This window comes from Elaeis guineensis, chromosome 5 (assembly GCF_000442705.2).
Source record: "Elaeis guineensis isolate ETL-2024a chromosome 5, EG11, whole genome shotgun sequence".
Lineage (NCBI taxonomy): Eukaryota > Viridiplantae > Streptophyta > Magnoliopsida > Arecales > Arecaceae > Elaeis > Elaeis guineensis.
This window is the reverse complement of record NC_025997.2, coordinates 64,891,014-65,035,192: the sequence shown is the minus strand read 5'-3', so window position 1 is coordinate 65,035,192 and position 144,179 is coordinate 64,891,014.

Below are 144,179 nucleotides of genomic sequence, written 5' to 3'. Positions count from 1 at the left end.
TGTGAATCACTTCCAACCTGTGAGTCCTGTCTTCTTGGTAAAATGACCAAGTCACCTTTTACTGGAAAAGGTGAGAGAGCTACTGAGCTCTTAGGCCTAATACATACTGATGTATGCGGACCCATGAGCACAAGTGCTAGAGGTGGATATTTCTACTTCATAACTTTCACGGATGACCTATCCAGATATGGATATGTCTATCTGATGAAACATAAGTCGGATTCATCTGAAATGTTCAAACGATTCCGAAGTAAAGTAGAAAAATAAACTGGAAAGAGTATTAAAACTCTTCGATCTGATCGAAGAGGAGAATATCTTTCTAGTGAGTTTCTCACAAATCTAGGAGAGAATGAGATTCTCTCCTAATGGACTCCTCCAGGAACACCACAGTATAATGGTGTGTCTGAAAGGAGGAATCGGACTCTATTAGACATGATCCAATCCATGATGGATTTTGCTAGCTTGCCGATATCCTTCTGGGGATATGCACTCGAATCGGCCTGTTATCTGTTAAATAGGGTTCCAAGTAAGTCTGTAATTAAGACTTCATATGAGATATGGACGGGATGTAAGCCAGCACTTTCACACCTTAGGATCTGGGGGTGCCCGGTCTATGTCAAACGATTAGTCATAGACAAACTTGAACCTAGGTCTGACAAATGCTCATTCATAGGGTACCCCAAAGAGACAAAAGGATATTTTTTCTACAATGCTGATGAACAAAAGGTATTCGTCAGTCTTAAGGCAATCTTTTTAGAAAAGGAGTTTCTTGGTGAAGGAACCGTTTCCTCTAAGATTGAACTTGATGAAGTTCAATAGGTAGAAGGACCGACACCAATAGCTGAACCTGAGTCTGATATGATTAGATCATATTCGGAGCCCAATGTACCTGCACCATTAAGGCGATCTGATAGAGTACCGCGTCAGCCGGACAGATACTACGGTTTCTTGGTCCGGGATGGTGATCCCATCGAACTTGATGAGAATAATGAGGATCCGATCAACTATATGGATGCAATACAGAGACCTAATTCTGAGAAATGGCTTGAAGCCATGAAATCCGAAATGGAGTCCATGAAGGTCAATGATGTATGGACATTGGTTGACCCACCTGAAGGGGTTAAACCCATTGGGTGTAAATGGGTCTTCAAAAGGAAGAGGGGCACAGACGGAAAGGTGGAGACCTATAAAGCCCGTCTGATCGCCAAGGGGTATCGTCAACGTTCTGGTATTGACTATGATGAGATATTTTCCCCTGTGGCAATGCTCAAATCCATTCGGATAATGCTTGCAATAGCTGCCCATCTGGATTATGAGATCTGGCAGATGGATGTAAAGGCAGCTTTCCTGAATGGAGAGTTGACCGAAGAGGTGTATATGATATAACCTGAGGGGTTTACATCCACAGATGAGTCCAAGGTGTGCAAGCTTCAGAGATCTATTTATGGATTGAAGAGGTTCAGCATGGAGAATTTCAAGAAGGGCTATCTACCGATAGGCCATGAAATTTCTCTCTTTAAGAAGGATTATCCAACAACTCCTGAAGAGAGAGAGCGTATAAGTAGAGTCCCATATGCTTCAGCTGTGGGATCTATCATGTACGCCATGACATGTACAAGACCAGATGTGACATACTCACTAGGAGTAGTGAGTAGATACCAATCTGATCCTGGAGAAAATCACTGAAAAGTGGTTAAAGCCATCCTTAAGTATTTGAGAAATACTAAGGATCAATAGTTGGTTTATGGCAAGTCAGATCTGAAACTTATGGGGTTCACAGACTCTAGCTTCCAATCTGACCATGATAACAGCAGGAGCGTGTCGGGTTATATCTTTACTCTGAATGGTGGAGCCATCTGCTGGAAGAATTCCAAGCAACATACTGTGACGGACTCTATTTGTGAAGCGGAGTACTTCGCAGCATCGGATGCCGCAAAGGAAGCTGTGTGGCTGAGGAAATTCATCAACAAGCTTGGAATAGCACCCTCCCTCGATGGTCTAGTCCTGCTCTACTGCGATAGCACTGGTGCCATAGCTCAGGTGAAGGAACCCAAAGCACATCAGCAGACGAAGCACATCTTGCACCGCTTCCACCTGGTCCGAAAGATCGTGGATCGAGGTGACGTCAACCTTCAGAAGATCGACAGAAAGGAGAACCTGACTGACTCCTTTACTAAAGCCCTGGCGATAAAGGAGTTCGACAACCACAAGTCAAAGATGGGTATTAGATACTGTGCCGAGTGGCTTTAGGACAAGTGGGAGTTGTTAGGAAATGTGTCCCAAAAAGCCAATCGTCAAGCTGTTGACGGTTGAGCAACCAAGTATTGTAATTGATTTGTTAATAAATAAAATATATTTGGCATCTTCATCATAAGCTTTCATCTTCTAATGAACTCTGTTGTTATGATGAAGTCCTTAGGACTATTTAAGTTTGATAAAGAGAGGATTTATCGATTAGTCCTTAAAACTGTTCACGACCAAATGATAGGCTGTTAATAAGGACGACAGCTTCTATCGAGCATAGGTCGCTGTAGGTCATATGGGTTGGTTGTCCTCTTAACCAAAGAGTGTGGAGACACTGGTATGGCATACAGGTGAGATGTAAGGGTACATCATCATTGAACGTGACCAACTCCAGAGCATTCTGCTATCGAGAATGTCTTTGATGGGATATAGGTATAAGTGTCCCTTAGACTTGAGATCGCCTTAGTGACTTGCAAGCAACTCACTGTGCTTTGGTACTGGACTAACTGAATTTCTAATTCAGGGATGGAAGGCTTCTGGGTACAATCAAGTACTTGCAAAGTCAGAGTGTGATCGAGATGGGATTGACCACTCCAAGAGTTGGAGAAGAATGAGTCGCTGTATTTCAATTTAGCAAAATCTTGGCCAGGGTAATCCATTAGATGGATTTGATATTTTGAAATACAATGTGGACAACCTGATCAGAGTTGACAGTTGAACTCTGGGGTGTCCTATGATCATTTTGGTCAAGAGGATGAATTATATGAAAACTATATCCGCATGGGTTCTAAGGATGTTGTTCTGCACATTCGACCTATCCGATCGTCGGGTATCATTGCTAGATGGTCACTTCGATTGGTACAGGAATTTATTTCTATACTATCGGCTTAGGTTCGGACCTATGAGGTCACACATATTAGAGTTCATGATCTGATCAGATGGTTGATCAACGATTAAGAATCGTTCTAGGGTTAAATGATCAATACGATTGACATTTAACCCAGTGCAAGTGTTGCAGGAGGATCGATTAGCAATTTGATTGCTAATTGACTTAATTTGATTAAGCCAATGCACTGAGATTAAGTCTAATTAAATATAATTTAATTAGATTTGGTTTGGGCTTGATTGGATCAAGTCTAATTGGTTTATTGGATAAGTCAAGTGCAAGGAAAAACTAGTCCTAGTTCAACTAGGACTTGGGTCAATCTAATTTCTAATTTGATTAAAAAATTAAATCTAATTTAATCTGATTAAATTAGGTTCTTAATTGGGTTAAGACCTATTTTAATTAGGTTGATCTAATTTTGGTTTGATTTGGTTTGAGAAACCAAATTAAAACAAGTCATGAGATAGAATCCTAGTAAGACTAGGATTCCACCTTGCGCCACATAAGCCTTCCCCACGCCCTCTCTCTTATTCAATGCCAATCTCCACTTATTTTGTGCGACAAAAGCCCTCTCCCAGGTCTCTCCCACATTCACAAAAGGTTTTCTCTCTTCTTTCTTACATGGAAGGTGGTTTGGATCAAATCAAAAAGGAATAAGTTTGGATTTTGAATTCTATGAGATAGAGTTTTAGAAATCCAAAACTCTTTCAATTTTGCACCGAATTTATCCAAATTTTTTTTAGAATTTTTGTGGATTTTAGGGTATATATTGTGCACCCTTTTCTAGTAATCTATGCATAAAAATATGGAGGAGGTGCTCAAGAGTTGGGCGCCCCTTAACTTGCCATGTTTGGATAAGCCTTGACTAGGTATTTGACCTAGACAAGGACTCCATCATATCTCTCTGTATAAAATGAGTTTCTTTATGAAATTTTTGTAGAAGATAGAGACTTGAGAGTTATTTGGGCCATCCAAAAATTAGAGAGAAATACCTTTGGGTTGTAGATATATAAAAGACACAAATTAGGGTGTCTAGAGAGAGAAACGAGAAGAAGAAGAGGGTCTTTTTCTAGGGTTATTTGTTTTCATATCTTTCCTCCCTCCATCTTGAGTTTTCTGAGAGTGTCTCAGATCTGAAACTCCTCCTTTTACTTTTCATCTTTGGAAGAGTCCAAATCAAGAAGAAGGAGGCACCTGATCAACCATCAAAGAAGGATCAGCGCAGTACTAGCATACTGTGCTGATTTCCTGAAGCAAGACTTCTGATCGAGATTCGTGGGCTCATGTGGATGACTCCTAGAGGCCGGATGCGTGTGCGACTTGCAACATCATCCTCAAGCCCAGATCAGCGAGGTTAGAACATCTAACTTGCAAGGTAATAGATCTGATCTATTGTTTAATACATACATTAGATGTAGTATAGAAACATGTTGATATGATCAACATGTAGTTCATGCTATATTTATATATTTTAATTTCTGATTTAATACTGTGTAATAATCATGTAATAGGATCTTAGATCTAGGGATTCTCTGATTTTAAAAAATAAATTTTGATTTATTTTAGTCTTCCACTGTATGATCTTGAAAAAGTTTCAAGATCTAACCCTGAAACCCTAGATCTGGTTCCTACACGCCCGTCGTGCAGAACTTGGGAATGTTGCGGCGGCTCGACCACCGGAGAGGTCCAAAAAGATGTCGCCAAAGATCGGATGTCGGTAGAACCCCTGGAGGGTCACTCCTGACATGAACTTCGGCTGGGGGGGTATTTTATACCCAACAATATATATATTATATATATTATATATGTATATATATATATATATATGTATACATATATATATATATGTATACATATATATATATATATGTATGTATATATATATATATATATATATACATATATATATATATATATGTATGTATACATATATATATATATATGTATGTATATATATATATATATATATATATGTATGTACGTATATATATATATATATATATATATATATATATATATGTATGTATGTATATATATATGTATGTATACATATATATATATGTATGTATACATATATATATATATGTATGTATACATATATATATATATGTATGTATACATATATGTATATGTATGTATACATATATGTATATGTATGTATACATATATGTATATGTATGTATACATATATGTATATGTATGTATACATATATGTATATGTATGTATACATATATGTATATGTATGTATACATATATGTATATGTATGTATACATATATGTATATGTATGTATACATATATATATATATGTATGTATATATATATATATATATATATATATATATATAGAGCCAGACTCCGAGATTCTACTGCAAGCGACCCACCCCGAGTTTCTACTACAAACGATCTACTTCAAATTTTTACCACGAGCGGTCCGTGCTGGATTCCCACCGTAAGCCTTCATCCGAGCTTCCATTGTGGATGAATTCCTTTCGGATTTCTGTTGCAGACAGGCCTTGGCCGAGATTCCTCGACAAATGATCCCCATCCGAGCTTCTACGAAGATCGGACTCCGACCGAACTTCTATAAGTGGACAAATGCCGGGCTCACAGAATCCAGTAGCTGGACCCCTCCAGTGGATGAACCTCTCCAGCGCCATCCGACATCCACCACCGATCGACCCTCTGTCGAAGTCTGTGCGAAACCAAACTGCATCTGTGGAAAAGCCTCTGACCGAGCTCCTACGGCAAGTGGTCCTCGCCTGCAGCCTTAATGCCCAAGGAACCCCACAGGATTTGCAACATCCGAGTTCCTCTCGGATGGATAGCTATCTCTCTCCACCAGGCACCTCAACCGAACTTCGGTCGATAAGCTTGGACCCCCTGGCAGGCCACAGTAATGGCCACGACCTTGCTCCACTTCCTACGATGGATTCTGCGTGGCTCCATCACTCCCTGGCAGGCTACAGTAATGGCCATGACTCTGCTCCATTTCCTGGGATGGATCCTACATGGCTCCATCACTCCCTGGCAGGCCACAGTAATGGCCACAAGTCTGCTCCACTTCCTACGACGGATACCGCACGGCTCCTCCACCCTTTGGCAAGTCGCGACAATGGACGTCGCTTCACTCCCCGCAACAGACTCCATGTGGTAGGTCATGGTGATGGCCACGATTCCACTCCACTACTCTTCATAACAAACTCCTCCTGACTCCGAACGGCCCACTGCCAGACGGTTACAAACCTCGCTATCAGTCTATTGCCCCCTCTGCCTATAAAAAGGGGGTCTCAGATATGTTATTCTCTAAGCTCTCATTTTCTATCTCAAATCTCTGCTAAAATTTTCGTTCGAGCACTCCATTCTTGTTGAGGCAGAGAACTGACTTGAGCATCGGAGGGTCTTGCCGGAGCACCCCCAACTCTGGTTTAGACTTTCTTTGCAGGTCCCGACGGCTACCGCAACTCTCTCGAGTCCAGCTTCTCCGACGCAGGCAGATTTTTACACCAACAAAACCCATGTCAAGTCTAATTAAATTTAATTTAATTAGACTTGATGCAAGCCCCATAGCTCAATTAAATTGAGCCACTTAGCAATTCAATTATTAATTAATCCTCCTTTAACTCACTAACTCTTTAGTGAGTTATTTAATTGTAACTTTTATATTGGATCAATCATCAATCAAATTGATAATCAAATTCTGTCATGATTCATAATCATAGTTCAACCATCTGATTAGTCAAAAACTTCTTTTGTATGTGACCCCATAGGTTCTATTCTGTCTGGTAGGCTGATATATTGTGATCCCTATCACAATATCATTGAAACTCTTTCCAATGGATTGAAATCATTTCAACTTTGCCCATCAAGGATCATCGATCATCAAGATGATGCTCGTGGATCTTACAATCCATCAGTGACACCTAATAGTATATAGTAGCAACCTAGTAGAATGAAAGATGATGAATCTCTAGGTGTAGTTAATGTATGATATAGTCCCTCTATCATGAGTCCCAACTAGATGGCAAGTCATGGATGAATCATCAAACCTCATCATCGATTATATGATAGATTCAATCAGCTCGAGTCCATATGTGATTCTATGAAAATTTTTTTTCATCAATCACACTACTATGGCCATAGACTTAAGGACTCAGTCTCTTAAATTTTATAGGACTACTCCCTTCTGCTAGGGTCGATAGATTCCTTCTTGATGCATATCCTACTCCTACAGTGGATCAACTATCGCCAACATCCACTACAAGGGCTCATTGATATCCATGTTTATATGTCAGTCAAACTCCAGTAGCTTCTCCATGAGTAGTAGTGCCATCTCAGGTCAAAGAATCAGTCATACAACTGCAGCATTGAGAAAGTCACTAACAAGTGAGCAGACATCTATGTGACTTCTCGTGTTGGTCACGCTCAGTGCTAGTTGTTCTCTAATAACTACATACACTCTCGCTCCAGTATCACTATACTGCAGACTCGAGACCCATTTATCTGAAGGAAGTGATCCATGCACTGATCTATCTAGATCAATAACCATCCCCATGATGATCCTATGATCAGGAGTAATTTAGGAATTAACCATCAATGATACATATCTCAAGTTTTCAACTCTTTAAGAATATGTGTCATCATCTTGTTAATCCCTTAAATGATTCATGGACACTTAAACATAAATGGTAATATAAATGTCCAATAAGTATAAAATCATGTCCTAAAAATATGATATGTGTCGGTCAAGATTGGCTTTGAAGACATACATCCAACAATTTGGGGGTGAGGTATTACATAGGTGGTATCAGAGCAAGATTTTAGGATCATTTGGGATTATATCAGAATAATTTGTTATTCAAAGCAAAGGGTCAAGATCATTTAGAGAAAATTCTGATAAGCCCAGGTTTATGGTCATCAGGGATGTGATTTAAAAAGAAAGTTGAGTTTATGATTATTACAGATTGTGGTCCAAGTAGCATTGAAGGATATAGATGTAATCATAAGGATTGCAGGTGTTAAAAATTTCAAAATTCATAAGGTTATGATTTATAGTATCAAACTAAAGCAGGCAAGATAAATTCAAATGTTCAAAGCATAGTATTGGCAAAAGTAAGGTGGATATTTGAAAAGAGAATAATTTCAAATATCAGCATTCAGTAAGATAAATGGATTAGAATAGTATAGCAGAAGCAGGATGGAATTATGGTCTACTGTTGTGAAAATCATTGGTATATATTTATAATCCAGTTGAGATTCATTTTAATGGTTAAATTTTTATGGTGGTAATTGTAAAGTAGTGGAAGAGATCAAAATAGCCCTAAATATTATTTTGGTTATGAAAAAAATTAAAATTTAAGACTAGTTAGATCGGTATTTAAGCATGAAAAAGATAGAGCAATATAGATAGTATGTGCAAACATATGTGAATATCATGATGAGAAAAAAAATGAATTTCATAAGGTAGAAGTCGATTGTAGTTAAATGGAGTAAAAATAGTATGAATCAGAGAAAAAAAAATGGAACTCATGTTTTAAATTATTTCCAGAGAAGAAGTACTAATTTACTAGTAAGAAGACCCTAAAGGTAAAAGAATGAGGTATTGAGATGCATCAAGAAGTCAAGAGATGAAAATAAATGTTTTCTCTAGATGCTGAATCTTTGTTCAGAAAGAGGAAGAAATGAGAAAGCTATAATTTATTGTTGATCAGAATAAGTTTATGCATATTTGATAGCTGAAGATATTCCAACTTGAGTTTATTTGAGTATTAACTTATGTTAGGAGGCTCAAAGTAACAGTTATGTATGAAAGAAAAAGCATATATATATATATATATATATATATATATGTCATTATGAAGGGTTGAAATTGTTTTAACAAGGATTTTTCTAAAGGTATGTTGGCTGAATAGTAATTTAAAAAGGATTTCTCTAAAGGTATGTTGGTTGAATAGTAAGTAATACTTGGATGGATTATCATAGATATAGGTAATGGAACGAAAGGTCTTCTGAATATTAGCATATATGGTGGTAAGCCTTGGAAGCGGAATAGGTCATGAAGTTATGAATTGTTAATGGAGTAGAAAATTTGAAAGCTATGAACTATTAGAGCATGAAGGTCATATGCAGAGAGTAAGAACCAAGTTAAATAAATGATTGAGGTATTAATACCAGAATTCAAAAGCATAAGGATTGACGTAACTTGTTAAAAAGAAAAAGGAAAAAATAGAAATGGTAAGGAAAAAGAAAATGATGTTAGAAGAAAAATTTCTCAATAAGAATTAGCGAATGGGATCAGCATAATGAGATGCAATCCAAAGTGATTGAGATTATTTGAAAAGCAAATTTAAGATTAAATAAGAGTATCTTTACTACTAAGGACTGATATATGAGCAAAGATGGTGAAGTTTGTTAAGATATATTATGATTGATAATATGGATTTAGCAATATTAAAATTTAGAATTTGAAGTCAATTCAAGCTTAAAAGTGCAAATTTCATGAACAAAATTTCTTAAGGGGGGAGGAAATGTAACATCTTGAACCAGCAAGGTGGTGGTTTAAAAGATTTGCATTTATATTTGGCATTTTGTCCATGGTATACTTGAGTATTAAATGTTAATTAAGCAATAGTAATGAAAATTTGAGTATAAATGATGGTTATAAAGGAAAATGATTGAAGAGATGGGATCGGTAGCAATGTTATTAAAGGTAAATTTTGATGGTTATTTAGCATGTAACAAAGGATATTTGGAAGGATCCTTAGATAGGAGTGATGTGGGTGTAAATTTTGAAGTGTAAGTTGATGAATTAACGCAAATTTCTGAACCCTAGGAGATTGAGTCAACTAAATTTTAAAATAGGTTGACTAAATTGCAGAAAATAGAAAGTGTATCAGAAAAAACTGTGGTGATGCATAGTTGGTCGGCTAAGTTTTTGGGTGGATCGACTAAGTTGGACTGAGTCGGCTAAGTTTTTGGGTGAGTCGGCTAACTTGCGAAACATCTAGAAATTGAGATTTGTCCTGATTATCTTAAGACTTAAATTTTTAAATATTTTTTTAGGGATGATTTAGCAATTATTTAATATAAAGAAAGGGGTGTAAAAGCAAGCGTTTTGCTGGTTGTTTTGAGGGATTGACACCTAGAAAGGAAATTATTTAAAATTCTAATTCTTGAAGGGATTATCCACTAGTTGTTCTTTTCGATGTTGTTCTGAGTTTGCAGTAAAAATAGAGAAGAAATAGAGAGGGAAAGGAGCTGGAGAAGGTGATTTCTTAGCTATTGAAGGAAGGTATTCAGCTCTATCAAGCAGGATTAGTGATTAACTCTCTTGAAGATAGGAAGATAGCTGTTAACAGGAAAGGAAAAGAACAAGGGTGCTGGCAACAGAAATTCAGTTGCTTAAGGTAAGAATTTGATCCCTAACTGATTTTTCAACTGAATTCTAAATGGTTCTTATCTGAATCTGAGGTTTGAGTGATTCAAATTATGGAAAAAAAAAATTGGATTAAAGCTGAAAATAGTGAGCTACTGTCTATTTAGTTGAAAGTGGGCTAAATTATGGGAAATAACTGAATAAGAATTGTGTTAATTAAACTTAGAATGAAGAATGAAGGTGAAGTATGGATTTAATATCTGAAATCAGATCTAAATCTGAATCAGTCAATAAATGAAGCGAAATTAAGAGATAGAGCTGAAACTAATGGGTTGAACTTATAGGGAATTATAAAGTGAAACCTAGGGTTATTAGCTGGAATCCTTGAATTTGAATTTAAGAATTTGCTAACCCTGGCAAGATAAAAGTAGATCGGATTGCTAAAGAATCTAGAGATATGTTAAATGTCTATCTGACCCTAATTGAAGCGAAGCAAATTAGAATACAAACATGACTAGAAAAGCTAGAAAAGCAAGTATATAAAGCAAGCATGCAATCTTATATTCATGTATCATGTGGAATTGCAATTAAGCATCATGTATCAACTTGATAGAAAAGGATTCTTGAGGAGGCTCTTGAGGAGGGCTTTGGATAAATTAAACACAAGTTCATGGAGGTACAATAGCCTTTAAATCGGCATAAGTTCAGCATTAATTCAGTATTGTGGTGAGTGGGTTTTCTATCTAACCTTGGTAATTTCCTTATGGTAATCGCTATGAAAAGATTAGTTTTAAAAAGCAAGCATAATTTCTATTATTCTTCAGCCGATATTTGTATGTACAAGCATGAAAACAGGAAAAAGATTCTTTTATTGAAATATTATGTTTTCACATACATGGATATGTGTATTTAGCTTAGTAGACAGAAATTTATTTTGAGTTTAGTTTATCAGCAAATGAAATTCAGCCTTTCAGCAATTGAAACTTCATTGAGCATTCCTGGTGAAGGGCTGCCCATATGAGTGATCAACCTATTGGGTATGCTCTGGCATCAGCTTCAGCATTGGCATATCATACAGCACAAAAATAGCTGGCATCTCCTTGCGACTACCCATGATGGGGCTTATCAGTGGCATTCATTAGCATACATCATATCGTGTCGACTTCCCATGGTAAGGGTGTATTGTGGTATAGTCGACGGTAGCCAGCGGTAGCATAATGCATTACATGGTTTCATTCTTGATTAGTATATTAGAATTTTGAAAGGTTTCAGCTTTATGTATTTCAGCTTTATATGGTATACTCAGTATTATATTGCTAACCATTTCTATTTTTCTATTGTTAGATGGTTTATTTGTTAGCAAATATATCTTAAAATCAATTATTTAGATGATTGTACTCATTTTATAATATGTATATAAATTATTAATTAATGAATAAAAATTATTTTGGCATCATTCATCATAAAGCTACATCTTCTTTGCTAGAATACTTGTGTTGTGATAAAGTCCTTAGAACTATAAAGTAATCGATAAAGGAGAATTTATCATATAGTTCTTAAATATATTCGCAACCAAATGATACATTATTAAATGACGATGATGTTTATCGAGTGAAGGTTGTTGTATGTCATATAAGTTGGTTGTCCTCTTAAACAAGAAGTGTGGAGATATTGGTATGGCATATAGGTGAGATGTAGGAGCACATCGTCACTGAACAAGTGACTCATCTACTGAGCACTCTGCTATCAAGAGCAGCTCGTGAAGCATATGGACATAAGTATCCCTCAGACTTGATATCACCATAATGACTTGTAAGCAACTCACTATGATGTCAAACTATCTACATTTCTAATATAGTGACAAAGGCTACTGGGTACAGTCAAATACTTGCGAAGTCTATGTGTGGATCAAGATAGAATTGATCCTTCTGGATTATAGGTGCTAATACATCTCTGTAATTCAATTTAGTAAAATATTGACCAAGATAATCCATGTAATAGATTTAAAAGGTTGGAATACAATGAGGATGATCCTTCAGGGTTGACAGTTTAACCTTATGCTATCCTGAAGCATTTAGGGTCCAAGGGATGAATTATGCAGTAACCATATGCATAAGTTCTTGAATATTGCCTTGCAATTATTCAACCTATCCAAATATCAAAAATTATTGCTAGATGGTAACTTTGATTAATACAAAAAATGACTCCCATGCTATTGACTTAGTGTTCAAACCTATTAAGTCACGCACAAAGTCAAGTGATGTAGGAAAGAATTGAACTAAGTCTATATATTCAATTTAGAAGTATATGACTTGATTGAATAAATAGATTAACTTGATTGAGAATTAAGTTATGGGTCATACGGGATTAAACAGTTGACTATGTCTAGCTAGCACTAGATATGTGGTTCAGGTTCAATTCTAGGGATGAATAAGATTTGATCTGTGATCCAAGGAGTCTATGAGAGATTGAATGTAAGTACTAATTAATTTTAGATTAGATCTAATTTAATTAGATTTAATTAGGTTCATAAATCTAAGTTAGACTTGATTTTTAATCCTAAACAATTTGAGATTGATAACCTCATCAAAATTGATTTGAATCAGATTCGAATTGGATTCGAATTGATCCATATTTGAATTAGATTCTTAGAGTCCACTTTTATTGAGACTCTCTCTCCTCATAGTTGACCAAGAGGTGGTGGGATGCTGCATAGTGCCGCCCCATATGGGTGTTAGCATGGGTGCATGAGGGTGCCTAGTTAGGCACCAATCCTTTCTCTTTTAGGACTCCTTCTTTGATAAGTTATGGATTAATTCAAAATCTATTTGAATTAAAAATCTTAATCTTATGGGTCATAAAAAATTATTTATAAACAGAGAGGACCTCTACCTATCATGGCATAATAATTAGATTGTATGTTAAGGTGAGAAAGAGAGAGAGAAGAGGCATGAAGGAGGAGTAGGCATCACCCTTGGCATGTTCCCCCTTTGGGCATCCTATCTTCTCCAAGGCATGGAGGCACTTTGGGCATCTCTTCTTGCTGGTGTGAGGCATCACATCTCTCTCCCCTCCCTTGTTTCCTTATGAAGGTGTTTCAATCTGAGGCTTTATCTCATTTTTCTGTGAAGTTTGACATGCACGCGAAGCAAAGGGTTTGTGGATTCAGACCTACGCGAGGCTTTGGATTCAGAATCTTTGAAGATTTAGTTTTCTATTCTACTGTGAATCAGATAAAGATCTAATCTTTATTAAGTTATTATAAAAAATTTTTAGATGCACCCTGGCTATCCGTTCTATTCTCCCAAAGAAATAGGTTTCTTTCTCATCAATTGGTATCAGAGCCAGACTTTGATACATCTATATATAATTAATTTTTTTGATTTATTTAGATATTATATATAATTAAAACTTTATATTAAATATTAAATCTAATTTATATCTATTTAAATAAAATTTATGATCTAATTTTGATTAAATTATAAAAACCTAATCAATAGTTGGTTAAAGTTTGTTATAAATTATTATAATAGAATTTTTTTTATTGCTAAATTTTATTGAGATAAAAATCTATTTTAAAATCTATTTTAAATTAATTTTAATAAAATTTTAGCATTATTATTTTTATTATGAAGTTAGACTTATTTCAGATTTGAATTGAATCTATTTTGATAGATTTTCAAATCTGATTTCTAACAAAATTTTGCACAACATCAAAGCAAGATCTAACAAAAAAACTAATCTTTATGTGTTCATATGTACATATAATTAATTTTTTATAAGATTTTAGTTTTAAATTTGATGTTTTACAATCAGTATAAGATATGTTTTAGATCTGATATGATGTATATAATGTATCAAGTCTGATTAGATTAGATAAAGAACATGATTGATGAGATCAAAGTCATATTCATGACATAAAATATTTTCTCAAATTGCATGTTGACGTAATCCTAATATTTCAAATTTTAGTAGCCTAGTACTTAAATTGATGAGATCATCAGACCATTCGATCATAAGAGATAGAAGGGATTCATATCCCTCTCTTATCCATTTGATGGATTCTTTTATGATGTGTAGGGGTATCATTGTGATCTAATTTCATGAAGAAGAAGAGTGAATAAATTTTTATAAATTATTTTGATCATAAATAAATTTAGATTAGATCTAAAGTGATTTATAATTCATTATAATAAAATAGATTCAGATATAAAAATTATTTTAAAATCTGAAAAGCATGTTATATTAGATGTAATTGGTAATGATTGTAGTCATGATACATATGATGTATGTATAATGTTTAGATCACACTTATGCATGTTTAATTGTTAAACATATGTATGAAAATTTATTTTCATGATATAAAATATATGGTATGCTTCACTTGAAACCCTAGTAGAATAGTTCTACAAACTAAAACATACATTTCACACACTTAATTTAAAATTAAGTTTAAATGATCTAGATTTGAGAATTGAAGATTACTAAGACACCATATAAATCGATGGGCAATGAGTTAGCATAAATCAGATTCTTCTATTGGGTTAGACTGTTAGAAATAAATATGAACTGAATAAAAAAATTGATTAAATCTAATCAAGAGTTGAATTAGATTAGATTAGAATTTTTCTAGATTAATCTCAATAGTTGAAACTTGATCAAGTCCATATTTTTGACCTTACTAAATGGACCATGATCATGGCTCAATGGTTGAGCCTGACTCTTCTGGTGGATCAAATTGAAGCTAATTAACTAGTTTGTGTCTAAGATATTTTTGGCAGTTTTGATTAAGTGGTTATTAATTAGGAGCTACTCACCTAGATGGTGTCTATGGTGAGTTGATGACATATCCCTCCCACTGATCTCACTTATCTTCCCAACATGGTAGATTATGTTTTGATTAGGTCACTAGTAAATTCGAGTTGACCTATGCCATTATGATAAATCAGTATGACTGATTCAGGTATCTTTAGATCAGTTTGTATAGTCTTCTTCATGACTTGATGAAGTCAGTAAAAGGATTTACAATTTATAGGTCAATTTTTTCTCTTATTCTCCAATCAATAAAATTAAATTCTCTAAATTATTAGGTTCTCAAAATAATACAGTTATGGGGATAACTAGTTCATAGTCTCCCATTAAGGTGTGTGATAATGAGTCCAATATTTTAAATAAGCGTTGAAGGTGCCACATGCCTGATATTTATTGGATATTGAAATTATCATTCATCATGTGCCCATCTTGTTGTACCCTTCAGATCAATGCTCAGATTGGTCGAGCTACACTCGGATCTGGATATTCATTTGTTGGATATACTTGGTGTAGTCATGTTAATGGTTAGATCTAATCAGGATTTTTAGTGGAGGTGCCACACGCTTGCTGAAGAGATGCCTGAGACAAAACCTAATTGCTAGAAGTTGTTTAAGAAAATAATTGATTATGAACTTATCCATGGATGCACTAGGGTTGGTCGAGCCACACTCGGACCTGAATGCAATTTGTGTGGATTCTAGTATCTGCTAAAAAATTAATGTAATTCTTTAAATTAGAGATAGAGGCTATCAATTTATAAAAAGTAGTGAAAGAATCTTTAAACTAAAGTCTATATCTTTAGGATTAAAAATAATTCATATGCTAATAGGTTTATATATTTTTTTCAACTATGGCCAACATACTATTACTACGATCGTTGTTGGATAGCAACAAGCATATCGAACCCAACTTCAATAGCTGATATCGGAAGTTGAAGATCATCCTAGAGCATAAGAGGATCATGTACGTGCTTATGGATCCACCACCTAAAGAACCCGTTACCAATGCAGCTCGTGCTATGAGAGATAATTATTTGAAGTAGCTCAGTGACTGCACGACAGTGCATTGCATTATGAGGGCAGTTATAAATGAAGAACTTAGTCGTAAGTTCGAGGATGCACAGTCAGAGGATATGATTCAAATGTTAAATGAGTCTTTCAGCATCTTAGAGAATGCAGAGAGACATAAAACCTCCTACGTAGTGTTGAATGTCCGTATGCGAGAGGAGACATCAGTCACTGATTATGTATTGTATATAATGGAGCAGATTGAATGCTTAAGCAAACTTGACTTTTCGTTACATGAACAGTTAGGCAAGGATGCTATCCTCAATTCGCTATCAAAATCCTCCTATCCTTCTTGAGTTATTATAGAATGATCAAGTCTATAATGAACTATCATGGTTTGCTAGGATTGCTGCAGATGTTCGAGAAGGATTATTAGCTTCAGAAAGAGTCGGTGCATGTAGTGAAAAACTCATCTGCAGATCGTCGATCCTCTAAGAGAGAAAAGAAGAAAAAGGTGCAAAAAAATCATGCCATCGATCCCAAGCCAAAGCAGAGCAAAAAGTTGAAAATCAATAAAAGCCAAGCAAAATGTTTCTTTTGTAAGAAGTTAGATCATTGGAAAAGGATCTGTCCGGCATATATAGCTTTCCTTGACCCAAATAGGTCAAAGAATAAGAGAAACAAGCAATCAGTTACTTCACAAGGTACTTATATGATAACTCCTTATAATTTCTTTGTTTGTGATACTACTACCTAGATATTAGATACTGAAAGTTTGATTAATATTTGTAATTCATTGCAAGGATTGCAGGTCAGTAGAAAATTTAGAGAAGACGAGCGGTTCCTGAATGTTGGAGATGGAAGCCTTATTCCAGTTCTAGCATTAGGAACCATGCAGCTTGTTTTCGAGTCTAATAGTGTCATATTAGATGAGTGTCAGTATTGTCCTTCTTTTTTGATGAATGTCATCTCTGTAAGCCTTTTGGCCAAACTTGATTTTAAATTTTTAATAAAGAATGATTTTTGTGATATCATTGTGAATGATACTATAATTATACATGGACAATTAAAACATGATATATATATATTATCATAGCTTGTTGGTGTAATATACACATCGAACAAACGTCTTAAGTTAGATAATGTCAATGATTTCTACCTTTGGTATTATAGGTTAGGTCATATGAATAAAAATAAGATAGACAGGTTAATCAAGGAGGATATCCTTGAAATTAATGATTGTGAATCCTTATCGATCTATGAATCTTGTATATTTGGTAAGGTGACCAAGTCACCTTTTAAGGAAAAAGGTGAATGAGCCATGAGCCAGTGTTATTTTAGGTCTAATACATAGTGATGTATGTGGACCCATAAACATAGCTACCAGAGGAAGATACTATTACTTCATTACATTTACAGATGACCTATCGATATATGGGTATGTCTACCTTGTGAAATATAAATCTGAATCATTTGAAATATTCAAATGATTTTGTAGTGAAATAGAAAAATAGACTGAAAAGAGTATTCAAACTCTTCGATCAGATCGAGGAGGTGAATACCTCACTAGTGATTTTCTGACATATTTGAAGAAGAATGGGATTCTCTCTATGGATCCCTCTTAGAACACCATAACATAATGGAGTGTTTGAAAGGAAGAATCGAATCCTGTTAGACATGGTTCGATCCATGATGGAGTTTGCTAATCTGCCAATCTGTTTATGGGGATACGCTCTTGAAACTGCCTGCTATATTCTGAATAAGATTTTGAATAAATCTATCGATAAAACTATTAGATGTATATCCTAGAAGCCAATATGACTGACATATTGTAATAAATCTAGGACATAATTTTGTACTTAATATATTGATATAATTAATAAAAAGATAAGTACTTTTTCATTCAAGTGTGATGTATCCTCGAATCATCCATGAAATTAATTTTGATACATATTCTCAAGGTGTTGAGAATTAGAGACATATATTTCATTCCTAAATAGTTTCGATCATAGGATCATCATGAGGATGGTGATAGATCCAAATAAACTAGCATACAAATTACTTTCTTTGAGATAGACGGATCTCTGGTCTACAGTGTAGAGACACTGGACGATGAGTGCAAGTAGTTGTTGTTAGATGTGTGCCCTAGATGCCAGATTGGCTAACATATTTCTGTACAAATGTAAGAGTAAATTTGTGATTTTGACTATAAATAAATAACAGGGTTATTCTACTATCACATTGTGTACATTATGTGAAGAAAAAACTGTCTTTTTCCTTCAGATCTAAATCTCTAGATCTAATTTTATTATTTGATATTAATTCTAAAATAAATCTAAAAGCATGAGAAAATATGAAATACCTCAAGGGTAATCTGATTACCCTGTAGATGATCGCAGCAAGCCTGAGGTTCTAATTTAGCCATGCAATCGTCTGGCCTCTACTAGTATCCACTTAGGAAGGACTTAGATTGTCTTCTCCTTGTGAATCTTTGCTCCAAAAATCAAAACTAAATATGATTAGAAATATCTTCAAAAGTCTTCCTAAAGTTGGAGCAGCAGCTTGTCGAAGAACTCCTGCAGCCTTCTTGCTCAAGGCGTCCCCACACCTTGATCTTGCATCAGATGGACCCCCAACTCCTTGGGTGTGAAGAGGGGAGGGAGGACTTCAGATGGAATATGGAGAAGAAAAAAGGGGGTGGCAACTTTGATGGGTTTGGTGCAATCACATAAACCCTAGGTGCAGACAGGGTTTATATAGACCCTGCTACGCAGCGCAGTGCCACATCATTCGATCAATCAAAAAATTTCAATAAATCTAAAAAAATTTTGATTGGTGGAGTGATGTCATCTGATCACATTAGATAAAAACCCAAGCCTCTCTCCAAGAGTTGGCACCAACATTGGATAAGCACAATCATGTTGGCGCCAAAGAGTCCATGTTGATCAAATCAACTTCCATCCTTATCCACTTGGGGTGCCCTCTTTATCCAATTGGGCTCATGCCATAATTTGATTATGGCACCTAATTTGATGCTGATTTGGCATGTGGACACTTCACAAAAATTCTCCAATGAGCTCTTGCTAAGTGGCCTTCAATTTAAGATCCATATGTCAATTTTTGACTGATGTCCTAAAATGAAATTGGCTGGTGACAGGAATTAGCAGGTGCTTATCTTAAATTCATCTCATGAATTAAGACAAGCCTTTTCTAAGATACACAAGCTTCATCTAGACTGAGAGAAACCTTCTCAAAGTTCTCTGGGTGAGTCAAATCACATTTGGCTAAGTCAAGATAGAAAAGATTATACGAGGAGAAAGTTAGGCTCAATCGTGTGCTAGCATGATTTGCTTGAACCTAATTGGATCTAATCCAAATCAATTGGGCTAGCCCAATTGATGACATCCAGATCCTAACCCTTGTTAGTGTGACCCAGTTAGGTTCAATTCTGTATGGTAATGAGACATGTCATGATCTCATCATTGACATCATCGAAACTTCTTTCGATGACCAGAACTCTTCTGATTCAGACAATTATAATGATCGATCATCAAGATCATTCTAATTACTTCCAAAATCCATCAGTGACACCTAGCAGTATATGGTGGCAATCCATCAGAACTGAAGATGAACCTCTCAGTGCAGCTACCTGTGTGATTAAGTTCCTCTATCATGAGTTCCAACTGAATTAGAGTTAAGGTGAACTCGTCAAACCCAAATCAGTCATATGAATCAATCGATCGATCCGAGTCCGATGTGAAACTCCAATGGAAAACTCTTTTCCATTATTTCACTCTGTCATGGCCATGGGCTTAATGACTCGATCTTTCAATCACCATAGGACTACTCTCATCTATCGAGGTTGATAGATCCCATCTTAGTGCGACCTAGTTCCTACAATGAATATGCTACAGCCAACATACACCTTAGGATTCTGAATGGCTAGGAGACTGAGTTATGGTGTAGTCAAACTATAACACACTCAAGGTGAACTGTCGATGCATCTCAGATCAAAGAACTAGACACACAACTGCAGCATCGAGCTAGTCATCGACGAGAAGATAAACTTCCTTATGATTGCTCGATATGGTCACGCTCAGTACTCTCATTCTCAATGAATACCTGTACTCTCATTTTGATGTCTCCACACTGTAGACTTAAGACACATCTACCCTAAGGAAGCGATCATACACTAACCTTTCGGATCGATCACCATCCTCGTGATGATCCTATGGTCAGGAGCTGTTTATGAGTTAGTTATGTAAATTCATGCCATAAATTTTTAACTCTTGAAAATATGAATTGACATTCCTACTAACTCAAAGGATGTATCACTGACACAATGTACACAATGTGATAGAAGAATAATCCATTTATTAATTTATAGTCAAAATTATAAATTTGCCCTTAGATTTGTATAGGAATGTGTTAGTCAATCTGGCATCTAGGGCACACATCTAACAAACTCCCACTTGACCTAATGCCAATTGGCTACATATCTAAGTCCCATCTTCTCAAGGTGGGTTTCAATCTTTTGCTGGCCTAATGGCTTTGTCAGTGGATCTTCCACATTGTCTATGGAGTTGACTCTCTTAACCTCGACATAACCTTTTTTGAGGTAATCACGGATCAGATGGAATCTCCACTTGATATGCTTGGACTTCTGATGAGACCTTGGCTCCTTAGCTAGGGCTATGGCGCCATTATTGTCGCAGTAAAGAGGGATGGCATCCGATGACATCACTCCAAGCCCCACGATAAACTTCTTATACCAAAATGCCTCCTTCGCAGCTTCCGATGCAGCAATATACTCTGCCTCCATAGTGGAATCAGCAATCACCGTCTGCTTGAAACTCTTCCAGCTAACTGCACCACCATTGCAAATGAACAGACTCTCAGATGTCGACTTTCGATCATCTATATCAGACATAAAATCTGAGTCTGTATATCCCTGAATATGGAGTTCTCCATTCCCAAAGACTAGAAAATATCCTTAGTCCTTCTCAAGTACTTAAGGATACATTTCACAGAACTCCAGTGCTCTTCGCCTAGATTCAACTGATATCTGCTTGTGACACTCACAGCATGGGCTATATCAGGTTGTGTACATATCATGGCATACATGAGGCTCCCTATTGCCGAAGCATAAGAGATTTTGCTCATGCATTCAATCTCCTCAGGTGTGCTAGGGCACATCTTCTTGGAGAGATGAATGCCATGTCTAAAAGGTACTAAACCTCTTTTGGAGTTTTTCATGCTAAACCTTTTTAGCACCTCCTCTACGTACATCTTCTGTGAAAGTCCCAGCATCCTATTTGGTCTATCTCTATAGACCTTAATACCCAGTATAAAGGATGCCTCTCCTAGATCTTTCATAGAGAACTCCTTAGACAACCATACTTTGATTAAGGTCAACATGGGAATGTCATTCCCAATTAGGAGGATGTCATCTATGTACAATATGAGGAAGACAACTGCGCTCCCACTGACCTTTTTGAACACACATGGTTTCTCCTCATTCTTGATGAAATCAAATATTTTGATCAAATCATTGAAACGAGTATTCCAGCTCCGAGATACTTGCTTAAGTCCATAAATGGACCTTTGCAGCTTGCAGACCTTGTGATCATTATCACTGGATGTAAAACTAAGTGGCTGTTCCATATAGATATCTTCCTTAAGATGTCTATTTAAGAACGTCGTTTTGACGTCCATCTGTCATATTTAATAATCGAAATAGGCTGCAACAGCAAGTAATGGGCGGATGGATTTTAGTATGGCTACGAGCGAGAAGGTATCCTGATAGTTAATGCCTTCGCACTGACTATAACCTTTCGCTACGAGCCTAGCCTTGAATGTCTCTACATTCCCATCTGCACCTATCTTTCTCTTGAAGATCCATTTATACCCAATAGGTACAATACCTTCAGGTGGATCTACCAAGGTCCAGACTTAGTTTGAGTGCATCGAGTCAATTTCTGATCTCATTACCTCTAACCATTTCTCGAAGTCGATATCTGATATCGTCTCATCATAGGTCTTGGGGTCATCACCACGAGCCCCATTTTTCGTGAGGAACATTTCTTCTACATCCTCTTGTATGGTACCTAAGTACCTTTCAGGAGGACGAAAAATTCTAGTTGATCTACGAGGTGGAAGTGGTTGTGTTAAGACTGATTCTGATTGATTAGGTTCCTCAGGTTCTTCAGCTCGTTGCTCTTGGGAGATATTCTCCTTGAGTTTAATTATTCTTCCTAATGTTGGGTATAAAATACCCCCCAGCCGAAGTTTGTGACAAGAGTGACCCTCTGGGGATCCAACCGACTTCCGACCTCCGACGACGTCTCTTCAAACCTCCCGGGCGGCCGAGCCCCCGCAACACTCCCAAGTTTTGCTGACGGATAAGCCCCCACCAACGTCGATCGGATTCTTCACGACGGACGAACTCCACCCAAATTTCCACGATGATCGACCATCTTCTAGACTCTGCCCGGACCCCTATGGGAGCCGGACCTCATCCCCAACTCCGGTTACAGGAAGACTCTGCCCGAACCCCTATGGGAGCCGGACCTCGTCCCCAACTCCGGCTGCAGGAAGACTATGCCCGGACTCCTACGGGAGCCGGACCTCATCCCCGACTCTGGTTGCAGGAAGACTCTGCCCGGACTCTTATGAGAGCCGGACCTCATCCCCGACTCCGACTGCAGGCAAACTTCGTCCGAACTCTTACGGGAGCCGGACTCCGCCCATGACTCCAATTGCAGGCAGACTTCATCCGAACTCCTATGGGAGCCAGACTCCACCCACGACTCCATTTTCAGGTAGACTCTGCCCGGACTCCTATGGGAGCCGGACCTCATCCCCGACTCTGGTTGCAGGAAGACTCTGCCCGAACTCCTACGGGAGCCGGACCTCATCCCCAACTCCGACTGCAGGAAGACTCTGCCTGGACTCCTACGTGAGTCGGACCTCATCCCCAACTCCGGCTGCAGGCAGACTTCGTCCGGACTCCTATGGGAGCCGGACCCCACCCACAACTCCAATTGCAGGCAGACTTCGTCCGGACTCCTACGGGAGCCGGACTCCGCCCACAACTCCAATTGTAGGTAGACCCTACCCGGACTCCTATGGGAGTCGGACCTCACCCCCGACTATGGTTGCAGGAAGACTCTGCCTGGACTCCTACGGGAGCTGGACCTCGTCCCCAACTCCGGCTGCAGGAAGACTCTGCCCAGACCCCTACGAGAGCCGGACCTCGTCCCCAACTTCAGCTGCAGGAAGACTCTGCCCGGACTCCTACGGGAGCTGGACCTCATCCCCGACTCTAGTTGCAGGAAGACTCTGCCCGGACTCCTACGGGAGCTGGACCTCGTCCCCGACTCCGGCTGCAGGCAGACTTCGTCCAGACTCCTACGGGAGCCAGACTCCGCCCACGACTCCAATTGCAGGCAGACTTCGTCCGGACTCCTACGGGAGCCGGACTTCACCCACGACTTCAATTGCAGGTAGACTTCATCCAGACTCCTAAGGGAGCCAGACTTCACCCCTGATTTTGATTGCAGGTAGACTTCGCCCGGGCTCTTACGGGAGCCAGATCTTGTCTCCGACTCCAGCTGCGGAAAGACTCCGCCCGGACTCCTATGGGAGCCGGACCTCATCCCTGACTCCGACTCAGGCAGACTTCGTCCGGACTCCTACAGAAGCCGGACTCCGCCCATGACTCAAATTGCAGGTAGACTTCGTCCGGACTCCTATGGGAGCCGGACTCCGCCCACTACTCCAATTACAGGTAGACTTCGTCCGGACTCCTAAGGGAGCCGGACTTCACCCCTGACTTTGATTGCAGGTAGACTTCGCCCGGGCCCCTACGGGAGCCAGATCTCGTCTCTGACTCCAACTGCAGAAAGACTCCGCCCGGACTCCTACAGGAGCCGGACCTCGTCCCCGACTCCGACTGCAGGTAGACTTCGTCCGGACTCCTACGGGAGCCGAACTCCGCCCACGACTCTAATTGCAGGTAGACTTCATTCGGACTCCTAAGGGAGCCAGACTTTGTCCCTGACTTTGATTGCAGGTAGACTTCGCCCAGGCTCCTACGAGAGCCAGATCTCGTCTCCGACTCCAGCTGCGAAAAGACTCCGTCCGGACTCCCACGGGAGCCGGACCTCATCCCCGACTTCGACTGAAGGAAGACTTCGTCCGGACTCCTACAAGAGCCAGACTCTGAGCTCCTCTCAGATGGGTAACTAGCCACCTCTCTCTGCCAGACACTCCAGTCAGACTTCGACCGACAGGCCTGGACCCTCTAGCAGGCCACAGCAACGGCCACGACTCTGCCCCACTTCCTGCGATGGATTCCATGCGGCTCCATCACTCCCTGGCAGACCACAATAATGGCCACGATCCTACTCCACTTCCTGCGATGGATACTGCGCGATTCCTCCATCCTTTGGCAAGTCACGACAACGGACGCCGCTCCACTCCCCGTGACAGACTCCACGTGGCATGTCCCGGTGATAGCCACGATTCCACTCCACTACTCCTCACAACAAACTTCTCCTGACCATGGGCAGCCCACTGCCAGACGGTTACAAACATCGCTATCAGTCTGTTGCTCCCTCCGCCTATAAAAGGGGGACCCCAGATATGTTATTCTCTAAGCTCTCATTTTTTACCTAAAAACTCTGCTAAAATTTCCGTTCAAGCACTCCATTCTTGTTGAGGTAGAGAATTGACTTGAGCGTCGGAGGGTCTTGTCGGAGCAACCCCACCTTCGGTTTAGACTTCTTTTGTAGGTCCCGGATGCGACCGTGACTCCCTCGACTCCAGCTTCTCCGATGCAGGTGGATTTTTGCACCAACAGGATTGGCGCTAGAGGAAGGGTTGTATCTTCACAGAACCCTTGTTCTTAAAGGAGCGCTCAACGGGACCACCTCCGGTCATCTTTTCCGGCATCCTCTCCTCCTTCCTCCACTCGGTCTTCGCTTGATGCCTCCCTATAGGGCATCCATGCGACGATCCATGACCTCCGCGGCCAGATCTCAGGCTCCGACCTCACCTCTTGTTTCCCAGCCTCCTCCTCCTCCTCCGACAACGACGGTTGGCACAGAGCAATTTGACCTACTGGTGTAGTAGGTCAGAGGCCTCACTAAAGCTGAGCAGGCCATGCAACAGCAGCAGCAACTGCAGATGTCTGTGCGACTAGAAAGAGCATCACCGGAACACCAGAATCTGGCGGTAGGATGGGCCACTTGGGCCAGCTGCCCCATCTTTCCCGAAAAGATGAATCTGAGGGTGGAGAGCCCTCAGTCGGATCATGATTCCACCCTTGGAAGATCTCTACCTCCATTCTGCCAGAGGACCCTCGAGATCTGTAGTCAAGAGGATTTCCTAGACCGGAGGCTCCAGGAGATGAACCGGTGGATCGAAGAACTCCGCCACGCTCCCCCCGCTTATGGTGAGGACATTTGTACTGACCCTCCCTTTTCTCAAATGATCATGTAGGAACTGATCCCGCCAAACTTCAAGCTCCCTCAATTTGAAAGCTACGACGGGAATTCAGACCCGGTTGATTATCTGGAGGCCTTCCGGATAATGATGCTACTTCATGGCGCGCCCGACGCCATCCTGTGCCGGGCTTTCCCATCCACCTTGAAGGGCACAGCGAGAAATTGGTACTCGGCGCTGAAGCTGGGCACCATTTTTTCCTTTGATCGGATGAGCCACCAGTTTATGGCTCATTTCGTTAGCAGCCGACATCCTCAGTAGGGCTCGAAGTCCCTCATCAACATCAAGCAGAGGGAGGGGGAGTCCATTCAGGCCTACATCAACCATTTCAATATCGCCGCGCTGGAGGTCCGGAACTTGGACCAGTCGGTAGCGATGGCCGCTCTGAAGGGCGGCCTTCAGAAGAACGATCTTTTGTTCTCCCTGGAGAAGAAGTACCCCAGGGATTTTGCTGACCTATTGGCTCGGGCCGAAGGGTACGCCCGAGTGGAAGAAGCCTTTAAAATGAAGGATGAGGAGACCGTGAGAGAGCGGCAGGCGGGAGACTCGAGTAGCAGTCGAAAAAGGACCGAGAGAAGCTCGACCACATTCTCAAACTCCTCCCGGGCACAAGCATGTCCAGACTCCTCCCCGGGTGCGCAGGCAGGGAAGTCCAGATCGCCGGGCTCGGTGGGGTTCTCCCCCAGGAAGATTCTGCAACTATGCCCCCCTCAATGCATCGAAAACCCAGGTGCTGATGGAGGTCAGAGAGCAGCTCCCTAGGCTAGAGAGGATGCGCACGCACCCCGGGAAGCACAATCCGAACAAGTTCTGCCTCTACCATCATGACCACGGCCACAACACAGAGGAATGCATCCAGCTCCGAGACGAGATCGAGGAGCTCATCCGATGAGGTCGGCTCGACAGATTCATTCGACGCCAGCCTGAGGGTAGAGAAGATCAGCCAAGGGTCCTGCCGCAGCCTGAGCCACCAAGGAGGGAAGAGCAGCCCAGAGATTGGCCTCCAATCGGGATCATCAACTCTGTCTCTGGAGGATGCCGACAGGGAGCAGACCTTCCACAGCACTAGGATTTGAAAACTTGTAAATGTATAACGAACGACTCTATTTTAAATCTGGATTCCTTTCAGATCTACACATCTTTTCTTTTTTGGCACGGACTTGTAATGATAGGGGACGACCCCTTCGGGCAACAAAAACAAACCCTGATGTGGGCAAAGTTGAAGGCCCGGTTCCTCTTAGATCGGATGGGGGGAGAGGCCAAACAGCACCCATATGCGCCCCCACAGCCATGTTAGGGATAGGAGAAAAATCTCGCCCTAACATGAGCAAAGTCGAAGGTCTGATTCCTCTTAGACCGGATGGGGGGAGAGGCCAAACAGCATCCATATGCGCCCCCACAGCCATGTTAGGGACAGGAGGAGAACCTCGCCCTAACATGAGCAAAGTCGAAGGCCCGGTTCCTCTTAGACCGGATGGGGAGAGAGGCCAAACAGCGCCCATATGCGCCTCCACAGCCATGTTAGGGACAGGAGGAGAACCTCGCCCTAACATGAACAAAGACGAAGGTTCGGTTCCTCTTAGATCGGATGGGGGGAGAGGCCAAACAGCGCCCATATGTGCCCCCACAGCCATGTTAGGGACAGGAGGAGAACCTCGCCCTAACATGAGCAAAGTCGAAGGCTTGGTTACACTCAGACCGGGTGGGAGGAGAGGCCATACAGCACCCATATGTGCCCCCAACAGCCTCATTAGGAACAGAAGGAGAACCTCATCCTAACCTGAGCTGAAACCGACCACATCAGAAACAGGAGAAGAACCTCATCGAGATGCCGACCAAGGTCCGACCGTTCGAGACCCGACAAGAAAAAGAAAACTTTCAAGATGACCCCTCTACGCCACCGCGACCCTCTACCCCAATGAAAAATGGAGGCCGAACTATATTAAAAGCATAAAGGACCTCATCTCTATGAAGAGGGAGGAAGAGAGAGTAAGATCTACGGTCGCAAATGAAAGGCAAACCAACACGGCGATGACTAGGAACCTCCAAGCGACGTCGATGCCGAATTGGAAACTCGACAATGACAACCTAATACACAGATGAACAAGGAATCCTCGAACAATATCAACATCACGCGGGACAAAAATGAAAGAAGTCCAGCACACGATAGTTCAATATGACATACGGGTAAGATGGCAAAGACCTTTTCATTCCATTAGCAAAACATGCGTTATAGAGCCTGGAAGCCTGAAGAAGAAAAACAACAAAAACAACAACGACAGCGACAATGGCAACGACGAACAGACGAGCGACAAAAGAAGACACTTAGAGGAACAAAGGACAAAAAGAGCCCTAAGGGGGCCCGACTTCCTCCGACCTCGAACTTTCGGCTTCGACCCTTGTCAGGGAGTGCCTTAAACTTTCGACTTCTGCTTCCAATTCCTTCTCTCTCATTAATATCTCCATGTATCTTCGATGAAATCGCTGGCTTTCGTTCTCTGCCTCTCGATGCCTTTTTCTCAGGACCTCGGATTCTGCCTCCGCATCCTTGACGGCATGCTACTCACATACCAGCTGGATCTTCAATTGCTGCAGCTTGGCCTTCCCCTCCCCAAGGGTGACAGATAGCTCTTCTGCGGTTCTTCTCAGGGATTGGAGCTTGCTGGAATCCCGAGCGAAAGCAAGCTGAGCCCCTCCAGCTAGCTGCCCTTGAAGGCGGGCAACCTCGTCGGTCACCATTCTGAGCCTCCCCTTGTATTCGTCCACCTACTTGCGGCAGCCGGTCCGGTATGCATCATAGCTCACCTCGGCATCCTGGAGCTGTTGCTGAAGGTCAGAGACCTTCTTCGACCATTCCCAGTTGCTGTCGGCCTGAGTCAAAAGTCGGGATGAGCTTCCTTCCAACTGGCTACTCCTCTCCTGTGCAGCCGACAGCTCCACTCGGAGGGAACTGATCTTGGCAGCTTGAGCCCAAATTCGATCGCTGGCGCGCTTCTTGTGTTCCTCAAGCTCCTTCTCGAAGTTCGCCTTCCTCTGGCTATACTCCATGATCCCGTTCACGTGAAGGTTCCAAAAGCGGGTGGCCTCCGCGACGGCTTCAGAGTGGCTCTCCCTCAACCTGCGAAGCTCGCCTTCCATCTTCTTCGACCTTTTTGTCAAATGAAGAACTTCCTTCTTCAGGCGCTGGATCGTGGAATTCAGTGGAATCCCCTGGGGCAGGGGAAGCGTTTCGGCAGGACACTGCCATCGGGAGACAAAAGCGTCAAGGCGCGTCTCATGGCAGAAAGAAAAACAAAAAGGAGGAGGAAGGAAGAGTGGAAAAGCCATCCACAAGGGGAAACTCAACTTTATTGATTGAATATTTCTTAAAGACAAAAGAAAAGAAAAAATTGTAGTAAAAGAAAAATACAAGGTCGGAGGTCTCAGACCTCTGCAGTAGGAGGTGGGGAGCTCGGTGTCCCTGGAAGGGGGGCTGCGGCAGCAGTAGCAGCAAGAGAAGGACCGGCCTCATCTTCAGACTCCTCGCCCAAGAAGCTGAGATCGAGCTCGGGAAATTTTCTGGCCACCTTCTCCTAGCAGAGCTCGAATCTCTTGATGAATGCTTCTTGGCCGAACCTGACGTTCAGGTCCCTCATCTCCGCAGAGGCCTTGAACTCCTCCACCGTAAGAACCTTGACCTCTGAGACCAGGACCGGGATCTGCTCCACCAAATTTGTGACCTCGGCCTCTGCCTTCCTCACCGTCTCCTCCGAGGTCTGCTTCTCTTCCTCCCGGGCCTACTTTTCTTTCTCCAGGGCCTCTTGGAGGGTAACTACTTCGGCTGCCTTTTCTTTGAGGTGAGCGACTTCGGCCCGACGATGCTCCTCCACCTGGATGGCGTCCCTCCTCGCCCGATTCGTCGCCTCGATATTGGCAAGGAGCTGGTGCCCAATCTGCAAGGGCGGCTAGGGAATCAGAACAAGGATCGAAAAGCCAATTAAATGAAGATTTGTTTACCTCGAGAAAAAACCCTAGGAAGTCCCAAACTCACTGCTCAGGATCAGCGCGATCAATCCTCTCGATGACTTCGGGCAGAATGTAGCCGTCGATCAACCGCTTGATCAAGTCTCTGTCATTGAAGGGATTCTCCGGCTCTTCTTCAGAACTGTGGGATTCTTCGGTGGCGACCCGACGGCCACTTATCCTGTGGGCCACCGACTTCCTTCTCCTCCCCCTCTCGACCCTGGGCACCTCCGCGGGACGGACCCCCGAAGCAGGAGCCTCAGTGAGGGGACTCCTTGAAGAGGCCCGGGGAACCGGGGGTTCAGCATCCGAGGGAACCTCGACCGCGACAGCCGTCTGGGCAGGCACGGTCGAGCTCGTCTCCTCTGTTCTGGCCTTCTTTGCTGATCCGGAGGCCGCGGTGCCTTTTCTTTTGTGGGCCTTGAGGCCCCTGACGAGCATCCGAGCTGCTTCGGCATCCATTCTTAAAAAAAAAAAAAAAAATCAATCAAAAATTGGTGATGGGGTGAAAAAGGAAGAAGTGACATGCAAAAAAAAAAAAAAAAAGAAGAAGGATGGGAGAAAAGAAGAGGAAAGAAAAGATGGAATACTCGTAGGATCCTAGGGACTCAAGCCGATGTTGAACAAAAACTGCTCCTTTAGAAGGTTGGGAAGGGAAGGAGCGGAATAGCCAAGAAGCTTTCAGGCGGCTTGAAGGTCATCCTCCCCCAGGCTGGGAGCCCGACGGACAGAGTCCCTCAGAGAGCCCCAAGGGGGCAAGCCCAGCCTCAGAGTCAGGCAGTGGATGAAAAGGTACTTCCCCTTCCAGTTGTGGATTGAAGAGGGAGCCCCTTTCAGCAACCCCTTCTTGCCAAACTGGGAGGAGAAATACCACCAGTCCTTTGTCGAGAGATGACGCTTGAAGGTGTAGAAATGCCTAAACAAAGAGAGAGATGGCTGAACTTCGACTACGTGGCAAAGGGAGAGAAACCCTATCAAAAACCTAAAGGAATTCGGTGCCACTGAAGCTAAAGAAATATCTAAGAAACGGAAGAGGGCGACAATGAAAGGCGAAAGCGGAAGCCGGAGTCCAGCACGGAAGGCCTCCTGATACAGGAAGAAGCGGCCAGGCGGGGGGGTGCTAGCCCGGTCGGCGGGACCGGAAAGCTCCAGATCGTACTCCGGAGGAACTCCATACTGAACCCTTATCAGTAGGAGTTCATCCAGAGTCAGAGAATAGGGAATCGCACCCGGTGCAAAAATCGGGCGAAGCCCAGCCCCAGATGTGGGTTCGTCTACAGTGTGGGGGTCCTGGGGGGTTGAGGCGGACGAACTCCCGAAACCGCTAGAGGCGGAGGTGCCGGAAGACATTTCAAATGAGGACCCTAAAAATCTCGGAGAAATCAGGCAGAACAAGAGGCGAAAGGTTTGTGGGGAACCAAACCAAAGGAGGGCGACAGGAGAAAGATGGAGGAAAAGGGGCACCCAAATGGCAAGAAGGGGAACAAAGTTCCGGGACTAACCTAAGTCGCTCCGAAAGATGCAGAAGGTGCGAGGACAGGGATGACTCGAAGGATGCCTAGGGCCAAGGTAGGCGCCAAGGAGGGTCAGGGCTCTCGAAGAAAAGGCGGACACTGATAGAACTTTCAGGCGGAATAGGGCCCCTAAAGGTGGAAGGACGGGTTTAAATAGACCCTGGGATCCGGCACCATAATGATCGCGAATCCCCCCAGGCCGACCCGCACTCGCCACGTGTCCCACTCATCGCGGCAGGCGGCTAAAAGTGCCTGACAGCTGACAGAGCCATTACTGCACCGTACCTGAGCCAACGTACCAGTGGGAATTTCGAAAGGTCCCTTCAAATCGCCCCGATTCGAAAAGACTCCAGCATGCGTGCATTTAATGCCAAAATGTCTGGGGGCGATCGTGCACAGGATTCAAGGAGACAACTTCGGTTGTGAAAATTTCTCTGTACTTCATTCGAAATTCAGACTCAGAAGTAGGGGGACTGGTGTTGGGTATAAAATACCCCCTAGCCGAAGTTCATAACAAAAGTGACCCTTCGGGGATCCAACCGACTTTCGACCTCCGACAATGTCTCTTCAAACCTCTCGGGCGGTCGAGCCCCTGCAACACTCCCAAGTTTTGCTGACGGATAAGCCCCGACCAGCGTCGATCGGATTCTTCACGACGGACGGACTCCACCCAAATTTTCACGATGATCGACCATCTTCTAGACTCTACCCAGACTCCTACGGGAGCCGGACCACGTCCCCAACTTTGAATGCAGGAAGACTCTACCCGGACCCCTACGGGAGCCGGACCTCGTCCCCAACTCCGGCTGCAGGAAGACTCTGCTCGGACTCCTACGGGAGCCGGACCTCGTCCCCGACTCTGGTTGCAGGAAGACTCTGCCCGGACTCCTACAGGAGTCGGACCTCATCCCCGACTCCTGCTGCAGGCAGACTTCATCCGGACTCCTACGGGAGCCGGACTCCGTCCACGACTCCAATTGCAGGCAGACTTCATCCAGACTCCTACGGAAGCCGGACTCCGCCCACGACTCCAATTGCAGGTAGACTCTGCCCGGACTCCTACGGGAGCCGGACCTCATCCCCGACTCTGATTGCAGGAAGACTTTGCCCGGACTCCTATGGGAGCCAGACCTCGTCCCCAACTCCGGCTGCAGGAAGACTCTGCCCGGACTCCTACGGGAGCCGGACCTCATCCCTAACTCCGACTGCAGGAAGACTCTGCCCGAACTCCTATGGGAGCCGGACCTGGTCCCCGACTCCGGCTGCAGGCAGACTTCATCCAGACTCCTACGGGAGTCGGACTCCGCCCACAACTCCAATTGCAGGCAGACTTCGTCCGGACTCCTACGGGAGCCGGACTCCGCCCACAACTCCAATTGCAGGTAGACTCTGCCCGGACTCCTACGGGAGCCGGACCTCGTCCCCGACTTTGGTTGCAGGAAGACTCTGCTCAGACTCCTACGGGAGCCGGACCTCATCCCCAATCCAGCTGCAGGAAGACTCTGCCCGGACCCCTACGGGAGCCGGACCTCATCCCCAACTCCGGCTGCAGGAAGACTCTACCCAGACTCCTACAGGAGCCGGACCTTATCACCGACTCTGGTTGTAGGAAGACTCTGCCCAGACTCCTACAGGAGCCGGACCTCATCCCCGACTCTGGCTGCAGGCAGACTTCGTCCGGACTCCTACGGGAGCCAATCTCCGCCCACGACTCCAATTGCAGACAGACTTCGTCCGGACTCCTACGGGAGCCGGACCCCGCCCACGACTCCAATTGCAGGCAGACTTCATCCGGACTCCTACGGGAGCTGGACACCGCCCACGACTCCAATTGCAGGTAGACTTCATCCGGACTCCTAAGGGAGCCGGACTTCACCCCTGACTTTGATTGCAGGTAGACTTCGCCTGGGCTCCTACGAGAGCCAGATCTCATCTCCGACTCTAGCTGCGAAAAGACTCCGCTAGGACTCCTACAGGAGCCGGACCTCATCCTCGACTCTGGCTGCAGGCAGACTTCATCCAGACTCCTACGGGAGCCAGACTCCGCCCACGACTCCAATTGCAGGCAGACTTCGTCCGGACTCCTACGGGAGCCGGACTCCACCCATGACTCCAATTGCAGGTAGACTTCATCCGAACTCCTAAGGAAGCCGGACTTCGCCCCTGACTTTGATTGCAGGTAGACTTCGCCCGGGCTCCTACGGGAGCCAGATCTCTTCTCTGACTCCAGCTGAGGAAAGACTCCGCCCGAACTCCTACGAGAGCCGGACCTTGTCCCCGACTCCGGCTGCAGGCAGACTTCGTCTGGACTCCTACGGGAGCCGAACTCCGCCCACGACTCCAATTGCAGGTAGACTTCGTCCGGACTCCTAAGGGAGCCAGACTTCGCCCCTGACTTTGATTGCAGGTAGACTTCACCCAGGCTCCTACGGGAGCTAGATCTCGTCTCCGACTCCAGCTGCGGAAAGACTCCGTCCGGACTCCCACGGGAGCCGGACCTCATCCCCGACTTCGACTGAAGGAAGACTTCGTCCGGAATCCTACGAGAGTCGGACTCCAAGCTCCTCTCAGATGGGTAACTAGCCACCTCTCTCCGTCAGACACTCCAGCCGGACTTCGACCGACAGGCCTGGACCCTCAGCAGGCCACAGCAACGGCCACGACTCTGCCCCACTTTCTGCAATGGATTTCGCATGGCTCCATCACTCCCTGGCAGACCACAATAATGGCCATGATCCTGCTCCACTTCCTACGATGGATACCGCACGATTCCTCCATCCTCTGGCAAGTCGTGACAACGGATGCCGCTCCACTCCCCGTGACAGACTCCACGTGGCATATCCCGGTGATAGCCACGATTCCATTCTACTACTCCTCGCAACAAACTCCTCCTGACCATGGGCAGCCCACTGCCAGATGGTTACAAACATCGCTATCAGTCTGTTGCTCCCTCTGCCTATAAAAGGGGTTCCCCAAATATGTTATTCTCTAAGCTCTCATTTCTTACCTAGAAACTCTGCTAAAATTTTCGTTCGAGCATTCCATTCTTGTTGAGGTAGAGAACTGACTTGAGCATCAGAGTGTCTTATCGGAGCAACCCCACCTCCGGTTTAGACTTCTTTTGCAGGTCTCGGTGCGACCGTGACTCCCTCGACTCCAGCTTCTCCGACGCAGGGGGATTTTTGCACCAACACTTCCGATGCCACCATCTTGAATAAACTATTTTTCAAAAAAAAAAGTATTTCAACTCATAATCACATTGTGGTCTTCCAGAATATAGAAATAGTATCCTAATGACTCTTTAGGATATCCTATGAACCGAGCTCTAAAAGACCTGAACTCTAACTTGTCCGCCTGCTATCTCTTGACGTGAGCCAGACAACCCCAAATTTCAAGATGATTCAGACTTGGCTTCTTACCATGCCATATCTCATATGGTGTGGTAGGAACGGTTTTACAGGGAACCCTATTCAATACATAAATTACTATCATGAGATAATTCTCCAAAGAAATTCGGAGAGGTCCATGAAGCACATCATGGAACAGAGCATATCTAATAGGATCCGATTTCTCCATTCTGAAACTCCATTGAGTTGAGGCGTTCCAGGTGGAGTCTATTGAGAGACTATGCCATTGTCCTTAAGATAGTCTAGGAACTCCCGACAAGGTATTCACCTCCTCGATCTGATCGAAGAACCTTAATGAACTTTTCTGTTTGTTTTTCTACCTCATGTCGAATTCTTTGAACCTTTCAAAAGCTTCAGACTTATGTTTCATTAGAAACATATATCCGTACCTAGACATATCATCGGTAAAGATAATGAAGTAGATGTAGTTGCCTCTAGCCGGTACATCAAATGGGCCGCACACATCCGTATGTACTAGGATAAGTAGGTCTATGGCCCTTTCCCCATATCCCATAAAAGGAAGCTTGGTCATTTTGCCTTGAAGGCATGATTCACAAACTGGATATGACTCGAAAGTCAACGGACTCAATAGTCCAGATTTCTCCAATTTGTTAATCCTGTCTTCCGCTATATGACCTAGCCTTAGGTGCCACAGATACTTATCATTTAGACTATCTCTAGGCCTTTTAGTTCCTATGGCATTCATATTTTGCTCAATATTAAATACAAATACATCAATATATAGCTGATAGAGATCGTTAATAAAAAAACCATCTGCAACTTTATTATTTTCATAAAAAATATTACAATGGTCCTTGTGAAAGCTAATCACATAGCCTTCTTGTACTAAACATGAAATAGAAATCAAATTCCTGCTTGCTGCAAGCACATGATAACAATCTCAAAGAAATAAATCTAATCCTAATGGTAATCACAGAGGGTAGGTTCTCACGGCCATAGCAGCAACTCTTGCTTCGTTCCTGATGCGTAGGATCATCTCCCCATCTCTCAGCCTCCTACTCTCCTTAAGATCCTGCATAGAAGTGTACAAATGAGCACTAGAACCAGAGTCAAGCACCCAACTGGATATAGAAGAAATCGTAAGATTAGACTCTAAAATGAGCATACCTCCAGAAGGACCATCCTTCTTGTTCTTCAGGGTGGCTAGGTACTGAGGACAATTTCGTTCCAATGGCCGTCTGATTGGCAGTGGAAATATTTTTCCTTATCAGCAGCCTTCTTCGGTTCTGTCTTCTTCTTCTTGCCATCCATCTTCTGCTTCTTTACAGACTTTTTTTTCTTTCCAAAAGACTTTCTCTTAGAAGAAGTCTACTCCATAGTAAGAACTGAGCCTTTTGAACCCTCCCACCAGTCTCACTTACCTGGCCATATGTGTCGACCCAGTTTTGATTTGAGGTGGCTAACAATTCAAGCTAACCCATGTCACTAAGTTAGTCATAATTGTTATGACTATGTCAAGTCAAGTTTAATGAGACCTAAATCAAATCTCTCTAAGAAACATTAAGTCTAAGGTCTTCCACCATTGTGGATGTGCTGGCCCTTCCTGGGGTTGATTGTTCTCAGCTGGTTACAGTAGCTCAGTTGCACCGAAAAGATGCAACCATGTCCATTAGGCATTGGATGCTATGGATTAGAGGATGGGTTGTGCTCAATATTTTGGTGAGAGACCCAATCATGAATCTAATTTGTGCATGGGTCTGACTTAACTAAGGACTAGAGCAATATTTCAAGCACGGTGAGCTTCATGAATTAGAGATCAAATTTTGGGTGCACCATGATTAGAGAATCATTAGACAAGAGTTGTCCACTCATCGGTTGATCCATCATCAATAACTGTTAGGTGAGGTGGTGAGCCAGTCGGTGAGACCGCACCACCCACTAGAAATCACTAATCACAAAGATTTTCATATCTCTACCTAGGAAGTATAGAGATCTGAGAAAATAGTAGGAGCCTAATTTGTTTAAAAATGAAATTCCTAAATAAATTGGTTAAGTCTGATTACAAAATTTAATTAGAAACTTTTGACTCTCTACAAGAAACATGTCTGCATCCAACCCTCTAACCAAAATACTAGACACCCACAGATTGACTGGACCTAATTTCAAAGACTGGTTGAGAAACTACAAAATTATTCTGGGTTTCGAGAAACTGACTCATATCTTGGATCAGGACCCATCTGCCATACCAGCACGTCCGACTGCTGAACAAAGAGCATCTCTGAAAAAATAGATGGATGACAATAACAAAGCCAGGTACTACATGTTGGGTGCCATGTCTGATGACTTACAGCATCATCATGAGAACATTATGACTACCCACCAAATGTTGGCTCACCTACAAGAGTTGTTTGGTGAACAAAGTCACGCAACCAAGTATCAAGTCTACCAAAGGCTTTTTAAGGCTAAAATACGTGATGGGCAGTCAGTCCAAGATCATTGTTTGTCAATGATCAAGGACCTTGAGGAGCTTGAGAAGCTCGGTGTCATCTTAGACAGAGATTTTCAGATTGATGTGATCCTTCAGTCCTTGTCTAATGCATATGGTCAGTTCATCATGAACTTTCATATGCATAAGATGTAGTGTACCTTGGCTGAATTAATGAACATGTTCGTGTTGGAAATAGTGTCCCAAAGTCAATCATCAGTCTGTTGACGGTTGTGCTCATTTTTATATTTGTACATGAATTATGAATTAATAAAAATTATTTTGGTATTTTTCATCACAAAATATTTTATCTTCTAATGAACTCCTATGTTGTGGTGAACTCCTTAGGATTATTTAGACTCGACAAAGGAGGATTTATCGTTTAGTCCTTAAATCTGTTCGTGACCAAATGATACGTTGTTACTAAGGACGACAACATTTATCAAGCATAGGTCGTTGTGTGCTATATAGATTGGTTGTCCTCTTAACCAATGAGTGTGGAGACACTGATATGGCATACAGGTGAGATGTAAGGGTACATCTACACTGAACGTGACTGACTCTGGAGCTATTTCTACTGTCAAGATTTGCTCCGATGGAATATGGGTATAAATATCCCTCCGACCTGAGACAGCCACAGTGACTTGCAAGCAACTCACTGCACTTAGGCACTGGACTACCTGAATTTTTAATTCAGTGACGGAAGGCTGCTGGGTGTAGTCAAGTACTTGACTTGTCGGTGCGTGTGTCAAGATGGGATTGACCACTTCAGTTTAGGAGCTGTGTACAGTCGTGTTTCAATTTAGCAAAATCTTGGTCAGGGTAGTCCTTGTGAGGAGTCACAGGACTGTTTGAGTTGAGCACGATTCGGATGATCTGATCAGGGTTGACAATTTAACCCTGAGTCATCCTAAACACAGAGGTCAAAAGGATGAATTATACAGTAACCATATTCACGTAGGTTCTGAGTGTTGCGATTGCGACCATTCGACCTATCCTATCGTTGGGTACCATTACTAGATGGTCACTTCGATTAGTACAGAAATTGGTTCCTGTGCTACTGGCTTAGGTTCGAATCTGTGGGGTCACATAGATTAGAGGTTCTTATCTGATCTGATGGTTGATGTAGAATCCTACATGTTTGGGACTCAGTGATCGAGAATTAGGATTCTTTGGTCATGAGTTTCACACATTATGGGTACCAGGGTCAAGAGTCCCACTAGTTGGGATTTTTTGATCAGGTTTACATATCGATGAATTCTGATGCCTGATTGCCCATCAGAATTGGACTCAGTATTTATGAGAAGTTTAATTAGTAATTTGATCGCTAATTAACTCAATTTGATTGAGTAATTATTTTTGGATCAAGTCCAATTGAATTGGATTCAGTTGGGTTTGACCCGATTAGGTTAAGAGTTGACCTAATCGTCGAGATGGTTTGGTCCCTGATTTGATCAGGGGTTGAGCTTAGTCAATTCTTGATTTGATTAGGATTTTATTGAGCCTAATTAAGCCTAATTAAGTTGGATTTAAATTAGTCTAATTGGACCTAACTTATTTGGTTTAGTTAGGTTGGTTTAAATAATTAAACCACCTTGACCCAATCTCCATGCGCCACCTCACTTCCATTGCGCCCATTTGGATTCATGAGAAGGAACTTCTCATGAATTTTTTCCTCACACCAAGCCCTCTTCACACCCCACTTTAATGTGCCAAATGGATGGATAAGGATGATTGGATGGCCATTCAAATTCAAAATAAAGTTTGAATTCGAATGGGCAATCAATCTTTGCACCTTATCCCTTTTTTTATGCCCTATTTATTACATGAGAAAAAGTTTCTCATGAAATCACTCCATGCATAATTTAAGCCGCACCTCACACCTTTAGTGGATAAGGGATAAGTTGGTGTCCATTTGAATTCAAAATTTAATTTGAATTCAAATGTGCAATTACTCATCTTTATCCTTTCTTTTGGATAAGATGTTTGACCTTGTTATAAAAGGAGGAGAAGAGTAGGGCATGCAAGAAAAAAATTTTTGAAGAAAAATTCTGGAGCATGAGAAGTCTTGTGCGTGAGAAGGAAGTCCATATCCTTCCAAGAGAAAAAGAAAGAAAAGAAAGAAAAGTGGGTGCAAGTTTTCTTGTGAATTCCCTAGAGTTTTAACCTGGGGTTCGGGAAGTGAGAAAGTGAGCTACGAGTGTTGTGAGCCCATAAAATCTCAGGAAGATCTTCAACATCCTCTCAAGCACATTTGTTGATGATCTAGAGTATCCAAAGAATCGACAAACATCAATCAAAGGAGTTCGATCAGCATCCACCGTCAAAAGGACTCTACAACGAGCTAGCACTCATGAGGAGTTGATCAGATCGAAAGCTTCATGTGGATGATCCACAGAGGCCAGACACACTGTGTGGCTGCATCGCGATGATCAGACTCTCCCGATGATGATCAGATTGTGGCAATCTACTACCCGCACAAAGGTATTGTGTTCTGAACACATTACAGTAAAGTATTTACTGTTCGAATTTGAATTTCAAATTTAAATGAATGCATACTATATATCATATTTAGATCTTAGTGTAGGATAAATTTTTATTAATTAATTAGATTAATTAATATTTTCTATTGTAAAATCATAATTTTGAAAAGTTTTTAAATTATCATTTTACCCCTGCACTGAATTCTCCCCATAAATGGTATCAGAGCGGGTTCTTAGATATGATATATATATATATATTTGCATGCGTAGATTAAGTTGTAATCTAAAAGTTTAAATTTAAAATTTAAAATTTAAAATTTAAAATTTGAAATTTGAATTTTGAAAGTTGTTCGAAATTTAAAATTCAAAAATTCAAAATTCAAAATTTAAAATTTGAATTTTGAAATTCAAAATTCAAAATTCAAAAATTTGAAATTCAAAAATTTAAAATTTGAAATTTAAAATTTGGTTGAAATTTCAAATTTGAAATTCAAAATTTAAAATTTGAAATTTGAAATTCAAAATTTTAAAATTTAAAATTTGAAATTTGTTTGAAATTTGAAATTCAAAATTTAAAATTTGAAATTTAAATTTTGAAATTGGTATATTTAGATATACTTGATCCAAGTAGCAAGTAATCGAATTGGGTTGGTTGCCATGGCCGTCTAGTCAAAGGAGAAAACTAGGGTTTAAAGGCCCTCTCTTCCCATTCGATGGGGTCTCCTATGGTGGTAGGGGTGCCGATGTAATTATATCCCATGCAGATGAAGTAGCGAAAGGAATATTCATGATTTATTTTGATTGAGTTATTTTCTGTTATGTAATTAGCAATAGGATTGCTATTTATGAAATGTGCTGATCTATTTGTGTAATGAGTCAACATATTTGGTGAACAGAAACTAAAACCTTTCAAATTTGAAAATTATTTTCGAAATACCAAACCCTGATCCATCAGCCCAAATACTTAATTAAAAGAATTAAGTGTTGTCTAGTAGGACTAGAATTATGAATTAAGACCTAAGACAATTGCATAAACTTATGGGTCAATGGATTAGATGGATTAGGTCCATAATTGGGTTAGACCTAAGGTTAGCTTAAAGAAATGGACTAAATTAGAGTAATTGGTCAAATCTAATTAAAAGTTGAATTAGATTAGGTCAAGGATACTCTAGACTCAACTCCAATAGTTGTAGTTGAATGGGTCCATGTCTTTAACTAGACCAAGATGGACTTAATTCATGGCTACGTGGTGGAACCCTATTTACTAAGTTGATCAAATTAAAACTAATGAACCGGTTGGTGTCTAAGGTAAGTTTGGCAGTTTGACCAGTGGTTTTTAAGTGGGAGCTACTCGCAGTGATTCGATCTCTGATGAGTTAATGGCTTATCCCCACCACTGATCTCACTTACCTAGCCAACCTGGTGAATTAGGTTTTGATTAGATCACTTGGTGATTAGGGCTCACCCATGTCATTAGGTAAATCAGTTTGACTGATTTAGGTGCTCCTAATGTCAGCTTTAATTAAATCTTTTTTAATCTGACTTAGTGAAGTCAGTGGGAGGATTGAAATTCATTGGAAATTTATTCTCTTCTATCCTTTAATAAAATTCTCAAAAATTATTAGGTCTTAAAAATGATTAAGTTATAGTGATAACTAAGTCATAGCCTCCCATTAAGTGAGTGATAATGAGTCCATTAGTTTAATAATCATTGGAGGCCCAAAGGCCTGGTGCTTATTGACTAATGGAATTATCATTCATAATATGATAATTTGGTTTGAGTCTTTCTGATGGTGGTCAGGTTGGCCGGTCAAAGTTGGGCCTGATCATTTATTGGTCTGATTCACCAAATCAAGTCATGTTAATGGTTGGACCTAACTAGATCTTTTCAGTGGAGGCCAAAGCCTACTGATTAGGTTCTGGGGCAAAATCAATTACTAGAAGTTGTTTAGAGAAACAACTAGTTATGAACCTACCCATAGATGCACATGGGTTGACCAACCAAAGTTGGGCTCGTGTGTAGTCTGTGTGGATTCTAGTATCCACTAAGGAATTAAAGTAATTTTTCGAATTGGAGGTTGAGGCTACCAGTTCATAAAAATATTGAGAGAAACTTTAGACTAAAGTCCAAGTCTTTAGTATTAATAATTTATGTACTAATAGAGGTCTAGTTTTTTTTTATGTAGCTATGGCCACTATCCTGTCACTCCGATCATTATTAGATAATGACAAGCTCATGGGACCTAATTTTGATAGCTGGTATCGAAAATTAAAAATCATCCTTGAGCATGAGCGGATCCTTTATATAGTAACGGATCCGGCATCTGAGGAGCCAGCCCCGAACGCTAGCGGGACTGTCCGAGATACTTACCAGAAGTGGCTCAACGATCGCACCAACGTCCGGTGCATAATGCTGGTGGCAATGAATGATGAGTTCAGTCGCAAGTTCGAGAATGCCCAGCCATAGGAGATGCTTCAAATGTTGAACGACTCTTTTGGCACGCTTGACGATGTTGAAAGGCACAAAACTAGTTGTGCCATTTTCAATGCTCGAATGAGGGATGGGGCCTCAGTCACCGATCATGTACTGTACATAATCGAAATGATTGAGCACCTAAGTAAACTGGACTTTCCCCTGCACGAGCAGCTCGGTAAGGATGCGATCCTTAATTCATTGCCCAAGTCCTTCCTCCCCTTCCTTACTTATTTTCGAATGACAAAGCCTGCAGTGAACTACCACAGCTTGTTGGGGATGCTGCAGAACTTTGAGAAGGACCACCAGCTCCATAAGGAGTCGGTGAATGTTGTGGGAGGGTCTTCTTCTGGTCGTCGACCCTTTAAGAAAGGGAAGAAGAACAAGAAGAAGAAGAAAAAGGTGCAGCCGCATGCTGGGATGTCTGCACAGGGTCAGACCAAGAAGTGCAAGTCCGACCAGAGCCAAGCTGAGTGCTTCTTTTGTAAGAAGCAGGGGCACTGGAAGAGGAACTATCCTCTATACATTGCCTCCCTGGACCCAAACAAGCCGAAGAAGAAGCAAAGTAATTATATGATAACACCTTACAACTTTTCTATATGTGACACTACTGCCTGGGTATTGGATATCGGAAGCCCTTATCATATTTGCAATACAATGCAGGGTCTACAGGTCAGTAGGAGATTTGATGACGGCAAAAGGTTCCTGAATATTGGAGATGGAAGCAAAGTTTCAGTTCTAGCTTTAGGAATCATGAACATTGTAATCAATTCTCATAATGTAATTCTGAGTGAATGTCACTATTGTCCAAGCTTTTTATTAAATATTATTTCTGTAGGCCTTTTGGTCATGTACGGTTATGAATTTTTAATAAAAAAAAATATTTGCAATATCATTTTGAATGGTGTTACAATGTTTGTTGGACAAACAAATTATGAAATTTACTTACTGTCACAACCTGTTAATGTGGTTCAAACCTCCGGTAAATGCCCTAGAATAGATAATGTGTCAGAAGTCTACCTTTGGCACTGTAGGCTAGGTCATATCAATAAGAACAGGATAAACAGGTTGGCTCAAGAAGGAATTCTTGAAGTAGGTGATTGTGAATCACTTCTAACCTGTGAGTCCTATCTTCTTGGTAAAATGACCAAGTCACCTTTTACTGGAAAAGGTGAGCGAGCCAGTGAACTCTTGGGTCTGGTACATTCTGATGTATGTGGACCCATGAACTCAAGTGCAAGAGGTAGATATTTCTACTTCATAACCTTCACAGACGACCTATCGAGGTATGGGTATGTCTATTTAATGAAGCATAAGTCGGAGTCGTTTGAAATGTTCAAACTATTCCGAAATGAGGTAGAAAAATAAACTGGGAAGTGTATTAAAACTCTTCGATCTGATCGAGGAGGTGAATACCTTTCCAATGAGTTTCTGACATATCTTGGGGAGAATGGGATTCTCTCTCAATGGACTCCTCCTGGAACACCACAGCATAATGGCATATCTAAAAGAAGGAATCGAACCTTGTTGGACATGGTTCGATCCATGATGGGGTTTGCTGGTCTGTCGATCTTCTTTTAGGGATATGTGCTCGAATCGGCTTGTTACCTTCTAAATAGAGTTTCGAGTAAGTCTGTAACCAAAATACCATATGAGATATGGATAGGACGTAAGCCAGTACTCTCGTACCTTAGGGTTTGAGGGTGTCCGGCTTATGTTAAACATTTAATTACTGACAAGCTAGGACCTAGGTCTGACAAGTGTAATTTTATAGGATACCCAAAAGAGATCAAAGGGTATTATTTCTACCTGGCTGATGAGCAAAAGTATTTGTCAGCCTTAAGGCAATCTTTTTAAAAAAAGAGTTCCTTGGTGAAGGGACTGTTGCCTCTAAGGTCGAACTTAACGAAGTTCGACAGGTGAAAAAATTGACAAAAGTTGCTGAACCTGAATCGAATTTGATTAGATCAGATTCGGAGTCCATTGTTCAAGAACCCATAAGGCAATCTGGTAGAATACCACGTCAACTGGACAGATACTATAGTTTCTTGATCCGGGATGACAATCCTATCAAACTTGATGAAAACAATGAGGATTCGATCACCTACATGGATGCAATGCAGAGACCCGACTCTGAGAAATGGCTAGAGGCCATGAAATCTGAAATAGAGTCCATGAAGGTCAACGATGTGTGGATATTGGTTGACCCATCCGAAGGAGTAAAACCCATAGGGTGTAAGTGGGTCTTCAAGAGGAAGAGGGGCGCAGACGGAAAGGTACAAATCTATAAAGCCCGTTTGGTTGCCAAGGGATATCGTCAACGTTATGGTATAGACTATGATGAGATGTTTTCTCCTATGGCAATGCTCAAATCCATTCGGATTATGCTTGCGATAGCTGCCCATCTGGACTATGAAATTTGGTAGATGGATGTGAAGACAGATTTTCTAAACGGAGAGCTGGATGAAGAGGTGTATATGATACAACATGAAGAATTCACATCCACTGATGAGTCTAAGGTGTAAACACTACAGAGGTCCATTTATGGACTTAAGCAAGCATCCCGGAGTTGGAACATACATTTTGATAGGACGATCAAGACGTATGACTTCGTTAAGAATAGAGAAGAGCCCTGCATTTATAAGTGGGCTAATGGTCCAGTAGTGGTATTTTTTGTATTGTATGTGGATGATATTCTCTTAATCGGGAATGATATCCCTGCATTACAGGGAATAAAGATTTGGCTGTCGTCACAGTTCTCCATGAAGGATTTGGGAGAAGCTTCCTACATTTTAGGGATGAAGATCTATAGGGATAGATCTAAAAGGTTGCTTGGTTTATCCCAGCCTACGTACATAGATACTATGCTAAAGAGGTTCAGCATGAAAAATTTCAAGAAAGGCTATCTATCGATAGGCCATGGAATTTCTCTCTCGAAGAGGGATTGTTCGACAATACCTCAAGAGAGAGAGCGTATGGGTAGGATTTCATATGCTTCGGTAGTGGGATCTATCATGTACGCCATGACATGTATACGACCAGATGTGGCATACTCACTAGGGGTAGTGAGTAGATACCAATATGATCCAGGAGAGAATCATTGGAAGGTTGTTAAAACCATCCTGAAGTATTTAAGAAATACTAAGGACCAGTGGCTTGTTTATGGTGAATCGGAGTTGAGACTTATAGGATTTATAGACTCTAGTTTTCAGTCTGATCATGATGACAGCAAAAGTGTGTCAGGATTTATTTTTACCCTTAATGGTGGGGCTATCTGCTGGAAGAGTTCCAAGCAACACACAGTGGCTGATTCAATTTGTGAGGTGGAGTATGTTGTTGTATCAGATGCTGCCAAAGAAGCGGTGTGGCTGAGAAAATTCATCACCGAGCTCGGAGTAGCACTTCGATTAGTACAGGAATTGGTTCCTGTGCTATTGGCTTAGGTTCGAACCTGCGAGGTCACACACATTAGAAATTCTTATCTGATCTGATGGCTGATGTAGAATCCTACATGTTTGAGACTCAGTGATCGAGAATCAGGATTCTCTGATCATGAGTTCCAAACATTATGGGTACCGGGGTCAAGAGTCCCACTGGTTGGGATTTTTCGATCAGGTTTACATATCGATGAATTCTGATGCCTGATTGCCCATCGGATTTGGACTCAGTATTTATGAGAGGTTTAATTAGTGATTTGATCGCTAATTAACTCAATTTGATTGAGTAATTATTTTTGGATCAAGTTCAATTGAATTGGATTTAGTTGGATTTGACCTGATTAGGTGAAGAGTTGACCTAATCGTCGAGATGGTTTGGTCCCTGATTTGATCAGGGGTTGGGCTTAGTCAATTTCTGATTTGATTAAGATTTTATTTAGCCTAATTAAGTCTAATTAAGTTGGGTTTGAATTAGTCTAATTGGACCTAACTTATTTGGTTCAATTAGGTTGGTTTAAATAATTAAACCACCTTGACCCAGTCTGCATGCGCCACCTCACTTTCATTGCACCCATTTGGATTCATGAGAAGGAACTTCTCATGAATTTTTTCCTCATGCCAAGCCTTCTCCACGCCCCACTTTAATGTGCCAAATAGATGGATAAGGATGATTGGTTGGCCATTCAACTTCAAATAGATGGGCAATAAATCTTTGCACCTTATCCCTTTTTTTACGTCCTATTTATTACATGAGAAAAGGTTTCTCATAAAATCACTCCATGCATAATTTAAGTCATGCCTCATGCCTTTAGTGGATAAGGGATGAGTTGGTGTCCATTTGAATTCAAAATTTGATTTAAATTCAAATGTGCAATTACTCATCTTTATCCTTTCTTTTGGATAAGATGTTTGATGTTGTTATAAAAGGAGGAGAAGAGTGGGGCATGCAAGAAGAAGATTTTTGGAGAAAAATTCTAGGGCGTGAGAAGTCTTGTGCATGAGAAGAAAGTTCATATCCTTCCAAGAGAAAAAGAAAGAAAAGAAAGAAAAGTGGGTGCAAGATTTCTGGTGAATTCTCTAGAGTTTTAACCTAGGGTTCGGAAAGTGAGAAAGTGAGCTATGAGTGTCGTGAGCCCACAAAATCTCGAGAAGATCTTCAACATCTTCTCAAGCACGTCTGTTGATGATCTAGAGCATTTGAAGAATTGACAGACATCGATCGAAAGAGTTCGATCAGCATCTGTTGTCAAAAGGGCTCCACAACGAGCTAGCACTCGTGAGAAGTCGATCAGATCAGGAGCTTCATGTGGATGATCCGTAGAGGCCAGACATACTGTGTGGCTGCATCACGACGATCAGACTCTTCCGACGGTGATCAGATTATGACGATCTACTACCTACACAAAGGTATTGTGTTCTGAACACATTACAGTAAAGTATTTATTGTTTGAATTTGAATTTCAAATTTAAATGAATGCATGCTATATATCATATTTAGATCCTAGTGTAGGATAAATTCATGTTAATTAATTAGATTAATTAATATTTTTCACTGTAAAATCATAATTTTGAAATAGTTTTAAAATACCATTTTATCTCTGCACTGAATTCTCCCCACAGTTGGTTACGGCTGAGCTTTCTTTGAAGGGTTCAAAAGGCTCAGTTCTTACTATGGAGCGGACTTTTTTCAAGAGAAAGTCTTTTGGAAAGAAGAAGAAGTCTGCGAAGAAGCAGAAGGTGGATGGGAAGAAGAAGAAGAAGATGGAACCAAGGAAGAAGGCTACTGAAAAGAAAAAATATTTCCACTGCATTTCAGACGGTCATTGGAAGTGGAACTGTCCTCAGTACCTGGCCACCCTGAAGAACAAGAAAGATGGTCCTTCTGGAGGTATGCTCGTTATAGAATCTAATCTTACGATTTCTTCTGCATCCAGTTGGGTACTTGACTCTGGTTCTAGTGCTCATTTGTGCACTTCTATGCAGGGTCTTGAGGAGAGCAGGAGGTTGAGGGATGGAGATATGATCCTACGCATCGGGAACGGAGCAAGAGTTGCTGCTGTGGTCATGGGAACCTACCCTCTGCGATTATCATTAGGATTAGATTTAGTTCTTAAAGATTGTTATTATGTGCCTGCAGCAAGCAGGAATTTGATTTCTGTTTCATGTTTAGCATAAGAAGGCTATGTGATTAGCTTTCATAAGAACCATTGTAACATATTTTATAAAAATAATAAAGTTGCAAATGGTTTTCTTATTAATGATCTCTATCAGCTACATATTGATGTATCTGTATTTTATATCGAGCAAAATGTGAATGCCATGGGAATTGAAAGGCCTAGAGATAGTCTAAATGATAGGTATCTGTGGCACCTAAGGCTAGGTCATATAGCAGAAGACAGGGTTAACAAATTGGAGAAATCCAGACTATTGAGTCCGTTGACTTTCGAGTCATATCCAGTTTGTGAATTATGCCTTCAAGGCAAAATGACCAAGCTTCCTTTTACAGGACATGGAGAAAGGGCCACAGACCTACTTGCCCTAGTACATACAGATGTGTGCGGCCCATTTGATGTATCGGCTAGACGCAACTATATCTACTTCATTACCTTCATCGATGATATATCTAGGTACGGATATGTATTTCTAATGAAACACAAGTCCGAAGCCTTTGAAAAGTTCAAAGAATTCAGACATGAAGTAAAAAAACAAACAAGAAAGCCCATTAAGGTTCTTCGATCAGATCAAGGAGGTGAATTTCTTAGTCGGGAGTTCCTAGACTATCTTAAGGACAATGGCATAGTCTCTCAATGGACTCCACTTGGAATGCCACAACTCAATGAGGTTTCAGAATGGAGAAATCGGACCCTATTAGATATGGTCCGTCCATGATGAGCTTCACGGACCTCCCTTACTTTCTTTGGGGATATTGTCTCATGACAGTAATATATGTATTGAATAGGGTTCTCTCTAAAATCGTTCCTACCACACCGTATAAGATATGACATGGTAAGAAGCCAAGTCTGAGTCATCTCAAAATTTGGGATTGTCTGGCTCATGTCAAGAGACAGCAGGCGGACAACTTTGTCGCGCGACTCTGTTCACCAAACAACTCTTGCAGGTGAGCCAATATTTGGTGGGTAGTCAAAATATTCTCATGTTGGTGCTGCAAGTCATCAGACATTGCACCCAACATGTAGTACCTTGCTTTGTTATCATCATCCGTCCACTTTTTTAGAGACGCTCTCTGTTCAGCAGTCGGACGTGCTGGCATGGCAAGTGGGTCCTGGTCCAAGACATGAGTCAATTTTTTGGAACCCAAAATAATTCTGTAGTTCCTCAACCAGTCCTTGAAATTGGGTCCAGTCAATCTGTGGGTGTCTAGTATTTTGGTCAGGGGGTTTGAGACAGACATGTTTCCTGTAGAGAGTCAAAAGTTTCTAGTTAGATTTTGTAATCAGACTTAACCAATTTGTTTAGGAGTTTCATTTTTAAATAAATTAGGCTCCCACTATTTTCTCAGATCCCTACACTCCCTAGGTAGAGATGTAAAAATCTTCATGATCAGTGACTTCTAGGGGGTGGTGCGGTCTCACTGACTGGCTCATCACCTCACCTAATAGTTATTGGTGATGGGTCAACCTATGAGTGGACAACTCTTGTCCAATGATTCTCTAATCATGGTGCACCCAAAACTTGGTCTCTAATTCATGAAGCTCACCGTGCCTGGGATATTGCTCTAATCCTTAGTTAAGTCAGACCCACCATTTGCACGAACTAGATTTCTGATTGGGTCCCTCACCGTATCCGAAATATTGAGCCCAACCCATCCTATAATTCGTAGCATCCAATGCCTAATGAACATGGTTGCATCTTTTCGGTGCAACAGAGCCACTGTAACTAGCCGAGAACAATCAACCTCGGGAAGGGCCCGCACATCCACAATGGTGGAAGACCTAGACTTAATATTTTCTTATGGAGATTTGATTTTGGTCTCATTAAACTTGACTTGACATAGTCATAACAATTATGACTAACCTAGTGGCATGGGTTAGCTCGAATTGTTAGCCACCTCAAATCAGAATTGAGTCGACACATATGGCCAGGTAAGTGAGACCGATGGGAGGGATATGCCATTAACTCGATAAGAATGCATTCGAGTGGAGTAACTCTCAATTAAAAATCAGTCAGTCGCATCTGCCCAACTTACCTTAGACACCAAATTATCAAACCAGAACTAATTGGGTTAGCCTACAATTCAGGCTCTAACCACTGAGCTAAATTAGGTCTTAACTTGATCGAGTCATATCTAATGTGATTTGACCTTGACTCAGACTTAATCCTATTAGGCTGGTCAATTATTAGCTTTCATGATCCCACTTAACCAACTCTTGATTCGATTTAATCAACAACTAGACCTAATTGAGCTACCCAAGCCCAAACCCAATTTTATGAAAATATCTTAGATCTAAAATTTTTAATTTTAGACCTAACTTAATTTCATAAGCTTAATTCATTAATTAAGTTTGGATTCATAAACAAAGCATATAAAATAAATCCTAGGGTTTCAGGATCTAGGATTTTGCAGAAAAGTAAGTTTTGATTTTTGATTAAGGATGAACGCACGGTACCCCTACATATCATATAAACACCCCATTGAATGAAAAGAGAGGGTCTTAAAATTTTATTTTATTCTTATGATCGGACAGCCTTGAGAAACACCTTAATCAGAAATATAAATTTAACTACAAAACTAGTTAGATCTAAATTAACATATCATATATACAATTTAAAATCTAACAAATACATGCTTTGCATACATCTTATGTATCAAAAATCAATCTAATTAATATGCTTTCAGATCTGATACATCACATGTAATGTCTAAAAAATAAGATTTAAATTAAACTATTCAAAATTAAATCTATTCTAGACAAGTTACCAGAATAATTCTACAACTAGTCTAGGTATGCAGCAGATCAATTTTATGAAAAAATTAAAATTTTATTTTTTATTTTTAGATCTGATTATAATATTTATAATATAAGAAAAATAAAGAATAAATTATATTTAATTTATATTTTAATCTCATTAAAACATAAGACTTAAGACTATTCATGGATTCAACTAATCCTAGTCTAGTCATGCATCTTATGCATGTTAGATCTTCTTAGATTTAATTTTTAAATATTTTGATTTCAGATCTTATTATATCTGATATAATATTTGAAATCTTTAATATCAAAAAAATAAAAATTAAAATTAGATCTAAATTAGATCTGAAATAGAGCCAACAACCTGACTCTGATACCAGTTGAAGGAGGAAAACCGCTTTTCCTCATAGGATCTTCTAGATTTCACCAAATTTGAGGCAGAATAAATTTAAAATTTTTTATCGTATATGTATTTCAGATCTAAATCTCTAGATCTAATTTTATTATCTGATATTTCAAATCTAAAATTAAATCTAAAACTATGATGAAAGAAGAAATACCTCAAGGATAATCTGATTACCCTATAGATGATCTCTGCATAGCACGAGGTTCTGATGTAGCCACATAAGTGCTTGGCCTCTACCAGTATCCACTCAAGTAGGACCTAGAATGTCTTCTTCTCATGAATCTATGCTCCAAAAATCAGATCTAAATCTGATTAGGAAGATCTTCAAAAGTCCTTTTAAAGTTGGAGCAGCAGGCTGTCGAAGAAGTCCTACAGCCTTCTATTCTAGGCATCACCACACCTTGGATCTTTGCCAGATGGATGTCCAACTCTTTGGATGTGAAGAGGGGAGGAAGGAGAGTAGGGAGAAAGTAGAGAAGAGGGGAGGGGGCCACAGATATTGGGTTTTGGTCATAAAACAACTTCTACCTCAAAATCCTAGGCGCAGTAGGGTTTATATAGACCCTGTATGCTGCGCAGTGCCACATCATTCAACCAATCAAAAAATTCCAATAAATTTTAGAAAAATTTTGATTGGTGGAGTGATGTCATATGATCATATCAGATAAAAACCCCACCCTCTTTCCTAAGTTGGTGCCAACATTGGATAAGCTCAAGCAAGGTGGCGCCAAAGAGTCCATGTTTATTAGGACTCTTTGGTTCTTATCCATTTGGGGCGCCCACTTTAATCCAATTGGGCTCATGCCATAATCTAATTATGGCATCCAATTTGATTGAGTTTTGGCATATGGACACTCCACAAAAATCCTCCAATGAGCTCTCTTCAATTTAAGACCCATATGTCAATATTTGACAGATGTCCTAAAATGAAATTGGCAGGTGACAGGAATTAGTAGGTGCTTATCTTAAATTCATCTTATAAATTAAGACAAGCCTTTTTTGAGCTGGACAAGCTTCATTTAGACTGAGAGAAACTTTCTTAAGGTTCTCTGGATAAGTCAAATCATATTTGGCTCAGTAGAGACAGAAAAGATTACACGAGGAGAAAGTTAGGCTCAATCGAGTGCTAGCACGATTTCCTTGAACCTAATTGGATCTAATCCAAATCAATTGAGTTAGCCCAATTGATGACATCCAGACTCTAACCCTTATTTGTGTGATCCAGTTAGGTTCAATGTCATATGGTAATGAGATATGTCGTGATCTCATCATCAACATCATCGAAACTCCTTTCGATGGACCAGAACTCTTCTGATTCAGACAATTAGAATGATCGATCATCAATATCATTCTAATTGCCTCCAAAATCTATCAGTGATACCTAGCAGTATATGGTGGCAATCTATCAGAACTGAAGATGAACCTCTCGGTGCAGCTACCTATGTGATTGAGTTCCTCTATCATGAGTCCCGACTGAATTAGGGTTAAGGTGAACTCGTCAAACCCAACATCAGTCATATGAGTTAATCGATCGATCCGAGTTTGATGTGAAACCTTAATGAAAAATTCTTTTCCATTATTTCACTCTGCCATGGCCATGGACTTAAGGACTCGATCTTTCAATTATCATAGGACTACTCCTCTCATCTATCGAGGTTGATAGATCCCATCTTGGTGCGACCTAGTTCCTATAATGAATATGCTACAGCCAACATACACCTCAGAGTTTCGAATGGTTAGGAGATCGAGTTATGGTGTAGTTAAACTATAACACACTCAAGTTGAACTATCGATGCAACTCAGATCAAAGAACTAGACACACAACTGCAGCATCGAGATAGTCATTGACGAAAAGGTAGACTTCCTTATGACTGCTCGAAGTGATCAGCTCAGTACTCTCATTCTCAATGAATACCTATACTCTCACTCCGGTGTCTCCACACCGTAGACTCAAGACACATCTATCTTAAGAAAGTGATCGTACACCAACCTTCCAGATCGATCACCATCCTCGTGATGATCCTATGGTCAGGAGCTGTTTATGAGTTTGTTATGTAAATTCATACATTAAATTTTCAACTCTTGAAAATATGAATTTACATTTCTACTAACTCAAAAGATGTATCACAGACATAATGTACACAATGTGATAGAAGAATAACCCTTTTATTCATTTATAGTCAAAATTATAAATTTGCCCTTAGATCTGTACAGGAATGTATCAGCCGATCTGGCATCTAGGGCACATATCTAACAACAGACTCTTGGGCTTAGCTTCTTAAATCTCATAGAACTACTTCTCTCTATCAAGGTCGATAGATCCTATCTTGATGTGCACCCCACTCCTATAGTGGACTATCACCAACATCTACTATAATGGCTCATTGAGACTCATGTTTATGTGTCAGTCAAACTCCAGCAGTCTCACTGTGAGTAGCAGTACCATCTTAAGTCAAAAGACCAGTCACACTACTACAGTATCAAGATAATCACTGATGATCGAATAGAAATTCAAGTGATCTCTCGTATGGTCATACTTAGTACTAGTTGTTCTCTAGCAATCATCCGCACTCATCGTTCCGTGTCTCTACACAGTAGATCAGAGACTCATCTATCCCGAAGGAAGTAATTTGTGCACCAGTCTATCCGGATCTATCACCATCCTCATGATGATCCTATGACCAGGAGCATTTAGGAATTAAATACATATCTTTAATTCTCAACACCTTAAGAATATATATCAAAACTAACTTCATGGATGATTCAAAGATACATCACACTTGAATGAAAAAGAACTTGTCTTTTTATTGATCATATCAATATATTAAGTACAAAATTGTACCTCAGATTTATTACAATGTGTTAACCATGTTGGCTTTTAGGACATACATCTAACAATTTTTCACTTGGACTAAAGCCAATTGGCCACAAATCTAAGTCTCATATTTTCAGGATGGACTTTCATTTTTGGTTGGCTCAACTGCTTAGTCAGCGGATCTGCCATATTGTTCATGGAGTCTGCTCTTCACATCTCGACATGAGATGTCGCGTATATCGTTGCTCTATGTGTTTGGACTTCTGGTGAGACCTTTAGCTTCTTAGGAAGGGCTATAGTGTCATTATCTTTGCAGTATTGTGTTAGGGTGTCATTGTCTTTTAACATCCCCTCTCTCAAGTTTCTCACACCAAAAATCACTTCTTATCTTGCACAAAATTGATCCCTTTTTACGATTGGCATCCCATGGAAGATAAGGATAAGAATAAGGTAGTTTCGATTTAAATTCAAGTGTTGGTTGATCATTATCACCAATTCAAATCAAATTTGAATTAAATTTTGAATCAAACTTTATCTTTATCTTATGAACTCAGAGAGGGGTTAACTAACATTAGAATGATGCAAAAAATCTCATGCAAAAATACTTTATGCATGGAGAAATGTGGTGGCGTGAAGAGGAGAGTCCAACTCAATTTGGACTCTAGGTTTTTATTCAAATTCAAACCAATTTGAACTCAAATTTAAACCAACCAATTTCTAATTCAAAAGAATTTAGATGAGGACATAGAAAAAGGCTTCTAAGTATAAAAAAAATCACATAAAATATTTTTCACGTGAAGAATAAGAGGGTGCAAATAAAGGAGGTGCAAGGGATTCGAATTCGAATTATTTTTCTCATCCAATTAGATTCTTAACCCAACCAAATTAGGTTAAACCCAATTGAACCATTAAACCTAATCAATTAAGTAGAAAATAGCTTTGATCAAATCCTAATCAAATCAAAAATTAAATAAGCTCAACTCCTGATCATATCAAGAATCAAACACCTTTAGCAATTGGGTCATCTCATAATCTAATCGGATCCAACCAAATTGAATCCAATTCAATTAGATTTGATCCAAACCTCAATGCTCAATCAAATTAAGTTAATTAGTAATCTAATTACTAATCAATCCTTCCATAATTCATCAATAATTAGCAAATTAATTTATTGCAACTTTTGCACAAGGTTAATCATCAATCGAATTGACTGTTTTACCCTGGAATGATTCTTAATCATTGATCAGCCATATGATTAGTCAAAAACTTCTTTTGAGTGTGACCCTATAGGTCTGAATCTAAGCTCGTAGCATGAAAATAATCTTCCTATACCAATCAAAGTGACCATCTAGCAATGATACCCGATGTCTAGATAGGTCGAAAGATTGCAGAGCATTATTCAAGAACCTATTTGCATATGGTTACCGTATAATTCATTCATTTGATCCAAATGCTCAAAGTAATCAAGAGTTTAACTACCCTTCCTGATATGGTCATCCATATTGTATTTCAATTTTTAAAATCTATCACATGGATTACTCCGATCAAGGTTTTACTGAATTGAAACACACTGATACATTAACTTCTACTTATTCGAAGCGATCAATTCTATCTTGACTCACACACTGACTTCACAAGTACTTGACTATGTCCAAAAACTTTTCATCACTGAATTAAAAATTCAGGTAGTCCAGCACCAAAGTATAGTGAGTTGCTTGCAAGTTGCCATGGTGATCTTAGGTCGGAGGGATACTTATGTCTATATCTTTCGTGAGCTACTCTTGACAGTAGAGTGTTCCGTAATTGGTCATGTTCAGTGAGATGTACTCCTATGTCTCACTTGCATGTCATGTCAGTGTCTCCACACTCTTTGGTTAAGAGAACAACCAACGTACATAGCACACAATGACCTATACTTGATATAGCTATCATCCTAATAATAGTATATCATTTGGTCATAAACTTAAGGTTTAAGGACTAAATGATATATCCTCCTATATTGAATCAAGTAGTCCTAAGGACTTCATCACATAACAAGAGTTCAAAATGAGATGTACACAGTGATGAGAAAACTAAATAATATTTATTAATTCAATAATTCATATACAATTATAATGATAAGCACAACCGTCAATAGATTGACGATTAGCTTTGGGATACAATTTCCAACAACTTCTATTTAGACTAAAGCCAATCGGTACAATATCGTATACCCATCTTCGATTTGTAGTCTTCAAACTCCTTGATGTCGAGGGCTTTAGTAAATGGGTCCATCAAGTTCTTCTTTCCATCGATCTTCTGAAGCTCGATGTCACCTCGATTCATGATCCCTTAGACCTGGTGGTAGCGGTGTAGAATGCGCTTGGTTTGCTAATGTGACTTCAGTTTTTTCGCTTGAGCAATGGCACCAGTACTGTCGCGTACAACAAGATGGAGCCATCAAGGGAGTGTGCCACTCTAGGCTCGTTGATGAACTTTCATAACCACATAGCTTTCTTCATAGCATCGGATGCCGCGATATATTCTGCCTCATAAGTAGAGTCGGCCACAATATACTGCTTGGAACTTTTTTAGTAGATTACTCTACCATTCAGGATATAAATATATCCCGACACACTCTTGCTGTCATCATGATCCGACTGAAAATTGAAGTTTGTAAACCCCACAAGTTTTAAGTCGGATTCTCCATAGATAAGCCACTAATCCTTAGTATTTCTCAAATACTTAAGGATGGTCTTTACAACCTTCCAGTGATTCTCACCTAGATTGGATTGGTATCTGCTCACTACACCTAATGAGTATGCCACATTTGATCACATACATGTCATGGCGTATATAATAGATTCCACTGTCGAAGCATATAAAATTCTACTCATACTCTCTCTCTTGAGGAGTTGTCAGACAATCATTCCTCGAGAGAGAAATTCTTTGGCCTATCGGAAGATAGTCTTTCTTAGAATTCTCCATGATGAACCTTTTCAGCATAGTATCAATGTACATCGACTGGGATAATCCAAGCAACCTTTTAGATTTATCTCTATAGATCTTCATCCCAAGGATGAAAGATGCTTCTCCCAAATCTTTCATAGAGAACTGTGATGATAATCAAATATTTATTCCCTATAATGCAGGGATGTTATTTCTGATTAAGAGAATATCATCGACATACAAAATAAGAAATACTACCACAGAGTTATTAACCCATTTGTATATGCAGGGTTCTTCTCCATTCTTAATGAAGCCATACGTTCTGATCATTTTATCAAAATGCATGTTCCAACTCTGAGATACTTGCTTATGTCCATAGATGGATTTTTGAAGCTTGCACATCTTAGACTCATCTGTAGATATGAAACTTTTAGGTTGTATTATATACACCTCTTCTTCTAGCTCTACATTTAGGAAGGCTATTTTCATATCCATTTACCAGATTTCATAATCCAGATGTGCTGCTATCACAAGTATAATCCGAATAGACTTGAGCATTATCACAGAAGAAAATATCTCGTCATAGTCAATACCATAATGCTGACGGTAACCTTTGGCAACTAGACAGATTTTATAGGTCTCCACCTTTCTGTCTGCACCCCTTTTTCTTTTGAAGATCCACTTACACCCTATGAGTTTTAATCCTCCAAGTGGGTCAACCAATATCCATACATTGTTGATTTTTATGGACTTCATTTCAGATTTCATAGCTTCTAGCCACTTATCAAAGTCAAACCTCTATATCGCATCCATATAGGTGATTGGATCCTCATTGTTCTCATCGAGTTCAACTGGATCCCCGTCCCAGACTAAGAAACCGTAGTATCTATCCGTTGATGCAATACTCTACCGGATCTCCTTAAAGATGTTTCTACAATAGGTTTCGGATTTGATCTAATTAAGTCTGACTCTATGGGTTTACTAGATTGTGTTGGTTCTTCTACCAATCGAACTTCATCAAGTTTAATCTTTGAGGCATTAATTCCTTCACCAAGGAACTCTTTTTCCAAAAAGACTATCCTATTGCTGATGAACACCTTCTGTTCGTCAGCAAGGTAGAAGTAATATCCCTTGATCTCTTTTGGATACCCTACAAATGGACATTTGTCAGACCTAAGTCCAAGCTTGTCAGTTTTCAAATATTTGATAAAAGCCAGACATCCCCAAACCCTAAGGTGAGAGAGTACTGGCTTATGCCCTGTCCATATCTCACATGATATTTTATTTACAGATTTACTCAAAATTTTATTTAAAATATAATAAGCTGACTCGAGTGTGTATCTCCAAAAAAAATCGGCAGACTTGCAAAGCCCATCATGGTCCGAACCATGTCTAACAGGGTTCGATTCCTTATTTTCAATATACCATTATGCTGTGACGTTCCAAGAGGGGTCCATTGTGAGAGAATTTTATTCTCTTCTAAGTATGTCAAAAACTCACTAGAGAGATATTCTCCTCCTCGATCAGATCGAAGAGTTTTAATACTCTTTCTAGTTTGTTTTTCTACTTCATTACAAAATTATTTGAATATTTGAAATAATTCTGACTTATGTGTCATTAAGCAGACTTGCCCATACCTCAATAGGTCATCTGTAAATGTAATAAAATAATAATATCAACCTCTGGCACTAATGTTCATCGATCCATATATATTAGTATGTATCAGACCTAGAACTTCACTTGCTCTCTCACCTTTTTCAGTAAAAGGTGATTTGATCATTTTTTTAAGAAAATAGGACTCACAGGTTGGGAGTGATTTAGAATCACTGACTTCGAAAATTTTTTCTTGTGTCAACCTGTTTATTCTATTCTTGTTAATATGACCTAACCTATAATGCCAAAGGTAGATATTGGAGACATCACTAATTGGTGTTTGTTGGACATGTATATTACACTAACAGATTGTGACAATATGTAAATACCATATTGTTCAGCTATCCATTCATCACATTAATATCATTCATAATGATATTAAAATTATTTTTTTATTGAAATTTCATAACCGTACATAGCCAAAAGGTCTATCGAAACAATATTCAATAAAAAAGAAGGACAAAAGTGACATTCACTTAGAACAATTACATTAGACTTGAATACAAGCTTAATAGTCCCTAACGTTAAAACCGGAACTGATCTTTCATCTCCAACATTAAAAAATCTTTCACCTTCTTCAAATCTCCTACTGACCTGAAGATCTTGCAACCAATTGTAAATATTAAAAGGACTTCTGGTATCTAATACCCAGGTAGTAGAATCTTAAATTAAGAAATTATAAGGTATTATCATATAATTACCTTGTCCAGCAATAACTTGCTTCTTTCTCGATCTGTTCAAATCTAGGGACGCAATGTATTAAGGATAATTTCTTTTTCAGTGCCCTTGCTTCTTGTAGTAGAAGCATTCCACCTGACTCTGATCGGACTTGAATTTCTTGGTCTGACTGGGCTTGGGTACCCCAGCACTTTGCATCTTTTTTTTGTTCTTCTTTTCTTTCTTAAAAGATCAAGGTTCAGAAAAAGACCTTCCCATAACATTCACAGACTTTTTTTGGAGCTAGTGATCTTTCTCAAAGTTTTGCAGCAATCCCAGCAAACCATGGTAGTTGACTACAGGTTTTATCATTCAAAAATGAGTAAGACAAGGGAGGTAGGACTTGGACAGAGAGTTCAAAATACCATCTTTCCCTAACTGCTCGTGCAGGAGAAAGTCGAGCTTGCTTAGGCACTCAAACATCTCGATCATGTACAATACATGATCAGTGATTGATGCTCCTTCCCTCATTCGAGCATTGAAGATGGCACAACTAGTCTTGTGCCTCTCAACATCATTGGGTATGCTAAAAGACTCATTCAACATTTGCAAAATATTCTGTAGCTAAGCATTCTCGAAATGATAGCTAAACTTATCATTCATCACCACCAACATAATACAATGAACCATAATCTGATCATTGAGCCACTTTTGATAAGTGTCTCTAATCGAGCTACGTGCATTTAGAGCTGGCTCCTCAGATGTCGGATCATACAAGATCCGTTCGTGCTCCAGGATAATTTTGAGCTTTTGATACCAGCTATCGAAATTTGATCCCATCAATTTATCACTATCTAATAGTGATCGGAGTGACAAGATGGTGGCCATAACTGTAAAAAAAAATTAAAATCTAATTAGTATATAAATTGATTAAGTTTAAAGACATGAATTTTAGTTTAAAGATTCTTCCATTATTTTATTCGAATTGATAGCCTCTTCTTTCAATTCGAGGAATTACACTAATTTCTTAGTAGTTACTAGAATCTACCTGGATTGCACATGGGCCCGAATATGGCTCGACCAACCCTTGTATATCCATGGGTATGTTCTTAACCAATTATTTTACTAAATAATTTTTAGTATTCAATTTTATCGCAGACACCTCTTCAGCAGGTGTGTGGAACCTCTACTAAATGTTTTGGTTAGATCCAACCATTAACATGCCAGAATTTAGTATATCTAACAAACGAGTGACCAGGCCCGATTGTGGCTTGGCCAACCTGACCATTATCAAAAAGATACAATTAAAATAATATATTATGAATGATAATTCCAACAGTTAGATGAGCACTAGGCATGTAGCACCTCCAATAATCATCTAAACCATTGGACTTATTATCACCTAACTTAATGGGAGGTTATGATCTAGTTATCACCATAACTATTTTATTTTTAGGGACCTAATAATTTTAGAGAATTTAATTAGTTGAATTGAGAGATAAGAAAAGACTTGACCAGTTAATCTTAATCCTCCCATTGACTTCACCAAGTCAGATTAAAGAAGATTAAGTAAAAGCTGATCCAGCCAACCAATCATAAATCCTCCCACTGACTTCATCAAGTCATGAAGAGGACTCAAGATAAGTCGAACTAGGGGTACCTAAATCAGTCATACTAATTTTCTAGTTAGCATGGGTTAACTCCATTCATTAAGTGATCTAATCAAAATATAATTCACCATATTGGCCAGATAGGTGAGATCGATGGGAGGGATATGCCATTAACTCGATATTGACTCAATCTATATGAGTAGCTCTCAATTAATGACCATCGATCAAAGCTGCCATACTTATCTTAGACACTAATTGGTTAGTCATTTTCAATTTGATCAACTTATAGACTTGAATTCGATCACAGAGCTACGATCAAAGTCCATATTGGTCTAATCAAAGACATGGACTTGACCAACTACATCTATTGAAATTGATCAAGAGAAGAAATTGATCCAATCAAAATTAACTTTTAATTAGATTTGATCAATTACTAACATGATCTATTATTAATGATTTCTAACCCTAGGTCTAACCCAGTTAAATAGACTTGACTCAAGCTAACCCATTAACCCATGAGTTATAAAATTAATACATTAGATCTTTGATTCAAAAATCTAGATCACTTAATTCTCAATTAAGTTTTGGACTGATGTGGGTTTGGATTAGATGTTTGAAAATAATTTTCAATTTTGTAAAACATTTGCACAATCAATCATCTAATAATCAAGACTCTAATTTTAGATCTAATATACATTATTTTAGATCTAAAATAAAATTTTAAAATTTTTTTCATTGTTCATCATCATGGAAAAGACTGCGCAGCATCCCTACACGTCATAGGAGATCCCATCGAATAGGTAAATAGGATAGTGAAATCCTGATTTCTCCTATGACCAGATGGCTATGAGGATCTATCTAATCAAATTACTACACTACTCAGATTCAAAATTAACTATTTAGATCTAATCTAAATAATTAAAATTAGATTATATGTAAAAAATTTATGTCATAAGAAATCTTGCTCTGATACCATCTGAAGAGAAAATGGATAGTTCAAAGTATGTACTTTTAAAATTTTATAGCAAAATAATAAAAGATTAAATATTTTAATTTTTTAAACATACCTTAGATCAGATCTAAATTATCATTAAGAATCTGTGACATAAAAAATTTACTTATAAAATCTGATATGAAATAGAAAACTGCATCAATCACATCGATGCCCTGAATCTGATCTAACCTTTAGATTATATTAGTAGAGTTAAGAACTCATCACCTTTTTATTGATCGATGATCTCTGCTACTGGTAAGCATGATACAAAGCTTTCATTGATGTCGAGCAACCACACAGATCGTCCGACCTCTACAGATCGTCCACTCGAAGCTTTGATTGGATCTTTCTTCATGGGAGAGCTAGCTCGCATCGAAGGCTCTGGATGGCTGATCCAAGCTCCATTCTTCAAATCTTTCAGACTCCTCCAGATCAAAAGATGAAGTTTTATGAGGAGGTGGTGGTGTGGAAGATTAGACAAGAGTCACTCCTATATTTTTCTTCTCACAAAATCTAGAGATGAAACCCTAGAACCCACAGCTCACACCTGAGAGGAAGAACACTTCCTTTATTTCTCATGCACGGAAGCCAAACTTACTCTTAACTTTTTATGTCCCCTCTCTCAGATTTCTCACACCAAAAATCACTTTTTATCTCACACAAAACTGATCCCTTTTTAAGGTTGGTGTCTGATGCGTAGTCGTTGATAGCACAAAAAATAACTCTACTCACTACGTAGGTAGGATGAGTTAAGATCGTATCCTCAGGGACCTTGGGCTAAGTTGAGATTGCAAAATAAAAGAAAGAAGTGTTGTTTTTGATTTAGAGAATAAATTATCTTAAAATTGATGTAATTAGAAAATAAAGAGCTCGAAAGTTTTGAATTAATTTTGCACTAGCAGAGTTGTATCTCTTTTTTAATTAAATAGATGCGATTAATCTTAGAAAAAATACCTATCTTTTCTTGGCACACCTGTACCTATAGATCACGGTGTGTCTCCGAAAAGTACTAGGTAAACAACTCTTCTTTTCTCGACATGCCCCGTACCCATAGATCATGGTGCGTCTCCAGAAAGTAAAAGTTATTCTTAATATTAATCTAATAGGAAAGCATAAATAAAAGCATATAAAAGAGAGCAAATAAAGAACTCATGATGATTTAAATAAAAAGCATAATCTTTATTGCATATAAAGAAATACAAGAAAGTTTAGAACAATAAACCCACTCTGTGTCGTTACAAAATTTTTTCTCCACTCCCGAGACTGCTAGCTTAGCTGCTCATGAAGTAGTCCCTTTCTATTCCTCTATGCAAGGCTCTAGAAGAATTTCTGGGCACCCCCTCCAATGAGAGTACAAAAGCATTTTTATAGGTGTTAGGAGGGAGGAGTTTTACATGGTTTTCTGATGTAGGACTAAAGAAAATACTAAGGACTAAAAGATGAATGGATGAGACAGAAAGATCACAAGTAGATAAAGAAAATACAAATTTTTCCTCTTGAAGTATTTCCAAGTATTAAATTTTTTTCTTTAATTTTAAGATCCCTCTGATCGCCTCGCCACTGTGTCCGCCTTGCCAAACTCCCCGCGAACCCACGCGCCCGCCTTGCCGTGCCCGCACGTCCGCCCGCGCATCCCTTCCGCACGCTCGCACTCGCACACCGCCGCGCTCACACACGCACTACCGCGTAAGCTCACCATCGCGTAACAGGAAATGCTACTTTTTGATTTACAAAAAGAAACTTTTATTTCTTTAAAATGATGCCTATATCCTTTTTGATTTCTTGCATAGTATCTTCATTTTCTATAATACCGTATGCATCTTTCTTTTATTTTAATTTTATTTTAAATCTAATTTTCTTCAAACTTGAGTCTTTTTGATCTACGAATCAGACTCTTTGTATCGACGATCACCTTTCTTGTAAAATATAAAAAGAAGCATCAAATTTTTAATAAATAAAAAAAATTAAATATAATTTTCTACTTTAAATGACTTAAATTAAGTATTTGTCACACCCTCCAACTTGAATTTTGCTCGTCCTCGAGTAAAATAGATATATCAGACCATTAAAGAAATACTTCATTGGATTATCAATTTGACCCAATTAGTGGCTGAGTATTAACTAAAAAAATTTCAAGAGCTTTTCTTTCACCAACTCCCAATTTACTCTTTAAATCCTCTAACTTAATGTAAGAAAGGTTTATTATCTTCTTGCAATTTAGTCTCCTTATTATTCACTATATTTTTTTTTTAACATTGCCTATTGTTGGTGCAAAAATCCACCGGCATCGGAGAAGCTGGAGTTGAGGGAGTCGCGGTCGCCGTCGGGACCTGCAAAGAAAGTCTAAACCGGAGTTGGGGGTGCTCCAGCAAGACCCTCCGATGCTCAAGTCAGTTCTCTGCCTCAACAAAAATGGAGTGCTCAAATAAAAATTTTAGCAGAGTTTTGAGATAGAAATTAGAGCTTAGAGACAAACGTATTTGGGGGGGTCCTTATTTATAGACTGAGAGCATAACTGGCCGATAGTGACGTATGTAACCGTCTAGAAGTGGGCCATTTAGAGACGTGCAGAGTTTGTTATGGAGAGTAGTGGCATCAGAGGTCGCCCAGGGCCACGTGGAGCTCGCTGCGGAGAGTGAAGTGGTGTCCGTTGTCGTGACTTGCCAGAGAGTGGTGGAGCTGCGTGGAATCCGTTGCAGAGAGTGGAGCAGAGTGGTGGCTCTTGTCGTGGCTTGTCAGAGAGGTCGGATCCGTCGGTTGAAGCTCGATTGGGATGCCTGATGGAGCAGAAGGGCTCTTCACATCGTCATTTTGGGAGAGGCTCGGATGTCCCGAGGTCGTCGATGTTTTAGGCGGGGGTCGCCTGCCATAGGAGCTCAGATGGAGATTTTCTGTTGGCAGAGTCCAGAGAAGTTCGATCGCTAGGGGAGTTCGTCTAGGATTTATCTGATGTGGAGGCTCATCCGAAGATCGTCCGCTGGGGAAGCCCGGTTTTATGGGGAGCCCGATAGGAGGTCGGTCGGCGATGGACTTCGCATAGCACTGGGGAGGCTCGATAGACATCGGGGGCGATCGGCCATCGTAGGAATCCAGCTGCTAGAGCTCGTCCGTCGTAGAAGCTCGTCCGGAATCTATCTACTGGAGGAGTTCGGACGGGATCCGGTTCTCGCGAGTGGTCGAAAGGGGGCCGTTTGTTGTAGGAGCTCGGGCGAGAATCAGTCATCGTGGAAAATCGGAGTAGTGTCCCATTGTAGAAGTTCATCCAGAATCCCCTTGCCATGGAGTAGCTCGGCTGAGGTCTACCTGTAACAGAAGTTCGAAAAAATTTTGTTCATAGTAGAGGATCGAATGAAATTTGCTTACAGTAGACGTTTGGGGTAGATAGCCCACTGTAAGAGTTCAGAGTAGATCGTTCGTAGTAGAAATTCGGAGTAGGTCACTTGTAATAGAAGCTCAGAGTAGACCATTTATGGTAGGAGTTCAAAGTAGAGATCCTGCTAGTGGAGCCTGTTCGTTGTAGAAGTTCGGACGAAACCCACCTGCAATGAAAGTTTGAGGCAGAAACCCAGCTCTCTCAGGAGCTCGGGCGAAATCTAGAAGGCGGTCGGCCACTGTAGAAACGTAGATGAAACCCGATCGCTATGGGGATCTGCAATTGGGGAAGTTCGGCCATTGACGAAGTTCGGACTAGGGTCGATCATGGTCGGGAGAAGTCTGAAGAGATTTAGAGATATGTCGATCGCCGTGAGAGGTCGGCTGATAATGGATGCCGGAGGGCACTTGAAGCAGTCCAATGGACGGTCGAAGGAGCTTGCCATTGGAGAAGTCTGGAGGATTCAATAGGAGCTCGCCCGTCGGAGGAGTTCGATCGTCATTGTGGAAATTCGACTGTCGGAGAAATTCGGAAAAGATTCCACACAAAGTCGGAGGGATCTCGGGAGAGTTGGCCTCTTATAAACTTCGGCTGGGGGTATTTTATACCCAACACCAGTCTCCCTACTTTCGAGTTCGAGTTTCGAATGAAGTACAAAAAAATTTTTGCAGTCGAAGTTGCTCCCTCGATTTCCGTTTACGACCATTCTCAGATATTTTGGCATTTTGCGCGTGCGTGCTGGAGTCTTCTTGGATCGAAGCGATCCGAAGGGAATTTTCGAAATCCCCACTGGCGCGTTGCCCTGGGTGATCTGAAGACTTTTCGGAAACCTCCGTTGGAGCGCTGCCCTAGGCAATCCGAAGTGACTTTTTGGAATCCCCGCTGGAGTGCCCCCCTATGTACCTCCTAATAATGGCCCCGTCAGCAGTCAACCGCTCGCCATGGTGAGTGGGACACGTGGCGAGCGATGGTCGGCCTGGGGACATCCACCATCATTACTGCGCCGGGCCCTGTTGTCTATTTAAGCCCACTCCTCTCCTCCAGGGACTTCACTTTGCCTGAAAGTCCAGTTGGTGCTCTTCTTCTTCCTGAGAGCTCCGCTCCTCTCCATTGTCCTTTTCGGCCTTAGGTCTTCTTTGAGTCAACTCCCACCGTTTTTGCCGCCTTTCTGCTTCCCTCGGGCCAATCCAGGTTGGTCCCAAAACTTCTTTGCTCTCTCATCATTTTGTGGTTCCTTCTTCTTCTTGCTCTGTCTGTGTAGCTTTCGAGAGTTTATCGGCAGTCTTCCCCTGATTTTTTGGAATTTTTCTTCTCCTTCTCTCTCTCTCCCCCTTTTCTCTTCTTTCTTCTTTTCTCCTTTTTTTTTTTTTTTGACCTCTCCCCCTTGTCTTCTTGTTGTAGGCATGGACGTGGAAGGCGCAGAAGCTGTACAACTGCTGGCCAGGGGCCTCAAGGCCTACAAGAGAAAAGGCACCGCAACCACCAGGCCGGCAAAGAAGACCAGAATGGGAGAGGCAAGCTCAGCCATACCTACCCAGACTGCCCTTGCTGCTGATGTCCCTTTGGATGCCGAGCCTTCAGTTCCCTGAGTCTTTTCATGGAATTCTCCTGCAGAGGTTCCCGTTCTAGAGGTCCGTCCCGAGGGGGTGCTAGGGGTCGAAAAGAAGAGAAAGTTCAGCGGCCGCCGAGCTACCATTGAAGACTCCTTCGGCTTCGAAGAGGGCCCGAGGAAGGATTCCTTCAACAATAGGGATTTAATAAAGAAGCTGGTAGGTAGGTGCATCTCGCACGAGGATCTTGAAGTAGCTGAATTGGGTGACACCGATTGAGGGAGTGGAGTTGTCGCCACGAGCAACAACGGACTTCTTGACGTCGTCGGGGATGAGGGATCGGAGGCGGTCGACGTTGATGGCAAGATGGTAGAACTTGTGTGCGGAGGTGGTGAAAGTAGCGCATGCCGACCTTGCTGAAGTACCTGGGATGGTACTTGTCGGAGAGGATGCGGTGGTGGTGCATGCCTCCAGCGTTACCGCGGCCACCGGGGTGCTTCTGGTTCTTCTTAAAGTGGGTCATCATTGCCGCCACTGCCGTTCCTTGGGCTTTATCCTGCATTCTTCTTCTTAAGGTTAGGATTTTGGAAACAGAGCGAAATGGGGTGAAGAGCGAAAGTTTGGAAATGTTGCTGGAAATGTTGATGGGGTCATAAGAGTGTAGAGGAATCATTGGAAAAGCTTTCCTCCTTGTCGATCAACTGAGTCTTTGCTTGCGTCGGGATGAGGTCCTCACCTTATTCCCGACAGCCGGCTTTAGCTCACGTTAGGATGAGGTTCTCCTCCTGTTCCTAATAAGTCTACGGGGGCACATAAGGGCCATTGTAAGGGCCTCTCCCCTCATCCAATCTTTAAGAAATCGGGCCTTCAACTTTGCTCATGTTAGGACGAGGTTCTCCTCCTATTCCTAACAAGGCTGTGGGGGCACATAATGACCGTTGTAAGGGCCTCTCCCCCCATCCGATCTTTAAGAAACTGGGCTTTCAACTTTGCTCATGTTAGGACAAGGTTCTCCTCCTGTTCCTAACAAGACTGTGGGGGCACATAAGGGCCGTTCTAAGGGTCTCTCCTCCCATCCGATCTTTAAGAAATCGGGCCTTCGACTTTGCTCATGTTAGGATGAGGTTCTCCTCCTGTTCCTAACAAGGCTGTGGAGGCACATGAGGGCCGTTGTAAGGGCCTCTCCCTCCTCCGGTCTTTAAGAAATCGGGCCTTCGACTTTGCTCATGTTAGGACGAGATTCTCTTCCTGTTCCTAACAAGGCTGTGGGGGCACATAAGGGCCGTTGTAAGGGCCTCTCTCCCTATCTGATCTTTAAGAAACTGGGCCTTCGACTTTGCTCATGTTAGGATGAGGTTCTCCTCCTGTTCCTAACAAGCTTAATTTCAATTGCATGGGAGAATTATTTTCGATCGTTATAAACTCATGCTAAAAGAAAAATATGCAAGTATGAAACTTTTATTTAAGGCGTAGTTATTGGTAATACATTCATAGATTTTCTGAGTTTCATGGTCGTGGAAGCTTTGCTTCTCCGAGCTCTTTCAAATAGTACATTTCGGGTCGGACTACCTCCTTGACTTCATACGGGCCTTCCCAGTTCGGGGCATGTTTTCCTTGATTCTGAGGTTGTGAGGCAGCGGCTCGCCGTAGCACCAAGTACCCCGCTCGAAAGACCTTGCTTTTGACCCAGGAGTTGTAGTAGCGGGCTATTTTCTGTTTGTAATCCGCCATCCGAACTTGAGCCGCCTCCCACTTTTCTTCTAACAGGTCGAGGTTGGCCTTGAGATCCTATGGGTTGCGCTGTTCATCGAATGCCACGACTCGTGCTGACGAAAGCTTGAGTTCTATTGGGATCACGACTTCTGTCTCGAAGGCTAGGACAAATGGGTCTCCCCAGTGGGCAATCTTTGAGTAGTCCGATACGCCCATAACACATGATAGAGCTCGTCAGCCCAAGTTTCTTTTGCCTTTTCAAGTCTCGCTTTGATGCTTTGCAACAGAGTCCAGTTAGTCACCTCGGCCTCACCGTTTGCTTGAGGATGGGCCACCGAGGTGAAGTTGTGGGAGATGTTTAGGCCCTCATAAAATTTGGCAAACTTTGCTCTAGCAAATTGTTGCCCATTATCAGTAATGAGGGTTCTGGGTAAGCCAAACCTACAGATAATCGACTTCCAGATGAAGTCCTGCACTTTAGCTTCCGTGATTTTTATCAAAGGTTCAGCTTCGACCCACTTGGTGAAATAGTCTATTGCCACCAGGAGGAACTTCCGTGGCCCTGATGCCATGGGGAAAGGTCCGAAGATATCCATCCCCCATTGCGCGAACGGGGCACTCAATGGTGTAAGTTCAGAGGTAGGTTGCCTTTGTACATTGGCATAACTCTGACACCAGTCACATCTTCGGACATATTCAACGGAGTCGTGGTACATGGTAGGCCAGTAATAACCTTGTCCGAGTAGCTTATGGGATAAAGACCTGGCCCCCAGGTGATTTCCACAGACTCCCTCATGCACCTCCCTCAAGGCAAAGTCGGCTTCGGAAGGCCGGAGACATTTCAAGAGGGGCAAGAAGTATGACCTCTTGTATAGCCTGCCTTCGTAGAGGATATATCGGGAGGCCTGGTTCTTAAGCTTCTGAGCCTCTTTTGCATCAGGAGAAAGAACCCTATCCTTGAGGTACACAACTAGCGGGTCGATCCAGCTGGGTTCATAGCTGATCTCCATCATAAACCATGATTCTTCCATGCTTGGGCACTTCAGAACCTCGAAGAAGACTTCCTTAGGCAGTTCGGTCAGAGCCAGCGTAGCCAACTTGGAGAGAAGGTCGGCCCTGGCATTCTCCGATCTCGGGATCTGCCTGATGTCGAAACTGCCGAAGGTAGGGATGATCTCCCTTACCCTCTCGAGATATCTAGCCATACTATCCTCCCGAGCCTCATAATTTCCACTGACCTGTCCTACCACTAATTGAGAATCACTGTAGGCTTGAAGCCGATCTACTTCTAATTCTTTGGCAACCTTTAGTCCTGCAATCAGAGCTTCATATTCTGCTCTGTTATTTGTTGTGGGGAACTCGAAGCGCAGTGCATACTCCACAACAATCCCGTCTGGATTGACCAAAATCAGGTCCGCCCCTGTACCTGACATGTTGGAGAACCATCCACGTAGAGGGCCCAAGAACCATCAAGGAGATCGGCTCTTTCCTCGGGGAAGTTCGATCGGAGTCCAGGATTATCGGCTTCATCTTGTCCAAGTTCGGCCTCCTCTGGGATAGTGCATTCCACCATGAAGTTCGCTAATATCTGGGCTTTGATCGCTGGTCGAGGTCGATAGGTGATGTCGAACTCTGTGAGCTCGACTGCCCATTTCACGATTCTTTCGGAGGCATCTGCTCGATGCAGGATCACCTTGATCGGCTGGTCGGTGAGCAGCATTATGGTGTGTCCTTGAAAGTAAGGACGGAACCTTCGGGCTGCAATCAATAAGGCATAAGTTAGTTTTTCTAACTTAGTATACCTGGTTTCGGTGTCTCTCAATACTCAGCTTATGTAGTAGATCGACCGTTGAACTTTCACTTCTTCCTTAATCAGAACTGCAACGAGGGCCACAGGGGAAACCGCCAGGTATAGGAACAATTCCTCTCCAGGCTCAGGCTTTGCCAATAATGGTGATGAGCCAAGGTAGGTCTTCAGCTCCTCGAATGCCTGCTGACATCCAACGGTCCAACAGAAGTTCTTGGGCTGCTTGAGGGTCTAAAAGAAAGGTAAGCATCGCTCGGCCGATCTCGAGATGAAGCGATTTAGAGCCGCTACTCTCCCGGTGAGGCACTGAACCTCCTTTATCGACCTCAGAGCAGTCATCTCTTGGATGGCGCGAATCTTTTCTGGGTTTGCCTCAATCCCGCACCCCGATACCATGAAGCCCAGGAATTTTTTTGAGGTTACTCTAAAAGCACATTTGGCTAGGTTCAGCTTCATCTTGTATTTTCGAAGGGTGCTGAAGGTCTCCTCAAGGTCGGCGACATGGTTCATCGAGGATCTGCTCTTTATGAGCATGTCGTCCATATAGACCTCCATGTTGCAGCCGATCTGCTCTTTGAAGATCTTATTCACTAGCCGCTGATATGTCGCCCCTGCATTTTTGAGGCCAAAAGGCATGACCCTGTAACAATAAAGGCCATGGTTAGTTATAAAAGTGGTTTTCTCTTCATCCTTTGGCGCCATCCTAATCTGATTGTAGCCGGAGAATGCATCCATGAAGGTGAGAAGCTCGTGGCCCGAGGTTGCATCTACTAGTTGGTTGATTCTGGGTAGAGGATAACTGTCCTTCGGACAGGCTTTATTCAGTTTTTTGAAGTCTATACACATTCTCCATTTGCCGTTCGCCTTTTTAACCAAGATCACATTGGAAACCCAGGTCGGATAGTTGACCTCTCTGATAAACCCTGCCCTTAGGAGTTTATCAACCTCCTCGACTATTGCCACCTGTCTCTCCGATGCATGACTTCGAACTTTTTTCTTTGTCGATCGGTGCTTAGGATCGACGGCCAGACGGTGCTACATAACTTCAGCGTCGATCCCTGGCATGTCCGTTGGAATCCAAGTAAAAACGTCCGCGTTCTTTTGCAAAAAATTAATAAGCTGCATCCGCACCTCTTTCCCCAAGTTGGAGCCAATCTTCACCATGTGTTTCTCGTTCCCATCATTCAGAGGAATTGAGATAAGATCTTCCATTGGCCCACCCCGCTCTTCTGTCAGGTCGTCGTGGGTGTCTAATTTATCAATCGGACAGGGGTCAGGCTGACCACTTCTTTGCAGGGCTATATTGTAGCAATGCCTTACTAGAGCTTGATCTCCCCTGACTTCTCTGACCCCCTAGTTAGTAGGAAATTTCAATTTCAGATGGTAGGTTGACACCATAGCCCGGAGGGTGTTGAGGCCAGGTCGGTCAAGGATTGCATTGTAGGCTGACGGCACCTTCACCATCAGAAAATCCACCAGAGCCCTGGATTGTCTTGGATATCGACCTGCAACTATGGTCAAAGTTATTACTCCCTCCACCGGGATAGCATCGTCGGTAAATCCTACTAAAGGGGAGCCAATCGGCCCTAAATGACCGTCCGGGATGGACATTTTTGACAAGGCATCGTAAAACAAAATATCAACCGAGCTTCCACTATCAACGAGGATGAGGCATACATCATAATCAGCAATATTTAAAGAAACTACAACCGCATCGTTGTGGGGGAACTGGACCTCTCGGGCATCTTCTTTAGTAAAGGTTATGGGTCCTTTAGTCCTTTGCCACTTGGGCGGTCCGGTCGATCCACTGGCTGCTCCCTTCTGGGGCCCTCCAGAGATGGTGCAGACGATCCCAATTGGAAGTCAATTTTCTCTACCTTTAGGCCGGTGTCGGATGGATCTGTCGACCACTGTTGCTGGAGGAGGGGGAAGGGCCTGAAAAATTGGGGGTGAGGTCGGAGCTTGAGATCTGGCCGCGGAGGCCGTGGATCGCCTGGTGGATGCTCTGCGGGGAGGCATCAAGTGAGGATCTAGTAGAAGAAGGAGAAGAGAATGTCAGAGAAGATGATTGGAATCAGTCCCATTGAGTACTCCTTTAAGAACAAGGATACTGCAAAGACACACCCCTTCCTCTAGCACCAATTCTGTTGGTGCAAAAATCCGCCAGTGTCGGAGAAGCTGGAGTTGAGGGAGTCGCAGTCGACACCGGGACCTGTAAAGAAAGTCTAAACCAGAGTTGGGGGTGCTCCGACAAGATCCTCCGACGCTCAAGTCAGTTCTCTGCCTCAACAAAAATGGAGTGCTCGAATGAAAATTTTAGCAGAGTTTTGAGATAAAAATTAGAGCTTAGAGACAAATGTATCTGGGGGGTCCTTATTTATAGATCGAGAGTGTAACTGGTCGATAGCGACATATGTAACCATCTGAAAGTGGGCCATTCAGAGACGTGCGGAGTTTGTTACGGAGAGTAGTGGCGTCAGAGGTCGCCCAAGGCCACGTGGAGCTCACTGCGGAGAGTGAAGTGGTGTCCGTTGTCATGACTTGCCTGAGAGTGGGGAGTTGTGTGGAATCCATTGTAGAGAGTGGAGCAGGGTGACGGCTCTTGTCGTGGCTTGTCAGAGAGTTCGGATCCATCGGTTGAAGCTCGGCTGGGATGCCTGATGGAGCAGAAGGGCTCTTCACATCGTCGTTTTGGGAGAGGCTCGGATGTCCCGAGGTCGCCGATGTTTCAGGCGGGGGTCGCCTGCCACAGGAGCTCGGATGGAGATTTTTTGTTGGCAGAGTCCAGGGAAGTCCGATCGCTAGGGGAGTCTGTCTGGGATTTTTCTGATGTGGAGGCTCATCCGAAGATCGTCCGCTGGGGAAGCCCGATTTTACGGGGAGCCCGATAGGAGGTCGGTCGGCGATGGACTTCGGATAGTGCTGGGGAGGCTCGGCAGACATCGGAGGCGATCGGCCATCGTAGGGACCCAGCTGCTGGAGCTCATCCATCATAGAAGCTCATCCAAAATCTATCCACTGGAGGAGTTCAGACGGGATCCGATTCTCGCGAGTGGTCGAAAGGGGGCCATTTGTTGTAGGAGCTCGGGCGAGGACCAATCATCGTGGAAAATCAGTGTAGTGTCCCGTTGTAGAAGTTCGTCCGGAATTCCCTTGCCATGGAGTAGCTCGGCTGAGGTCTACCTGTAACAGAAGTTCGGAAAAATTTTGTTCATAGTAGAGGCTCGAATGGAATTTGCTTACAGTAGATGTTTGGGGTAGATAGCCCACTGTAGGAGTTCGGAGTAGACCATTCGTAGTAGAAATTCAGAGTAGGTCGCTTGTAATAGAAGCTCGGAGTAGACCATTTGTGGTAGGAGTTTGAAGTAGAGATCCCGCTAGCGGAGCCTGTTCGTTGTAGAAGTTCGGACGAAACCCACCTGCAATAAAAGTTCGGGGCAGAAACCCGGCTCTCTCAGGAGCCTGGGTGAAATCCAGAAGGCGGTCGGCCGCTGTAGAAATGTAGATGAAGCCCGATCGCTATGGGGATCTGCCATTGGGGAAGTTCGGCCATTGATGAAGTCCAGAGGAAGTTTGGACTAGGGTCGATCATGGTCGGGAGAAGTCTGAAGAGATTCAGAGATCAGTCGATCGCCGCAAGAGGTCGGCTGATAATGGAGCCCAAAGGGCACTTGAAGCAGTCCGATGGACGGTCGAAGGAGCTTGCCATTGGAGAAGTCCGGAGGGTTCAATAGGAGCTCACTCGTCGGAGGAGTTTGATCGTCATTATGGAAATTCGGCTGCCGGAGAAATCCGAAAAAGATGCCGCACAAAGTCGGAGGGATCTCGGGAGAGTTGGCCTCTTATGAACTTCAGCTGGGGGTATTTTATACCCAACACCTACCTTTTTACACGAACCACAACACTTACTTAGGCGAAGGGACCCGGTTACTCAGTAGAAAATCAATATTTTTTTTTTAAATAAAAATTTAAGGAGAATTTTTGCATACCTCAACTTTTCACCCAATCTCTCATGAAGTAGATTCTTTATTGAGATCAGTAAAAAGAGGGTTGTAGAATCACTCCTAAAATTTGATCTAGTTTAAACTCTACCATTCATTGGGTTTTCTTAATAATTTATTCCTCAGTATCTCTAAAATTATGTTGACCGTTAATCATTCATTGATTAGGATGCCTAATTGACTCTTAATCAAAATAAAATTTGGATACATAAATTAGCTTAGTGCTAGATCAGATAAGTGTAGGTTTGTAGGGTATCCTAAGAAAACTAATAGACACTACTTCTACCACCCTACTGAACAAAAGGTGTTTGTTACTAGGCACGTCACTTTCTTGAAAAATAAACTCATCTAAGAAGGAGGCAGTGGAAGGAATATTGAACTTACTGAAGTTCATGATCTACAAATCGATCCAGAAATATCAATGGTTGGACCACAAGAAGATCCTCAATCAGAAGTATCTAAAGATGAAGTACATCCATAATACACACCTCCTCTCTGAAGGTCAGATAGAGTGCATCATACACCTCTAAGATTTGATGACAATATGATCAACATCATTCAGGATGATGATTCACTGACCATTCGGAAGCTGTCATGAGTAGAGACTCAGACAGATGGCTGAAAGTCATGAAATCTGAGATGGACCCGATGTACACCAACCAAATGTGGACCTTGGTTGATGCACCTGAGGGTGTGACCCCAATAGAGTGCAAGTGGATCTTCAAAAAGAAGATCGGAGTAGATGGCCAAGTAGAAACCTACAAAGCTAGATTAGTAGCGAAGGGTTTCAGACAAAAGCAAGGAATTGACTATGATAAAATTTTCTCACTAGTGGCTATGCTCAAGTCTATCAGAATTTTGCTTGCTATAGCATCATACTACGATTATGAGATCTGACAGATGAATGTCAAGACTGCATTCCTCAATTATAATCTAGAGGAAGAGTCTATATGACTCAGCTAGAGAGATTTATCTCAAGTGGGAGGGCAAATTAAGTTGCAAGCTAAAGAGATCTATCTATAGATTAAAGCAGGCTTCAAGGAGCTAGAACATTCGATTTGATATGATAGTCAAAGAGTTTTGACTTTATCAAAAATAAGGATGAACCATGTGTATATAAGAAGACAAGTGGGAGTGCTGTTGTCTTCTTGATTTTGTATGTCGATGACATACTGCTCATTGGGAATGATATCCCAATAATGCAATCGATCAAGACTTGGCTATCGAATAAGTTTTTTATGAAAGACTTAGGTGAAGCATTCTATATACTGGGTATAAAGATCTATAGAGACAGATCTAAAAAGATGTTAGGCTTATCCCAGTCACGGTACATAGATCTCATATTAAAGAGGTTTAATATGGAGGTTAGTAAGAGAGGTTACCTACCTGCCAGTCATGGTATACGTCTCTCCAAGAAAATATGTCCTAAGACATTAGGGGAGAGAAAGAGGATGAATGAAATCCCTTATACTTTAGCTACAGGATCAATTATATATGCCATGCTATGTACCAGGCCTGATGTAGCTTATGCTTTGGGCATAGCTATCAGATTTCTAGCTAATCCAAGGGAGGATCATTGGAAAGTGGATGATAGCAAGTCGATATCAAGGTATGTGTTTATCCTAAATAATACGGCAGTGAGTTGGAAGAGCTCCAAGCAGTAAATAGTATCTGGCTCAATTATTGAGGTAGAGTACATCACTGCTAGTGAAGCCATTAAGAAAACTGTCTGGATGAAAAAATTCATCATGGATTTAGGAGTCATTCCTAAGAATGAAGGACCAGTGTCACTCTATTGTGATAACACTGGGGCCATTATTCAAGCAAAGAAATCTAGATCTCATTATAGATCCAAACACATCCTCAGACACTTCCATCTTATTAGAGACAAGATGCTGTCCTGGAATGAGTAGACAAAAGGAACAATATAGCAGACCAATTCACTAAGGCCATACCACAGCAGCTAAATGCCATCTTGATTGTATGAGATACAAAGGCAATTGGCTTTAGTGTAAGTGGGAGATTGAAAGAAGAGTGCCCTATAAGCCAATCGCAAGTGTGTTGCAATGAAACTTTTCTTTATAATTTTTCAACTCATGTAATAACATTTATTATTTGAGATATTGATTCATCGTATTAGCTACATCTTTTTATGACTAAGATTATGATGAACCCTAAAGATTAGGGCAATAATTTTAGGAGACATAAATGGGTCATGCTAGTGAGACTTAAAATCCTAAAATCCTAATCTTAAATATTCCTGATCGTAGGAACATTGAGTCGGGGATCAAAGTTCTGGATAGACTAGCACATCCTATGTATGCTCGATAGAGAGGGTGGCAGATCTCACTAGCCACTTGTGTGGGATACTAATACAAGGATGTGGGTCCTTATTTGGAAAATGAGTCCACTGAATTGACTCGATGAAAGAGAACATCTTATGGAAGCCTTACTTGCATGTCAAAGATGATTCTTTAAGTGGAAGTTGTGCAAGTAATCCTTAGACCTGAGACCACCATAGAATCTTATGCATATGAACCCATATTTTGGTTCATACCCAAGCATGGCATTAAGACATGTACGGGGTGTTCTAGATATGGTGGAGTGTATATGAAGGTTGTGAGTAGGTCAACATGGAATCGATCGCTCCTAGTAAGAGGAGATTGCATCTTGTGTATTCTCATTCGTAGATGACTCAGAAAAAATCTTTTAGCCAAAAGTAGGAAGGAGATTAGAAAGAGTTTCTAATGCTTTTTCATTGGAGTCATAATTGGTTAATTGAGAATCGATATGAATGTGTGTTTGAGTTTGACATGATTCCATACTCATGAATATATTCAGGGTGCTGGGATGATCGAAGGATTGTATTGCACGGTAACTTGCCACTGAAGGATATATTTGATATTTCATCAAATATTCATATCTTTTGGGTAGTCATGATATGTTGCTAGATATCAATCTTGACTTGTAGATTTTTGATCAAATTAAAGAGTTTAATTCGAATGCCAATTAGAAAGAGTTCTAATTACTGAAATCAGGTTAGCTCGATTGGACCTAAATCGGTTAGATTAAATTTTAATCAAATTAGGTCAACTTATACCAGGACCTACTACTAGCAAGATGTGAAACCCAATGGGTCATGCACATATAAAAGTTGGCCAAAAATTCTTTTTAAAAAAGGTTGATTGGAATTTTGGATTCAATCAGGGTTCTGATAAGCATGCTAGCACGTGTGGAATTCCTAGCTCTTTTAGAGATCAATTTGGTCTCATGTCTTACTCATTTGCTAGCCCAACTTAATGAGCATTTGGGTAGGTCAAGCCACCTGGAAGTAGTCAAAAAGAGGCACCATATCTAGTGTACACGCCAAATAACTAAGAGTCCAACTTAAGGACTCTTGGCGCTAATATGCAGAATGCATGCGCACTTTATTTTTGGCATAGAAAAGGACTAGGAATCCTTCTATTTTGGGCCTATATTTTTTATGAAAAGTAGATTAGATGATGAGCCACCTAGCTCACCTTTTCAAGTATGAAAAATCTATCTGATTGTGCATAAAAAAATTGCTTGAAGCATTGCTGCATGCATGATAGGTTTTTCTGGACATACGAACGGATGTGAAGACTCCTTCCATTTAGGGAGTCTTAAGTATCTTTTTATCTGATAATTTTTGTGATAAGGATCAATTTTAAGTGTTGATCACATGATAAAATCTAAAAAATTATCAGATTAAGAAAGGTTGCTTTTCACACCCTTTTTTGGGCGTGCACGCGCGTGACAGGGAGAAGGTGCTCGCATGTCTCTTCGGTGAAGAGTCCTTCTCACAAATGAACTCTTATCCAAATAATATGTCATTTGGTGATGGCATTTATATTTGAATAAAGGTTTATGTGGCAAAATTTCATGCTAATTTGATGTGTGAAGAGATGCAAAAAGTATCTCATTCTGGGCATGTATGCGTGAGAAGGCAGGAATCGATGTATCACCTCCTGAAGTGTACTTCTATTTAAGGACTCTCAGATAAGTGATACAAGGACTTGATATACCTTTTTAGATGAGACATGCCTTCTTTGTTAGTGCCCCATCTGGTGCTATAAATAGAGGATGGAAGATGGGGAGATCATTCAATTCTTACATCCCCTATCCACTCCCTCTCTCCCTCTCTTACAACTCTAGGTTTTAGGATAAGGCTTGTTCTTTTAAGACAAGCCTAATCCTAATAGCTCTAAGGGTTTAAGAGATCTAAAAAAAGATGGTCAAGTCCAGTGGATGGTTCAAAAAGGTTCAGACTCAGATCTAGAGGAAGATCTGATCGATTGGTGGCTGGTTGGGTTTTAGGGGCTAGAACTCTTGAAGCAAGGTGAAAGAGTGCTGTCCTTGGTTCAATTTTTATGTGGATCACTATTGGAGGGTGGACACTTGGATGCCTCATGAAAATTGGATTAGCATTATAGGTATTCTTCTGATCCAAATTTATTTTACTATACTTTGATTGATATAGTCAAGAGTTTCTGGGCATTAGGGTTTACGGTGCATCAGATGTTTTTAATGAAAATTTTAAACACCTAATCCTTCCGCTGTGCCATCAAAATCCAACAGTATGTAGTAGCAACCTAGTAGAATAAAAATACAAACTTCTAGATATAGTTATCTATGATTCAATCTTTCTATCGTGAGTTTCGACTTGACGGAGGTCATGGGGAACTCGTCAGACCCCATCGTCAGTCATATGCTAGATTGGCTTGACTCGAGTTTATTTGTAAATCTTGTGAAAACTCTTTTCTAGTATTCATACTTGCTTTTGCTAAAGACTTTCTGAACTCGATCTCATAAATCGTATAGAACTTCTCTTTTTCTATCAAAATCGATAGATTCCATCTAGGTGCACCCTACTCCAAATAGTGAACTTGAACCTACTAAAGCCAATGTACATAGCAAGGACCAATATGGCTAGGAGCCAAGGGAACATGCAGTCATCTTGCTACAAATAGCCAATGACACCGTAGGTCAAAGGACTACTCACACCATTGCAGCATTGAAAAGATCACTGATGAGTGAGTGGACATCCATGTAGTTTTCATGTTGGTCACACTCAGTGTAAGTTATTCTCTAACAACCACTTGCACCTTCACTCCAGTGTCTCTACACCATAAACCCGAGACTCATTTGCCCACAAGAGAGGTGAACCGTGTATCGATCTCATCGATGCACAAGGGAGGTGAACCATGCACTGATCACTATCCTCCGTGATGATCTTTTGATCGGGAGTATTTAGAAATTAACCACTAATTAATGTATGTCTCAAATTTTTAACTCTTTAAGAATATACAAAAATTATTTTTGTTAATTTGTAGGATAAATCATGGACACATAAATATGATTGGAATGAAAAGCTCTTTATTGATAATAAAAAAGATTATAAGTATAAATTTAGATGCTGGAATTACATAATGTGTCAGCCAATAATTGGCTTCTAGGGCACAAATCTAATAGCAATGAATTACAAATGTTAATAGGGCTACCGGTATCCAATACCCAGGTCATTGTATCAAAAATAGAGAAGTTACAAGGTGTTATCATATAAGTACCTTGTCCAGCAATCGATTGCTTCTTCTTCTTTGGCCTGTTCGAGTCAAGGGAAGCTAAGTATTTATTGAGAATTGTATTTCAAAGTCAATCATCAGTCTATTGATGGTTGAGCTTATTATTGTAATTATATATGAATTATTAAATTAATAAATATTATTTAATTTTCTTGTCACTATGTAGATTTTATTTTGAACTCCTATTATGTGATGAAGTTCTTAAGACTATTTGATTCGATATAGGAGGATATATCATTTAGTTCTTAAACCTTAAATTCATAATCAAATAATATATTATTATTAAGACAATAGTTATATCAAGTGTAGATCGTTGTATGTCATGTTCATTAGTTGTCCTCTTAATCAAGAAGTGTAGAGACACTGGCATGACATGTAAGTGAGACATAGGAGTATATCTCACTGAATGTGATCAATTATTGAGCACTCTGCTGTCAAGGATAGCTTGCGAAGGATATGGATATAAGTATCCCTCCAACTTGAGATCACCATAGTGACTTACAAGCAATTCACTATGCTTTGATGCCAGACTACCTGAATTTTTAATTCGATGATGAAAGATTTCTAGGCATAATCAAGTACTTGCAAAGTTGGTGTGTGAGTCAAGATGGAATTGATCCCTCTGAATAAGTAAGAGTTAATGTATCAGTATGTTTCAATTCAGTAAAACCTCGATCAGGATAATCCATATGATGGATTTAAAAAATTAAAATATAATATAGATAACCATATTAGGGTTGATAGTTAAACCCTAGGTCACCTTGAGTATTTGAGTCAAAGGGATAAATTATATGATAATCATATACCAATAGGTTCTTGAATGATGCTTTGCAATCTTTCGACCTATCTGGACGTCGGGTATCATTGCTAGATGGTCACTTTAATTGGTATAGAAAGATTATTTTTATACTATCGACTTAGGTTTGAACTTATAGGATCATACTCAAAAAAAGTTTTTGACTGATCATATGGCTGATCAATGATTAAGAATCATTCTAGGATAAAACAGTCAATTTGATTGATGATTAACCATATGCAAAAATTATAATAAATTAATTCATTAATTATTGATAAATTATAGGAAGATTGATTAGTAATTAGATTGCTAATTAGCCTAATTTGATTGAGCATTAAGGTTTGGATCAAATCTAATTGAATTGGATTCAATTTGGTTAGACCCCATTAGGTTATGAGATAACCTAATCGCTACGGGTGTTCGATTCTTGATTTGATCAGGACTTGAGCTTGATTAATTTTTAATTTGATTAAAATTTAATTAAAACTATTTATTATATAATTAAATTAGATTTAGTAGTTTAATTAGGTTTAATCTAATTCAGTTAGGTTAAGAACCTAATTGGATGAGAAATCAATTTGAATTCAAATCTCTTGTGCCTCCTTTCTCTACGCCCTCTTACTCTTCATTCGAGAAATTTTTTATGTGAATTTTTTTCTCATGCATAGGAGTAGTTCCATGCCTACATATGATCCCTTTTTCAATTAGAAGTTGGTTGGTTTAAATTTGAGTTCAAATGGGTTTGAATTTGAATAAAAATTTAGAGTCCAAATTGAGTTGGACTCTTCTCTTCATGCCACCACTTTTCTCCATGCACAAAGTATTTTTGCATAAATTTTTTTATGCCATTCTGAGGTTGGTCAGCCCCTCTTTAAGATTCTAAGATGAGGATAAAGTTTGATTCAAAATTTAATTTAAATTTAATTTGAATTAGCGATAAGGATCTGAAGTGAATTCAGTGCAGGGGTAAAACGATAATTTTGAAACTTTTTTAAAATTATAATTTTACAGTAGAAATTATTAATTAATCTAATTAATTAATATATATTAACCCTATACAAGGATCTAAATATGATATATATATAGCATGCATTTAAATTTGAAATTTTGAATTCTCTACAGTAAATATTTTACTATTATATGTTCAGAACACATTACCTATGTGCAGGTTGTTGATCGCTGGAATCTGATCACTGTCGGAAAGATCTGATCATCGTAATGTAGCCACATAGTGTGTATGACCTCTACGGATCATCCACACAAAGCTCTCGATCTGATCGATTCCTCATGAATGCTAGTTCGTTGCAGAACCCTTTCGACGGTCGATGTTGATCGAACTCCATCGATCTTGATCTGTCGATTCTTTAGATACTCCAGATCATCAACAGATATACTTGAGAGGTTGATGAATCTCTCCCTGAGATCTGGTGGGCTCACGACACTCGTAGCTCACTTTCTCACTTCCTGAATCCTAGGCAGTAACCCTAGGGTACACATAGAAGACCCTGCACCCACTCTCTTTCTTTTTGTTCCTCTCAAAATTTTTGAACTTTTCAAAATCATGTAGAAAGCTTCCTCATGCCCACTTTTCTTTCTTATAAATATCATACGCACGCTCCACCTTCTTATCTCTTTTAAAACAATGCACGACGCGTCTTAAACGCATGAGAGGATAAAGCTAGGTGGTTGCTCATTTGAATTCAAATCAAATTTGAATTTAAATGCCAACCAACCCATCCTTATCCACTCTTGGCGTGAGAAGAGAAGGGCGTGGGCTCTCTTGTGCGTGGAGAGTTTACACGAGAAACTCTTTCTCGTGTAAAGCAAATGGCGCACAAAAGGATAAGACTAGGTGGCGCATGGATTAGTTGCCCATTCAAATTCAAACTTCATTTGAATTTGAATGGCCAACCAACCATCTTTATCCACCCCAATGGTGCACACAAATGGAGGGGCATGGAAGGCTTCTGTGTGAGAGAAAATTCACGAGAAGTTGTTGTTGGGAATAGTATCCCAAAGCCAATCGTCAACTTGTTGACGGTTGTGCTCTTTGTTGTATTAGTACATAAATTATAAATAAATAAAAGTTATTTTGGTATTTTTTATCATAAATTGTTTCATCTTCTAATGAACTCCTATGTTGTGGTGAAGTCCTTAGGACTATTTAGACTCGACAAAGGAGGATTTGTCGTTTAGTCCTTAAACCTGTTCGTGACCAAATGATACGTTGTTACCAAGGACAACAATGTTTATCAAGCATAGGTCGTTGTGTGCCATATGGGTTGGTTGTCCTCTTAACCAAGGAGTGTAGAGACACTAATATGGCATACAGGTGAGATGTAACGGTACATCTGCACTGAACGTGACTGACTCCAGAGTTATTTCTGTTGTCAAGATTTGCTCCGATGGGATATGGGTATAACTGTCCCTCCGACCTGAGATCGCCATGGTGACTTGCAAGCAACTCACTGTACTTAGGCACTGGACTATCTGAATTTTTAATTCAGTGACAGAAGGATGCTGGGTGTAGTCAAGTACTTGACTTGTCAATGCATGTGTCAAGATGGGATTGACCACTCCAGTTCAGGAGCTGTGTACACTCATATTTTCAATTTAGCAAAACCTTGGCTAGGGTAGTCCTAGTGAGGAGTCATAGGACTGTTTGAGTTGAGCATGATTCGGATGATCTAATCAGGGTTGACAGTTTAACCCTGAGTCATCCTAAACACAGGGGTCAAAAGGGATGAATTATACAGTAACCATATTCACGTAGGTTCTGAGTGTTGCGATTGCGACTATTCGACTTATCCGAATATTGGATACTATTGCTAGATGGTCACTTCGATTAGTACAGAAATTGGTTCCTGTGCTACCGGCTTAGGTTCGAACCTGCGGGGTCACACACATTAGAGGTTCCTATCTGATCTGATGGCTGATGAAGAGTCCTAATGTTCATGGACTATGAGTTCTATATGTTTGAGATTCTGTGATCGAGAATTAGGATTCTCTGATCATGAGTTCCATATATTTTGGATACCGGGGTCAAGAGTCCCACTGGTTTGGAACTTTTCGATCAGAATTTCATATCGATGAATTCTGATGCCCGATTGCCCATCGAATTTGGACTCAGTATTTATGAGAGGTTTAATTAATAATTTATTACTGATTAACTCAATTTGATTGAGTTATTATTTTTGGATCAAATCCAATTGAATTGGATTCAATTGATTTTGACCCGATTAGGTTAAGAGTTGACCTAATCGTCGAGATGGTTTGGTCCTTGATTTGATCAGGGGTTGGGCTTAGTCAATTTCTGATTTGATTAGGATTTTATTGAGCTTAATTAAGCCTAATTAAGTTGGGTTTAAATTAGTATAATTGGGCCTAACTTATTTTAATTAAATTGGTTCAATTAGGTTGGTTTAAAAATGAGAAACCACCTTGACCCAAACTCCCTGCGCCACCTCACTTCTTCTGTGCCCATTTGAATTCACGAGAAGCAACTTCTCATGAATTTTCTTCCATGCAGAAGGCATCCCACGCCCCACATTTGTGCACCATATGGGTGGATAAAGATGGTTGGTTGGCCATTCAAATTCAAAAGAAAGTTTGAATTTGAATGAGCAACCAACTCCATGTGCCACCTCTTATCCTTTTGTGCGCCCCATATTATACACGAGAAAGTGTTTCTCATGTAAACTCTCCATGTACAAAAGAAGCCACGCTCCTTCTCTTCTCATGCCCAATTGGATAGGGATGAGTTGGTTTGCATTTGAATTCAAATTCGATTTGAATTCAAATATGCAACCACTTATCTTTATTCTCTCACGCGGATAAGACACGTCTTGCGTTATTTTAGAAAGAGGAGAAAGGTGGGGCATGCAGATAATCTGATCTAAAAAAAGAAAAGAGGGTGTGAGGAAGGTTTCTGCATATTTTTAAAAAGTTCAAAATATTTCAAAAGGAAAGAAAGAAAGAGAGTGGGCGCAGGATCTTCTGTGAGCACCCTAGGGTTTCAACCTGGGGTTCGGGAAGTGAGAAAGTAAGCTACGAGTGTCGTGAGCCCACCAAATTCAAGGAAGAGCATCATCTATCTCTCAAGCATATTTGTTGATGATCTAGAGTGTCTGAGGAATCAGCAGACATCGATCGAAGGAGTTCGATCAGCATCGACCGTCGAAAGAGCTCTACAATGAGCTAGCACTCGTGAGAAGCCGATCAGATCGAAAGCTTCGTGTGGATGATCTGCAGAGGCTAGACACATTGTGTGACTATATTATGATGATCAGACCCTCCTAACAGTGATCAGATTATGGTGATCGATTACCCGCACAAAGGTATTGTGTTCTGAACACATAACAGTAAATTATTTACTGTTCAAATTTGAATTTCAAATTTAAATGCATGCATGCTATATATCATATTTAGATCCTAGTATAAGATAAATATATATTAATTAATTATATTAATTAATAATTTTCACTGTAAAATAATGATTTTGAAAAAGTTTTAAAATTATCATTTTATCCCTCCACTAAATTTCACTTCAAATGGTATCAGAGCAGGTTCTAAAATATGATATATATATATATTTGTATGTATAAATTAAGTTGTAATCTAAAAGTTTAAATTTAAAATTTGAAATTCAAAATTCAAAATTTGAATTTTGAAAGTTGTTCGAAATTCAAAATTCAAAAATTTAAAATTCAAAATTTGAAATTTGAAATTTGAAATTTGAAATTCAAAATTCAAAAATTTAAAATTCAAAATTTAAAATTTGAAATTTGGTTAAAATTTCAAATTTAAAATTCAAAAATTAAAATTCTAAATTTGAAATTCAAAAATTTGAAATTTAAAATTTGAAATTTTTTTAAAATTTGAAATTCAAAATTTAAAATTTGAAATTTAAAATTTGAAATTTAAATTTTGAAATTGGTATATTTAGATATACTTGATCCAAGTAGCAAGTAATCTAATTGGGTTGGTTGCCATGATCATCCGGTCATAAGAGAAAAGTAGGGTTTAAAGGCCCTCTCCTCCCATTCGATGGGATTCTCCTATGGCGGTAAGGGTGCCGCTGCAATTATATCCCATGCAGATGAAGCAGCGAAAGGACTTAATTGTAAAGGTTCAATTGTAAGATTTATCATGAATGTATTAGATTAGATCTAAAGGAATATTCATGATTTATTTTGATTGAGTTATTTTCTGTTATGTAATTAGCAATAGGATTGCTATTTATGAAATGTGCTAATCTATTTGTGAAATGAGTCAACATATTTGGTGAACAGAAAATAAAACTTTTCAAATTTAAAAATTATTTTTAAAATGCCAAACCCTAACCCATCAGCCCAGATACTTAATTAAAAGAATTAAGTGTTGTCAAGTTGGTCTAGAATTGTAAATTAAGACCTAAGACAATTGCATAAACTTGTGGGTCAATGGGTTAGATGGATTAGGTCCATAATTGGGTTAGACCTAAGGTTAGCTTAAAGAAATGAACTAAATTAGAGTAATTGATCAAATCTAATCAAAAGTTGAATTAGATTAGGTCAAGGACACTCTAGACTCAACTCCAATAGTTGTAGTTGAATGGGTCCATATCTTTAACTAGACCAAGATGGACTTAATTCATGGCTATGTGGTGGAACCCTATTTACTAAATTGATCAAATTAAAACTAATGAATCGGTTGGTGTCTAAGATAAGTTCGGCAGTTTGACAAGTGGTTCTTAAGTGGGAGCTACTCGCATTGATTCGATCTCTGACAAGTTAATGGTATATCCCCACTACTGATCTCACTTACCTGGCCAACCTGGTGAGTTAGGTTTTGATTAGATCACTTAGTGATTAGGGCTCACCCATGTCATTAGGTAAATCAGTGTGACTGATTTAGGTGCTCCTAATGTCTGCTTTAATTAAATCCTTTTTAATCTGACTTGGTGAAGTCAGTGGGAGGATTGAAATTGGCTGGTTAATTTCTTCTCTTCTATCCTTTAATAAAAATTCTCAAAAATTATTAGGTCCCTAAAATGATTAAGTTATATGATAACTAAGTCATAGCCTCCCATTAAGTGAGTGATAATGAGTCCATTAGTTTAATAATCATTGGAGGCCCAAAGGTCTGGTGCTTATTGACTAATAGAATTATCATTCATAGTATGATAATTTGGTTGAGTCTTTCTGATGGTGGTCAGGTTGGTCGGCCAAAGTCAGGCCTGATCATTTATTGGTTCGATTCACCAAATCAAGTCATGTTAATGGTTGGACCTAACCCTAACCAGATCTTTTCAGTGGAGGCCAAAGCCTACTGATTAAGTTCTGGGGCAAAATTTATTACTAGAAGTTGTTTAGAGAAACAACTGGTTATGAACCTACCCATAGATGCACATGGGTTGACCAACCAAAGTTGGGCTCGTGTGTGGTCTGTGTGGATTCTAGTACCCACTAAGGAATTAAAGTAATTCTTCAAATTGAAGGTTGAGGCTACCAGTTCATAAAAATATTGGAAGAAACTTTAGACTAAAGTCCAAGTCTTTAATATTAATAATTTATATACTAATAGAGGTCTGACTTTCCTTTATGCAGCTATGGCCACTACCCTGTCACTCCGGTCATTATTAGATAATGACAAGCTCATGGGACCTAATTTCGATAGCTGGTATCGAAAATTAAAAATCATCCTTGAGCATGAGCGGATCCTTTCTGTAGTAATGGATCCGACATCCGAGGAGCCAGCCCCGAATGCTAGAGGGACGGTCCGAGATACTTATCAGAAGTGGCTCAACGACCGCACCACCATTCGGTGCATAATGCTGGCGGCAATGAATGATGAGTTTAGCCGTAGGTTTGAGAATGCCCAGCCATAGGAGATGCTTCAAATGTTGAGCGACTCTTTTGGCACGCCTGACGATGTTGAAAGGCACAAAACTAGTTATGCCATTTTTAATGCTCGGATGAGGGATGAGGCATCAGTCACCGATCATGTACTGTACATGATCGAAATGATTGAGCACCTAAGTAAACTGAGCTTTCCCTTGCACGAGCAGCTCAATAAGGATGCTATCCTTAATTCTTTGCCCAAGTTCTTCCTCTCTTTTCTTACTCATTTTCGAATGACAAAGCCTGTAGTGAACTACCATGACTTGTTGGGGTTGCTGCAGAACTTTGAGAAGGACCACCAGCTCTATAAGGAGTTGGTGAATGTTGTGGGAGGGTCTTCTTCTGATCATCGACCCTTTAAGAAAGGGAAGAAGAACAAGAAGAAGAAGAATAAAAAGATGCAGTCGCATGCTGGGACGTCTACACATGGTCAAACCAAGAAGTGCAAGCCCGACCAGAGCCAGGCAGAGTGCTTCTTTTGCAAGAAGCAGGGGCACTGGAAGAGGAACTGTCCTCTATACATTGCCTCCCTGGACCCGAACAGGTCGAAGAAGAAGCAAGGTAATTATATGATAACACCTTGCAACTTTTTCATTTATGATACTACTGCCTGGGTATTGGATACCAGAATCCCTTATCATATTTGCAATTCGATGCAGGGTTTGCAGGTCAGTAGGAGATTTGATGACGGCGAGAGGTTCCTGAACGTTGGAGATGGAAGCAAAGTTCTAGTTCTAGCTTTAGGAATCATGAACCTTGTAATCAATTCTCGTAATGTAACGCTGAATGAATGTCACTATTGTCCAAACTTTTTATTAAATATTATTTCTATAGGCCTTTTGACCATGTACGGTTATGAATTTTTAATAAAAGAAAATATTTGCAATATCATTTTGAATGGTGTTATAATATTTGTTGGATAAATAAATAATAGAATTTACTTACTATCACAGCCTGTTAATATGGTTCAAACCTCCGGTAAATGCCCTAGAATAGATAATGTGTTAGAAGTCTACCTTTGGTACTATAGGCTAAGTCATATCAATAAGAACAGGATAAACAGGTTGGCTCAAGAAGAAATTCTTAAAGTTGGTGATTGTGAATCTCTTCCAACCTGTGAGTCCTATCTTCTTGGAAAGATGACCAAGTCACCTTTTACTGAAAAAGGTGAGCGAGCCAGTGAACTCTTAGGTCTGGTACATTCTGATGTATGTGGACCTATGAGCTCAAGTGCAATAGGTGGATATTTCTACTTTATAATCTTCACAGACGACCTATCGAGGTATGGGTATGTCTACTTAATGAAGCATAAGTTGGAGTCATTTGAAATGTTCAAACTATTTCGAAATGAGGTAGAAAAATAAACTGGGAAGTGTATTAAAACTCTTCAATCTGATCGAGGAGGTGAATACCTTTCTAATGATTTTCTGACATATCTTGAGAAGAATGAGATTCTCTCTCAGTAGACTCCTCCTGGAACACCACAACATAATGGTGTGTCTGAAAGGAGGAATCGGACCTTGTTGGACATGGTTCGATCCATGATGGGGTTTGCTGGTCTGCCGATCTTCCTCTGGGGATATGCGCTCAAATCGGCTTGTTACCTTCTAAATAGGGTTCCGAGTAAGTCTGTAACCAAAATGCCATATAAGATATGGATAGGACGTAAGCCAGTACTCTCGCACCTTAGGGTTTGGGGGTGTCTGGCTTATGTTAAACGTTTAATTACGGACAAGCTTGGACCTAGGTCTGACAAGTGTAATTTCATAGGGTACCCAAAAGAGACCAAAGGGTATTATTTCTACTTAGCTGATGAGCAAAAGATGTTTGTCAGCCTTAAGGCAATCTTTTTAGAAAAGGAGTTCCTTGGTGAAGGGATTGTTGCCTCTAAGGTCAAACTTGAGGAAGTTCGACGGGTGGAAAAACTGACACAAGTAGCTGACCTGAACCGGATTTGGTTAGATCAGATCCAGAGCCCATTGTTCCTGCACCCTTAAGGCGATCTGGTAGAGTACCACATCAACCAGACAGATACTATGGTTTCTTGGTCCGAGATGGCGATCCTGTCGAACTTGATGAAAACAATGAGGATCCGATCATTTACATGGATACAATGCAGAGATCTGACTCTGAGAAATGGCTAAAGGCCATGAAATCCGAAATGGAGTCCATGAAGGTCAACGATGTGTGGACATTAGTTGACCCACCCGAAGGAGTAAAACCCATAGGGTGTAAGTGGGTCTTCAAGAGGAAGAGGGGTGCAGATGGAAAGGTGGAGACCTATAAAGTCCGTCTGGTTGCCAAGGGATATCGTCAATGTTATGGTATAGACTATGACGAGATATTTTTTCCTGTGACAATGCTCAAATCCATTCGGATTATGCTTGCGATAGCTGCCCTTCTGGACTATGAAATCTGGCAGATGGATGTGAAAACAGCTTTTCTAAATGGAGAGCTGGACGAAAAGGTGTATATGATACAACCTGAAGGGTTCACATCCACAGATGAGTCTAAGGTGTGCAGGCTACAGAGGTCTATTTATGGACTTAAGCAGGCATCTCAGAGTTGGAACATACGTTTTGATAAGACGATCAAGACGTATGACTTCATTAAGAATGGAGAAAAGCCCTGCATTTATAAGTGGGCTAATGGTCCAGTAGTGGTATTTCTTGTATTGTATGTGGATGACATTCTCTTAATCAGAAATGATGTCCCTGCATTACAGGGAATAAAGATTTGGCTGTCGTCACAATTCTCTATGAAGGATCTGGGAGAAGCTTCCTACATCCTAGGGATGAGGATCTATAGGGATAGATCTAAAAGATTGCTTGGCTTATCTCAATCTATGTACATTGATACTATGCTGAAAAGATTCAGCATGGAGAATTTTAAGAAAGGCTATCTACCGATAGGCCATGAAATTTCTTTCTCGAAGAGAGATTGTCCGACAACACCTCAAGAGAGAGAGCGTATGGGTAGAATTTCATATGCTTCGATAGTTGGATCTATCATGTACGCCATGACATGTATACGACCAGATGTGGCATACTCACTAGGGATAGTGAGTAGATACCAACTGATCCAAGGGAGAATCACTAGAAGGTTGTTAAAACCATCCTAAAGTATTTAAGAAATACTAAGGACCAGTGGCTTGTTTATGGTGAATCAGACTTGAGACTTATAGGGTTTATAGACTCTAGTTTCCAGTCTGATCACGATGACAGCAAGAGTATGTCGGGATTTATTTTTACCCTTAATGATGGGGCTATCTACTGAAAAAGTTCCAAGCAGCACACTGTAGTTGATTCAGTTTGCGAGGCAGAGTATGTTGCTGCATCAGATGCTGTCAAAAAAGCGGTGTGGCTGAAGAAATTCATCACCGAGCTCGGAGTAGCACCCTCCCTTGTTGGTCCAGTTCTGCTCTACTGTGACAGCTCTGGAGCCATTGCTCAGGCGAAGAAACCAAAGGCACACCAGCGGACGAAGCATATTCTGTGCTACTACCATCTCATCCGAAAAATCATGGATCAAGGTGATGTCGACCTTCAGAAGATCGATGGAAAGGAGAACTTGGCCGATCCATTCACTAAAGCCATTGCGGTGAAGGAGTTCGACAACTTCAAGTCGAAGATGGGTATTAGATACTGCACTGATTGGATTTAGGCCAAGTGGGAGATTGTTGGGAATAGTATCCCAAAGCCAATCATCAGCCTGTTGACAGTTGTGCTCTTTATTGTATTAGTACATAAATTAAAAATAAATAAAAGTTATTTTGATATTTTTCATCACAAATTGTTTCATCTTCTAATGAACTCCTGTGTTGTGGTCAAGTTCTTAGGACTATTTAGACTCGACAAAGGAGGATTTGTCATTTAGTCTTTAAACCTGTTCGCGATCAAATGATACGTTGTTACCAAGGACAACAACATTTATCAAGCATAGGTCATTGTGTGCCATATGGGTTGGTTGTCCTCTTAACCAAGGAGTGTGGAGACACTGATATAGCATACAGGTGAGATGTAAGGGTACATCTGCACTGAACATGACCGACTCCGGTGCTATTTCTGCTGTCAAGATTTGCTCTGATGGGATATGGGTATAACTGTCCCTCCGACCTGAGACCACCACGGTGACTTGTAAGCAACTCACTGCACTTAGGCACTGGACTACTTGAATTTCTAATTCAGTGACGGAAGGATGCTGGGTGTAGTCAAGTACTTGACTTGTTAGTGTGTGTGTCAAGATGGGATTGACCACTCCAGTTCAGGAGCTGTGTACAGTCATATTTTTAATTTAGCAAAACCTTGGCTAGGGTAGTCCTAGTGAGGAGTCACAGGACTATTTGAGTTGAGCACGATTCGGATGATCTAATCAGGGTTGACAGTTTAACCCTGAGTCGTCCTAAACACAGGGGTCAAAAGGGATGAATTAAACAGTAACCATATTCACGTAGGTTCTGAGTATTGCGATTGTGACTATTTGACCTATCCGAACATCGGGTACCATTGCTAGATGGTCACTTTGATTAGTACAGGAGTTGGTTCCTGTGCTACCGGCTTAGGTTCGAACCTGCGGGGTCACACACATTAGAGGTTCCTATCTAATCTGATGGCTGATGAAGAGTCCTATTATTCGTGGACTATGAGTCCTACATGTCTGAGATTCTATGATCGAGAATCAAGATTTTTTGATCATGAGTTCCACACATTTTGGGTACCGGGGTCAAGAGTCCCATTGGTTTGGGACTTTTCGATCAGGATTTCATATCGATGAATTCTGATGTCCGATTGTCCATCGAATTTGGACTCAGTATTTATGAGAGATTTAATTAGTGATTTAATCACTGATTAACTCAATTTAATTGAGTAATTATTTTTGGATCAAATCTAATTGAATTGGATTCAGTTGAGTTTGACCCGATTAGGTTAAGAGTTGACCTAATCGTCGAGATGGTTTGATCCCTGATTTGATCAGGGGTTGGGCTTAGTCAATTTCTGATTTGATTAAAATTTTATTGAGGCTAATTAATCCTAATTAAGTTGGATTTAAATTAGTCTAATTGGGCCTAACTTATTTTAATTAAATTGGTTCAATTAGGTTGGTTTAAAAATGAGAAACCACCTTGACCCAAACTCCCTGCGCCACCTCACTTTTTCTGCACCCATTTGAATTCACGAGAAGCAACTTCTTGTGAATTTTCTCCCACGCAGAAGGCATCCCATGCCCCACATTTGTGCACCATATGGGTGGATAAAGATGGTTGGTTGGTTATTCAAATTCAAAAGAAAGTTTGAATTTGAATGAGCAACCAACTCCATGCGCCACCTCTTATCTTTTTGTGTGCCCCATATTATACATGAGAAAGTGTTTCTCGTGTAAACTCTCCAGGCACAAAAGAAGCCACGCCCCTTCTCTTCTCATGCCCAAGTGGATAGGGATGAGTTGGTTTGCATTTGAATTCAAATTCGATTTGAATTCAAATGTGCAACCACTTATCTTTATCCTCTCTCGCGGATAAGACACGTCTTACATTGTTTTAAAAAGAGGAGAAAGGTGGGGCGTGTGGATAATCTGATCTAAAAAAAGAAAAGAGGGCATGAGAAAGGTTTCTGCATTATTTTTGAAATGTTCAAAATATTTCGAGAGGAAAGAAAGAAAGAGAGTGGGCGCAGGGTCTTCTGTGAGCATCCTAAGGTTTCAGCCTGGGTTCGGGAAGTGAGAAAGTGAGCTACGAGTGTCATGAGCCCATCAAATTTAAGGGAGAGCATCATCTACCTCTCAAGCATGTTTGCTGATGATCCAAAATATCCAAGAAATAAGCAAACATCAATCGAAGGAGTTCGATCAGCATCGACCGTCGAAAGGGCTCCACAACGAGCTAGCACTCGTAAAGAGCCGATCAGATCGGGAGCTTCATGTGGATGATTTGCAAAGGCTAGACACGTTATGTGACTGCATTGTGACGATCAGATCCTCCCGACAGTGATTAGATTATGGTGATCGACTACCCGCACAAAGGTATTATGTTCTGAATACATAACAGTAAATTGTTTACTGTTCAAATTTGAATTTCAAAATTAAATGCATGCATGCTATATATCATATTTAGATCCTAGTGTAGGGTAAATACATATTAATTAATTAGATTAATTATTAATTTTTACTATAAAATAATGATTTTAAAAAAGTTTTAAAATTATCATTTTACCCCTGCACTAAATTTCACTTCAGTTTTTCTCGTGAATTCAAATGGGCGCAGATGAATGAGGTGGCGCAGGGAGATGAGGTCAAAGTGGTTTCAACCTAATTGAGCCAACCTAATCAAAATAGGTTAGGCACAATTAGACTAAGTTAAACCCAACTTAACTAGGCTTAATTAGGCTTAATAAAATCTTAATCAAATCAGGAATTGACTAAGCCCAACCCCTGATCAGATCAGGGACCAAACCACCTTGGCGATTAGGTCAACACTTAACCTAATCGGGTCAAACCCAACTGAATCCAATTCAATTGGACTTGATCCAAAAATAATTACTCCATCAAATTGAGTTAATTAGTGATCAAATCACTAATTAAACCTCTCATAAATACTGAGTCCAAATCCGATGGGCAATCGGGCATCAGAATCCATCGATATGAAACCCTAATCAAAAAGTCCCAAACCAGTGGGACTCTTGACCCCGGTACCCAAAATATGTGGAACTCATGATCAGAGAATCCTGATTCTCAATCACAAAATCCCAGACACATAGGACTCATAGTCCATGAACATTAGAACTCTTCATCAGCCATCAGATCAGATAGGAACCTCTAATGTGTGTGACCCTGCAGGTTCAAACCTAAGCCGGTAGCACAGGAACCAATTTTTGTACTAATCGAAGTGACCATCTAGCAATGGTACCTGACATCCGGATAGGTCGAATAGTCACAATCGCAACACTCAGAACCTACGTGAATATGGTTATTGTATAATTCATCCTTTTGACCCCTGTGTTTAGGATGACTCAGGGTTAAACTATCAACCCTGATTAGATCATCCAAATCGTGCTCAACTCAAATAGTCCTGTGACTCCTCACTAGGACTACCCTGGCCAAGGTTTTGCTAAATTGAAATACGACTGTACACAGCTTCTAAACTAGAGTGGTCAATCCCATCTTGACACACGCACCGACAAGTCAAGTACTTGACTACACCCAGCAGCCTTCCGTCACTAAATTAGAAATTCAGGTAGTCCAGTGCCTAAGTACAGTGAGTTGCTTGGAAGTCACCGTGGCGATCTCAGGTCGGAGGAACAGTTATACCCATATCCCATCAGAGCAAATCTTGACAGTAGAAAAAGCTCCGGAGTCGGTCACGTTCAGTGCAGATGTACCCTTACATCTCACCTGTATGCCATACCAGTGTCTCCACACTCCTTGGTTAAGAGGACAACCAACCCATATGGCACACAACGACCTATACTTGATAAACGTTGTTGTCCTTGATAATAACGTATCATTTGATCGCGAACAGGTTTAAGGACTAAATGACAAATCCTTCTTTGTCGAGTCTAAATATTTCTAAGGACTTGACCACAACACAGGAGTTCATTAGAAGATGAAATAATTTGTGATGAAAAATACCAAAATAACTTTTATTTATTTATAATTCATATACTAATACAAGAATGAGCACAATCATCAACAGGCTGACGATTGGCTTTGGGATACTATTCCCAACAATCTCCCATTTGGCCTAAAGCCAATCGGTGCAGTATCTAATACCCATCTTCGACTTGAAGTCATCGAACTCCTTCACCGCAATGGCTTTAGTGAATGGGTCGGCCAGGTTCTCCTTCTCGTCGATCTTCTAAAGGTCGACGTCACCTTGATCCATGATTTTCTGGATGAGATGGTAGCGGTGCAGAATATGCTTCGTCCGCTGGTGTGCCTTCGGTTCTTTCGCCTGAGCAATGGCTCCAGAGCTGTCATAGTAAAGCAGTACTAGACCAACAAGGAAGGGTGCTACTCCAAGCTCGGTGATGAATTTCCTCAGCCACACTGCTTCTTTGGCAGCATCTAATGCAGCGACATACTCTGCCTCGCAAACTGAATCAGCCACTGTGTGCTGCTTGGAACTCTTCCAGTAGACAGCCCCACCATTAAGGGTAAAAACAAATCCCGACACACTCTTGCTGTCATCATGATCAGACGGGAAACTAGAGTCTGTAAACCCTATAAGCTCAAGTTCGATTCACCATAAACAAGCCACTGGTCCTTAATATTTCTTAAATACTTCAGGATGGTTTTAACAACCTTCCAGTGATTCTTTCCTGGATCAGATTGGTATCTACTCACTACCCTAGTGAGTATGCCACATCTAGTCGTGTACATGTCATGGCATACATGATAGATCCCACTATCGAAGCATATAAAATTCTACCCATATGCTCTCTCTCTTGAGGTGTTGTCGGACAATCCCTCTTTGAGAGAGAAATTCCATGGCCTATCGGTAGATAGCCTTCATTGGAATTCTCCATGCTGAATCTCTTCAGCATAGTATCAATGTACGTGGACTGGGTAAGCCAAGCAACCTTTTAGATCTATCTCTATAGATCCTCATCCCTAGGTTATAGAAAGCTTATCCCAGATCCTTCATGGAGAACTGTGACGATAGCCAAATCTTTATTCCCTGTAATGCAGGGACATCATTCCCGATTAAGAGAATATCATCCACATACAATACAAGAAATATCACTACTGGACCATTAGCCCACTTATAAATACAGGGCTCGTCTCCATTCTTAACGAAGCCATACATTTTGATCATCCTATCAAAATGTATGTTCCAACTCCGGGATGCTTGCTTAAGTCCATAAATGGATCTCTGTAGCCTGCACACCTTAGACTTATCTGTGGATGTGAACCCTTCAGGTTGTATCATATACACCTCTTCGTCCAGCTCTCCGTTAAGGAAAGCTGTTTTCACATCCATCTGTCAGATTTCATAGTCCAGATGGGTAGCTATCGCAAGCATAATCTGAATGGATTTGAGCATTGCCATAGGAGAAAATGTCTCATCATAGTCTATACCATAATATTGATGATATCCCTTGACAACCAGATGAGCTTTATAGGTCTCCACCTTTTCATCTATGCCTCTCTTCCTCTTGAAGACCCACTTACACCCTATGGATTTTATTCCTTCGGGTGGGTCAACCAATGTCCACACATCGTTGACCTTCATGGACTTCATTTCAGATTTCATGGCCTCTAGCCATTTCTCAGAGTCAGATCTCTACATTGCATCCATGTAGGTGATCGGATCCTCATCATTTTCATCAAGTTCGACAGGATCACCATCTCGGACCAAGAAACCATAGTATCTGTCCGGTTGATGTGGTACTCTACCAGACCACCTTAAGGGTGCAGGAACAATGGGCTCTGGATTTGATCTAACCAAATTTGGTTCAAATTCAACTACTTGTGTCGGTTTTTCCACCTGTCGAACTTTCTCAAGTTCGATCTTAGAGGCAATAGTCCCTTCACCAAGGAACTCCTTTTCCAAAAAGATTGCCTTAAGGCTGACAAACACCTTTTGATCATCAGCTATGTAGAAATAATACCTTTTGGTCTCTTTTGGGTACCCTATAAAATAACACTTGTCAAACCTAGGTCCAAGCTTGTCCATAATTAAATGTTTAATATAAGTCAGATACCCCCAAACCCTAAGGTGCGAGAGTACTGGCTTACGTCCTATCCATATCTCATATGGCATTTTGGTTACAGACTTACTCAGAACCCTATTTAGAAGGTAACATGCCGATTCGAGCGCATATCCCCAGAGAGAGATCGGCAGACCAGCAAACCCCATCATGGATCGAACAATGTCCAACAAGGTTCGATTCTTCCTTTCAGACACACCATTATGCTGTGGTGTTCCAGGAAGAGTCCACTGTGAGAGAATCTCATTCTCCCCTAGATATGTCAGAAACTCATTGGAAAGGTATTCACCTCCTCGATCAGATCAAAGAGTTTTAATACACTTTTCAGTTTATTTTTCTACCTCATATCAGAATAGTTTGAACATTTTAAATGACTCTGACTTATGCTTCATTAAGTAGACATATCCATACCTCGATAGGTCGTCTGTGAAGGTTATGAAGTAGAAATATCCACCTCTTGCACTTGAGCTCATGGGTCCACATACATCAGAATGTATCAGACCCAAGAGTTCACTGGCTCACTCACCTTTTCCAGTAAAAGGTGACTTGGTCATCTTCCCAAGAAGACAGGACTCACAGGTTGGAAGTGATTCACAATCACCAACTTCAAGAATTCCTTCTTGAGCCAACCTATTTATCCTGTTCTTATTGATATGACCTAGCCTGCAGTACTAAAGGTAGACTTCTGACATATTATCCATTCTAGGATATTTACCGGAGGTTTGAACCACATTAACAGGCTGTGATAAGAAGTAAATTCCATTATTTAGTTGTCCAACAAACATTGTAACACCATTCAAAATGATATTGTAAACATTTTTTTTATTAAAAATTCATAACTGTACATGGCCAAAAAGCCTACAGAAATAATATTTAATAAAAAGCTTGGACAATAGTGACATTCACTCAAAATTACATTATGAGAGTTGATTACAAGGTTCATAATTCCTAAAGCTAGAACTGGAATTTTGCTTCCATCTCCAACGTTCAGGAACCTCTCACCTTCATCAAATCTCCTACTAACCTACAGACCTTGCATCGAATTACAGATATGATAAGGGCTTCCAGTATCCAATACCGAAGCAGTAGTATCATAAATGAAAAAGTTGCAAGGTGTTATCATATAATTACCTTGCTTCTTCTTCGGCCTGTTCGGGTCTAGGGAGGCAATGTATAGAGGATCGTTCCTCTTCCAGTGCCCCTACTTCTTGCAAAAGAAGCACTCCGCCTGGCTCTGGTCGGGCTTGCACTTCTTGGTCTGACCCTGTGTAGATGTCCCAGCATGCGGCTGCATCTTCTTATTCTTCTTCTTCTTGTTCTTCTTCCCTTTCTTAAAGGATCGATGACCAGAAGAAGACCCTCCCACAACATTCATCGACTCCTTATGGAGCTAGTAGTCCTTCTCAAAGTTCTGCAGCAACCCCAACAAGCTGTGGTAGTTCACTGCAGGCTTTGTCATCTGAAAATGAGTAAGGAAGGAGAGGAAGGATTTGGGCAAAGAATTAAGGATCGCATCCTTAGCGAGCTGCTCATGCAAGGGAAAGCCCAGTTTACTTAAACGCTCAATCATTTCGATCATGTACAGTACATGATCAGTGACTGAGGCCCCATCCCTCATCCGAGCATTAAAAATGGTACAATAAGTTTTGTGCCTTTCAACATCATCAGGCGTGCCAAAAGAGTCATTCAACATTTGAAGCATCTCCTGTGGCTGGGCGTTTTCGAACCTGTGACTGAACTCATCATTCATTGCCGTCAGCATTATACACCGTACGATGGTGCGATCGTTGAGCCACTTCTGGTAAGTGTCTCAGACCGTCCCTCTAGCGTTCGGGGCTAGCTCCTCAGGTGCCGGATCCGTTACTACATAAAGGATCCGCTCATGCTCAAGGATAATTTTTAATTTTTGATACCAGCTATCAAAATTAGGTCCCATGAGCTTGTCATTATCTAATAATGATCAAAGCGATAGGGTAGTGGCCATAGCTACATAAAAGAAAATCAGACCTTTATTAGTACATAAATTATCAATACTAAAGACTTAGACTTTAGTCTAAAGTTTCTCCCAGTATTTTTACGAACTGGTAGCCTCAACCTCCAATTCGAGGAATTACTTTAATTCCTTAGTGGGTACTAGAATCCACACAGACTACACATGAGCCCAACTTTGGTTGGTCAACACATATGCATCTATGTGTAGGTTCATAACCAGTTGTTTCTCTAAACAACTTCTAGTAATTAATTTTGCCCTAGAACCTAATCAGTAGGCTTTGGCCTCCATTAAAAAGATCTGTTTAGGTCCAACCATTAATATGACTTGATTTGATAATTAGACCAATAAATGATTAGGTCCGACTTTGGCCGGCCAACCTGACCACCATCAGAAAGACTCAACCAAATTATCATATTATGAATGATAATTCCATTAGTCAATAAGCACCAGGCTTTTGGGCCTCCAGTGATTATTAAACTAATGGACTAATTATCACTCACTTAATGGGAGGCTATGACTTAATTATCAGTATAACTTAATCATTTTTAGGGACCTAATAATTTTTGAGAATTTTATTAAAGGATAGAAGAGAAGAAATTAACCAGCCAATTTCAATCCTTCCACTGACTTCACCAAGTCAGATTAAAAAGGATTTAATTAAAGTTGGCATTAGGAGCACCTAAATCAGTCACATTGATTTACCTAATGACATGGGTGAGTCCTAATCACCAAGTGATCTAATCAAAACCTAACTCACCAGCTTGGCCAGGTAAGTGAGATCAGTGGTGAGGATATGCCATTAACTCGTCAAAGATTGAATTAATGTGAGTAGCTCCCACTTAAAAACCACTGGTCAGACTGCCGAACTTACCTTAAACACCAACCGGTTCATTAGTTTTAATTTGATCAACTTAGTAAATAGGGTTCTATCATGTAGCCATGAATTCAGTCCATCTTGGTCTAGTAAAAGACATGGACCTATTCAACTGCAACTATTGGAGTTGAGTCTAGAGTGTCCTTGACCTAATCTAATTCAACTTTTGATTAGATTTAACCAATTACTCTAATTTAGTCCATTTCTTGAAGCTAACCTTAGGTCTAACCTAATTATGGACCTAATCTATCTAACCCATTGATCCACAAGTTTATGCAATTGTCTTAGGTCTTAATTCACAATTCTAGACCAACTAGACAATACTTAATTCTTTTAATTAAGTATTTGGGCTGATGGGTCAGGGTTTGGTATTTCGAAAATAATTTTTAAATTTGAAAGGTTTTATTTTTTATTCACCAAATGTGTTGACTCATTTCACAAATGGATCAGCACATTTCATAAACAGCAATCCTATTGCTAATTACATAGCAAAAAATAACTCAATCAAAATAATTCATGAATATTCCTTTAGATCTAATCTAACACATTCATGATAAATTTTACAATTAAATCTTTACAATAAAGTCTTTTCGTTACTTCATCTGCATGGGATATAATCGCAACGACACCCCTACCACTATAGGAGAACCCCATCGAATGGGAAGAGAGGGCCTTTAAACTCTACTTTTCTCCTATGATCGGACGACCATGGCAACCAACCCAATTAGACTACTTGCTACTTGGATCAAGTATATCTAAATATACCAATTCAAAATTTAAATTTCAAATTTCAAATTTCAAATTTTAAATTTCAAACAAATTTCAAATTTCAAATTTTTGAATTTCAAATTTTGAATTTTAAATTTTGAATTTCAAATTTGAAATTTTAAACAAATTTCAAATTTTAGATTTCAAATTTTGAATTTCAAATTTTTGAATTTTGAATTTTGAATTTCAAATTTCAAAATTTAAAATTCAAATTTTAAATTTTAAATTTTAAATTTAAACTTTTAGATTACTACTTAATCTATGCATGCAAATTTATATCATATTTTAGAACCTACTCTGATACCATTTGAAGTGAATTCAGTACAGGGGTAAAATGATAATTTTAAAACTTTTTAAAATTATAATTTTACAGTGAAAATTATTAATTAATCTAATTAATTAATATATATTAATCCTAGATAAGGATCTAAATATGATATATATAGCATGCATTTAAATTTAAAATTTTAAATTCTCTACAGTAAATATTTTACTGTTACGTGTTCAGAACACATTACCTTCGTGCAGGTTGTCGATCGCTACAATCTGATCACCGTCGGAAAGATCTGATCATCGCAACATAGCCACACAGTATGTCTGATCTCTACAGATCATCCACACGAAGTTCTCGGTCTGAACGGCTCCTCACGAATGCTAGTTCGTTGCAGAATCCTTTCGACGGCCGATGTTGATCGAACTCCTTCGATCTTGATCTGTCAATTTTTTGGATGCTCTGGATCATCAACAGATATACTTGAGAGGTTGGTAAATTTTTTCCTGAGATCTGGTGGGCTCACGATACTCGTAGCTCACTTTCTAACTTCCCAAATCCTAGGCAGTAATCTTAGGGTACACATAGAAGACCCTGTGCCCACTCTCTTTCTTTTCTTTCCTCTCGAAATTTTTGAACTTTTTAAAATCACGTAGAAAGCTTCCTCACGCCCACTTTTTTTTCTCAAAAATCTCATATGCACGCCCCACCTTCTTATCTCTTTTAAAACAATGCATGATGCATCTTAAATGCATGAGAGGATAAAGCTAGGTGGTTGCTCATTTGAATTCAAATCAAATTTGAATTCAAATGCCAACCAATCCATCCTTATCCACTCTTGGTGTGAGAAGAGAAGGGCGTGGCCTCTCTTGTGCGTGGAGAGTTTACATGAGAAACTCTTTCTCGTGTAAAGCAAATGGCACACAAAAGGATAAGACTAGGTGGTGCACGGATTAGTTGCCCATTTAAATTCAAACTTCATTTGAATTTGAATAGCCAACCAACCATCTTTATCCACCCAAATAGTGCACAAATGGAGGGGCGTGGAAGGCTTCTACGTGGGAGAAAATTCACGAGAAGTTGTTTCTCGTGAATTCAAATGGGTGCAGATGAATGAGGTGGCGCAGGGAGATGAGGTCAAAGTGGTTTCAACCTAATTGAGCCAACCTAATCAAAATAGGTTAGGAACAATTAGACTAAGTTAAACCTAACTTAATTAAGCTTAATTAGGCTCAATAAAATTCTAATCAAATCAAGAATTGACTAAGTCCAACCCCTGATCAGATCAGGGACCAAACCACCTTGGCGATTAGGTCAACACTTAACCTAATTGGGTCAAACCCAATTGAATCCAATTTAATTAGACTTGATCCAAAAATAATTACTCAATCAAATTGAGTTAATTAGTGATCAAATCACTAATTAAACCTCTCATAAATACTGAGTCCAAATCTGATGGGCAATCGAGCATCAAAGTCCATCGATATGAAATCCTGATCAAAAAGTCCCAAACCAGTGGGACTCTTGGCCCCGGTACCCAAAATGTGTGGAACTCATGATTAGAGAATCTTGATTCTCAATCACAGAGTTTTAGACATGTAGGACTCAAAGTCCATGAGCATTAGGACTCTTCAGCAGCCATCAGATCAGATAGGAACTTCTAATGTGTGTGACCCCGCAGGTTCGAACCTAAGCCGGTAGCACAGGAACCAATTCCTGTACTAATCGAAGTGACCATCTAGCAATGGTACCCGATGTTCGGATAGGTCGAATAGTCACAATAACAACACTCAAAACCTACGTGAATATGGTTATTGTATAATTCATCCTTTTGACCCCTCTGTTTAGGATGACTCAGGGTTAAACTGTCAACCCTGATTAGATCATCCGAATCGTGCTCAACTCAAATAGTCCTGTGACTCCTCACTAGGACTACTCTGGCCAAGGTTTTGCTAAATTGAAATATGACTATACACAACTCCTGAACTGGAGTGGTCAATCCCATCTTGACACACGCACCGACAAGTCAAGTACTTGACTACACCCAGCAGCCTTCCGTCACTGAATTAGAAATTCAGGTAGTTCAGTGCCTAAGTGCATTGAGTTGCTTGCAAGTTACTGTGGCGGTCTCAGGTCGGAGGGACAGTTATACCCATATCCCATCGGAGCAAATCTTGACAGCAGAAAAAGCTCCAGAGTCAGTCACGTTCAATGCAGATGTACCCTTACATCTCACCTGTACGCCATACCAATGTCTCCATACTCCTTGGTTAAGAGGATAACCAATCCATATGGCACACAATTATCTATACTTGATAAATATTGTTGTCCTTGGTAACAACGTATCATTTGGTCGTGAACAGGTTTAAGGACTAAATGATAAATCCTCCTTTGTCGAGTCTAAATAGTCCTAAGAACTTCACCACAACACAGGAGTTCATTAAAAGATGAAACAATTTGTGATAAAAAATATCAAAATAATTTTTATTTATTTATAATTCATATACTAATACAAGAAAGAGCACAATCATCAACAGGCTGATGATTGGCTTTGGGATACTATTCCCAACAGGATCAACCAACATTTGAAATTTAACCGAAACTACCTCTTCCTTATCCTTATCTTTCATGGGATGCCACCCTTCAGAAGGGATCAATTTTGTACAAGAAAAGAAGTAATTTTTGGCATGAAAAATCTCAGAGTTGGGGCATGAAAGGTTAAGAGTGGGTTGGGCTTCCGTGTGTGAGAAACAGAGGAAGTGATCTTCCTCTCGGATGTAATGTGTAGGGTGGGTTCTAAGGTTTCAACTCTTGATTTTGTGAGAAGAAAAATATAAGAGTGAGTTTTCTTCAATCTCCCACACTACCACCTCTTTGTAAAGCTTCATCTTCTGATCCAAAAGTATTCAGGAGATCTAAAAAAATGATCTTGGATCAACCATCTAGAGCCTTCGATGCGAGCTAGCACTCCCGCAAAGGAAGATCCGATCAGGACTTCGAGTGGATGATCTGTAGAGATCGGACGATCTGTGCGGCTGCTCAATATCAATGCGAGCTTCATACCATACCTACCAGCAATGAAAATCATCGATCCATAAAAAAATGATGAGTTCTGAACTCAATTGATGTAATCTAAAGGTTAAATCAGATTCAGGACATCGATATGATCGATGCAATTTTTTATTTTATTTTAGATTTTATATGTAAATTTTTTATATCATATATTCTTAATGATAGTTTAAATTTGATTCAAGATATATTTAGAAGATTAAAAAATTTAATTTTTTATTATAAAATTTTAAAAATATATGCTTTGAACTATCCATTTTTTCTTCAAATGACATCAGAGCCAGATTTCTTATGACATGATTTTTTTGCATATAACCTAATATTACATACATTTAGATCTATAATTTAATTTAGGTTAGATTTGATATATGATATTTAGATCTGATATATGATATATAGATCTGATCACACAAACTGATATAAGGTTGTTTTGCTATAAGGTTTATCCCTTTTAGTACAAAGGTTGTCCTAATTTGTGCTAATCCTTATAAAATTTGATTTTAATTATTTAGATTAGACCTAAATAATTAATTTAAAATCTTAGTAGTATAGTAATATGATTGGATAGATCTTCATAGCCGTTCGGTTATAGGAGAAATCAGAGTTTCACAATCTTATTTATCCATTCGATGGGATCCCCTATGACGTGTAGGAGTGCTGTACGATCTTTTTCATGATGATAAATAATGAAAAAAATTTAAAATTTTATTTTAGATCTAAAGTAATATATATTAGATCTGAAATTAGGATTTTGATCATTAGATGATTGATTGTAAAAATATTTTATAAAATTAAAAACTATTTTCAAATATCAAATCTGAATCTATGTCAGTCCAAAACTTAATTGACAATTAAGTGATCTAGATTTGAAAAATTAAAGATCTAAGATGTTAATTTCATAATTCATGGGTGAATGGGTTAGCTCGAGTTAAGTCTATTTAACTAGATTAGACCTAGGGTTAGAAATTATTAATAATAGATCATGTTAGTAATTAATCAAATCTAATTAAAAGTTAATTCTGATTGGGTTAATTTCTTCTCTTGATCAATTTCAATAGTTGTAGTTGGTCAAATCTATGTTTTTGATTAGACCAATATAAACTTTGATCGTAACTCCATAGTCGAATCCAAGTTTATAAGTTGATCAAATTGAAAATGACTAACCAGTTGGTATCTAAGGTAAGTATGACAGCTTTGATTGGTGGTCATTAATTGGGAGCTACTCACATAGATTGAATATATATCGAATTATTGGTATATCCCTCCCATCGATCTCACTTACCTAGCCAACATAGTGATTCATGTTTAGATTAGATCACTTATGGTTAATTAATTTTAAATTCTATGAGATAGAATTTTAGGAAGCCAAAATTCTTTCCTTATGGCACTGATTTTATTCAGATTTTTTTTGAAAATTTTATGGATTTTTATGGCACATATTGTGTGCCCTTTGCTGGTGGTCCATGGCAGAAAAAGGAGGGGGCACCATAGAGTTGGGCACCCCTTGTCTTGCCCTGTTTGGATTTTTCTTGACTAGCTATTTGACCTAGACAAGGATTCTTCATATCTTTTTATTTAAGATGAATTTTTTCTTGAGATTTTTATGGATTATAGAGCATTGAGAGATATTTAGGGCATATAAAAATTAGTAAGAAAGAGTGTTGGGGCATGGAGATATAATAGACACAAAACTAAGTGTCTGGGTTAGAGCAAAGAGAAGAAGAAGAGGATTTTCTTCTAGGGTTGCTGAGTTCACCTCTTCCCTTCCTCCATCTGTGAGTTTTCTGAGAGTGTCTCACATCTAAAACTCCTTCTCCTACTTTTAACCTTTAGAAGAGTCTAAATCAAGAAGGAGGCATTTGATCGACCATCGAAGAAGGATCAGCACAGTACTAGCATACTGTGCTGATTTCCTGGACTAGGACTTATGATCGTGATTCGTGGGCTCGTGTAGATGACTCCTAGAGGTCGGACATATATGCAGCTCACAACATCATCCTCAAGTCCGGATCAGTAATGTTAGAATGTTTAACTTGCAAGGTAATAGATCTGATTTATTATATTTTACATACATTAGATGTAGTATAGAAACATGTTGATGTGATCAACATGTAGTTCTTGCTCTTTATATTTAAATTTTTGATTTAATATCATGTAATAATCATGTAATAAGATCTTAAATCTAGGGATTCTCTGATTTTGATAAGATAAATTTTGATTTATTTTAGTCTTCCGCTGCCTGATCTTGAAAAAGTTTCAAGATCTAACCCTAAAATCTAGATCTGGTTCCTTCAAATAATTAACCAAATCTAATTAAAAGTTAATTCTAATTAGATCAATTTCTTCTCTTGATCAATTTCAATAGTTGTAGTTGGTCAAATCTATATTTTTGATTAGACCAATATAGACTTTGATCGTACCTCCATAGTCGAATCCAAGTTTATAAGTTGATCAAATTGAAAATGACTAACCAGTTGGTATCGAAGATAAGTATGACAGCTTTGATCGGTGGTCATTAATTGGGAGCTACTTGTATAGATTGAATGTATGTCGAGTTAATGGTATATCCCTCCCATTGATCTTACTTACTTGGCCAACATAGTGATTCATGTTTGGATTAGATCACTTAATGATTGGGGTTGACCCATGCTAACTAGAAAATTAATATGACTGATTTAGGTACCCTTAGTTCAACTTGTCTTGAGTCTTCTTCATAACTTGGTGAAGTCAGTGAAAAAATTTATGACTAGTTGGTTGTACCAGCTTATGCCTAATCTTTTTTAATCTAACTTAGTGAAGTCAGTGGAAGGATTAAGATTAACTGATCAAGTCCTTTTTCATCTCTCAATTCAATTAATTAAATCTTTTAAAATTATTAAGACTCTAAAATAAAATAGTTATGGTGATAACTAGATCATAGCCTCCTATTAAGTTGGATAATAATGAGTCCAACAGTTTAGATGATCATTGGAGGTGCCATATGCCTGGTGCTCATTTGGCTGTCGGAATTATCATTCATAATATGTTGAATTAGTTGTGTCTTTCTAATTATGATCAGGTTGGTCAAGCCACACTCGGACCTGATCACTCATTTATTAGATGCATTAAATTCTGGCATGTTAATAGTTGGACCAAATCAGAACTTTCAATGGAGGCATCATATGCCTGCTGAAGAGGTGTCGGGGGCAAAATTGAATGCTAGAAATAGTTTGGTGAAACAATTGATTAAGAACCTACCCATGGATGCGTAGGGGTTGGTCGAGCCACACTCGGGCCTATGTGTAGCCCATGTGGATTACCCACTAAGAAATTAGTGTAATTCTTCAAATTAGAGGTAGAGGCTACTAATTCAAATAAAATAGTGAGAAAACTTTTAGACTAAAATTCATATCTTAGACTTAATCAATTCATATACTAATTAGGTTTTGATTTTTCTTTTGTAGTTATGGCCACCACCTTGTCGCTCCAATTATTATTAGATAGTGATAAATTAATGGGATCAAATTTTAATAGCTAGTATCAAAAGCTTAAAATAGTCCTAGAGCATGAATGGATTTTGTATGTATTGACAGATCTGACACCCGAAGAGCCAGCATCGAACGCACGTAGTATGGTCAGAGACACTTATCAAAAGTGGCTCAATGATCGAACTACAGTTCATTGTATTATGCCGACGGTAATGAATGATGAGTTCAGTCATCATTTCGAGAATGCTCAGCCATAGTATATGTTGCAAATGTTGAATGAGTTCTTTGGCATATCTGATAATGTTGAGAGGCACAAGACTAGTTGTGCCATTTTTAATGCTCGAATGAGGGAAGGAGCATCAGTCACCGATCATATACTGTATATGATCAAGATGATTGAGTGTTTAAGCAAGCTCAGCTTTCTCCTGCATAAGCAGCTGGAGAAAGATGCCATTCTGAGCTCTCTGCCCAAGTCTTACCTCCCTTTCCTTGCTCATTTTTGAATAACAAAACCTACAATCAACTATCATGGTTTGCTGGGGTCGTTGCAGAACTTTGAGAAGAATCACCAGCTCAACAAGGAGTGACTGAATGTAGTGGGAGGGTCTTCTTCTGGACGTCAATCCTTTAAGAAAAGAAAAAAGAACAAGAAGAATAAGAAAAGGGTGCAAAGTACCATAGCACCCAAGCCCAGTCGACCAAAAAACCCAAGTCTGACAAGAGTCAGGTGGAATGCTTCTACTACAAGAAGTGATGGTACTAAAAGAGGAATTATCCTCAGTACATTGCCTCTTTGGATTCGAAAAGGCTGAGAAAGAAGTAAGTTATTGCTGGACAAGATAATTATATGATAACACCTTATAATTTCTTAATTTATGATTCTACTATCTAGGTATTAGATATCAAAATCCTTTTTAATATTTGCAATTCATTACAGGGTCTGTAGGTTAGTAGGAGATTTAAAGAAGGTGAAAGATTCCTCAATGTTGGAGATGAAAAATCAGTTCCAGTTCTAGTGTTAGGGATTATTAAGCTTGTATTCAAGTCCAATGTAATTGTTCTTAGTGAATATCATTTTTGTCCTTCTTTTTTATTGAACATTATTTTTGTAGGTCTCTTGACTATGTAAGGTTATAAAATTTTAATAAAAAAAAATAATTTTAATATCATTATGAATAGTATTAATGTGATGAATGGATAGGTAAACAATGGTATTTACATATTGTCACAATCTGTTAGTATATTGTATATGTCCATCAAACACCTTAGAATTAGTGATGTCTTCAATATCTATCTTTGGCACTATAGGTTAGGTCATGTTAACAAGAACAGAATAAACAGGTTGACATAAGAAGAAATCTTCAAAATCAGTGATTATGAATTACTTTCAACCTATGAATCCTATCTTCTTGAAAAAATGACCAAGTCATCTTTTACTGAAAAAGATGAGCGAGCTAGTGAAGTTCTAGGTTTGATACATACTATATATGTGGATCGATAAATATCAATGCCAGAGGTGGACATTATTATTTCATTACATTTACAGATGACCTATCGAGGTATGGACATATCTACTTAATGACACATAAGTCAGAATCATTTGAAATATTCAAACGATTATGTAATGAAGTAGAGAAACAAACTAAAAAGAGTATTAAAACTCTTTAGTCTGATCAAAGAAGAGAATACTTCTCTAGTGAGTTTCTGACATACTTAGAAGAGAATGAAATTTTCTCTCAATGGACCCCTCCTGGAACACCACAGCATAATAGTGTATCAGAAAGAAGGAATCGAACTCTGTTAGATATGGTTCGATCCATAATGAGCTTTGCAAGTTTGTCGATCTTTTTTTGGTGATATGTACTCGAGTTGGTTTGCTATATTTTAAATAAAATTTTGAGTAAGTTTGTAAGTAAAACACCACATGAGATATGGACAGAGCGTAAGCTAATACTCTCTCATTTTAGGATTTGGGGATGTCCGGCTTATGTCAAACATTTTGACAAGCTTGGACCTAGGTCTGACAAGTGTCTATTTGTAGGGTACTCAAAAGAGACAAAAGAATATTACTTCTACCTTGCTGATGAACAGAAGATGTTTGTCAGTAATAGGATAGTCTTTCTAGAAAAGGAGTTTCTTGGAGAAGGGACTAATACCTCAAAGATTCAAACTTGATGAAGTTCGATCAGTAGAAGAACCGACACAATCTAGTAAATCCATAGAGTTGGACTTGATTAGATCAAATTTGAAACCTATTGTAGACATATCTTTAAGAAGATTCGATAGAGTACCATGTCAACCGGATAGATACTATGATTTTTTGGTCTGGGATGGTGATCCAGTTGAACTCGATGAGAACAATGAGGATCTGATCACCTATATAGATGCGATGCAGAGGTCTGACTTTGATAAGTGGCTAGAAGTCATAAAATCTGAAATGGAGTTCATATAGGTCAACAATATATGGATATTGGTTGACCCACCTGAAGGGATAAAACCTATAGAATGTAAGTAGATCTTCAAAAGAAAGAGGGGTACATATGGGATGGTGGAGACCTATAAAGCCATCTGGTTGCCAAAGATTACTATCAGCATTATGGTATTGACTATGATGAGATATTTTCTCCTATGGTAATGCTCAAGTCTATTCGGATCATGCTTGCGATAGCAACACATCTGGACTATGAAATCTAGCAAATAGATGTGAAAACAGTCTTCTTAAATGAAGAGCTGGAAGAAAAGATGTATATGATACAACCTGAAGATTTCATATCCATAGATGAGTCTAAGATGTGCAAGCTTCAGAGATCAATTTATGGACTTAAGCAGGCATCTTAGAGTTGGAACATACATTTTGATAAAGTGATCAGAACGTATGGCTTCATTAAGAATTGAGAGGAACCCTACATATACAAGTGGGTTAATAACTCTGTGATAGTATTTTTTTATTTTGTATATGAATGACATTCTCTTAATCGAGAATGATATCCCTGTATTACAGGGAATAAAAGTTTGATTGTCATCACAGTTCTCCATGAAGGACTTAGGAGAAGGATCCTTCATCCTTGGGATGAAGATCTATAGAGATAGATCTAAAAGGTTGCTAGGATTATCCCAATCCACATATATTGATACTGTGCTGAAAAGGTTCAGCATGAAGAATTTCAAGAAAGGCTATCTTTCAATAGGCCAAAAAATTTTTCTCTCGAAGAATGATTGTCCGACAACTCCTCAAGAGAGAGAGCGTACGAGAAAAATTTTATATGTTTCGACAGTGGGTTCTATTATGTATGCCATGATTTGTACATGATCGGATATGGCATACTCACTAGGAGTAGTGAGCAGATACCAGTCCGATCCAGATGAGAACCACTGGAAGGTCGTAAAGACCATCCTCAAGTATTTGAGAAATACTAAGGACTAATGGTTTATATATAGAATTTGACTTAAAATTTGTGGGGTTTACAGACTCTAATTTTCAGTCGGATCATGATGACAGTAAGAGCATATTAGGATATATTTATATCCTGAACGGTGGAGCAATCTACTGGAAGAGTTTCAAACAGCACACTATAGTCGATTTTACTTACAAGGTGGAGTATATCGCGGCATTCGATGCTGCAAAAAAAGCTATGTGGTTACAAAAATTCATCAACGAGCTCAGAGTGGCATCCTTCCTTGATGGTCCTATCTTGTTGTACTGTAACAGTACTGGCACTATTTCTCAAGTTAAAGAATCGAAGTCACATCAATGGACCAAGCACATTCTACATCGCTACCACTTGGTCCGAAAGATCATGGATCGAGGTGACATCGAGCTCCAGAAGATCGACGGAAAGGAGAACCTGACCAACCTATTTACTAAAGTCCTCAGTGTCAAGAAGTTTAAAGACTATAAATCAAAGATGGGTATACGATACTGTACGGATTGGTTTTAGTTCAAGTGGGAGTTGTTGAGAATTGTGTCCCAAAGCCAATCGTCAGTCTGTTGATGGTTGAGCTTATTATTATAATTATATATAAATTATTAAATTAATCAATGATATTTAGTTTTTTCATCACTATGTACATCTTATTTTGAACTTCTATTATGTGATGAAGTCCTTAGGACTATTTGATTCGATATAGGAGGATATACCGTTTAGTCTTTAAACCTTAAGTTCACGATCAAATGATATACTATTATTAGGATGATAGCTATATCAAGTATAGATCATTCTGTGCCATATTCATTGATTGTCCTCTTAACTAAGGATTGTAGAGATATTGGCATGGTATGTAAGTGAGACGTAAAAGTACATCTCATTAAATGTGACCAATTGCTGAGCACTCTGGTGTCAAGTGTAGCTCATGAAGGATATGGGTATAAGTATTTCTCCGACCTAAGATCATGATGGTGATATACAAGTAACTCACTGTGCTTTGTTGTTGGACTATTTAAATTTCTAATGTAGTGATGAAAGGTTTTTGGGCACAGTAAAATACGTGCGAAGTCAGTGTGTGAGTCAAGATAAAATTGATCCCTCCGAATAAGTAGGAGTTAATGTATCAGTGTGTTTCAATTTAGTAAAACCTCGATCGAAGTAATCCATGTGATGGATTTAAAAAATTAAAATATAATATAGATGATCATATCAAGATTGACAATTAAATTCGAGGTCACCTTGAGCACATGGGTCAAAGAGATAAATTATACGGTAACCATATGTCAATAGGTTTTTGAATGGTGCTTTGTAATCTTTTGACCTATCTGGACGTTGGGTATCATTGCTAGTTGGTCACTTTGATTGGTAAAGAAAGATTATTTCTATACTACCGACTTAGATTCGAACCTATAGGATCACACTTAAAAAAAATTTCTAACTGATCATATGGCTGATCAACGATTAAGAATCATTCTAGGATAAAATAGTTAATTCGATTGATGATTAAACATGTGCAAAAATTGTAATAAATCAAATCACTAATTATTGATAAATTATAAAAAGATTGATTAATAATTAGATTACTAATTAGCTCAATTTGATTGAGCATTGAGATTTGGATCAAATCTAATTGAATTGGATTCAATTTGGTTTGATCCAATTAGGTTATGAGATGACCTAATCGCTAAGGATGTTCGATTTCTAATTTGACCAGGACTTGAGCTCGATTAATTTTTAATTTGATTAAAATTTAATTAAAGCTATTTACTATCTATTTAGATTAGATTTAGTGGTCCAATTGGGTTTAACCTAATTCAGTTGGGTTAAGAACCTAATTGGATGAGAAATCAATTCGAATTCAAATCCTTTGCACCTCCTTTCTCTGCATCCTTTTATTCTTCACGTGAGAAATTTTTTATGTGAATTTTTTTTTATACTAAGGAGTAGTTTCACACCCATATTTAATTTTTTTTTTGAATTAGGAGTTGGTTGGTTTAAATTTGAGTTCAAATGGGTTTGAATTTGAATGAAAACTTAGAGTCCAAATTGAGTTAGACTCTTCTCTTCATGCCACCACCTTTCTCCATGCACAAAGTATTTTTGCATGCAATGTTTTATGCCATTTTGATATTGGTCAGCCTCTCTCTAAGTTTCTAAGATGAGAATAAAGTTTGGTTCAAAATTTAATTCAAATTTGATTTGAATTGGTGATAAGGATCAACCAATATTTGAAATGTAACCAAAACTACCTCTTCTTTATCCTTATCTTCTATGGGATGCCATCCTTAAGAAGGGATTAATTTTGTGTGAGAAAAGAAGTGATTTTTGGTATGACAAATCTCAAAGTTAGGGCATGAAATGTTGAGAGTGAGCTAGGCTTCCGTGTATGAAAAATAAAGGAAGTGATCTTCCTCTCGGGCGTGAGGTGTAGGGTGGGTTCTAGGATTTTAACTCTAGATTTTATGAGAAGAAAAATATAAAAGTAAGTCTTGTTCAATCTCCCACACTATCACCTCCTTGTAAAACTTCATCTTCTGATCTGGAGGAGTTCAGAAGATCTGAAGTAAGGAGCTTGGATCAGCCATCCAGAGCATTCAATGCGAGCTAGCACTCCCATGAAGGAAGATTCGATTAGAACTTCGAGTGGACGATCTGTAGAGGCCAGACGACTTATACGGCTGCTCAGCATTAGCAAGAGCTTCATACCATACTTATCAATAGTGGAGATCAGTGATCCATTAAAATGTGATGAGTTCTAAACTCAATCGATGTGATCTAAAGGTTAAATCAAATTCAGGGTATCAATATGATCGATGCAGTTTTTTATTTTATATCAGATTTTATATATAAATTTTTTATATCATAGATCCTTAATGGTAGTTTAGATCTGATCCAAAGTATGTTTAAAAGATTAAAATTTTTAATCTTTTATTTTTCATGATAAAATTTTAAAAATACATGCTTTGAACTGTCCATTTTTCTTTTATTATTGAGGACAGTTTCTCTTCCAATGACCCTGCTTCTTGCAATAGAAGTACCCTGTCTGACTTTGATCGGCCTTGAACTTGGGATTTTGGATCTGACTCCCAGTACTTTGCATCTTTTTTATTTTTTTTCTTTTTTTTCTTAAAAGGACGATGCACGCTCGAAGAAAATCCTCCCACTATATTCACCGTCTGCTTGTGGAGCTGGTGATCCTTCTTAAAAGTCTGTAGCAACTCCAACAGACCATGGTAGTTGACTATAGATTTCATCATTTTAAAATATTTGAGAAATAGTAAGTAAGATTTCAATAGGAAGTTCAAGATTGCATCCTTTCCTAACTATTCGTGCAAAGGAAAGCCAGGCTTGCTCAATACCTCGATCTGTTCGATCATGTATAATACATGATCGGTGATTGATGCTCCCTCCCTCATCCAAGCATTGAAAATAGTGCACCTAGTCTTGTGCCGCTCAACATCATCGGGAGTACCAAAAGACTCTCTCAACACCTTAAGCATGTCCTCTGACTGAGCCTCTTCAAACTTTCGGCAGAACTCATCGTTCATGGAGCTTTGCATTATACAATGAACCATAGTGCAGTCATTGAGCCACTTTAAATAAGTATCTTGAACTGCCATGGGTGTTGGGAGCAGGCTCCTCAGGTGTCGGATCTGTAATGACATATAAGATCTGCTCGTGCTCCAGGATGATTTTATGTTTTCGATACCAGTTATCGAAATTGGATCCCGTCAACTTCTTACTATCCAACAGTGATCGGAGCGACAAGTTTGAGGCTATATTTATGTAAAAAAAAATTCAAAACCTAATCAGTATATGAAATAATTAAGCCAAAAGATATGAACTTTAGTCTAAAGGTTCCCCTACTATTTTATATAAATTGGTAGTCTCTACCTCTAATTTGAAGAATTACTTTAATTCCTTAATGGGTACTAGAATCCACACAAATTGTATATGAGCTCGACTTTGGCTGGCTCACCCATGTGCATCCATGGGTAGGTTTATTAATCAATTATTTTATCAAATAATTTTTAGTAATTGATTTAGCCTCAAGTAACTTTTCAGTTGACTTCTTCTCCTCAAGCCCTGATTAGGTCCAACCATTAACATGATCATACTTACGAATCCAACTACCAAATGATCAAGCCTGACTTTAGCCGGCTAATCTGACCATTTGACAGAGAAACTCAACTAAGTCATCATATTATAAATGATAATTTCAATAGCAAATGAGCACCACGCCTTTGGACCTCCAATGATCATCATACTAATAGACCCATTATCACCCAACTTAATGGGAGGCTATGATTTAGTTATCACCATAACTATCTCATTTTAGAGACCTAATAATTTAGAAAATTTAATTTATGAATTAAGAGAAAAGAAGAAAAGAGATCAATCAGTAGACCACAATCATCCCATTGACTTCACCAAGTCATTGAATTGGATTAGGGTCATGCTGATTGACATGGCACCTAAATCAGTTATACTGATCAACCTTAATGATATGGGTTAACTTGAATCACTTAACGATCTAATTAAAATATAATTCACTGAATTAGCTAGGTAAGTGAGATTGATGGGAGGGTCTGCTAAGCTTGCCTTAGACACCATCGAAATGGCCAAGTAAGCCGCTCTCAATTAAAAACCATCGGTTGAAATACCAAACTTACCTTAGACACCAATTGATTAATTAGTTTTGATTTGACCAACCTAATGATTCGGGTTCAACCACTGAGCCACAATCAAGATTCATTTGATCTAATCAAAGACATAGACTTGACTATCTACAACTATTGTATTAGAAAAATTCTGATTTAATTTAATTTTATATTTGGTTAAACTTAATCAATTTCTCTACATGGTCAATTAATTTTTTGATTCTAACTTTAGGTCTAACCTAATTTAGAGGACCTGATTTGAGCTAACCCATACCCCATATTTTATGTAATATCATTAGATCTTAAATCACAATTCTAGATCTAATTGATTCAACACTTAATTCTCAATTAAGTTTAGAATCAACATGGTTCAGATTTTGAAATAATTTTTCATGTAAATTTTTTACATTAAATCATAAAATTTTTTAGATCATATCTAAAATTTTATAATTTTAAATTAAAATAGTTTTGATTATGAAGATTAGATGTATCTACTTTTTTATGCAACTTGCATCACATACAATAAATCCTAGGATTTCAAGATCTAGAATTTTGCAAGAAAGTAAGTTTTTCTTTTTGGATCTCATAGTAGCACCCCTACATGCCATAAAAGCACCACATTGAATGGAAAAAGAGAAACATGTAACTCTACTTGCTTCTATGACCGGACGGCCTGATGATTACCCAATTCGAGTACTTTGCTACTCAGATCATCTAATCTAATATATAAAAAATTAGATCTAAAAATAAAATATATTTAGATCTAATCTAAATAATAAATAATCAAATCTAAAGTAATATTATCAGATCTAAAAGTATATTAAATTATATCATAAAGAGCAAAGCTCTGATACCAATTGAAGGAAAAGTATGATAGTACTATGCATGTAATTTTAAAATTTTATACAGTAGAACTATTAGATTAAACAATTTAACCTAATTTACATGTATAAGATCTAATCTAGACTACCATGTCAAGATCTATAATATAATTTAACATGTACATGAGATCTAAATATAAAACTAGTATCGATCTAATCGATGCTGCAATCTAGATCTAACCCTTAGATCTATCAAAAATGATCAAACAAGTTCAGAAATCATTACCGAACTATAAACTTCTGATATCTGCTGGTCCAACACTTAGATAGATGCTCCTTCAGATTGCTCATAGTCGCACGAAGACGTCCCACCTCTACAAAATGTCCACATGAAGACCGACGCAGATCAGACTCCTTGAAAGTGCTAGCTTGCAAGGATCTTCAAGGTTGATTTCTCCCTTCTTCTTCAAAACTCTCGAAAACTCTAAAGAAAGAGAAGATTTGGAAGAGAAAGAGGAGAGAAGAGAGAGCTCTGGAAGAAAAAAAAACTAGCAAAGGATTCAAGATGGGGCGTCCACTATGGGAGCCCCCTTTATATAGATGAGGGATTAGGGTTTGGGTCAAGAGGAGAGGGTGCCAAAGAGTCTATGTCAAAATAGATTTTGGGCATCCCAAAATTTCCAAAAATGAGAGTTGGTATGAGGAAGGGGATCTGGTATCTCACATGCCCAAAAACTCTTCAAAGAAAATGAGGAAAAAACAATTGGCACCACCTTCTTTCTATGTTTGAAAAATCTCTTTCCTTCTTATCTCTTTATCTCCAATTCGGATCGCATTCAAATTAGGCAGGAGATAAGATCATGACTCATCATGATTTGTCACCCACTATTATTGAGCCCTCTATCATCACACCAAAAATCTCAAGCCAAATCTAATTTGGCATTGAGAACAGGTTGATGGGTCCAAGGTGGCGCAAGGATAAGAGATAGAGTCCTTGTTTGGCTTGGACTCTTTATTTCCAAATTAATTCTAAACTAAATCAAATCTGGTTTGAACCCAATGTTAGAGATGAACCTAATCAAATTAGGAGCTCAATTATCTTAATAAAATCCTAATCCAATTAGAAATTAGTTGAGCCCAAGTCCTGATCAAATCAGGATTAATTTTTTTTTGCAATTAGGCTTGATCAAATCAAACTCAATCTAAGTCAAACTGAATCCAATTCAATTAAACTTGATCCAAAACTCTATACTCAATCAAATTGAGTCAACTAGTAATTTAATTACTAATTAATTCTCCATTAATAGTAGAATCCTAGTCCAGTGGGACTCTCCTCCAGAGTTTTAGTCCCAGTGGGTCTCCTCACCAGAGTCACAATTCAATTGGACTCTTTAGCCATCAAATCTGTCCAAACCTTCTAATGTATGTGACCCCATAGGTTCTAAGCCGATAGTATAGGAATAACTTCTTATACTAATTGATGTAACAATCTAGCAATGGGACCTGATGTTGGAAAAGGTGCAGGGTTTCATGCATGAATTTCAAAATATTTTTGAAATATAACGCAGCAGAACATATAAATTAAATAATTTAATAAATAAATATATATAATCAGATTACTAAACTATACAATTAGGACCTATAACATGTCATATTACATTTATAAATCAGAAAATAAAAGCTTTGGTATTGATCAAATCAATACCTTAGATCTGAAATAGTTTTAGATCTAAAACCTAGATCACATCAAGATAAGAGAAGAGATCAGATCTCTTATCTTCATGTGGATTGAGAACTCTACAGTTAATTTTCTTTATTGCTTTTAGAGCCGTACATGCATCCGGCCTCTACAGGTGATCCACACGAGGCTGCAATAAAATCAGAGGTTCGTTGAATGAAGATCCGCTTGAAGTGCTAGCTTCTTGCAGATTCCTCTGGATGGTTAATCTAAAAAATATTCTTTGGATCTCTTGGATATTTCAAGAGATGAAGAATATGAGGAGGAATAAGAGAAAAGTCAAACCCTTTGACCTCCCTAAAATTAGAAATAATAATATAAAAGAAAAGGTTCTAAGAGAAGATAGATCTTCTCTTTCAGTACATCAATGATTAATGTCTTGAGAACTTCTCTATGCTAGGACATGAGAAGACCTTCTTCTCTAGATATTTTTCTAACTTCTAGATCTTATGATAACTGATTTTTCTCATAGAAAAATCTCATGATTTATGAAGAAGAAGGATTCTAAAAGAAACCTTAAGAGAAGACCTTCTTTTCTTCTTCTTCTCTCATCAGAACATGATCAGATCATGTCCAAAATTAGATCACCATGCTTCAACTCATTGAAGCATGAATCCACCATGCCATCCCTCTCTCTCTCTCTCAAATTTTTATCACATAAAAATATAAAATAAATGGAAAATAAACTGAAAAGAAAAACAATAAGAGAAAAACATCTTCTCTCTTACCTTTTGTTTTCTACAAGACATTAACTTTTGATCTCTTGATAGAAGACTCTTCTTCAAAGAATTTGATGCCTCAAACCACCCATTCTATCCTCTTTCTCTCTCAAATTTTATCACATAAAAAATACAAAAAACAAAGAGAGAATAATATGAAAGAAAAACAATGAGAGAAGATAATCTTTTCTCTTACCTTTCTCTCTACAGGATATCAACATTTGATCTCTTCATTGAAGACTCTCCTCAAAGGATTTTGGCACCTCAAAGTACCCATGCCTTCCTCCTTTTTCTATACTATTTTTATCAATTTTTTACCAATTTTTTACTGCCTATTTCATCTCATATGGGGCGGCAACTTTATATATGGCAGATTAGGTCAAAGGACCTAATCAACAAGGAGTCCATGGGGCATCCAACTCTTGGACGCCCCTTGCCTTATCTATTTCATGAAGAGTATGAAAATAACCACAAAAGGGGTGATAAAAATAAGGGATAAGGATGGAGGAAGTTGGCGCATGAGAGGAGGGAAGAGTCCTTGTGAAGAAGGACTCTTTCAAACAAAAGATAAACCTAAACCACTTTCCATAATTAGCCAAATCTCTTTCCATATTGAATCAAATCAAATCTGATTCAAATCTCTAGAATAAGTGGTGTGTGATTACTTGCATTAGACATGGATATCTCATAAAAATTATTTGGAATTAAATTAGTGGCGTGGGCTTGAAGTTTCTTAGGTGGCGCAAGAGATGATATGGAATCCTAGTCTAACAAGGATTCTTATGTAGATTAGGTCAAACACTTTGAACCTAATCTAAATTAATTGAAACCTAATTAATGATGATCTTAGTCTAACTAGGAGTCTAATTAAATTAGATTAAATCATATTTAATTCTGATTTAAATCCTAACTTAATTAGAAATTAGGTGCATACAAGTCCTAGTTGAATAGAGACTTGTTCTCCCTTGCAATTGGCTTATCCAATAAACCAATTAGACTTAATCCAATTAAATCCAAACTAATTCTAATTAAATTAAATTCATTTAGACTTAATCTCAGCCTAATTACTTAATTAGATTGAGTCAATTAGCAATCCAATTGCTAATTGATCCTCCTGCAACACTTGTATTAGGTCAAACAATAATCACATTGAACGTTTAACCTAAGAACGATTCTCAATCGTTGATTAACCATTTGATTAGGTTATAACTTCTTATGTGTATGATTCTATAGGTTTGAATCTAAGTTGGTAGTATAGAAATCAATTTTTGTACCAGTTGAAGTAACCATCTAGCAATGGTTACCGACGTCCAGATAGGTCGAATGTATGCAAAGCAACATTCTAAGAACCTTGACCCATGGTTACCGTATAATTCATCTTTTTGACCAATAATACTCAAGACAACTTCGAGTATACTGTCAATCACTCATACAAGTCATCTCTATTGTGTCTCAAAATTTTGCAAATCTCGTGACTCCTCATGAGGATTATCCAGGCCTAGGTTTTGCTAAATTGAAACACAGCGAAATATTCTCTTCCTGAAGTTAATCAAGAGTGGTCAATCCCATCTTGACTCACACACCGACTTCACAAGTACTTGACTGTATCCAAAAACTTTTCAAACTTATATTGAAAATACAGGCAGTCCAACACCAAAGCACAGTGAGTTGCTTGCAAGTCACCGTGGTGATCTCAAGTCGGAGGGACACTTATACCCATTGGCCTTAGCTAACTACTCTTGATAGTAGAGTATTACATTGGTCATGTTCAATATAGATGTACTCTTACATCTCATCTGGATGCCATACCACTGTCTCCACACCACTTGGTTACGAGGACAACCAATGCATATGGCATACAGCAACCTACACTTGATAAGTTATCGTCCTTGTTAATAACTTATCATTTGGTCGTGAATAATTTAAAAATCATCCGATAAATCTTCCTTTATCGATTGATTATGGTTCTAAAGACTTCATCATAATTTAAAAATTCATTTAAGGAAGATAGAACTTTTATGATGAACTTGCCAAATAACTATTATTATTAGATAATTCATGTACTAATTCTAATCATCTACTACTTAGATGATTGGTTTTAGGATACATTTTCCAACACCTAACGTTGGATAGGTCAAAAGATTGTAAAGCAACATTCTAGAACCTACTAGCATATGGTTACCGTATAATTCATCCCTTTGACCCTAATGCTCAAAGTGATCTAAGGTTTGATTGTTAACCCTAATATAGTCAACCACATTTATTTCAATCTTTCAAATCCATCACATGGATTATCCTGGCCAAGGTTTTACTAAGTTAAAATACACTGATGCATATTTCCTCTTAATTCAGAGGGATCAATTCTATTTTGGCTGACACACTGACTTGGTAAGTACTTGACTGCACCCAATACCCTTATCTCTAATTCAGATCGTATTGAAATTACGTAAAAGATAAGATCATGACTCATCATGCTTTGTCACCCACTCTTATTGAGACCTTTATCATCATGCTAAAAATCTCAAACCAAATCCAATTTGGTGTTGAGAACAGGTGGATGGGTCCAGGGTGGTGCTAGGATAAGAGATAGAGTCCTTGTTTGGCTTCGACTCTTTATTTCCAAATTAATTCTAAATCAAATTAAATCTGATATAAACCCAATATTAGAGATGAACCTAATCAAATTAGGAGCCTAATTATCTTAATAAAATCCTAACCCAATTAGGAATTAGCTGAACCCAAGTTCTGATCAAATTAGGATCAAATTTTTCTTGTAATTTGGCTTGATCAAATCAAACTCAATCTAAGTCAAACTAAATCTAATTCAATTAAACTTGATCTAAAGCTCTTTACTCAATCAAATTTAGTCAATTAGTAATCTAATTACTAATTAATTCTCCATTAATAGTAGAGTCCCAATCTAGTGGGACTCTCCTTCAGAGTCCCAGTCTTAGTGGATCTCTTCACCAGAGTCACAATCCAATTTGACTCTTTAGCCATCAGATCTGTCCAAATCTTCTAATCTATGTGACCCCAGAGATTTTAAACTGGTAGCATAAGAATAACTTTCTATACTAATCGATGTAACAATCTAGCAATGGGATCCGACGTCTGGATAGATCGAAAGATTGTAAAGCAATATTCTAGAACCTACTAAGTATGGTTACCGTATAATTCATCCCTTTGACCCTAATATTTAAGGTGATCTAGGGTTTGACTGTCAATCATAACATAGTCAACCATATTATATTTCAACCTTTCAAATCCATCACATGGATTATCCTGGTCAAGATTTTACTAAATTGAAGTACACTAATGCATATCTCCTACTAATTCAGAGGGGTCAATTCCATCTTGACTCACATACTGACTTGGTAAGTACTTGACTGCACCCAGTAACCTTCCATCACTGAATTAGAAATTTAGATGATCTGATATTAAAGTACAGTGAGTTGCTTATAAGTCACTATGGTGATCTCAGATCTGAGGGACACTTATACCCATACCCTTCATAAGTAACTCTTGACAGTAGAGTGCTCGATAAATGGTCACATTCGGTGTGAATGTACATCTACATTCTATCTGTATGCCATACCAGTATCTTCACACTCTTTGGTTAAGAAGAAAACCAACTCATATGGTACATAATGACCTATACTCAATATTGCTATCATCTTATCAACAGCATATCATTCGATCTTGAACACTTTTAAGGACTAAGTGACAAATCCTTCTTTGTCGATTAATTATAGCCCCAAGGACTTCATCACAACATAGAAGTTCAAATAAGATGGATAAAATATGATGAAAAAGCTAAATAAATTTTATTAATAAAAATTTATATATAATTACAAGTATGTATTGAAAAATATGTCCCAAAAGCCAATCGTCAAGCTATTGACGGTTGAGCAACCAAGTATTGTAATTGATTTGTTAATAAATAAAATATATTTTTGGTATTTTCATCTTAAACTTTCATCTTCTAATGAACTCCATTGTTATGATGAAGTCCTTAGGACTATTTAAGTTTGATAAAGAGAGGATTTATCGATTAGTCCTTAAAATTGTTCACGATCAAATGATAGGCTGTTAATAAGGATGACAGCTTCTATCGAGCATAGGTCGCTGTAGGCTATATGGGTTGGTTGTCCTCTTAACCAAGGAGTGTGGAGACACTGTTATGGCATATAGGTGAGATGTAAGGGTACATCATCATTGAACGTGACCAACTTCAGAGCATTCTACTGTCAAAAATATCTCTGATGGGATATAGGTATAAGTGTCCCTTAGACCTAAGATCGCCTCAGTGACTTGCAAGCAACTCATTATGCTTTGGTACTGGACTAACTAAATTTCTAATTCAGTGAAGGAAGGCTTTTGGGCATAGTCAAGTACTTGCAAAGTCAGAGTGTGATCGAGATGGAATTGACCACTCCAAGAGTTGGAGAAGAATGAGTCACTGTATTTCAATTTAGCAAAATCTTGGCCAGGATAATCCATCAGATAGATTTGATATTTTAAAATACAATGTGGACAATCTGATCAGAGTTAACAGTTGAACTCTGAGGTATCCTATGATCAGTTTGGTCAAGGGGATGAATTATATGGAAACTATATCGGCATAGGTTCTAAGGATATTGTTCTACACATTCGACCTATCCGGTTGTCAGGTACCATTGCTAGATGGTCACTTCGATTGATATAAAAATTTATTTCTATGCTACAGGCTTAGGTTCAGACCTATGAGGTCACACAAATTAGAGTTCATGATCCAATCAGATGGTTGATCAACGATTAAGAATTATTCTAGGGTTAAATGATCAATACGATTGACATTTAACCTAGTGCAAGTGTTGCAGGAGGATCGATTAGCAATTCGATTGCTAATTCGCTTAATTCGATTAAGCCAATGAGCTGAGATTAAGTCTAATCAAATATAATTTAATTAGTTTAGTTTGAGCTTGATTGGATCAAGTCCAATTGATTCATTGGATAAGTCAAGTGCAAAGAAAAAACTAGTCCTAGTTCAATTAGGACTTGGGTCAACCTAATTTTTAATTTGATTAAAAAATTAAATCAAATTTAAATCTAAATTAATTTAATTAAACTAGATTTTTAATTAGATTAAGACCTATTTTAATTGAGTTGATCTAATTTTGGTTTGATTTGGTTTGAGAAACCAAAATAAAACAAGTCATAAGATAGAATCCTAGTAAGACTAGGATTCCACCTTGCACCACATAAACTCCCCCGCGCCCTCTCTCTTATTCCACGCCAATCCCCTCCTGTTTTGTGCAACAAAAGCCCTCTCCCAGGTCTTTCTCATGTCCAAAAGGCTTCTTCTCTTCTTTCATACATGAAAAGTGGTTGTGGATCAAATCAAAGTAAGAATAAGTTTGGATTTCAAATTCTATGAGATAGAGTTTTAAAAATCCAAAACTCTTTCTTTTTTGCACCGAATTTATCCAATTTTTTTTTTGAGATTTTCATAACTTTTAGGGCACACATTGTGTACCCTTTTCTAGTTGTCCATGCATGAAAATAAGGAGGAGGAGCCCAAGAGTTGGGCATCCTTTATCTTGCCATGTTTGGATAAGCCTTGACTAGGTATTTGACCTAGACAAAGACTTTATCATATCACTCTCTATAAAATGAGTTTCTTTATGAAATTTTTGAATAACATAGAGATTTGAGAGACCTTTGAGACATCCAAAAATTAGAAAGAAAGACCTTTGGTTCATGGAGATATAATAGACACAAGACAAGGTATCTGAGAGAGGGAAAAGAGAAGAAGAAGAGGGTCTTCTTCTAGGGTAGTTAGTTTCATCTCTTCCCTTCCTCTATCTTAAGTTTTCTAAGAGTATCTCAGATTTGAAACTCCTCCTCCTACTTCTCATATTTGGAAGAGTCCAAATCAAGAAGAAGGAGGCACCTGATCAACCATCGAAGAAGGATCAGCGCAGTACTAGCATACTGTACTGATTTTTTGAAGCAGGACTTCTGGTCGAGATTCGTGGGCTCGTGTGGATGACTCCTAGAGACCAGATGCATGTGTGGTTTGCAACATCATCCTCAAGTCTGGATCAGAAAGATTAGAACGTCTAACTTGCAAGGTAATAGATCTGATCTATTGTTTAATACATACATTAGATGTAGTATAGAAACATGTTAATATGATCAACATGTAGTTCATGCTCTATATATTTTAATTTTTGATTTAATACTATGTAATAATCATATAATAAGATCTTAGATCTAGAAATTCTCTGATTTTAAAAAATAAATTTTGATTTATTTTAGTCTTCCGCTGCCTGATCTTGAAAATATTTCAAGATCTAACTCTGAAACCCTAGATCTGATTCCTACAATTGGTATCAGAGCCCAGGTTATTTATTACATGATTAGTTATACATATTTAGATTATCTCTTAGATTAGATCTAATTTATAATCTGATTATTAAATCTAAAATTAAAATTTTAGATCAATCATGAACTGCAAAGTTATCCCGCTGTAAGGTTTACCCCTTACAGTGCAAAGGTAGTCCTAGTTCGTGTAGATTTATCTTTAATCATAAATTTGTTAGATATGATCTAGATTAAATTTATGATTTATTAGATTTAAAAAATATTTAAATCTGAAATAAAATCTCTTTGTTAATAATTTTTGTGCAAAAAAATTATTTAAAGTTAAAATTATTTCAATTACATGAACCTATTTAGATTAGATCTAAAGTAGTTTCATGTTTATTTTATTTGCATCTTGATTATGAATCAAACATGCAATATGCTTGGTAAAACCATATTATAAAATTATTTAACAAACATGAAAATTATTTTGGAAAAGTCGAACCTAACCCTCCGCCCAAAACTTAATTAAGAATTAAGTTGTTTGATTAGGTTCTAAGATTGTGAATTGAAGAACCTAAGACACAAACCATAACACATTGGGTTAATGGGTTAGTGAGAATTAGGTCCATTAATTGGGTTAGACCTATGGTTAGATTAAAGATGGACTTAATTAGAGAATTGACTAAATCTAATCAATTATTGCCTTAGATTAGGTCAAGGATTCTCTAGATCAATTACAATAGTTATAGTTGGTCAAGTCCATGTCTTTAATGAGAACCAAATGGACTTGATTCTTGGCTAAGCGGTCTAGCACAAACTGTTAGGTTGATCTAATCGAAACTAATTAAACCAGTTGGTGTCTAAGGTAAACCAGACTGGTGATTTTTAATTGGGAGCCCGCTTACCTGGCCATTTTTGATAGTGTCTAAGGCAAGCTTTGGCCGACCCTCCCACTGATTGAACTTACCTGGCCTCTTGGTGAAATTATATTTTGATCAGATCACTTGACTATTCGAGCTGACCCATGTCAGCTAGGTAAATCAGTGTGACTGATTTAGGTGCTCCTAGACCAGCCCTTTTAATGATCTCCCTTAAGCTGACCTAGTGAAGCCAGTGGGAGGATCATGATAAGCTGGTTCATCTGACCTCATCCTCTAAATTATTTAAATCTTCTAAAATTATTAGGTCTTTAAAATGACAAAGTTATGGAGATAACTGAGTCATAGCCTCCCATTAAGGTGTTTGATAATGAGTCCATTAACTCAATAATCATTGCAGAACCAAAGGCCTGGTGCTTGTTGACTAATGAAATTATCACTCATCATATGATGACTTGGAAGTGTCTCTCTAATGGTGGTTAGGTGAGCCAACCAAAGTTGGGCTTAATCATTCATTGGTTAGATACACCAAGTATGGTCATGTTAATGGTTGGACCTAACCGGATCCTTACAGTAGAGGCCAAAGCCTACTGATTAGATTTCTGGGACAAAATTAAAATTACTAAAAATTATTTAGAGAAATAATTGGTTATGAACTTATCCTTAGATGTACATGGGTTGGCCAACCAAAGTTGGACTTGTTGTTAGATGTGTGCCCTAAATGCCAGATCGGCTGACACATTCCTGTACAAATCTAAGGGCAAAATTATAATTTTGACTATAAATGAATAAAAGGGTTATTCTTCTATCACATTATGTACATTGTGTCTGTGATACATCCTTTGAGTTAGTGGGAATGTTAATTCATATTTTCAAGAGTTCAAAATTTAAGGCATGAATTTACATAACTAACTCATAAACTGCTCCTGACCATAGGATCATCATGAGGATAGTGATCGATCCGGAAGGTTGGTGTACGATCGCTTCCTTAGGATAGATGAGTCTTGAGTCTACAGTGTGGAGACACCAGAGTGAGAGTACAGATATTCATTGAGAATGAGAGTACTGAGCGTGACCACCTCGAGCAGTCATAAGGAAGTCTACCTTCTCGTTGATGACTAGCTCGATGCTGCAGTTGTGTATCTAGTTCTTTGATTTGAGGTGCATCGATGGTTCACCTTGAGTGTGTTATAGTTTGACTACATTATAACTTGGTCTCCTAGCCATTCGAAACCCTGAGGTGTATGTTGGCTATAGCATATCCATTGTAGGAACCAGATCGCACCAAGATGGGATCTATCAACCTCGGTAGATGTGAGGAGTAGTCCTATGATGATCGAAAGATCAAGTCCTTAAGCCCATGGCCATGGCAGAGTGAAATAATAGAAAAAAATTTTCCATTGGGGTTTCACATCAGACTCAGATTGATCGATTGATTCATATGACTGATGTTGGGTTTGACGAGTTCACCTTAACCCTAATTCAGTCGGGACTCATGATAGAGGAACTCAATCACACAGGTAGCTGCACCAAGAGGTTCATCTTCAGTTCTGATGGATTGCCACCATATACTGTTAGATATCACTGGTGGATTTTGAAAGCAATTAGAATGATTTTGATGATCGATCATTCTAATTGTCTGAATCAGAAGAGTTCTGGTCCATCGAAAGGAGTTTCGATGATGAGATCACGACATGTCTCATTACCATACAGAATTGAACCTAACTGGATCACACAAATAAGGGTTAGGGTCTGGATGTCATCAATTGGGCTACCCCAATTGATATGGATAAGATCCAATTAGGTTCAAGAAAATCGTGCTAGCACTCGATTGAGCCTAACTTTCTCCTCGTGTATTCTTTTCTATCTCTACTGAGCCAAATATGATCTGGCTCATCCAGAGAACCTTGGAAAGGTTTCTCTCAGTCTAATTAAAGCTTGTCCAGCTCAGAAAAGGCTTGTCTTAATTCATGAGATGAATTTAAGACAACACCTGCTAATTTCTAGCACCTGCCAATTTCATTTTAGGACATCTGTCAAAAGTTGACATATGGGTCTTAAACTGAAGAGGACTTATTGAAAGATTTTTGTGGAGTATCCACATGCCTAAACTTAATCAAATTGGATGCCATAATCAGATTATGGTGTGAGCCCAATTGGATTTAAGTGGGCACCCCAAATGGATAAGAACCAAAGAGTCCTGATAAACTTGGACTCTTTGGCGCCACTTTATTTGTGCTTATCCAATGTTGGCGCCACCTTTTGGAGATTAGGTGGGGTTGTTATCTAATATGATCAGATGACATCACTCCATCAATCAAAATTTTTTCAAAATTTATTAAAATTTTTTGATTGGTCGAATGATGTGGCACTGCGCAGCATACAGAAATTATATAAACCCTGCTGCACCTAAGGTTTCGAGATAAAACTTGTTTTATGCAAAAAACCTATTAGCTGCTGCCCCCTCCTCTTTTCTCTACATCCTCCCTATTCTCCTTTCTTCCCTCTTCACGTCCAAGAAGTTGGACGTTCATCTAGCAAAGGTACAAGGTGTGGTGATGCCTGGAACAAAAGGCTGTAGGACATCTTCGACAGGCTGATGCTCCAACTTTAGAAGGAGTTCTGAAGTACTTCTAAATCAGATGTTGATCTGATTTTTGGAGCATAGAATTGTGAGGAGAAGACATTCTAGATCCTACCTGAGTGGATACTGGTAGAGGCCAGGCGCTTGCGTGGCTACATCAGAACCTCAGGGAGTGCTGCGATCATCTACAGGGTAATTAGATTACCCTTAAGGTATGTCTATATTTCTTATACTTTTAGATTTAATTTTAGATTTTAAATATTAGATAATAAAATTAGATCTAATAGACATTAGATCTAAAATAGCATAGGATAAAAAATAAAAAATTTATTCCATCCCAGATTTGGTGAAATCTGGAAGATCCTACACAGGAAAAAGATGGTTTTTCCTTCACTTGTATGCAGTCTAAGTGGATTCTAGTACCCACTAAGGAATTAGGATAATTCCTCGAATTGGAGGTAGAGGCTACCAATTCAAATAAAATAGTGGAAGAAATTTTTTGATTAAAGTCCAAATCTTTAGGTTTAATGAATCAATTACTAATTAGGTTATGATTTTTCTTCAAGCATATATGGCCACTTCTCTATCACTCTGATCATTGTTGGATAATGATAAGTTGGTGGGACCCAAGTTTGGTAGCTGGTATCGAAAGTTGAAGATAGTCCTAGAGCATGAACGGATCCTATATGTGATAATGGATCCTGCACCTGAGGAGCCAGCTGTCAATGCATGTGGAACAGTCAGAGACACTTACCAAAAGTGGCTCAATGATCGGACCACGGTGCGTTGTATCATGCTGGCTGCCATGAGTGACGAGTTCAGTCATAGATTTGAGATGGCTCAGTCTAAGGACATGCTTCAAGTGTTGGAGGATGCCTTTGGCACACCCGATGATGTGAAGAGACACAAGACTAATTGTGCCATCTTCAATGCCAAAATACGGGATGGTGCCTCTGTCATTGATCATGTATTGTACATGATCGAGCTGATGGAATGATTGAGCAAGCTCGACTTTTTCTTGCATGAGCAGCTTGAGAAAAATGCAATACTACACTCACTGCTCAAGTCTTATCTCCCATTCCTCACTCATTATAGAATGACAAAGCCTGAAGTAAACTACCACGGGTTACTGGGGTTGCTTCAGAACTTTGAGAAGGATCACCAACTCCACAAGGAGTAGGTGAACTTAGTGGGAGGTTCGTCTTTTGGTTCTCGACCGTTTAAGAAAGGGAAGAAGAACAAGAAGAAGAAAGTGAAGAAGGTGCAAGTTCAGGCTGAGACATCAGTGTAGGGCCAGACCAGAAAGATCAAGCCCGATAAGAGTCTATTTTACTGGCAAGCACCCTAGATTAGATAGTGTGTCAGATATCTACTTATGACACTGTAGGCTAGGTCATATAAATAAGAACAAAATAAACAAGTTGACTCAAGAGAGAATCCTCAAAGTCAGTGATTGTGAATCACTTCCAACCTGTGAATCCTGTCTTCTTGGTAAAATGACCAAGTCACCTTTTACTGAAAAAGGTGAGAGAGCTACTGAGCTCTTGGGCCTAGTACATACTGATGTATGCGGGCCCATGAGCACAAGTGCTAGAGATGGATATTTCTACTTCATAACTTTCATGGATGATCTATCCAGATATGGATATATCTATCTGATGAAACATAAGTTGGATTCATTTGAAATGTTCAAACGATTCCAATGTGAAGTAGAAAAATAAACTGGGAAGAGTATTAAAATTCTTCGATCTGACCGAGGAAAATATCTTTCTAGTGAGTTTCTCACATATCTAGGAGAGAATGAGATTCTCTCTGAATGGACTTCCTCAAGAACACACAGCATAATGGTGTGTCTGAAAGGAGAAATCGGACTCTGCTAGACATGGTCTGATCCATGATGGATTTTGCCAGCTTGCCAATATCCTTCTGGGGATATGTACTCGAATTGACCTGTTATCTGTTAAATAGGGTTTCAAGTAAGTCTGTAATTAAGACTCCATATGAGATATGGACAAGATGTAAGCCAGTACTTTCACACCTTAGGGTCTGGGGGTGCCCGGCCTATGTCAAAAGATTAGTCACAGACAAACTTGGACCTAGGTCTAACAAATGCATATTCATCGGATACCTCAAAGAGATCAAAGGATATTTTTTCTACCATGCTAATGAACAAAAGGTGTTCGTCTGCCTTAAGGCAATCTTTTTAGAAAAAGAGTTCCTTGGTGAAGAAACTATTGCCTCTAAGGTTGAACTTGATGAAGTTCAACAGGTAGAAGGACCGACACCACTAGCTGAATCTGAGTCGGATTTGATTAGATCAAATCTAGAGCCTAATGTACCTACACCATTAAGGTGATCCGATAGAGTACCGCATCAGTTGGACAGATACTACGGTTTCTTGGTTCGAGACGGTGATCCCATCAAACTCGATGAGAACGATGAGGATCTGATCACCTATATGGATGCAATGTAGAGATCTGATTTTGAGAAATGACTTGAAGCCATGAAATCCAAAATGGAGTCCATGAAGGTCAACGATGTATGGACACTGGTTGACCCATCTGAAGGGGTTAAACCCATTGGGTGTAAATGAGTGTTCAAAAGGAAAAGGGATGCAGACGAAAAGGTGGAGACTTATAAAGCCTATCTGGTTGCCAAGGGGTATCGTCAACATTATGGTATTGACTATGACAAGACATTTTTCCTTGTGGCAATGCTCAAATCCATTCGGATAATGCTTGCAATAGCTGCCATCTGGATTATGAGATCTGGCAAATGGATGTAAAGATGGCTTTCCTGAATGGAGAGCTGACCGAAGAGGTGTACATGATACAATCTGAGGGGTTTACATCCATAGATGAGTCCAAGGTGTGCAAGCTTCAGAGATTCATTTATGGATTGAAGCAAGCTTCTCAGAGTTGGAACATACATTTTGATAAGATGATCAAAACATATAGCTTCGTTAAGAATAGAGAAGAGCCCTGCATCTATAAATGGCCAAATGGTCCAGTTGTGGTATTCCTTGTCTTGTACGTGGATGACATTCTCTTAATCAGGAATGACATTCCCACACTACAGGGAATAAAAGTTTGGTTGTCATCACAGTTCTCTATGAAGGACTTGGGTGAAGCATCCTACATCCTAGGGATGAAGATCTATAGGGATAGATCTAAAAAGATGCTTGGGTTATCCCAGTCCACGTACATAGACACTGTGCTGAAGAGGTTCAGCATGGAGAATTCCAAGAAGAACTATCTACCGATAGACCATGGAATTTCTTTCTCTAAGAAGGATTGTCCGACAACTTCTGAAGAAAGAGAGCATATGAGTAGAGTCTCATATGCTTCGATTGTGGGATCTATCATGTACGTCATGACATGTACAAGACCAGATGTGGCATACTCACTAGGAGTAGTGAGTAGATACCAATCTGATCCTGGAGAAAATTACTGGAAAGTGGTTAAAGCCATCCTTAAGTATTTGAGAAATACTAAAGACCAATGGTTGGTTTATGGCGAGTCAGATCTGAAACTTGTGGGGTTCACAGACTCCAGCTTTCAATCTGACCATGATGACAGTAGAAGCATGTCGAGTTATATCTTTACTCTGAATAGTGGAGCTATCTGCTGGAAGAGTTTTAAGCAGCATACTGTGGCAGACTCTGTTTGTGAGACATAGTACATCGCAGCATCGGATGCCGCAAAGAAAGCTGTGTGGCTGAGAAAATTCATCACCGAGCTCGGAGTAGCACCCTCCCTCTATGGTTCGGTTCTGCTCTACTGCGACAGCACTGGTGCCATAGCTCAGGTGAAAAAACCCAAAGCACCAGTGGACGTAGCATATTTTGCACCACTTCCACCTGATTCGGGAGATCATGGATCGAGGTGACGTCGACCTTCAGAAGATCGACGGAAAGGAGAACTTGGCTGACCCCTTCACTAAAGTCCTGACGATAAAGGAGTTCGACAACCACAAGTTGAAGATGGGTATTAGATATTGTGCCGAGTGGCTTTAGGACAAGTGGGAGTTGTTGGAAAATATATCTCAAAAGCCAATCGTCAAGCTGTTGACGGTTGAGCAACCAAGTATTGTAATTGATTTGTTAATAAATAAAATATATTTTTGGCATTTTCATTATAAGCTTTCATCTTCTAATGAATTTCGTTGTTATGATGAAGTCCTTAGGACTATTTAAGTTCGATAAAGAGAAGATTTATCGATTAGTCCTTAAAACTATTCACGACCAAATGATAGGCTGTTAATAAGGACGACAGCTTCTATCGAGCATAGGTCGCTGTAGGCCATATGGGTTGGTTGTCCTCTTAACCAAAGAGTGTGGAGACACTGGTATGGCATACAGATGAGATGTAAGGGTACATCATCATTGAACGTGACCAACTCCAGAGCATTCTACTGTCGAGAATGTCTCTAATGGGATATAGGTATAAGTTTTCCTTAGACCTAAGATCGCCTCAGTGACTTGCAAGCAACTCACTATGCTTTGGTACTGGACTAACTAAATTTTTAATTCAGTGATGGAAGGCTTTTGGGCATAGTCAAGTACTTACGAAGTCAGAGTGTGATCGAGATGGGATTGATCACTCCAAGAGTTGGAGAAGAATGAGTCACTGTATTTCAATTTAGCGAAACCTTGGCCAAGGTAATCCATCAGATGGATTTGATATTTTGAAATACAATGTGGACAACCTGATCAGAGTTGACAGTTGAACTCTGAGGTATCCTACGATCATTTTAGTCAAGGAGATGAATTATATAGAAATTATATCTGCATGGGTTCTAAGGATGTTGTTCTACACATTCGACCTATCCGATCGTCGGGTACCATTGCTAGATGGTCACTTCGATTGGTACTGAAATTTATTTCTATGCTATCGACTTAGGTTTGAACCTATGAGGTCACACACATTAGAGTTCATGATCCGATCGGATGGTTGATCAATGATTAAGAATTGTTCTAGGGTTAAATGATCAATACGATTGATATTTAACCTAGTGCAAGTGTTGCAGGAGGATCGATTAGCAATTCGATTACTAATTGGCTTAATTTGATTAAGCCAATGGGCTGAGATTAAGTCTAATTAAATATGATTTAATTAGATTTAGTTTGAGATTGATTAGATCAAGTCCAATTGATTTATTAGATAAGCCAAGTGCAAGAAAAAAGCTAGTCCTAGTTCAATTAGGACTTGGGTCAACTTAATTTCTAATTTGATTAGAAAATTAAATCAGATTTAAATCTAATTTAATCTGATTAAATTAGATTTTTAATTGAGTTAAGACCTATTTTAATTGGGTTGATCTAATTTTGGTTTGATTTGGTTTGAGAAACCAAATTAAAACAAGTCATAAGATAGAATCCTAGTAAGACTAAGATTCCACCTTATGCCACATACGCCTCCCCCCCCCGTGCCCTCTCTCTTATTCCACGCCAATCCCCTCTTGTTTTGTGTGACAAAAGCCCTCTCCCAGGCCTTTCCCACATCCAAAAAGCTTCCTCTCTTCTTTTATACATGGAAAGTGGTTGTGGATCAAATCAAAATAGGAATAAGTTTGGATTTTAAATTCTATAAGATAGAGTTTTAAAAATCTAAAACTTTTTCCTTTTTGCACCGAATTTATTCAATTTTTTTTTGAAATTTTTGTGACTTTTAGGGCACACATTGTGCACCCTTTGCTGGTGATCCATGCATAAAAATAAGGAGGAGCCCAAGAGTTGGGCGCCCCTTATCTTGCCATGTTTGGAAAAGCCTTGACTAGGTATTTGACCTAGACAATGACTCTATCATATCTCTCTCTATAAAATGAGTTTCTTCATGAATCTTTTCGAAGAATATAGAGATTTGAGAGACCTTTGGGACATCCAAAAATTAGAGGGAAAGACCTTTGGGTCGTGGAGATATAATAGACACAAGATAGGGTGTCTAGGAGAGAGAAAAGAGAAGAAGAAGAGAGTCTTCTTCTAGGGTAGTTAGTTTCATCTCTTCCCTTCCTCCATCTTGAGTTTTCTGAGAGTGTCTCAGATTTGAAACTCCTCCTACTTCTCATCTTTGGAAGAGTCCAAATCAAGAAGAAGGAAGCACCTAATCAACTATCGAAGAAGGATCAACGCAGTACTAGCATACTGTACTGATTTCCTGAAGCAGGACTTCTGGTCGAGATTCGTGGGCTCGTGTAGATGACTCCTAGAGATCGGACGCTTGTGCGGTTTGCAACATCATCCTCAAGCCCGGATCAGCAAGGTTAGAACATCTAACTTGCAAGGTAATAGATCTGATCTATTGTTTAATACATACATTAGATGTAGTATAGAAACATGTTGATATGATCAACATGTAGTTCATGCTCTATATATTTTAATTTTTGATTTAATGTTATGTAATAATCATGTAATAGGATCTTAGATTTAGAGATTCTCTAATTTTAAAAAATAAATTTTGATTTATTTTAGTCTTCCGTTGTCTGATCTTGAAAAAATTTCAAGACTAATCCTGAAACCCTAGATCTGGTTCCTACAGTATGAGCACAATCATCAACAGGTTGACGATTGGCTTTGGGATACATTTCTCAACAAGTCCTTGGCCAGGGCAATCCTTGTGAGGAGTTATAAGATTTATTAGGTGGAGACACATAATGGATATACTATTAAGAGTTGACAGTTTAAACTCTAAATCATCCTACGCATCAAGGGTCAAAGGGATGAATTATACAGTAACCACATGCCAGTAGATTTTGAGTGTTACTTTGTATATATTCAGCCTATCCGGACGTCGGATACTATTACTAGATGGTTACTTTGATTGATATAAAAATCTATTTTTGTGCTATCGACTTAAGTTCAAACCTATGGTGTCACACACATTAGAAGTTTCTATCTGATCAATTGACAGATCGACGATTGAGAATCATCTGAGGATAAAATCATCAATACGATGGATGATTAACCCTGTGCAATAGTTGCAATAACATTATTTGCTAAGTATTAGTAAAATTTAGAAGGATTAGTCAGTAATTAGATCGTTGATTAAATCAATTTAATTAAATATTAAAATCTGGATCAAGTCTAATTGAATTAGATTCAATTAGATCAAATCCGATTAGGTTATGAGATGATCTAATCGCTAAGGGAAAATTAATGCTGATTTGATCAGGACTATGGCTCAGTTAATTCTCTGATTTGATCAGGATTAATTAAAGCTATGGAAGGCTAATTAAATTAGGCTTAACCTTCTAATTAGGTCTAATCAAATCTTGCTTGGGTTAGGCACAAAAATTGGATTAAGTTCAAATAGGTTTAAATTTTGAATTTCTCCCTTGCACCTTATCTATTCCCCATGCCATTTCCATCACCGCTGAAAATGTTTCTCATGTAAAACTCCATACCAAAACACCATTTTTTTTGTCACCCTACCTGATGTGGATTTGGTTGGTTAAAGTTTAAACTCAAATGGGATTTGAATTCAAACCCTAAACAAACCTATCTCCACTTATCCACTTAATCGCCCACTCTCCTTTCTCTCTTATTTTGTATGACAAATGAGAAGAGTGACCAGCCAAAAATCTATGATAAAACTTGTTTCTCATCATGGAAAAGGTTGAGGAGTGGATGGGTTCAAATCTAGAAGAGTTTGAATTCAAAACTATTTTGAGTTCGAACTCAATTTGATCCCTATCCAATCTCTTCCCCTAGGTTCAGCAATCATAAAAAGAGATGATTTTTTGTGAGCCACTTCTTCTAAGCTTTTAACCATGTGAGAGGGCTAAGAAAGAGAGGATCCAAACCTCTCTTAAGGGCATAAGGATCTAGGGTGGGCGGCATTGCTTTGGTGCGTGTGCATAGAGGAGATCTGACTCCTCTTTGAGTGAGAGACCTAGAACTATTCTAGGATTTTGAGATTAAAAAAATACTAAAGAGAAGAGAGTTCTTCTTTAGTTTTTCATCTACTATCTAGCACCTCCTTTGATCTATCTTCAACATCAAAAGGGTTTGAGGCAATCGAAGAAGAGGATCAAATCAGATCTACCATTAGAATCCATCTATGTGAGCTAGCACTTCCATGGAAGGTTGATCAGTTCGAGGACTTCGTGTGGAAGATCTATAAAGGCTGGACACCTTGTGTGGCTGTGAGTGACCAAAAACACCTCTGATCCTCGAGTTACAGTTGCAGTGTTCATCTATCTATACTCAGGTATAGGGTTCGAAACCCTAGTAGTTGTAGATATGATCTATAGCATGTGCAGATTTTTAAATATGCATGTAGATTTTATATTCAAATTTTATTCATGCAATATGTATCATGTTATAGATTCTAGAGTAGGTGATTTAGATCTGATCTAAAGTATGTATTTAGATTAAATTGTTTAATCTTCTATGATCCGTTGTGAAAAATTTTTGAAATGCATGCTTGATTCGCCCGCTGTAATCCTTCAATGGTATCAGAGCTAGGTTCGTTATAACATGATATGTGTACATTATAAAATCTAATTTTAAATTGAAGCATGTGATATCTTTTTTAATATTTATTATCTGATTTTGATGTAATCAAAATATAATAATCAGATTTGAAATAATTTAGATTAGATCTAAATTAATTAGATTAGATAATTTGATTAGTGTAGTAATTGGATTGGGTAGATTGTTTGGCCATCCAGTCATAGAAAAAAGTAGAGTTTCATGGCCCTCTCCTTCCATTCGATGGGGATCTCCTATGATATGTAGGGGTGCCCTTTTACCCATGAAGATGAACGATGAAAAGATGTGACAGCTAATCTTATGATTAAAATTATTTTAATCATTGATATATAAAATAATTCTAAATTTTTAAGCAATCTGTTGCTGTTTTATCGAACTAAGCTGACTCGGTCTTATTTGAGTCGACTCAATTCGAGAGTTTATCGACCTAGTCCTTGTTTGGGTTGACCCAGTGCCCTAGTGGGTTGGCTTAGTGTCTTATTAAGTTGACCCAATTTTTGTATCAAAAATCCTGATCCCCACAGTGAGCTGACTAAGTTTCAAAACTTGATCGACCCACTTTGGTGAGTCGACTCAATCTAGAGATGAGCTGACTCAGTCTTTCAAAATTATTATTTTATGCATAAAATTATTTATAAAATATTTTATAAAATTTGAAGCTATTTTCAAATATTGAATCCTAACCTATATCAGTCCCAAACTTAATTAAGAATTAAGTTGAACCTATTAGATCTAGAATTATAAATTAAGGATCTAATATCATTTGCATAAAATATGAGGAGATGGGTTTATGGGTTAGATAGATCAAGTCCTCCTAATTGGGTTAGATCCTAGGGTTAGAATCAAAGAACTAAATGGACTAAGTAGAGAAATTAATTGAATCAAACCAAAAGTTGAATTAGATTAAATCATATTTTTTTTAGAGCCAATACAATAGTTGTAGATGGTCGAGTCCATATCTTTGATTAGACCCAAATGCGCTTTGATCTCTAGCTCAGCGGTCGAACCTAAGTCTATATGTTGATCAAGTTGAAACTGATTAACCAGTTGATGTCTAAGGTAAGTTTGGTAGTCTTGATCGGTGGTCATTAATTGGGAGCTACTCGCATAGATTGAGTCTATAATGAGTTACTAGTATATCCTTTCCACTGATCTCACTTAATTGGCCAACACGGTGAATTAAGTTTTGATCAAATCACTTAATGATTAGGGTTGACCCATGTTAACTAGAAAATCAATTCGACTGATTTAGGTGCCCTTAGTTTGACTTGTCTTTATCCTCTTCATGACTTGATAAAGATTAGTGGAAGGATTTGTGACTTGTCAGTTGGACCGGCTTATTTCTAGTTCATCATGATCTCACATGGTGAAGTCAGTGAGAGAATTATGATTAGTTGGTCTGTATCTTTAATTTTATTAAATTATGTTAACCAAATCTTTTAAATTACTAGATCCATAAAATGAGCTAGTTATGGGGATAACTAGATCATAGCCTCCAATTAAGATGAATGATAATGAATCTATTATTTCAGATTGACATTACAGGCACCTTACATCGGATGTTTTTCTAAATAATAGAATTATTATTTATTATATAATGACTCTACTATACTATCTGATGAATGGTTGGGTTAGTCGAGCCATACTCAGACCTCATCATTCATTAGTTAGAATCATTGAGTAGGTTTATGTTAATGGTTGGACCTAATCAAAATTTTCAGTGGAGGCCTTTAGCCTACTGAAATAAAACCTGGGGTGAAACTAATTACTAAAAATTATTTGAAGAAATAATTAGTTAAGAACCTACTCATAGATGTACATGGGTTGGCCAAGCCATACTCGAGCCCATATGCAGTCTGTGTGGATTCTAGTATCTGCTAAAAAATTAAGTTAATTCCTCAAATTATAGGTAGATGCTATAATTCATAAAAATTAATGGGAGAACCTTTAGACTAAAGTCCATATCTTTAGGCTTAATTAATTTATGTACTTATTAGGTCAGTGTTTTTTTCTTTTTTCTTAAAAATGATCAGTACCAAGTTGCTCCACTCACTATTTGATAGTGATGAGCTTATTGGATCCAACTATGATAACCAGTATCAGAAGTTGAACAGTGATTTTGAGCCCAATCTAACTGAAAAGTCTCAGGCTGAACTGAGTCAGGCGGATAATGACCCAAATAGGCTAAAGAGAAATGAGCAATTAGTTGCTAGTCAAGGTGCTTATATGATAACACTTTATAATTTATCTATATGTGACACTACTACTTGTGTATTGAATACCGAAAGTCCAGTTGACATTTATAATTCATTGCAAGGACTTCATATTAGAAGAAAATTTAAGAATGGTGAGAGATTCTTGAATGTGAGAGATGGAAGTCAAGTTCCAATCCTGACTTTAAGAGTCGTCGAGCTTGTTTTCAAATCCTATCATGTCATTTTGAGTGATTGTCATTATTGTCCATCCTTCTTGATGAATATAATCTCTGTTGGCCTTTTAACCAAAGATGGTTATAGTTTATCAATAAAAAATGATTATTGTAATATCATTATGAATGATGTTACAATAATGTGAGGATAATAAAGAAATGGCATCTATATTTTGTCAGAGCCTGTGAATGTAATGTACACTCCAAATAAATATCTAAAGTTAGATAATATCACGAATGCCTATCTTTGGCATTGCAGGCTCAGTCACATTAACAAGAGCAGAATAAATAGGTTAGCACAAGAGAGTATCCTTAATATCAATGATTATGAATCATTGCTGATCTACGAGTCTTGTCTTCTTGAAAAGATGATTAAGTCATCTTTTACTGAAAAAGGTGAACGAGCCAGAGAAGTTCTAGGTCTAATACATAATGATGTATGTAAACCTACGAACATTAGTGTCAGAGGAGGGTATAGCTATTTCATTACATTCATAGATGACCTATCTAGATATGAATATATTTACTTGATGAAATACAAGTCTAAATCATTTAAAAGATTCAAATGATTCCGTAATGAAGTAGAGAAATAAACGAAAAAAAGTATTAAAATTCTTTGATTTAATCGAAGGGGTGAATATCTTTCTAGTGAATTTCTGACATATCTAAGAGAGAATGAGATTTTTTCATAATGGATCTCTCTAAAGACACTACAGCATAATGATGTCTCAAAAAGGAGGAATCAAATTCTATTGGATGTGGTTCGATCCATGATGAGATTTACAAGTCTGTCAATCCCCTTTTAGAGATGTGCACTTGAGATAGCCTATTTTGTGCTCAATAATGTTTCAAGCAAGTCAGTTAGTGAAATACCATATGAGATATAGTCAGGGCATAGATCGAATCTCTCTTACCTTAAGGTTTGAAGATGTCCTGCTTATGTCAAATGATTATAGACCGACAAGCTTGGACCTAGGTCTGATAAATATAATTTTATAGGGTATGTTAGATGTATGTCCTAGAAGCCAATATGGCTGATATATTGTAATAAATCTAAGACATAATTTTATAGTTAATATATTGTATTGATCAATAAATGGACAAGTTTCATTTTCATTCAAGTGTGATGTGTCTTTGAATCATCCATGAAATTAAAACTTCGATACATATTCTCTAAGGTATTGAAAATTAGAGGTATGTATAATTAATTCTAAAATACTTTCGGTAATAGTATCATCATGAGGATGGTGATTGATCCAGATAGATTGACGTATAGATTACTTCTTTCAAGATAGATAAGTCTCTGATCTACAGTGTACAGACACTAAGTGATAAGTGTAGATAGTTGTTAGAGAATAATCAGTACTGAGCATGATCATATGAGAGATCACTTGGATTTCTAATCGATCGTCAGTGATTGTCTCGATGCTGTAGTTGTGTGAGTGATCTTTTGATCTGCGATGATACGACTGCTCGCAGTAAGGCTGTTGGAGTTTGACTGATACATAAATATGGCCTCATTGAGACCTTGTAGTGGATGTTGGTGATAGTTGGTCCACTGTAGAAGTAGGATGCGCATCTAGATAGAATCTATTAATCTTGATAGAGAGGAGTAGTCCTATAAAATTTGAGAGGCTAAGTCCGAGAGTCTACGGCCACAGCAGTGTGATTGATAGAAAAGAATTTCTATAAGGATCACAATAGGACCTGAGCTGATCGAATCTATCATACGGCTAATGATGAGTTTTGATGATTTATTCATGACCTGCCATTTAGTCGAGACTCACGATAGAGGGACCGAATCATATATGAATTATACTTTAAGGTTCTTTTTCGGTTCTACTGGGTTGCCACTACATACTGCTAGATGTCACTGGTGGATGATGAGAGCTCATTAGGATTGCTCAGGATCGACAATCTTTGATGAGTTAGAGTGAAACTATTCCGACCCATTGAAAAGAGTTTCAATGATGTTATGATAAAGATCATTGTATATCTCACAATTAGATAGAATTAAACCTATGGGATTACACAACAAAGGGATTAGATCTGAAATAAGCAATTGGGCTTACGAAGTCTCAATTGGATTTAGAGAAACCCTATTGGGTTCAGAATAACCTTGCTAGCACATGGTTGAACTCAATTTTTTCTTTATATTTAAATTTTTGATTTAATAAGATTAATTTAAGTTTAATTATTTTTTAATCACCTAAATGAATTAGATTTATTGAGCTCCAATTATTGGGTGCCTAGGGTTTTGGATCAAATGAATTAAGGGTTCAAACCCTTAATCAATTTTCTTGATGGTTTTGATTGGGTGCCGCTTAATTTGATCAAGTTGGGCATGCACACACTAAAGAGGGTGTGTGGACCTAATTGGGATGTCCCATGGTAGCCATGTGGCGTGTGCATTTGTGGATGTAAGGGTTTCAAAAGTTGGTGCCTAAAGGATCTCCTAAAGGGAGTTAAATAACTAAAGAAATAAGGATTCCTAAGCAAGTAGGACTTGTATTAAGAGGTTGTTTGATTTTGAATAGGATTCAAACCTTATGCCAATTTAAAAAAGACTTTCCTAAGGATCCTTAGCTCAGAATTTTAGCAGCCCACGCCTCCCTTAGAAGCTCCCCATGCCCTCTCTCTCTTCTCCCTCTCTTCTCCCCTTGAAGTCCAACGCCCAAGGTGTTGGGCATCCCACTTCTCCATGCCCAAGAGGAGCCTGGGCATCCCTTTGCTTGTTGATTTTTTAGTCCTTGATTACTTAATAATCAAAGAAAGAAGAGCAAGAGAAGAAGTGAAGAAAAGATCAAAGAGTTGATCGTAATCCAGGCTTTGTTCAGATTCGCAGGGAGATTGTTCTTAGTGAAGAAAGATCAATACCAAAGAGAACTATTCTAGGCTGATCCTAAGTGGATACCCATAAAGGCCGAATACTTGTGTAGCTAAGGAAGAACCTACTCTCTTTCAGATCCAGATTTGAAGAAAAAAATTACGAAACAGGTATGTGATTTGATCACATATTCAATTTTAGTATAAAATTCAGCATGTGTTCAATTACAGCATATGAAGTAGATCCTTGTGTTCTATATTTTATATATACATGCTTAAGATTAAAAGATATTTTAATCTTCTATTTTGCTATGTTGTTTAGAAAAAAAAAAATTTGAAACATACATGCATGCCCCGACATGAAATTCCAACAGTTGTATCAGAGCCACGGGTTTCATATGCATGAAATTGACATACATATTTTGAAAAAAATTTTAAAATCTGATTTTTCTTGATATATGAGATATATAGAGGATTGATTTAAATATAAAATTTATTTTAGATTTAATTTCAGATCATATAGTTGATATGTGTGAGCATGCATAGATCTGAATTTTATTCTAGAATGATTTTTAATTCATATTTATGCAATATGTAGATGCATGCATAAATCTAAAAATTAATTTTGCTTGATTTATGATTTATATATGAGATATGTGATTGCATATTTAGGTCTAAAAATTATTTTCAATATGATTCATGATTTGTATATGAGATATATGACATTATATTATGATCTAAATTTTTGTTTTGATCTAAATTTTATATACATATATAAGATATATGCTTGTATGTTAAATCTGAAAATTAGTTTTATGATTTAAAGCTTACCTTTCATATAAAAAATTTAGATCTAAAATTTAGTTTTGAAATCTAAAATTTGTGTTTGTACACGAGGGTTTTAGTTATAGAAAAATCAAAAATTAGGTCATGTAATTAGATTGCATCTAGAGTTTTTGATTTAAACACAATGGGTCTAATTTGATTAAGTAATTGATCAAACCAAATCAAGTATTGATTAAAATTAGGTTATTTAAGTTATAAGATCAAGTAATTATTGTTGATCAAATCGATTGAATCTCATGTGGAGAATCGATTAACCTAAGGACCTAATTCAGCTCGATGGCTTGAGCCTGAGTCGCTTAAGCTAATCTATTTGGACCAATTGATCTATTAGTATCTAAGATAAGTAATTGAGAGGTGATTATTTAATTAATTTCATTCACTGATCTAATTAATTTATTGATGTCCAAAGAAAGCAACGGAGGGACCCCCACCAATCTCCACTTATCTGGCCAATTTGGAAGATGGAATCCTGAATAAGGTTGCTTGACGATTTGGTTTAATCCATGCTAATTAGATTGATCATATCATGACTAATTAGATGAGATCTAAACTTAAATTTTTTTATAAATATTAAGTCCATAGGTCTTCCACTATTATAGATGTGCAAGCATTCTACTGATGTTGATTATTCTCGACTGGTCACAGTGGTTCAGTTGCACCGAAAATATGCAACCATTTTATTAGCAAAGAGTTGCTCTTGGGTAAGGATGGGGTTGGGCCAATAATTGTTAAGTGAGGGATTCAATGATGGCCTTACACTTGCTTGTGAACGGTGGGTTGGACTTAACTAAGGAGTGTGGTCAATAACTGTTAGGTGAGCCCACATGACTTAGAGATCAAGTCACTGCAATATGCTTAGAGAAGTATTTGGGCAAAAAGTTATCTACACATCAGTATGCGTGTTACCAATAACTGTTAGGTGACATATATAGCATCGATGGGACCGCAGCACCTATT